The sequence below is a fragment of the Oncorhynchus nerka genome, linkage group LG23, assembly GCF_034236695.1.
Source record: "Oncorhynchus nerka isolate Pitt River linkage group LG23, Oner_Uvic_2.0, whole genome shotgun sequence".
Classification (NCBI taxonomy): Eukaryota; Metazoa; Chordata; class Actinopteri; order Salmoniformes; family Salmonidae; genus Oncorhynchus; species Oncorhynchus nerka.
Window position 1 is genome coordinate 45,276,636 of NC_088418.1, and position 124,643 is coordinate 45,401,278.

The following is a 124,643-nucleotide window of genomic DNA, read 5'->3' on the forward strand; positions in this document are numbered from 1 at the left end:
GTGTTTCCTATCCTCAGTGTAGTGGGCAGCTGGGAGGAGGTGTTCTTATTCTCCATGGACTTTACAGTGTCCCAGCATTTTTAAAGTTTTTAAAAAATGTTTTACCTTTATTTAACTAGGCAAGTCAGTTATGAACAAATTCTTATTTTCAATGATGGCCTAGGAACAGTGGGTTAACTGCCTGTTCAGGGGCAGAACGACAGATTTGTACCTTGTCAGCTCGGGGGTTTGAACTTGCAACTTTCCGGTTACTAGTCCAACGCTCTAACCACTAGGCTACCCTGCCGAAGCAAATTTTTGCTTGAAAAAGCTAGCCTTGGCTTTTCTAACTGCCTGTGTTTGTATATTGGTTTCTAGCTTCCCTGAAAAGTTGCATATCACGGGGGCTGTTCGATGCTAATGCAGAACGCCATAGGATGTTTTTGTGGTGGTTAAGGGCAGTCAGGTCTGGAGAGAACCAAGGGCTATATCTGTTCCTGGTTATTTAAGATGGTGAGGAAGGCATTTAAATAAAAATAACAGGCATCCTCTACTGACGGGATGAGGTCAATGTGTCCCAGAACTTTTTGGAGTTTGTGCTACAGGATACAAATTTCTGTGTGAAAAAGCTAGCCTTTGCTTTCCTAACTGATTGGTTCCTAACTTCCCTGAAAAGTTGCATTTCGCGGTGGCTAATTGATTGCTAATGCAGTTGTTTGACTTTTTATTAAAACATTTTTTCACACACATATCTCCCCAATTTCATGGTATCCAATTGTTTAGTAGTTAGTATCTTGTCTCATCACTACAAATCCCGTACGGGCTCGGGAGAGACGAAGGCCATGTGTCCTCCATGTGTCCTCCGAAACACAACCCAACCACATCCAACCCGGAAGCCAGCCGCACCAACCTGGTTAGCGCAGCACAGGAGTTGCTGGTGCGCAATGAGACAAGGATATCCCTACCGGCCAAACGACGCTAGGCCAATTGTGTGTCGCTCCACAGACCTCCCTGTCAGAGCCGGCTGCGACAGAGCCTGGGCGCGAACCCAGAGTCTCTGGTGGCACAGCTAGCACTGCAATGCAATGCCCTAGACCACTGCACCACCCAGGAGGCCTTCCACAGGCCGGTGCCCCCTGTATATAGCCTCGTCATTGTTATTCTTATTGTATTACTTTTTATAATTACTTTTTATTTTAGCCTACCTGGTAAATATTTTCTTCTTCTTGAACTGCACTGTTGGTTAAGGGCTTGTAAGTAAGCATTTCACGGTAAAGTCTACACTTGTTGTATTCAGCACATGTGGCAAATAAAGTTTGATTTGATTTGATCTGCAAGCTATGAATCTCTCTACAGGCCTGCAGTATTCAACCAGTCATTGGATGGACAAATGTACATATGTCTGCGAACTATAAATCTATCTTTAGGCCTATACCTGTCACGTGATGAGAAGCTAACTGTCTCCAGATGTGTGCTACTTGTTAGGCACTCCAGAGAGAGGAGCACTGGGGTTGTTGTGGTCCTCTGGTGTAGTTATTTTGAGAGATTCACTACGTTGTAATTAGGCCTGTCCGCCCTGAGACTAAACACCACCCAAACTCTCCAAGACTTGTGTGTTTTCTCTCTGAGGACTACAGGGTTTGCATTTTGTATTGTGTTTCCTTAACTGCCCAAGCAATAAAATTTAGTTTGGGTCACTTGAATTACACATTACTTTGTGGTCATGTTTTTGACATATTTAACGTATTGGGAAATGGATTGCAGTGTTTGAAGTAACATTAACATAAATAGCCCTTTGCCCTGTAGCCTTCAAGAGTGGCTCCCTTGTGGTTCGATTCATGGAGTGCACCTTTCATTATGATTGACAAGTATTATGCAAATGTGCCATTTCCCTTCACATTTCCCAGGACTTTTTATAGTCCCGTACCCCTTCAAACATTCAACATCCAGCTGCGTAACCCCTCTAGCACCAGGGTCAGCATGAGTGAACCCCTCTAGCACCACTCTCAAATGTTGTTTTTTGCCGTCATCGTAAGCCTGCCACACACACACACACACTATACGATACATTTATTAAACATAAGAATGAGTGTGAGTTTTTGTCACAACCCGGCTCGAGGGAAGTGACAAAGAGCTCTTATAGGACCAGGGCACAAATAATAATATAATAATAATCAATACTTTTGTCTTTATTTAGCCATCTTACATATAAAACCTTATTTGTTCATCAAAATTGTGAATAACTCACCACAGGTTAATGAGAAGGGTGTGCTTGAAAGGATGCACATAACTCTGCAATGTTGTGTTGTATTGGAGAGAGTCTCAGTCTGTGCCTGTATTTAGTTTTCATGCTAGGGAGGGCCGAGAATCGTGGTTGCAAAGGGCATCAGTGTCTTAATCATAGCCTCAATTTTGTCCCGCACATTGAATATAGTTACGGAGAGTCCCTGTTACGCTAGATTCAGATCATTCAGGTGAGAAAAAACACCACCCAGATAGGCCAGTCGTGTGAGAAACTCGCCATCATGCAAGTGGTCAGACGAGTGAAAATGATGGTCAGTAAAGAAAACTTTAAGCTCGTCTCTCAATACAAAAAAAACGGTCAATACTTTGCCCCTTGATAACCAGCACACTTCTGTATGTTGTAAAAGCGTTAAATGGTCGCTGCCCATAACATTGCATAGTGCAGAAAACGTGCTTTAACAAAGTTAACCATTGTCACTGTAGTGTCCAAAACGTCTTTCAAGCTGTCAGGCATTCCCTTGGCAGCAAGAGCCTCTCGGTGGATGCTGCAGTATACTCCGGTGTCCGGAGCAACTGCTTGCGCGCGCATTCACACTCCACTATGTCTCCCTGTCATGGCTTTTGCTCCATCAGTACAGATACCAACACATCTAGACCACCAAAGTCCATTTGATGTCACAAAGCTGTCCAGTACTTTAAAAAATATTCTCTCCTTTTGTTCTGGATTCCAGTGGTTTGCAGAAGAGGATGTCTTCCTTAATTGACCCCCCATAAACATAACAGACATATACCAGGAGCTGTGTCAGGCCCGCCACGTCTGTTGACTCATCCAGCTATAATTCTAAGCGTCCTAGCCACCCGGTAACCAACCATATAAGATGCTTCTAGCCCTTGGCATGTTTTGTTTCATTGAGTTGTGAGATAGCACTTTGCACATATAACACACTGTGGCTGAGGAAAGGCACTACTCCCAATATAAGTGAACCACAAATCAATGTAGTTCTCATCATATTTGCGCCTCTTCCATGGTCCAATGTACTGTCTGTTGATCGGTGCTTTCCCGGGCAAGGGGGCAGTAGCTCTTCGGCTGCATCAGATTCACAACTGTCAGTGTTCATGCTAGCTGGGCTAACTGAAGAATTACTGATGATAGCATTGGATGTGCTCGTGGAAGCAGAACAACTTGTATCGTCGACAGGTGCAGGTGTAGTACTGCTGGTAGTAGCAGTGCTGCCAGTAAAGCTGGTATGTGTCTCTATGGACGCGGGCCTTACTTTTTTAACTATTTATACATTTTTGAGCAAATGGAATGAGCAGCAGCTTCGTTTGGCTACATATGGACCGTTAGTGGATTCCTGCGAGAGAGTAACTGCTATGCGGACGATACACAGCTGTACATTGCGATGAAACATGGTGAAAACCCAAAATTGCCCTCACTGGAAGCCTGTGTTTCAGACATAAGGAAGTGGATGGACGCAAATGTTTTACTTTTAAACTCGGACAAAACAGAAAAAAAGAGAAGAAGAAACAAGAAACAAAGAGATCTTCTGTTGGATCTGACAATCTTGATGGTTGTACAGTTGCTTCAAAAGAAACTGTGAAGGACCTCGGCGTTACTCTGGACCCTGAACTCTCTTTTGACGAACATATCAAGACTGTTTCAAGGACAGCTTTTTTCCATCTACGTAACATTGCAAAAATCTGAAACTTTCTGTCAAAAAATGGAGAAAAATGTATCCATGCTTTTGTCACTTCTAGATTAGACTACTGCAATGCTCTACTTTACGGCTACCCAGATAAAGCACTAAATAAACTTCAGTTAGTGATAAGCACGGCTGCTAGAAAATTTGATCATATTACTCCAGTGCTAGCCACCCTACACTGGCTTCCTGTTAAGGCTGATTTCAAGGTTTTACTGCTAACCTACAAAGCATTACACGGGCTTGCTCCTATCTACAGTGAGGGAAAAGGTATTTGATCCCCTGCTGATTTTGTTTGCCCACTGACAAAGAAATGATCAGTCTATAATTTTAATGGTAGGTTTATTTTAACAGTGAGAGACAGAATAACAACAACAAAAAAATCCAGAAAAACGCATGTCAAAAATGTTATAAATTGATTTGCATTTTAATGAGTCTCTGATGTGATCTTCCTGTCTGGGTTGGCGCCCACTTGGGTTTGTGCCATTGGGAAGATCTTCGTGGGCTATACTCGGCCTTGCGTCAGGGTAGTACGTTGGTGGTTGAAAATATCCCTCTAGTGGTGTGGGGGCTGTGCTTTGGCAAAGTGGGTGAGGTTATATCCTGCCTGGTTGGCCACAGTGTCTCCCAACCCCTCCTGTCTCAGCCTCCAGTAATTATGCTGCAATAGTTTATGTGTTGGGGGGCTAGCTTGAGTTTGTTATATCTGGAGTATTTTTCCTGTCTTATCTGGTGTCCTGTGTGAATTTAACTATTCTTTCTCTCTTTCTCTCTCTCTCTTTCTCTTCCCTCTGAGGACCTGAGCCCTAGGACCATGCCTCAGGACTACCTGGCCTGATGACGCCTTGCTGTCCCCAGTCCACCTGGTCGTGCTTCTGCTCCAGTTTCAACTGTTCTGCCTGTGGCTATGGAACACTGACCTGTTCACCGGACGTGCTACCTTGTCCCGGACCTGCTGTTTTCGACTCTCTCTCTCTACTCTCTCTCTCTCTCTACTGTTTCTAACTCTGAATGATCGGCTATGAAAAGGCAAACGATATTTACTCCTGAGGTGCTGACCTGTTGCACTCTCTACAACCACTGTGATATTTATTATTATTTGACCCTGCTGGTCATCTATCAATATTTGAACATCTTGACCATGTACTGTTATAATCGCCACCCGGCACTGCCAGAAGAGGACTGGGCACCCCTCAGAGCCTGGTTCCTCTCTAGGTTTCTTCCTAGGTTCCTACCTTTCTAGGGAGTTTTTCCTAGCCACCGTGCTTCTACATCTGCATTGCTTGCGGTTTGGGGTTTTAGGCTGGGTTTCTGTACGGCACTTTGTGACATCGGCTGATGTAAAAAGGGCTTTATAAATACATTTGATTGATGTGATTGGATGTTAATTATTTGACTAGGCTACCTGTATTTGACATTGTGTTATTTCGCTGAACACTTGATGGTTTAATTAGATTTTTGGCAGTGAAACGAGGCTACTCAGGTCGAGAAAAAAACCTCACCCAAATGTATAGCTCCATTGGAAAACATAGATGGACTGTTTGAAAATGTGAAGGAAAAAAACTATTTTTTTTTTAAAAAATGTACATGTGAATCACATTTTTATTTGGCGTACCTGCTCTAAAATACCTGCTCTTTGTTATACTGTCAAAATAACAAACAATGACATTTGTTATTGCATGACAACAATACTGTTGAAGATGAATCAGAAAAGATACATTTTCAAACTCGTTTTGGATATGCATGTATCTAATGTTTATTAAAATTGCACAGCAAATTTGTCCATTTTATCCCCATTCTCAAAACTCAGAGACAGGTCGGGTACATTGGAGAAGAAAGAAACAGCATTTGGTTAAAATACAGGAGACATGTCCACCATTTTGTATGCCTCTGGGTTATGTACTGTACACTCCTTTGAGACCAATGATAAAGGCAATATTATACATAGTTTACAATTTAAAGGTACATTTTCCCCAACACTGGTCTTCGTGTACAGTACAGTACACATTTTCCTTGTAGCCTTGGACTAAAGCACCTTAGTCAACTTATTGAGAGCTTGATGATTAGTTGACAAGTTGAATCAGATGTGGTTGTCTAGGTCTACAATAAACATGTGTACTGTTGGGGGTACTGGAGGACCAAGGTTGGGAAACACTGGCCTAGAGCATATCAAAACATTATCCCACAAACAAGCTACAGGGAGAGGAAACTACAACTCGTTTGTTCATCATTTCTGATAAACAAAGGGTGGGTTCATGACGGACATTATTTTGTATATTTTGTTTAAAGTTGGTGGAGCTATTGGACATAAAACTGGGGTATTCACCGCCGCTAAGAAGGAAGGGTGAATTTCAGAGAATTGGGACTTCTGAATAATGGACTCTACCTTCTTCCTTGGCAGCATACAGAAATGTCCTAGTTGGCTATGAAACAAAAGCATCTTCACCTCCCTCAGGGACAAAGTAGTTCCCATCATGTGATTATTATGTTCCCCTTTGTGCTTCTGACCTTAATTGTGGAGCATGGTCAAAGAACAAGTAATAATAGCCAACAGTATTCCCCTTTAGAATCAGTATTGAATGAAGAGCGATTTTCGACACAATCCGTATCAATGCAAATCTTCATTGATTGTGCATTGATACTAAGTATGAAGAGGTTCGCTGTTCATTCATAATTTAATATTCCTGCTCCTTAGCAGCTTGGATGGCTGTAGGATATATTTCCACACATCTAAACCCTTGAAATCAGTCACTTTGTTCTTTAGTTCGTCTTGAGTTTATCCTCTTTGTGAAGTGTGCTCACGGGCTCCCCCTAGCTGCTGATCTTGGTCAGCATCTTGTTGATGGCCTGCTTGACGTGGGTGGTGGAGCTACGACGCCTGGCCTTGCCCTGGACCGCCTTGCGGCGCCTCAACTCGCGACACAGCTCATGGAATGCTTCCGCCACCATGCCGCCTTCGTCGGCGCACGCCGAGCACTCGTAGAAGGCGCACGCCATCTCGGCGGCCAGCCGCTCGCCCTCCTCTGTGCCCACCTGCCGGGCATGGTCTAGGTCGGCCTTGTTGCCCACCAAAACCAACGGGACATTCTTGGGTTTCTTGACTTCCTCTAGGAGGCCCCGCAAAGGAGCCACTTCGTCGAAGCTGCCCCTGTCAGTGATGTCATATACGATGACGAAGCCGTCGCCCCAGCGCATGTGGCTCTCCTTCTGCTGCGTGTCCTCCTGAGGTAAAGATACAGGAGGGAAGGATCTTTTTTAGAAACAATCTTTTGGCAACTAGCTAGCCAATTAGAATACTGTTGACATTTGATGTTGACCAATAGGCCCACTTTTTGTCTGGCATATCCACAAGGCATCTGAACTGAACAGGGCTTTTTATTTAAAAAAAAAATCCACTAAGTTTTCAGCTACAATTGATTGACAGCACATGTTTCTAATGAATTCAAATGCTTTATTTCTCTTTTCTCAACATAATACTTGTTAAATCCCCCAGATTTGAACAATCGGCTACCCTTCTGAACTGGGTGCAAATTTCAGCAGCTGCTCCTGATTTCATCAAGTCGGAACAGCCAGTCCTGTAACAAAACTTACTGGTCATGTGAGGAAAAAAAGTATTAAACTTGCGCAAGCAGGAGCCCGAGATATTCTTGACCTCCAACTGTTATTGGCAATAATAACCCTGTTACAATAACTGTTGCATAACTCACATGAAACACAGTGATACTTGACATCTATATAACTGACCGACTTTTGAACTTGAAGGAAGACAGGTCTAGCAACGCTCGGTTAGGCCCTCACCTAAACTCCCCCTCCCTGCACTCTCAAAATAGAATACAATGTAATGAGAGAAGGATGACTAGACTGGACGTGTCACGGGGAAATTAGCAGCAGGCAGAACACCTACGTACTCAAACTAGCAGCAGCGGCAGCACATTTATCTTGGGATGGAAGGCCTATGCTGCTGGGTTCTCTCCCAGATGGAAAGTATAATGTGTTTACCCCAACGGCTGATTAGAACAGCACAGAGCAACGCTAGCGAGGACTTAGTCTAGCGAGGACCTCGACTGAGAATAATCCCCTCGTGTCATCATTATACAGTAGGGTGGAATTGGGATTTTCAATTGGCTATGAATTATTCTTATTCTATTGCCAGTCACAGTATAAACATTTCTCTACACAAACGTTGTTGTTTCCTGTGCAAAGTTGCTGAAGCTCATACCTGTCCGGCTGTGTCAAGGATCTCCATGGTCACAACCTCATCGTCTATGGTTGCTTGATGGCGATATGTTGATTCTGGAAAGGACAAAAAGACAAAAAGGGAAACCCCATTTAGAAGATGGTAACATGTTTATGACTATCATGCACAGTTGAGCCCACCTGGTTGTTTAGGTGGTCAATGAACCCCATTAAGTTGAATTACCTCTGGTTTGCTTCAGGGCAGCTTTACCAAGAGGACGAGAGGTGGTCAGGTCTTACACACCTGGCTGAAAGATAGAGGTGTGAATGCTGGCTATGACCCTCTTTGTTTTTACCTCGAGGAGGAGTCATTCACCTGAATTGCCTCTTTGTAAACTCACTAAAACCCTAAAAGGCACTTTAGATCTCCCTGTAGAGAGAGATTTCACTGCTGTCTCCACCGGAGAACACGGCATTATTTAGCAAGCCTGTTGTGTTTGTAAATCTCATCTTTTGCTCAGTTTCAGATTGTTACTCAGTGTCTGCTCAAAACATCTTCAAGCAGGGTGGGTGGCTACTATTCAAGATGGCGGGGGTCTGGAGTATGACAGTCAGTAACACCAGAACGTGCTGTTGGGGTATTAGCTAGCTGTGCATGTCATCATCCCTGCCTCTACACAGGCGCCCTCTGGGACGCAAAACGCTGTGTCCGTGTGAGATGTCACCGAAACCGAGTGACCGCTGGTCACCGAGAACCGAGTGAGGGTGTTGATTTACTGCCTTCTATAGTCGGAGGGTAGCACCTTTCCGTGGGTCTGACACTCAGTCTCACGGGACGTCCAATTTCAGCAGCCACACATCCACACATGTGCAAGCGCACACCTGCACACACACACACACACACACACACACACACACACACACACACGTAAGTACACACACCTACTATGTGTTTTTGTGTGTTGACAGCATGGACAGGAGGGCTTGTGGATGATTTAATGGTCCAACCTACATATCTGAAGATCTTAAGGAGGGCCAACACCACAGTCATTTTCCTGGCAGCGAATAACTCATTTCCTAGCGAGAACCTGGAGCCTCTAGCTGCTGCTGTTGTTATTTCAGAATGCCGAAAGAGAACGTCTCATACCAGAATATTAAGTGGAAACATCAACAGATCTGTCAATAGCAACTTCTATTAGCCCCCGTCTCAAGCTGTTTGTACTTGTTAACTACTACGACTCGTAGAAATGTTTTCTTGTTCCGCTCACTTAACTCACTGGACTGCCAAACATCCATGATATGATTCAGCCAAGCAGCTGCTTTCCTATTTGTTTCTATCTGTGCTATTTATTCCCCTAATTGTGCAATGTCATGTGACCTCAATAAATGAGATTAATATTAGATTTCCAGGAGGTAGTAGTTATATAGTAGATTCCTCTGCCCGTTTTTATTGAGGAGTGACTTGGTAAGAGTTCATTCCATGAGGTAAATAAGATTAGATCAGAGGGGTTATACATTGTTGTTCACAGCTACTTTCGGAATATGCATGAACCTAAAGGGATCCTCTTGTATTAATGACAAGCCAATTGACATAATTACACCGCTCACATGTTTCCCAGTGAGTGACAATGAATGGAATTCTCTCATTCCTTTTCTACAGTAGAGAGGAGATAATATTAGCGGTTGCGTGTGTTAGGTGGGCAGAGTGGAGTCAGAGAACTAAATAGCTTACAATTCAACAATAACAGAGGTCCATCAAATATGAAAACCCATAGAAATGCATTACTCTGAATTTTTTTATTTGGGGGTCTCCTGACGAGACTGCCGCAATGAGCAGGGTATGCCGCCATTGTCAAAATATCGGTGTCATGGCAACAAGCATGACAATGCTTCAGAGCCAGGAAAATGCATACACCCACATAGATTCTATGATTATGGGAAAGGGGTATGCTTATACTGTGTGTTCGTGTAATTGTATATTCAATTGTGTAAATTCCATCCCAAAAATGCTTTTCCTGATTCATATTTCATTGATCCCCCTTGTGCAGGTTAAATCCTAATCCTAACTCCTAACCTCTGCCAATACAGATCACAATTGAGGAAACACCCAAAAAGAACACAAGGTTTCAACATCGATCATCATATTCCTACAGTTGAATTATTTTCCAACATGATAATGAAATGGAAATCGCTCTGTCGTTAAAAAACAGCTTCATTTTGCACGGCTGATAAAACAAAAAGCAGATGGCGTTTCTTAGAAGTCAAGAGAAAGATGTGGTGGAGATTTCCTCCAGATTTCTTACTATCATAGCTTCATCAAATCCGTTTGTGTGTGCAGACTGCGCCTACTGTACACAAACGAAGTGCTTCTTGAATGTCAATCGAAACAGATTGCTGTTCATTTCATGACAGGCATTTTGAGATGGCCGCATGGTGTTGATTTAATCAGAGAGCTCCATTGTAAGGGTCATACTGTATCATCATATTATGAAATGACCAATTTAGCAGACTACAAGGCACGTTATTAAAATCACGTTACTTTTCTGGACTCACATAAACCACCAAAGGATATGTGTAACCTACAAAACACACACACTGGGTACTGTTCGCAAAAACATGATTCAATTGCTTCCAGACCCTGTTCTGAAACTTCATGAAATTAATCTGTCGGCTTGGTAATTCAATATTCTCCTCAACGTCCATGTTTCTTACAGAGCTGTGAGCTCTCTCTCTCTCTCTCTCTCTCTCTCTCTCTCTCTCTCTCTCTCTTTCTCTTTCTCTCTCTCTTTCTCTCTCTCTTTCTCTCAGCCCAAGGCCTTCATCTTTCATTCAACCCTTGTGTGATGATGTCAGGAAATAAGCTGTGGTGGGTACTAGGTTTATACTCCTGAATGCTGTTTGAATAACAAGCACTTGAGCCTGCACCAAAAAGAACACCACATTCAGAGGGAAAATGGGGGAAACTGTCAATGGGAATCAGAGACTTGGCTTGCAGTGAGAAAAAAAATATATGAAATATCTGCAGGATCCAATTCTTTTTCCAGCTAATTGTTTGACAGCATGCTATGAGCATATCTTAGACCATTGGTATTTGTAGGAGTATACTGTATGTATATATAGCATCTATAACATTGAAATGGCTGCATGCAATGAGGCTTGATGCCTATATCATGTTACTGCTTCCCATGCCAACAGTTGGGTCTGTGCCACTTCTAATGAGGCTGACTCTGCACATAGCATGCCATCGAACCATGAACCGGACAACCCCAATATTGTTCTAGCTTCAAGCAAAACATGCCACAATAGGCTTTTCCTGCCAATGACAGGATGTAGGCCTACTACACGACCCTCCCCTTGCACGGTCGCTGTGGTCAGTTAGCCTAAATATGAACCTGATTAGCCTGTGGCTACTATCAAATGCTACCGTCTACAGATCTAGATTGTAAATCTTCTGTAGCCTTCCTGCAGTGAGTGAATTCCCTTAGATTAGCGCTTACTTTCCACACACTGCAATGGGCACACCTTGACTTAGTCATAGTCAAACACATTTCTCTGGAAAAGTGTCAAACCGACGACTGGCGTGAATGAATGGTGCTTCGCCCTTAAACCTTAAACTTAAGGCATCGCCTCTCTCCCTGTCTCATAATCACATAGCATTCATAGCATTTTAAATCCCCGACCCAGGCTAGGGTTGTGATGTAGTTTTGCTTTAAACAATAACCAGAGAGGTCAGGCCTGACTTAAAAGGCATATTGTCAGGAAATTAATCTGTATGATGTGTGGAGGAGCTATGGGGGGAAATATATTACCCCATGGGGAGTGATTATTATTATTATTATTTCGGTTGCTATCTTGATACGATAAATCGCAGAGATAGAAGGCTTTGACCAACGCAGCACAGCCATCTCCGGATCAAAACAGCCTTTGAGGTCAGATAAAGCCTTTGATACCCAAAATCATAGGGAGAGTGCTTTACTGGCTGCACAAAACACACTGAGACTAGTGTTGTGCAGGTTCTTTTCAATGCTGCCTAGGATAGCAGGATGAGTAGTTTGGGTGTCTTACCAAGCGTTGGGTCATACTCCCAGATGAAACGTCTGGTCAGAAACCTCACCACTAGAGCTGTAGAGAGAGGGATAGATGGGAGGAAGAGAGAGAGAGAGAGAGATTAACATACTGCGCTGTAATCAAATTTGTTCAATTAACTTAAATATAGAGCAAGCAAAAACATGAAGATAGGATTATGTCTTGACAGACAGAGATAATCAGTTTGGGTGGGATGGAACACTCTCCCCACTCAGTATCAGATGCACAGAGTGCTCATCTGATTACGCAACAATTTCTTCAGTTCAGAGGAACAACAACCTCGCTCTGATATGCACATCTAATCAGAGCCACTTACAAGCAGGAATATATTAGAGACAGATGATTGTAGGCCTGAAAGGGACCATGTGCATACAGATACAGCAGCATGTCATCTGAATACAAATATGTATTAGTTGTCTGAATTGTTTTACATCCTCAAATGCTGTGTGTTTCAGAGACCCAGCCTGCTAGACCAAACATCTCTTCCCCAAATATCTAATGACCATTCACCCCTATCTTTACCATATAGAGTCACTTTGTGTCTTTGTTGTCATAAATGTGAAAAGCCATTTTATCCAATGATAGTCATTCCCATAGAAATGGAATAGAACACTACACTCTAAAAAATGCTGGGTTGTTTGGATGACCCAATTGCTGGGTTGCAGGCATTAGGACACTTAGTTGGGTTGTTTTCTTTAATAACTGATGGGTTATTGATGCTGGGTTATTGAGATATGACCCAGTGGGTCAGATCAGAAGACTGGAGGGGTGGCTTAGTAGGGGTGTGTTTTTCAGATAATTATTTTTGGCCACCCGTGAGAGTAAATGTGAATCTGTTCTGTTGTATTGTTATCACATGTTAAGGTTGAACACTGATACCTTTGTGGCTTAAATGAGGATTACAAGTGTTTGAGTTCCTAAAGAGCCTAACACATATCCTAATATTGCATCTCAATGTTGTGATATGTAAATAATAATGTTGTGAAATGTATATTAGAATATGTAATGTGCAAAGATATTCACGATTTTTTTGTATTTTCAGTGTACAAATTTAACATGAAAAGGAATTACATTTGCTCTCACGTGTGTCCAAAAATAACTATCTGAAAGCCACGCCCCTAATAGGCCATGCCTCCTGAATATAACCTATGGACTACATTAAAAAATCCCTAGCTGCTAACCCAGCGTGTGTTCTGTCCAATATTTACCCAGCACCGGGTTACCAAATAACCCAGCCTTTTTTAGCGTGTAGAACGGTAAGCGCTATCGTCATTCGGAAGGTAGAGTCCCAGTTCAAATGATTAAATATCCTTATGTGCCACGGGTTTGGAACACTGACCTCCTGTCCTTATTGTAGAATGATAAGCCCATTGGCTGTAGTCGCTGTAGCCACTTCCCTGTGGTTTAGAAGAGTGTTGTCTTACAAAGGTAAAAACCGCTTCAGAGGACGATTAGGTTTCTACCTATGATTAATCCCGCTCCTCACTTCAGTTGGAAAATACTTTAAATGATTGATGTTTTATGGCTGCGCAATAAATGATCGTCATAAAAGTTCAGCAACGCCATTCCTCTCTTTATTAGGCTACTGAAGGGCTGTTGATTGTGATCTGATACTTTAAGTGCACGTAGGGCCTTTATTTGACATTAAGAGAGATAAAATACATGTTGTAGAGTGTGTTATTTATAGTGTTACCATTTGTCAGTTGATAGTCGAGTAACTCCAAGTAAATACAATAACCGAGGACACTGCAGACCTAATTGCCCTAATTGCCATTCAATGTGACGATCAAATCAAAATCAAATCAAACTTTGTCACATTCGCCAAATACAACCGGTGTAGACCTTTACAGTGAAATGCTGACTTATAAGCCCTTAACCAACAATGCCGTTTTAAGAAAAATACGTGTTAAGTAAAAAATATGAAATAAAAGTAACAAATAATTCAAGAGCAGCAGTAAAATAACAATGGCGAAGCTATATACAGGGGGTACCGGTACAGAGTCAATGTGGGGGGGAACCGGTTAGTCGAGGTAATTTAGGTAATATGTACATGTAGGTAGAGTGAAAGTGACTATGCATAGATAATAAACAGAGAGTAGTAGCAGCGTAAAAGGGCGGGGTGGGGGTCAATGCAAATATTCTGGGTAGCCATTTGATTAGCTGTTCAGGAGTCTTATGGCTTAGGGGTAGAAGCTGTTGAGAGCCTTTTGGTCCTAGACTTGGCTCTCCGTTAACGCTTGCCGTGCGGTAGCAGAGACAACAGTCTATGACTAGGGTGGCTTTAGGGCCTTCCTCTGACACTGCCTGGTGTAGAGGTCCTAGATGGCAGGAAGCTTGGCCCCAGTGATGTATTGGGCAGTACATAATATATAATAAGAACTTGGTAATTGCATCCAATATGTTATCTATGTAATAGGTATTCAAAGGATTAAAGAAAAGTGTTTTCCACGAGTACATAGAGTAGCCATCCAAATAAAAAGTAGCCAGGCGGCCCCCGACCAGGGTTCGAAATGTTTTTCCGAAGGAGCTCTATTTTGGTAGCCTCTGGTACATTCTAATGCCTTGAGTCTGTATACACTACCCAGCTGATTAGCCAATGACAGCCGCTAATGGAAAACACTGCTCCAAATCACAGCAAGCTTTCAAATCTGTCAACTTGATGTCCACTCAGTCAAAACAGTTAGGGACAGTTCTAAATTTACTGGGGTGGTCCAAAATAGGGGAGGGTGGCAGGTAGCCTAGCAGTTAGAGCGGTGGGCCAGCAACTGAACGGTTGTTGGTTTGAGTACCTGACCCGTCAAGGTGAAAAATCTGTCTGTGTCCTTGAGCCCGGCACTTAACCCTAATTTGCTCCAGGGGCACTGTACTACGATGGCTGACCCTGTAAAACAACACATTTCATGCATCTATCTTAAATTGCCAAACTTTGTGGAGGGTTGTGTGTTTTTTTAAATATTGTGCACAGGGGAGGCTAGTATGTTTTTTCCCCTGGTTTACATGAGCTCTTTTGCAGGCTTTACTATATCACTTCATTCCATCCAAGCCACATTTCCTCATTTGCTCCTCCCCGATATCAAGGTGTTTTGGTATTTCCTTTATGCACTATGCTTTTCCGCACGCTAACTTTTACTATACCACAGATCAATATTGCCCACTAGTCTGTCTATCCTGCCTTCTATCCACCATTCACAGTGATATTGGTAGGTGGATCATTCATACAGATCTGCAATAGGCTAACTGGCCATCACACCCCACATAAAAGTATTTAATCAATATTAAATATGAATCCACAACAACAAATAGGAATAGCTGATAGGCAGCGGAGATGCCAGAAGAACAGTGAAGACATGAGTCACGCAGCTCAAAAAGCTCCCCTATTGATCTTGTTTAGGGACAATATAATTATCATACCTAGACTAGACTACAACACCACAATACAATGAATAATTGCATTATTGTTCTCAAGTGAGTACAAAATTCTACTCTAGGCAGCAGTGAAAATGGTCATTTGAACGAATGCGCAAAAAGCCCTGTGATTTGAACGTGTCATTCTATTTGGATCAGTTGTGGGTCTCGTCTGGACAGTCTGTCTGTTACTGAGATGCGCTGTCTGTTGCAGATCATCATTCTTCCAAGTCGTCCTATAATAATGTGGCCACATATGCTCCTGTCAGGCCCAGTTGTTCAGAAAAGCGTTTTTGCCTCCTCTCCAATTCCAAAGGCTATTCCTCGCACACCTAGAATCTAACACTTCAATATATCATAAATATTTGTCATTGAACTTTTAAACTGTATTAGCTTTTATGTGACATAAACACAACCAGTCACAATGTTATAATGTAATTAGGCTACTTAAAAAGTCTCCTGTAGGCCAGGCATGCGCACGTTCGTCGAAATTATAATTCCAGCATCCTCAAAATGGCTTGACATTAACCATGTTTCCATTCAACCTTTTTATGCAAGTAAAGTATGTTGCACTTTTTTCTCATATCATGGGAAAGAACGCATTTTATTAGGCTAGATGAAATACACTATGAACGTCACAGGGTGGGGAAAGTGCACGGTGACGAGGTTGATGCTCCTTTAAAGAAACATTGAGGGTCTTATTCTGTTCCTGTGTGATCATGATTTCCGTAGCCAATGTGATGAGCGAGACCTTTAAAACAGGACATTCACAAGGCCGCAGGGCCAGACGGATTGCCAGGGCGTGTACTCCGAGCATGCGCTGACCAACTGGCAAGTGTCTTCGCTGACATTTTCAATCTGTCCCTGACTGAGTCTGTAATACCAACATGTTTCAAGCAGACCACCATAGTCCCTGTGCCCAAGAAAACTAAGGTAACCTGCCTAAATGACTACCGACCCGCAGGACTCACGGCTGTGGCCATGAAGTGCTTTGAAAGGCTGGTCATAGCTCACATCAACATCATTATCCCAGAAATCTTAGACCCACTCCAATTTGCATACTGGTCCAACAGATCCACAGATGATGCAATCTCTATTGCACTCCACACTGCCCTTCCCACCTGGACAAAAGGAACACCTATGTGAGAATGCTATTCATTGACTACAGCTCAGTGTTCAACATCATCGTGCCCTCAAAGCTCATCACTAAGCTAAGGACCATGGGACTAAACACCTCCCTCTGCAACTGGATCCTGGACTTCCTGACGGGCTACTCCCAGGTGGTAAGGGTATGTAACAACACATCCACCATGCTGATCCTCAACACAGGTGCCACTCAGGGATGCGTGCTCAGTCCCCGCCTGTACTTCCTGTTCACTCATGACTGCATGGCCAGGCACGACTACAACACATTCATCAAGATGGCCAATGACACCACAACAGTGGTAGGCCTGATCACAGACAACGATGAGACAGCCTATAGGGAGGAGGTCAGAGACCTGGCCGTGTGGTGCTAGGACAACAACCTCTACCTCAACGTGATCAAGACAAAGGAGATGATTGTGGACTACAGGAAAAAGAGGATGGAGCACGCCCACATTCTCATCGACGGGGCTGTAGTGGAGCAGGTTGAGAGCTTCAAGTTCCTTGTTGTCCACATAAACAACAAACTATCCTGGTCCAAACACACTAACTAAGACAGCCGTGAAGAGGGCACGACAAAGCCTATTCCCCCTCAGGAGACTGAAAAGACTGGACCATCGAAAGCACCCACTGGTTGCATCACTGCCTGGTATGGAAACTGCTCGGCCTCCGACCGCAAGTCACTACAGTGGGTAGTGCGTACGGCCCAGGACTTCACTGGGGCCAAACTTCCTGCCATCCAGGATCTCTATACCAGGCGGCGTCAGAGGAAGGCCCTAAAGCCACCCTAGTCATAGACTGTTCTCTCTGCTACCGCAAGGCAAGCGGTACCGGAGCACCAAGTCTAGGTCCAAAAGGCTTTTTAACAGCCTCTACCCCCAAGCCATAAGACTCCTGAACAGCTAATCAAAAGGCTACCCAGACCCCTCTTTTACGCTGCTACTACTCTCCGTTTATTATCTATGCATAGTCACTTTAACTATACCTACATGTACATATTACCTCAATTACCTCAACTAACCGGTGCCCCCGCACATTGACTCTGTATCGGTACCCCCGGTACAGAGTCAATGGTAGGTATATATAGCCTTGCTATTGTTATTTTACTGCTGCTCTTTAATTATTGGTTACTTTTATTTTAATTTTTTTTTACTTAACACTTATTTTTAAGGCATTGTTGGTCAAGGGCTTTTAAGTAAGCATTTCACTGTGAGGTCTGCTCCTGTTGTATTCGGCATGCATCATAACATTTGATTTGATGATGATCGATGCTTGGCAGCCGTTTGACCAACAAAAGTTGAAAATGCGATGGAAACCCATTTAACTTCAATTTTTTATTCCGTACATGGGAAATTAACCACAAAAGTTTTTCTTATGTGCACTACGTATTTACGCACACAGACTTCAATTTGGAAATGCCACTCTGATGGGGAATATGTGCATATTGTTTTTATGTATATTTTAGAATTCTCACGTAAAAATCTGTCGCCAATTGGATGGAAGCCTTGCTACAGGCACCCTAAAGACTCTCGCAAGTGCGCTACCCCAGTGTCACTTTAATTATACCTGCACATCATGATTCACCAGCAGCCCCAAATGTCTAAAGAATAAGCTACAGACCAGCCAAAACAAGCATACTCATCTGGGGGCTGACCATTTTAAGTAGCTAGGCTGGCTATCGGTGGGATAAAAAGAGAAGTATTACTTCAACTTGTTCTGGTCCATGTAATTATCACGAACTCAGCCTCCGGGTACCTTATTTTTTAGGGATGTCCACCAGCACAATACCGGAGCCAGAGACTCTAATATTCACTATTTTAAATGTAAGAGTATCTGGTAAAAACACATTTGTATACACGGGTACTGTTGAGTGGAACAAACTACCACAGAAAATCAAAACCATACCAACCATAACCCCCTTTAAGAAGCATGTCAAAAGCTAGCTAATGTGTGAACAGTATAACCTTTTAATTGGTCTGTATCTCTGTAATGTGTCTATGTAATTGAATATGTATCTATATGGAAAATAGGAACATAACGGAAATTAGTCCCCAACTTTATTGTGCAATCCCAGTCACTTTTAAAACGTTGTATACTGTGTGTGTATATATATATATATATATATATATGTGTGTTATTTTAACTGACAAATATAATTTCCCTCTAGTTGATCATTGTCTGCAGCCTGCTCTGATCGTAGTGTATGCCTAATGAAACAGACAGGGTGTCACGTTCTGACCATAGTTATTTTGTGTTTTCTTTGTTTTAGTGTTGGTCAGGACGTGAGCTGAGTGGGCATTCTATGTTGGGTGTCTAGTTTCCCATTTCTATGTTTGGCCTGATATGGTTCTCAATCAGAGGCAGGTGTTAGTCATTGTCTCTGATTGGGAACCATATTTAGGTAGCCTGTTTTGTGTTGGGTTTTGTGGGTGGTTGTCTTCTGTCTTTGTGTCTATGTACCAGATAGGACTGTTTTGTTTTTGCACATTTGTTGTTTTGGTATTTTGTAGTGTTCACGTTTATGGTCTTTATTAAACATGTTGAACTCTAACCACGCTGCGCTTTGGTCCGATCCTTCGTCCACAGAAGAAAGCCATTACACAGGGAGAGTGAGCTTGTCTGTAGTGGTCGGCAAACCCTCAACCTTCTGGCCTGTATCCCTGTGAGGCATCGACTGTGCCACAAAAGCATGCTGAAGTCGATATCCACATTTCTAAACGTTGCTACAGTTGTTATTTGTGGTCGTAAACATTATTATGACTTAATTCTATGAGGAGGGTGTTCAATGTTTTTTTACAGTACAAGGGGAGGGTGAAAATATGTTTCATGTTGGGGAGGGGGTGCATTTATTTTTTACGACACCTTCAACTGTCCCTCATTTATTCCATTTGCCTCCTCTTGACAACGCTTCGCTCCAACGTTTTGCTTGAAATTTGCATAAAGTAGAGCAGAGCTGAACCTTTTTCTACCACACCACTAGCAGGGCTCTCGCCGCTCACCTTCCCACAATCCCCTGCACATTTCTCTGTGTGCCCTTGTTGAAAATTAATGGGGGCAGAAATTCTCCTGACAAATTCGTTGGTGGTGAAAACCCACTGTAAGGTGAAGGTCTCAAGAGTTCAATGGGAGAATGGCGGCAGGCGGTAAAATGCAAGTAGTTTTGCAAGCGCCACGGTTCGTGATGCTCACTCCAGTGAGTGGCCCCGCTGGCTCCGTGCTTGAGGCACCAAAATATGAAATTAGCTGTAATCTTGAGTGGCTGCCACACATTGTTGACCAATGTGCGGAGTTCATCTTGTCAAACAAACAATGTTTTAACGACAACATTCGAGCTGACAACAACCGGGACTACTGGTCTCTCCACACGGTAGGTGCATTTTCTCGTGGTTCATTTGCCGTTTACTGCGGGCCGTCTGTAAGTGCCTTTAGACGCATGACGCCACCTCACTGTGCAGAACCGCAAACCTGGCTTACTGCAGTCTGATTTGCATTAAACAGGCCACACGCTCCCACTGTGCTTCCTCGGTGATACCGTTATCTATCCCCGGTAATTTAGCGTCACACACCAACGTGCAATCCAATTAAGACTGGGAGAAACCAGAGCTCGCTCTGTGTGGTCTGTCTGCCGGTAGCCATACCCCCTGGAACTCTGTGGTGGGTGGGCCCATGATTTCCTTTCTCCTCTCCTTTCCTTTCCCTTGCCTGGGCCTCACTCGCGCCCTCATTAGCGTTTCAGACCAAACGACAGGTACAAACAGGCTTTTCCCCTTGCTTTTCCATTAGCCCCCAAAAACCTAACTTGTAATCCAGGGCACCCACCCGTGGTCCCGCCAGCACAGAGCCACAGGATCTCATAATGTACTGTACATGGAGAAAGGTTACAAAGCCCTGCATTATTCAGGATCTGATCTCACCCCTACCAGGCACTCAATCAGAACCCAATGCCCTCAGTTGCATAGTGACGAAGCAAAGTCTTGAAATATTGCTTGGATATGTACAGCTACTCAGGCACTCCCATCCACAGCCAACAGGTTGCATTGTTGCTAGCATGATGTTGCTGTTGCTGAGGCATTAAAGGGTTGTTTGTTCTGTATGTATCTGCATGCCTTGCATCACTTGCCTCCCTCCTAGGTTGTGATTTATTGTGTAAGTGGCACTGCTCTTCTCTCTGTGGCTGTCTTGTGCCTGAGTGACTTCAAATGGGCCCAGATGGCCTACTTGAGTCTCAGAGGGTATCGGTTTCCTCCTGTCAAGCGACAGAGCCCCTGCTTTTGAAAGGGGGATAATAGAATGGCTATTATGTTGAGGTTGAGTGTCGCCGACACGCTTCTTTTAGCCCCTATAACTAAACTAGGAGTCAGTTATTTTGACCTACGAATGATTATTTGACGTTTGTAGATGGTTAGTTACTTGAATATTAGGTTTCACTATTTGTCATTTCACGGGCATGAATTGTGGGACACTTTTGACTGACCATTTATTTTTATTCCCATATTTTCACTCCATTCCAAACTAAATTGTCCTCTCATTAGTTTCATCATGTTGAAGACAGTAAAACAATCAACACATTATCAGTTGGTGGCGATTGTGTTACAGAAAGCAATACCGAAGCTTCCGACTTCCTTCATTAGTGAACGCGCAGCCACAATGTGCCACGATGTAATCATCTACTGTATGTTTCACAAAAACTCTCAACGGTCACGTAATTGAGTGGTTCTTCACTAAATTGGGCTTTTCAATACCTTGTTCGACTTACTTCGGGCTCTGCTTGGAAGCAACACATTTTGCCACTGATGTGGTTAAGGTAAACTCAAACAGCAGCTAGAGTCATGCAGCTAGCAATCAACGCAGAGCACAAGATCATTTGTCATTTTAAAACAGCAGGTAGCCAGAGATGCCCAACTAGGCTACAGACACATTCTTCTTCTCTTGTTCGCCTGAAATTCCCCCGGGGAGCGTCTAGGTCAAAGTAATTGTGCCTTTTAGCACTTGGGATTCCAGGTAGAAAGAACAAGCAATGGAGTGTGACGACTTGTTCGAGGTAAGATACAATATCTGAAGTCCGTACTGTTCAAATTGAACCAGACTCAAAATGCTCAAAAGGCTTCGGACGAATTCCTAGAAAAGTAGAGCTTTTACAGACAATGAGCTTCCATTAGAGCACCTTTCAAAGCAAGAGTGTGTCACTGTAAATGTCTCTTATCAGTCCTAGTCTAAAACCACAAGCTTAATGAAAAACATGGCGCAGGGCTCAAAAACACAATAATGGCTACTCAGCTCTTTTCCTGCCCGGCTGTGATTCAGTAGATGATACAGCTCGTATAAACCTGCATTTTATTAGCACAGGCCAAGGGGAAAAGAGCTTCATCCTCCCCATCTGACTGTTGCGGGGGCTGCGACACAATATCTAGTCACTATTCGTCCGACAACACTTGACTACTAGATCAATAGCCGCTGAGGAGCGAGGACTGTGGACTGTGTTACATCTGGGCTGTCGTTAAGATCAACGGCTGAGCCTTGGGAAAGAAGATGATCATGGCAGATTTCACAATAAAACTGAAAAACAAAACAAGCCCAGACTTGTTCGAGAATTCACCCAACATGTAGTCTCAGTCTCGGGCAGTGATCAAAAAAAGAAATGACCAGTTTTTATAACATGGGCCAAAGCGTCAGAGTGCTAGGATAAAGGTCCCCTCTGTCCCATGTAATCTTATTCATTATCATCTAAAAGGCTAAACTGATCGTAGATCAGCACTCCTACTCCACGGGCCCAAGACAAACAGAGAGAGGAGGACCTCTAAGTTAGGGTTTGCTGTCCCGTGTCAACATAGCAACCATGGGAAGTGATTTAGCAACAGGTTCCTTTTGTCTCGGGTTGAACTAATTGCCTTTGTAACATCAGAGGGAGAATGTCCATCTGATAACAAACAAAGCAGAAGCAATTAGCAGCTCCCAAGACTTTGTTCTAGACCAGTGCCAGTGTTACTTATTGAACAGGTCCCTATTGATTCCACCACAGCCACCAAACAGACACCCCACAGCCCCAGGGTTCCAGCTCTGTTCAATATATATATATATATATATATATATATATATTAACCTTTATTTAACTAGGCAAGTCAGTTAAGAACAAATTCTTATTTACAATGACGGCCTAGGAATAGTGGGTTAACTGCCTTGTCTGGTGGGTAGTCTACACTAGCTTGGTTTATTAACAAGCCTGGTTTTACCAGGCTAAGCCGCCACAGTATAAGTATTTACAATTAATTTCGCCCCTCTGTGTTTGAGATGAATCTTTCATTCAGTTCTTGATGTTTTAGGACTACAGAGCTGTCATGCTTGTTGCAGGTCCACTTGGGACCCTGCTTTCTCAGGGTTTACATTGACTGGCCTGGCGCTGAGATCCAATCAAAGTTGAAGTAAGTCATTAACTGGAGTGACTGTTTGGGTAGTTTTAATAGCATCCCTCTACACAGTATCCAATATATATAGATATCTTATAATGAACTCCTCCACAAAATAAACGATGTTCCTCAATTCAGCTATATAAAACCCACATCAAATGTGTTCAGAAAAGCAATTTCAAAATGTATGCGGTCACAACCATGGAAACAAATGTATTCTTTAGCACTACTGACGACTGTATGGAATGTGAAAAAGAAAACTCACTGGCTACAGTGCAGGTCCAATGCGTCATGCACTTCACGTTGCCGCCCCGTGACATTCCATCCGCCTCTCATGTGACAAATGGATTTCTAGATCAATTATGGCTAGGGTTGCATGTAGGCCGGGCCCCATAGATCTTACAGCGATCCCCATGACAATTGATTGCTGTTGTCCAGCAGATCTGCCCTACAGAGGAACCAGGGCTGGTGGAAATCAAATAACTGTCGATTTAGTACGAGGTGTAACAGAGGAGGTGTGCTTTTTCATACACACTTGTTCTCCCATTGTCCAATCCCATCGCACCAGTCGTCTGTCTTTGACAGTACGTGCAGTGCCAAAAGTCTGTTTGAGTTGGAATAGCCCGTTAAATCAAATATGATCTGAAGAAAGTGCTGTCTTACTCTTGAGAAACTGCCTGTAGCTACAATTACTTATTTCAGAGAAAAAGAGCAAAAAATAAGATTTATCTAAGTGTGTTCTGTCAAATATAGACTGGGCTCATTCAATTTGATCCTCTAAGAACTTACAAACCTAATGCCCACTGTGCGGATGATGATTACAACTACAGTATGCGAGCAGGCGTGTCACCAGCTTTGCGGAAAATATATGGTATGCAATGTGAAGGTAGAATTCAACTGTACAGGATACTGTAGAAATATTTCAATATGCGGTCTCGTAGTACGTCTCAAGTTCATTTATCCTTTGAATAACACAAACCTCTACACTACCAATAAGCACTGCATGTTTATGCTTCTATTTATAACACTTTGTGTTGTCTGCCTCTTTATATGCAGCTTGAGTTAAATGTAGCAGGCATTTTAACAAGGTGGATATAGTGAACTGGACTGACCTTTATATTGTAAAGAGCAGTTGGAAATCCATTAGTGGCACTCAAGGCTTGTTTCTTCATTCAATAGACAAATGATACTGTAATTGTGGGTAAATGGGCAACACACAGAGATACGCACAGCGATACAGTGACAGCTCGAGTTAGCAAGCCTTTCCGACATCATAGACTGCAGGAGTCGGGACCGACTCGAGCCATGCTGCAAAAAAAATACCCTGGTCACTTCCTGTGAACACGAGGTCATCGCTCTGTGTCAGTCTCAGCGTCCAGCGGAAGCTTTCCCAGAGCCCCTTTCACCGCCAGACGCTCTCTTGGGCATGTTTGTGTTTCCTGGGTAACAAGGCTCTCCAGAGACATTGATAAACAAGATTTGTAGGGACATCAACTACAGCGTTGCTAGATAAACGGAAATTGATACGCCAAGGGAACTTATAAAGTCAAGAGTCTCATCGGACAGAGACATGGCTGACTTCCACGATAGTCTACATCTTCGCCAAATGTCGTTGGCAGCGCCAATGATGCTTTGTATCCCTAGTAAGAAGATCCTGGTTCGGATTATTTTGTAAATCATTATTGCCAATTAACTGCAGTGGCCCTAGCTAGAGTTGTATTTGCATGAGTCAACACTTCTCTTTTCCAGGACCTCTCTGCTCATCAGTGGGTATCATGTCCCTGGTTTCGTGATAAGAATGTGTACACTATAACTAATAGGGGCCCAAACAAATATAATGACAATGTGCTAATCCCCAAACAGTCAAACTCCAAAGAGATGAGAAATTAAGGTAGGTGATTGATATTTGATTATTCTCTCATTTCATACCATGCTAAATTAGTAGGCTTACTATTTACTGAAGAAGTGCCAATCCTATCAAGTGCAAACAACACACATTTGTTCATTACTAATTTGAGCTACAGTATGTCTCACTGAGTGACGCACTGCCTTCTCTGCCATTTCCCCAGACTCTGAAACCAATCATCTTCCAAAAACAGAGCTAATAAATGACCTCTGTTACTCCAAAGCGCTGCGCAATCTCACAACACTAAGATAAGCAAATCCTTCCTTTCATTTAAAACCATCATGAATCACAGAATGTCCCCCCTGAAAGCTGCAGCTGGGGAAAATGAATACTACCCTTTAAATACCTGTGTGAGCAGCCTGCCTCCAAAACTGGCACATCATGTAAATGCTGTGTTTGTTTACACACACACCAGTGATGTGCAGTCAATGTGTGTGTATAATCTAAAACAAAAAGCTGTTATGAAAAGTCAACTAAAAAAGGAAATGATATAAAAATAAAAAAATATACATCCTTTTTTGTTATCTAATGATGTTCTGTATGCTTCAAATCCCAAAATGTGCTAAAACTACATCAAAACCTCATAAAGGCGCCAGGGTATTCATGCCTTCCTTCCCATCCATTCAAATCGTTGACGCGTGCGGCCGTTCCTGACATATTCTGCACGTGCGTATTGCCTAAACATAGTGTGTGGGTAAGCGTTGGCCGTGCCTACATACTTTGCCGCTCGCATCCCTTGAACTGAACAAAGCTAGATAGCTAGCAAAAAAAAACACCTGACAAATGGACACTATTTTGCACCTCAAACTATTTTCCAAGTTGGATTTCTAAGGAAAACTATATATAATTCGGAGACGGAGACCAACACCTACGCTTCCTGACCTTCATCGGAGGAAGGGACAGAAAAATCATCCAATCGAACGCGCCACACTCGGCCTGACAGACACGGCAACCCGGAGCAGGCAGTCGATCACAGAGGAGAGGAATGTTTTACAACATTTTGGACAACAGTGTTCAAATGAAAACCAGATCATTTTGTAACTTTTTTTGGACATGTTCTTCAATGGGAGGATAGTCAATGACGAAGGTTTGGCTCTCTATCAACTGCAATCAGAACCTGACCAGTCTAGAAAATATGGCTTATACTGTGTGTACTCTAATAGAGCAGGCGTACACTATAGATAGATTTACACTACCTCTGTACTTTTCCGTATACAGTCTGAGGTCACAGAAGAGGCAAAGATAAATCGTGCTATCTCTGCAATACCTGGTGATTAGGCCTCAGGTTAAATCATTCCTGTTTGATCACAGCACGTAGACCTATTAAAGAAGTGCTTAATGCACAGAATGATGTTAATGTAGCCACGGGACATGAAAAATAACCATGCACTCTATTCAACCTGATACACGTCATCCCTTATTGTAGTATATACTGTATATCCTTAAATGGGTGTGTAATTACTCACTTGTTCAGTCAAATAGAACTCAGATCCTTTCAATACACCTTCATGGGCCTAAAGAACCATGGAGGTCAATGGAGATTGCTTTTGATTGTATTAACAGATCGCTGTATAGGAAAGCTCTCACGTTTACTTTGAATGACTGGGAGATTCCCCGAAGGAGGGTCTGACCAGTGTCGCTCAACTTTGTACGTGTTCCAGCTCTTTATTACCATACAAACAATGGGGGCATGAGAAAAAGAGCCTTTCACTCCTGGCCCCTACGGCAACGTAAAGTAGGACACTTGGGAGAGTACGATTTCTCCCTTTTCTAAGGGCGCAAAAGGAGCAAGGTTTCTGATACTCCATTGAATCTCTAATCTGGCCAATGAACAATGGGGTTCTACTCGTATTCACCCTGGCTAACGTTTGTCCCAGGTGATTAAAGTACACATGATTTGACATTGTGTGAAATATTTGAGACGCATGAGTTGATCGGAGTTTGAATATTACCTGCGACGCGGAGGTTACTAAACAGACAAATTCACAGGAAATGGATGGCTAGGAATGCAATTGTTTATTTATTTTTAAAAAATACTTCAGCTTAGATATACATTTTTGAACATTTAAAGAGAAAAGACCAGAAAAAGAAAGTGGGTGTTCTACTGCTCATTCTACTGCTCAACTATTCCTAACTTTAACCAGATGTTTAGCCAAAAATAACCCTACTACGGATGATACATAATTGCATAATCCTATGATTTTGTCTTGTGTTACACTGGACTTAAAATATTTAAGTTCTGCATTGTGTTACGGACAACACCTGGAAACATTTAGTGATGTATTAAATCAGCTTAAAACATTTATCCAGAGGAGAGATCTGAACAGACCTTTCTGTCTACTTAATGACAGCACCTAATGACAGAGTGTAATCTATAACCTAAAAGGGTTCTATGGCTGTCCCCATAGGAGAACCCTTTAAAGAAAGTTTTTTTGGTTTCAGGTAGAAGAACCCTTTTGGATCCAGGTACCCAAAAGAGTTCTACCTGGAAGCAAAAAGGGTTCTACTTATGGGGACAGAAAAAAGCCTTTTGGAACCCTGTTTTTTTAGAGTGTATCATTAGAGTGTGTTGTGCCTACCTGAAGACAAGCATTAGAGTGTGTTGTGCCCACCTGAAGACAAGCATTAGAGTGTGTTGTACCCACCTGAAGACAAGCATTAGAGTGTGTTGTGTCCACCTGAAGACAAGCATTAGAGTGTGTTGTGCCCACCTGAAGACAAGCATTAGAGTGTGTTGTGCCCACCTGAAGACAAGCATTAGAGTGTGTGTAGAGTGTTATTGAGAGGGTGGACAGATCCACTTAGGACCTCAGCCATTCACAGCCACTCAATTTGCCAAAAGCGTGCCACAGGAAAACAAATACATTTACTCGAGCGTTTCCTCACAAGCCCTGCGTCTTTAAAAAGCAAAAGAAAGCAACAAGAAAATGCTTAATAGATCCACCATTACATTTTAAAAGCCGTCCTACTCTCCCGAGACACAGCAGGGAAGGCTGTTAAAAGGGAGCCAAATGCTAACGATGACTCACTCGCCACTAAGGAGACCAGCGGCATAGAGAACTCGTGACGAACTGGAGGCAAGCAAGGCGAGGAAGTGAGGAGTGGGTAGACCTACGTACGTATGGACAAATAGTCTGGGAGAGCATTTTAGTGCATGGTCTAAAAAATACATACATAAATAGGTTAATAAATAAATAAATCATGTACAAAAAGCCTATCTTCCTGCGACGCAATTGCGCCAGAGAGAGAGCGAGAGAGAGAGAGAGAGAGAGAGAGAGAGACGAATAGGAGCGAGATGAGTGGGTTCAGTGGAAGTGTGTGTGAATGCTGAGGTAGACGGAAGAAAAGCAAGGTCTTTTGACAGCTCAAATAGATGTAAGCGCCGAGGACATCCTGTTCCACTGTGAGGTCAAAATGATGCTCTGGGGTGTAGATAATACGTTCAGAGAGAGAGAGCAAAAGGGAGGAAGGAAAGAGCAGAGGAGATGCTGTTGGAATTGTCGATGCAACATGTGTGCCAATATGTGGCAAGCATACATATACTGTAAGCCTTGTTTATACCTGCTACTAACCCTTTGTCCTGATCTTGTCCACATTCTGATTGTGCTCACATTTTTTGGACAGGTGTAGATGATTAAAATACACATTGTGATCAGATCTTCCTAAGCAGGCAGACACACACACACACGCACACACACACACACACACGCACACACACACACACACACGCACACACACACACGCACACACACACGCACACACGCACACACACGCACACGCACACACGCACACGCACATCTGTATCACCTGGCCAAACTTGCAGTATCTTTCCCCTCTCAGTTTCTTAACACTCCAGCACTGTATAGAAACAACGCCCAACAGGCTGACTACCCTCATTTCGCCTGTCTAACCCGAAATCATTTCCCATCACTCCTCATTTACGCTTCTTTTCTTTGGCCCATTTTCTCTCGCCAAATCAATCTCTTACCAGGACCAATGACGGATGGTAATGTTAGCTGGCTCGGCTCAGTCCCTTTACTTACCGAGGAGAAATAGGTGACAGAAGAAGCACTGACGGTCTGTGTTCGAGTCATACAGTACAGTCTTTTGGTTTTACTTGCTTACCAAAGGAATAGCAGGATCCTGTTTCCTAAGATTTAGTCATACATTTTGTTTGAGCTCTCGCCAGCAGAAAGGCCATTTGCAAGCCCTCACGACACCTGTGAAGCTAAACAAGTAGCTACATAATTAATAACTGACAATGCAATGTCTTACGTTATTCATGGAGGGCCTTAACAACCCATAGCATGTGAATTACATCTTCATTCGCCTGCAAAGTATATCTAGCCTTACAGCATGTAACCTGAATATTACTCCCTCAGTCTGGAAAATAGGCTACTGTAGAATATTTACTCCCTGTTATGTGTCTATGCTACAAATCGCTATGGCTGTAAATCAACAGAACAGGAGAGGTGTGAGTGGGTCCGAAATACCAGAACTTTCTATGAAATGTTTTTCACATTCTAAAAGCTTATGTAGCATTGTCTGTCTGAACTCAAGTTACCTGTGGAGTCAATCGGTGTATCACATTTGTAGGACTACTGTAAATCTCAGTCCTTTAGCAACAACACTCCTTGAGATACAATTTACTTACAGTACTTAGTGCACTCTGTGTTTGTATGAACTGTGTAGGGTTTAGGGGGTTTTCCAAGTGAGATAAAGACCACTTGACCAAATGATGAAGCGATGGTTGGACATTAAAAACAAACATAAATAATGCATTCATTTGCTTCGTTTGTCAGGGTTCTGGAAAACACACAATTTAATAAACAGACCAGCTTACCAACTTCCCACATTTCCCATAACCACCCTCTGATCTCTTTTAGCCCCTAAATCTAAATGCCTAGATAACATACTGGATGCACAAGTCGCATAAACACATTACATGGATCAGCATTGCTGGCGGCAGCGTAGCCTAGTGGTTAGAGCGTTGGAATAGTAACCGGTAGCTTGCAAGTTCAAACCCTCGAGCTGACAAGGTACAAATCTGTCGTTCTGCCCCTGAACAGGCAGTTAACCCACTGTTCCTAGGCTGTCATTGAAAATAAGAATTTGTTCTTAACTGACTTGCCTAGTTAAATAAAGGTTAAAAAAATATATTTAAAAAATTGCACTGTTGCTGTAGCAACACTGAAAACCTTGAAGGAACTTGGCTCGCCTCTCGATTTTAGAAGTATGCCCAAAACTTCTAATCACGCCTGTCTTTTTAAGAGACACCTGTAAGCCTCTCCGAGGTTCTTATCTCAGGAATGGAAATTCCAGCAATGATTGGTAATTAGTGCACCTGTGCAGTGGAATAATGTCCATGATGAATCACAGCTTATACCCACAGGGCCACTGTGCCATCCTAAATATAATGAGGGTATTCCAAACAGCATGCAAACCGGTCCACACTTTCTTGTAGGTTCTTGCACAGGGCTGTTCAGTGCATACCAAAGAGCTATTGGTAGGGCTGTGGGCGTCATTACATTTTGTCAGCCAGAGATTGTCAAGCAAATCACTGCCGGTCTCATGGTAATTGACCATTAATTAACTAACATAAACACATTTAGCATCTCCTGGCTTCCACTGATGCAGACCGTAGGAACATCTCCATTTTAAAGAGTCAAATCAAATCAAAATCCAATCTAATTTTATTAGTCACATGCGCAGAATACAACAGGCATTACCTTATAGTGAAATGCTTACTTACGAGCCCCTAACCGACAGTGCAGTTTAACAAAATATGGATAAGAATAAGAGATAAAAGTAACACGTAATTAAAGAGGAGCAGTAAGAAATAACGATATATGTGCGGGGGGCACCGGTTAGTTGAGGTAGTATGTACATGTAGGTAGAGTTAATTAAAGTGACTATGCATCGATGACAACAGAGAGTGGCAGTGGTGTGGAGAGGGGGGGGGGGGGCAATGTGAATAGTCTGGGTAGCCATTTGACTAGATGTTCAGGAGTCTTATGGCTTTGGGGTAGAAGCTGTTTAGAAGCCTCTTGGGCCTAGACTTGGCACTCCGGTGTCGCTTGCCGTGCGGTAGCAGAGAGAACAGTCTATGACTAGGGTGTCTGGAGTCTTTGACAATTTTCTGACACCGCCTGGTATAGAGGTCCTGGATGGCAGGAAGCTTGGCCCCAGTGATGTACTGGGCTGTTCGCACTACCCTCTGTAGTGCCATGTGATCGGAGGCCGAGCAGTTGCCATACCAGGCGGTGCTGCAACCAGTAATCTAATAAATCTATTGAATATAGCCTACACCATCACAATAAATCCATGATTTATTTTAGACATGTCTAAAGAAACATGATACAAAGAAAATGTAGTCTATTTCAGCCTACTCTGAGTTGTCCCTGATCTGGGTATGCCATATGGCTGTGGGCTACACTAGTTAATTTAGCAGACATGATTAGTTTAGAATTCTGTGGCATTATTTTATGTTATTTTATAGTTTGAGGAATACAATTGAACATAGCTGAATAAAATAGAAAGGATATTTTCTGCAAATGGTTTCAGAGGGAGTGTGTACATGCAGCTATTCTGTGTTGAGCGGTGAACAAAGAAACTGGTCCTCCTATATGCTTCATTTAGAGTTATTTATGCAAGTTTAGTTGTTATACAAATGTCGGGCTATATGTTTAGATTTTTATGACATTCTAAGGCTGCATGACGAGACTCTAATGATGATTTGAAAAAAGTTGCATGAAAGGCATGAGCTCTGCTTTGTTTCTTGCGCAGGCTGCACACACTTCATCAGTCTCTCATTCACAATTTGACAACTAAACCCATGATAATACTCTCACCAGGCCTCGCATTTCCCGGCGGCATCCCTCTTGTGTGGCCATAATGCCCCCTAAAAAAAATCCAGGCCTTTTGCAGCCAAAGTGGCCGTTGTGCCCTTGGGCTGAATATAATCATTATTACATGATTCCATATGTGTTATTTCATAGTTTTGATGTCTTCACTATTATTCTACAATGTATAAAATAGTCAAAAATGAAGAAAAACCCTTGAAGTGTGTCCAAACTTTTGACTGGTACTGTATGTATGTGTGTTAGAAGGGCATGTCATGAAGACCTGTGGGGGGTCCTGTTCCCAGAATGTCATAAAAACAATCTGACTACAACAAAATAACACACACTCAGTGCTGAGCAACAGACTGACTGTGTGGTCTATAATATAAGCACCTAAATTATGGTGAACGTTCATCTTCGGGGCAGCAATACCTGCCCGTTTCTTTGTTTTCCAAAGGCTCAACTCCTCATCCTTGCCCTTTCGGTGTGAAAGACTGTTTACATATATCTCTTATACAAGACACTTGCATTAAGCTGATTCATGGTCTCCTTGAGGTGTTGGGTTGGAAACCATAAACAGCAATATTTCTGGGCTGAGAGGAGAAGAGGAGAGCAGCGAGCAGGAGATGTTATTATTGTTATCTTTTCTTCTCCATTAGGCAGGGATGGAGGGAGCGGAGGGAGAGAGAGGCAGGGTGTTCGGGGAGCTAGCCGACGGGCCCTTTTATGGGGCCACATTTCGCACTCAATAAACCTTGTTTCCACTTTATTTGGACTCCCCCAAAAAATACACCACGCTGCCGGAGCCACGCTGACACCTCACATCACACAAGAGTGTGTGTGTGTGTGTGTGTGTGTGTGTGTGTGTGTGTATGTGTGTGTGTGTGTGTGTGTGTGTGTGTGTGTGTGTGTCAGTTTGTGTGATTGCCAGTGTGTGTGTGTTTGACAAATAGCATCTCCAGACTCCAGCATCTCTCCAATGAGTCAATATGCCAAAGTCTGAGAAGCCCTGGAACAGACTCCATACACACAGTCTGTCAATATACTCTGTTGCTTTATTAGACCTTGGTCTATGTGTGTCTAAGGAAGTCAAGACATCTTTCCAACCAATCAAAACTAAGTCTCACGAACACACAGAGTTCTCAAGCCAAGAAATGTCCCTTACCATTCCCTGAACCAACCAATCAGGGATAGACAATACTTAAACCCGGGTCTTACCAACCAATCCAAACCAACCAAGTCTCACAAACATGTACACACAGCGTCCTCCTCAAGCCAAGAAACTTCCCTTTCCTGAACCAACCAATCTTCTGTTTATCATAGTAAATGTTTTCTGCTGGCCAACAATCCAGTGATTGTGCATGTGTATCTTTAACATGCAGTCACGCTCCCATTCCCTTACAGAAATAGTGCCCATTAATATCATCCTGTCTCCAGGAGACCAAGAAGGAAAAGGAGGTGATGCTGACAGTCTGAAAGTCACCACGGAAAACATGAATCTATTGGAAACAGAGGCAGAAGATGTACTGTGCACTCCAATGTAAGGAGATTCCTTTTGAGGAAGGGGGCGATAGGTTTGCACTGAAGCCACAATGTTTTTGTGCCAACTCATACTGCAATAACTCTAATAAAGTACCTTTTATGAAAGCCTCTCGAGTGATGCAGTGGTTTAAGGCACTAAATGGCAGTGCTAGCTGTGCCACTAGAGATTCTGGGTTCAAGTCCAGGCTTTGTCGCAGCCGGCCGCGACCGGGAGACCCATGGGGCGGCGCACAATTGGCCCAGCGTCGACCGGGTTAGGATTTGGTTTGGCCGGCAGGGATGTCCTTGTCCCATCGCGCACTAGCGACTCCTGTGGTGGGCTGGGGGCAGTGCACGCTCACATGGTCGCCTGGCGCACAGTGTTTCCTCCGACACATTGGTGCGGCTGGCTTCCGGGTTAAGTGGGCATTGTGTCCACAAGCACTGCGGCTTAAAAAATAAATATCCATATAGTCTGTGGGATGTGCGTAACTGTGTATGTCATCCTGACTATCGTCATCATAAACAGCCATATTTGTGAGCCCTGAACGAGGTTTGAGTAATCTGATGTTATGTACCACATCGAGAATCTATGTTACTTATTGAAGAGACAAGATGAATCATCCCCTTGCAAGTGTGGTAATATTTATCATATTTACATGTATTATTAACTGGGTGGTTCGAGCACTGAATGCTGATTGGCTGACGGCTGTGGTATATCAGACCGTATACCACGGGTATGACAAAACATAGATTTTTATTGCCCTAATTACATTGGTAACTAGGCTGTATCACAACCGGCCGTGATTGGGTGTCCCATATGGTGGCGCACAATTGGCCCAGCGTCGTCCGTGTTAAGGGCTGGCCGGGGTAGGCCTACATTGTAAATAAGAATTGGTTCTTAACTGACTTGCCCAGTTAAATAAAGGTTAAATAAATAAATGAAAAATAAAAAGGTAGAGTAATGGCCTACTGCACGTTCTACTCTAACCCTATAATCCTTAATGCAAGTGTCAATTTGCAATTAAGCTCCGGGTCTTAGCTTCCGGAAAACACTGCAGTGGTTCTGTCAGGTTAACCCGGCTATCGATAAATTCTCCGAAAGCAATCACACCCACCTTCTCTCTGACTCAAACTCTCTCCTTATCCACTGATAACCCCTGTCTTTCTGAATGTAAGTAAGCCGATATGGTTGAAAAACATAACACGTATATTTGACATCGGAATCTGTAGAATTGTACAGAAAATTAGCAAAAGCACTTAGCTTTGGCCAAGTGCCAATGTTTCGTCATATTCCTTTCACTAGGCGGTGACTTTCTCTTGTAATTGACGTTGGAGGCGGCTGTCACCAATTCAAAAGCTGTCATCCGCAAACTGTTTGGTCAAAGACGTCAGTTTGAGAGTTGCAACGGCTGGACTTCTGAGAACCACACTGATCCGTCTGACCTCTTCTTTCAAGTTTGGATTGAGTCTTCAAATGAAAATGTTTTACAAACTGGTGCCTGATACACCACGAAGCTGCTAGATGTCTCCTCGCCCCCTTTTTCCTCAGACTTTTATCAGTACACTCTGTGCTGGAGAGCAGTACGTCTCTCTCATTTATTGTGTTGTGAGTCATGTGGTTTTGAAACATTTGTTTCTGCGAGCCATGATCAGATGTAAATCTCTTATGCACATGTCTAATTTGTCAGGTTAGCAATGGCAACGAGAACGTCACAGGACAGGGCTACTCAACGACTACTTCAGGGAGGTCCAGTGACACAAATTTCCCTCGGTGGCAAAGGTCCGGATGGATATCGCTCTTTATTGGCGCTGTGGTACAGCGTAGTAACAGAGTCGTCTACAGCGTTGCGAAACATGTTGCTATATAAAATGTGCATTAAATATATTAAATTGAGACGATAAAATGAATGGCAACTTCTTTATTTTGAATGTAAACACGCGCATCATTGCTGAAGAACAAAAGTGGTTGCACAGTTGCCTAAGCACTGTGAACCATTGTACATGGGCCTTGAATGATTAAATAATAATACTGACATGAAACACACTGCATGTTTCCTGGAGAACTGAAGATAATCATCTGAGTGATCAGAAAGTCACTGTGGGCCATGCAACATTTGTGTGTAAGCCACTCTGGGCCTGGCTCTTGCATCAATGAGAGAAATTGTGCTTTCTGTTTCCTGCCAATGCTTTGCACTTTGGCACAAATGGTGTGCGAGCAACTCAGATAACGTTGCAGGTGCTCATCGGTGAGCCCGGTGTGGTATTTGTTTAAAAGAAATAAAGTTCATTGTGGAGATTCACAGCTGTATGTGGAGCCAAACATGGTCAGGATGTGTAGTGCCAGTTTCTTGAGAACATGGACATCAGCTGCAGGCACCGTCTTTCCCCCAGAAAGTAACAGGGTCACAACCACCAGCCTGCTCCTTCAAAGACACATTTTATTGCAGCGCAATCAACTCCATTTTGTCGTTTTGCAACATCTACCCATTTGATCTGTTTTGCTTATCTGACAACGTTGTCACATTTGTGACCATGCAGGGGTTCTAGATGAGCAGCAGCAGTTCTCTTCCAAAAGTGAGTCATCAAAGCTCCAATTTCTTCCGGAAAGCCCGGACTGCTGTTATCATATCACACACTGTGTTGTTCTGTCCCTGCAGCTTAACATGGTTGATTAAGGTGTGATGTGATGTCTGTCAAAAATGCAACTGTTTCCATCTTTTCCTCATCTTCCAAAAACTCAGGAAACTGGGTTGCCTTATCACTCTTTTTTTTGCGCTGATAAAGAAAGGCTTTGATTTCCTCCCGAATGGCCCAAAAGCATTCCAAAACCCTGCCTTTGCTGAGCAATATGATATTGTTGTGCAAAACTGGCATTGGCCTCTGTTAGAAAGCCTCGTAGCAGGCGGTGTTATCGGGATGATGTTGCTCTCAAAAGTTTCATCATCGTTGTCATGACCTCAGAATACTCTTTTCCCAGACTGGCACACAGCACAGATTGATGGGTGATGCAGTGGTATGATGTCAGGTTTAGGGTGGTCCTTTTTCAAACGTGCAACCAGTCCCCTCTTTTTTCCTATCAAGGCGGGAGCTCCGTCTGTGCTGATAGCGACCACTGACTTCAGATCTCTCCCCCTTTTTGTCAGCATCCCTGGGGTATGGGGTATCCTCTCCGTGTGTGTGTGTGTGTGTGTGTGTGTGTGTGTGTGTGTGTGTGTGTGTGTGTGTGTGTGTGTGTGTGTGTGTGTGTGTGTGTGTGTGTTTCTAGATTTGTTAAGCCCAACAGCTCCTCACAGGATTCCTTCTTTGTTTCATTATACAATCTGACAAACACCAGAAGCTGGGCATTATCAGTGTTATCTTTTGATTCATCCACAGCTAATGAAATGCATGATGCATTCTGAATGGCCTCATCCAAGTTATGAAGTTAATAAATCTTCAGCTAAAATGTCATTCTCCTCATTGGTGTGGAACCTGTCGGTGGGGATCTGTTTGATCTTTTCTCTGAGCTCATCTTTTTGTTTTAGCTTCAAGCAAGGTGTCAGCAACTTCACGCATGCATTCTTTAACCAAATAAGCGTCAGAATTTGTTGTTGTTGTGTTTTCCCAAAACCCAGGCTATCCTCAGTGAACACTCCCAATAAATGTAGTTGGGCTGTCAGGGAATTGACAAGGACTTTGAGTTGGTTAACCTTGTTTCTTCTCACCTCCGTGGTTATGGTATACACTGGATCGATCTTACTATGCAACATTGGCACTTTTCACGAGGGCTGCGGACTCACTGCATATCAGGCACATTGGTTTTGTGCTGGTTGTGGGAAGAATTACGTTTTGTCTACAAGTCTTTGGAAATACTGTTTTCGGCGAAAATTTGTATTTAATTTTTAAAAAAAAGCCATATTACTAAAGATACTTGTAACTAAGCTCCTATTTGCGTTATTAACAGTTAAACCGCGGTCAAATCCTTCTGTTTCTGTCTGCCTGCTTGTCCCGAGGTTCCGTAGCCTCATATATTTGCATATAACCTCGCGATTGGAATAGACGGGGCACTAGTAGAGGTGAGCGTTGCGTCGAGAGAGAAAAATAGGTTGCTGAGTTAGAGAGGCCGCCGCACCCGGTTGATTTTTGAAAGCGGTCTAAAAATGATGTATTTACTTTTATATAACTAAATGAGATGTTGTTCGGTCCGTATTGACCCTTCTCTGGGTCTGGACCACGACCACGACGACGCTCCGCCAGTTGAATTTGGCTGTCATAGTTGGATGATGTGTGTAAAGTCTTGCAATGTACAGGGCTGGGCTGTAAAACTCATACTTCCCTTTTATAGAAGTGGTACTCCTTATTCCACATGACCTATTAGTGGTTAATAACACGTGTCCATTGCGAAGTAGATCCTGTTGCCTGCCTGTACAGTGTACAATACTTACGATACTATATGGGTTATCATGGAAAGCAGTCCCTGATTTGACCTTCACAGACATCAGTGTTACATAATGGGATGATTAAACATGGATAACATTCAAATAAATATTTTTCAAACGCCATGGAGAGCAATCGGTTTTCGTTTGTGCCGTGCAAGAGACATATGCTCTACATTATCTTGTTAGCTACTGCAGATATGGTCCTAAACAGCATACTAAATATGGGGCCCCGTTTGCCATGTGCATTAGTCTATACAGGACCGTTAAGGCAGTTTGCAACGATGATTCAGAATGTGTTGAATTGGCTTGGGTAAAGTAAGGGTACTTCAGACCAGAACAACAATCAGCAGTCATTTTAGTAGATTGTTTCTAGTGTAAACATCACTGAAACATGGGAACAAAAAAAAATACTGCTCTTCTAACAAAAAATAAGCCCATAAGCCAAAGCTCACTGATGCACTCCATAGATGAACAAAGAGAAAGACACAAACATGGAAAGACAGACAGCCGGAAGACAGACAGAGAGAAACAGACAGAAAATCGTGTAGACAGTCCAACAGATAGGCATTAGGCACATACACATACTGTACTGTACAGCGAACGGACAGGCAGGGAGGCAGGCAAGCAGACAGACTGCGGTCCTCCTACCTGATTTACCCACTCCTGCTCTTCCGAAAACGGCCAGCTTCACCTCAGGGCTCTTCGCCATGGCAGCAGGTAGTGACTGGAACCAGAACGGACCAATCACAGAGCTGATAGATCGCACAGCGGGTTCCGGGATCAGCGACCCATCCTCAGTTCAAGACACGGGAGCTGGGATGTCTGGGAAAGCAAACCATCAAATACGGCTTTAAGGCTTTAATATGAAACAGCTTGTCACAAATCAACGTAGATGTACACTACCGGTCAAAGGTTTCAGAACACATTTCAAGGGTTTTTCTTTTCTACATTGTAGAATAACAGTGAAGACATCACAACTATGAAATAACACATATGGAATCATGCAGTAACCAAAAAAGTGTTAACAAATATATATATATAGATATATATTTTATATTTGAGATTCTTCAAATAGCCACCCTTTGCCTTGATGACAGCTTTGCACACTCTTGGCATTTTCTCAACCAGCTTCATGAGGTAGTCACCTGGAATTTCAATTAACAGGTGTGCCTTCTTGAAAGTTAATTTGTGGAATTTCTTTCCTTCTTAAATCGTTTGAGCCAATCAGTTGTGATGTGACAAAGTAGGGGGTATACAGAAGATAGCCCTACTTGGTAAATGACCATGTCCATGTTATGGCAAGAACAGCTCAAATAAGCAAAGAGAAACGACAGTCCATCATTACTTTAAGACATGAAGGTCAGTCAATACTGAACATTTCAAGAACCTTTAACGTTTCTTCAAGTGCAGTCGCAAAAACCATCAAGCGCTATGATGAAACTGGCTCTCATTAGGACCGCCACAGGAATGGAAGAGCCACAGTTACCTCTGCTGCAGAGGATAAGGTCATTACAGTTACCAGCCTCAGAAATTGCAGCCCAAATAAATGCTTCACAGAGTTCAAGTAACAGACACATCTCAACATCAACCGTTCAGAGGAGACTGACTGAATTAGGCCTTCATGGTTGAATTGCTGCAAAGAAACCACTACATGATTCCATATGTGTTATTTCATAGTTTTGATGTCTTCACTATTATTCTACAATGTAGAAAATCATTAAAAAATAAAGAAAAACCCTTGGATGAGTAGGTGTTCTAAAACTTTGGACCGGTAGTTTATTTCCTGATGGAATCTGAAGCTATGTGAAATGACAGACGAGAAGCCTTTAATATACAATTCCCAAGGCAGTGAGTCGTAAAAATGGAAAAGGCACGCGATTCGAGGTTGTCTGGTTTATGTGGGATGAGGTCTCTGGATCCGAGAAAAGCATGTTTATGTCTAATGCAGGAAATAAATGTATAATGGGTGTAAGTGTTATGTTCTCTGTAGTTTTCTTCCCCCCCCTAAAAGAAATCACTATTGTAAAGTGGCTGTTCCACTGGATGTCTTAAGGTGAACTGTCAAATGGCTGTCAAATGACTTAAATGTAAATGTATAAATGTTCTCTGTAGTTTTCTTCGTAATGAGAAATCAGGTGTAATGTACTTTGAGGCTGTCAAATGGCTGTCAATGGTGTGCTAATGTAAAGACCCTCAATGCGCTGTAAGCCATTTTGGCTCAGGGGAACAGGTGGCTGCATCCTCGTGCTGACAGGCAGTTCATCATTCTGATAATCTCTTATTATATAAAAGGAGCTCCATATCACTGGGGAGGGAGAGGCAATGTGAACCTCTCCGAGAAGCTGTGGATGTGTCAGGGTGCTGTGGCTCCTGTTTATCAATGGATTAGCCCTGACACACACGCTCACACCAACTGAAGGATGGATGAGGCCCATCTGCAGAAGCGTTACGGCGAGCAACAGCATCACCACTGATATGCGTCACATACTCCTTTTTTTGCGCGGCAGGCTGTTAGCAGGTGCATTCATATCTGGAAGAGAGAGAGAGAGAGAGAGAGAGAGAGAGAGAGAGAGAGAGAGAGAGAGAGAGAGAGAGAGAGAAAGAGAGAGAGAGAGCGAGAAAGAGAGTGCGCGCATATGTGGGAGGGCAGTCTTCTGAAATTATTCATTCAGAAATAAAGCCAATGATTCCGTGCTCTAAATAACGGTCAATTCAGCACTAATCTGTTTAGCTAGAAACCAGCCGATCTGTGTTGCTGCTGGCGCTAAAGATAACTGACAGAAATAAACTCCAAACATCACGCATAGATGTACTATGCGTCACCTTTTTATGAGGAATGACGGGAAACGACTGCACATTTTCTCTTCAACTACGAAATGAACGCTGTTTAATTAACACCGTACAAATGTATGTCTACGTCCTGGGCTGGCAGCTCCAATTGCGTTTTTCCCCCCTCATTTAGAAAATGGGTGCTGCTCAGTACACCATATATACTGAGGGAAATTGTCTGCGTTCCAAATGGAACCCTATTCCATACATAGAGAACCACTTTTGACTATAGTAGTGTCATTTGAGACACAGACAGTTTATTTCACACCAGGTTGGCTGAGATCACGAAGTGCGGTGAATTACCTCCCATTATCCATTATCACAATCTCTCTTAGACCCTGGCACTGGTGCCATCGACAGCCATCCCTCAATAACACTCACCCCCTCACTGTCTTGTTGTGTACAGTCACACAGCACTCTCCTAGCCTTCCCTCTCAAATTGAGCCCTTATATGGTATGATTGTGCACCGTCTGTGCCCTGTCCTAGCCTCCCCAAGGGGCTTGAGTGGCAAACGAGTGTCTCAGTCAACATCGCTGAGGTCATCCTCTCCATCGCTCCCCTCCCATCATCTATCCCCCCATTTCCCCATCCAGACCCAATAAACAGAGAGACCCAGGAGACCTCTTTCTGAGGCCACACCACCACTCTGGGTTTATACAGCCTTATGCTGCTGCACCAGGGGCTGCAGTGCCAAGCTCCGTCTCTCTCTCTCTTTCCAGAGTGAGACATTAGCATCATCTATCTCACAACGTTTCTCTCCTGCCAAGGGAAGCTGAAGGTTCTAGACTGGAACACCCCGGTCTATCCGTCTGGCTTCAACGGCTGTCTCGCTTTGGAGACACATGTATCACAACGTTGCAACAACATTTAAACAATATTCCCCATCCGTGAGGCTACAGCTCTTCCGAGCACCCACCTAGTAGAAGTAAAGTCAAGTAGAACCAAGGCGGGACACACACACACACACACACACACACACACACACACACACACACACACACACACACACTCCCTCATCCTGCTAACGACATTGCCACTTCCCTTGGCCCACACTATCTGTAATAAAGGGGAGGCCAGATGAATAGGCTCAATAAGTCCTGTGATGGATTGCGTTAAGTGGCTGCTAAGTGGTCAGGGGAGAATGAGGCAGACTTGGTGACAAATTAAACACATCTGGAGTTTAAAAAAGAATAACAAATCCTGCCGCAAAGAGCCTTGGGCGATAGTGAGATCTGAGCATACTGTATGGTGATGTGTGTGAGAGAGAGAGGGGAGGGGAGGGGAGATATATGGGCGATAGGTGCATTGCCTCTCTGTAAATCTATACTCTACACAACTTTAAGATTCATTGCTTAAGAAAATACCATCAAAGCCTGTTAAAAGCGAGGACGAGGAAAATACAACGTGCTGGCGTGTCACCTGAGGGCTGTACACTCGAGACCTTGTCTAAACACTCCAAATAAGCACATTTATTTTTCTTTCCACGCCAAAGCCAGAGCTCTGTGCCCATGCCCAGTCCCCAGTGCCATTTATGTCATTTAATGTTGAGTCAGCAGTGAATGTGGGTGGTGTCGTAGTTACTTCAGTAGATGGAATTACAGGCTGAATGCTTCCAAACCCTGGGTGGAGACCTGAGTCAGTGCTTTGAGCCATAGTGCACCACACGCTAAAGAAAGACCTCCAAAAACCACCGCTTTTTTCAAAGGGACACTAAAAACCTGCCTGATGTGTGCACTGTTTTATCAGAGTCAATGTGGCAAATGACATTAGCAAAGATGTATTTTCAATGTTCACTTTTCCATACCTGTTGAAGAAGCTGTTGAAAAGGTTCAACACTAATTGTGTGTATTTCAGTATGCTGCACCCTGCCTGGATAATAGAATAGAATAACATTCCAATCTTTCCAGGTGGTAAGTTGAAGGGCACATCACATTGAAAGATCACATTGAAAGATCACATTGAAAGATCTCACAATGTAAAATTCCATTATTTCATTCTGTCACATTGAGCTTATGGTATTAAGCAGTGGTTGCCTCTCGGCAGTCCCCTCGCCAATCCTGTGCGAACCCTGGTCTGAGGGTGTGTGTGTGTGTGTGTGTGTGTGTGTGTGTGTGTGTTTGCGTGCGTGTGTGTGTGTGTGTGTGTGTACTCTGAGAACATCAGATCTGTTACACAACACTCCACACAGCCAGCTCAAGTCCTAGATGACATGAATGCGAAATGAGCAGCAGCAATGTGATAATTCTCACTGCTTGGCTTGCACAGGGAATGGGGGTCACTGACATATTAGACTATCTTCTACATTAAAAGCCACAGTATGTAACATTTCTAGTTGTTTCAATTAATGACATACCCATTGTTTTTGGAAGAATATGACTTAAACATTCCCTTTTGGGCTTACTACAATAGTCTTGCCTTATTATTACCAAACAAAAAACTAAGTTTACTCCATTGCTCATGTTTTATATTATGAAAAAACAAAGTACAGCTTCAAGTAATGTCTTTCCTTTGAGCATTTTAATTGGCCTACAGATATAATAGAAACCCCGTTCTCTTTGCATGTGAAAATATAATGGGCTGAATTTGATCCATTGTTTATGCGTTTGGCCCTTTCTTTAGTGTATAGATGTTTTATTGTCACATAACCCTAATTTGATTCACTGCGCCTATTGCTCAAGAGCACAGCGACAGATTTTCACTTTGTCAGCTCGGGCATTCGAACCAGCGACCTTTCGGTTGGTTATTAGCCCAACACTCTAACCACTAGGCTGCATGTGACAGATTGTGCATTAATTATTTGTTCCTATCCAATATGAGCCGCAGAAAACATATCATAGTTGTCGGGCACAGGTAGGTAGGAGATGTGTCACATCATTAGTCTACAGTTGACATTGACATGCTACTGACGTGGAACCAACGCGTATGTGGAAATAGAACGGGAGATTGCATAATTACTTTAGAAAAATAATGAGAAATAGATATGAAACTAAAAGTACGCTGACTTACTTAACGTCGTTTTTACAGTTTTAGCTCTCGTTTAATGTAGCCATATGAACATCCAAGTGACTTCGGTTAGGTTACTTTTGGAGACCAATGTCATTCCATTCTGAAACAAGAAATCTTAATCTCATAATAAAAGATTGACTCACCAAACGACTGGTCAATGTAAAACAATCCTTGTTCTGAAACCAGCTGCGATGGAGGAACAAAAGTTAATCAATGTTTCTACAGCTTGTGACAAGGAGAGGCGATGTCTTGACTCGAATCCAACAGATTCGGACCCAGCGTTCCTGAAGAGTCTTAGGAGCGCAAGGTGGACACATTTACTTGTCCTCTGATCCAAGCAGACTGAACTGTGGTCAACCACCCGCACTGTCAAGGTATCGCCAAACGAGGGTCAGCTGCAAGACACGGAGTGGAGCTGCTGAACTTCTGTTTTTGATAGCATATTGGCGCGCTGCATACCGTTGCATCTGATGCAGATGGAAGCGGAAGACACTAGGGCCCTCTACCGTCGTTAAAATGAAATAAAACACCGTAGGCTAGACTCAAAAGGTGAACAAATAAGTAATTAGGTTACAATGTTATTTGAATAATCAATTGATATATCATGGTATTGTATGGAAAGTAATGATTGGTTACTATTTTAAGACAGAGATTGTGGACAAGTGCAAGAGCATAGTCTCTCTCTCTCTCTGTAGCCTAATTTTATCACATCAACAAAAAATGCAGGAATCTTAGTCAGATAATCAGATGTTCTACCTTCTTGCCCTTTGTGCTGTTGTCTGTGCCCAATAATGTTTATACCATGTTGTTGTTATGTTGCCACCATGCTGTGTTGTCATGTGTTGCTGCCTTGCTACGTTGTGGTCTTATTATGTCTCTCTTTTTGTTGTGTTGTCTCACGTCCTGATGTGCGCTTTGTCCTAGATTTATATTTTATACATTTTTAACTTTTAATCCCTGCCCCCTCCCTGCAGGAGGCCTTTTGCCTTTTGGTGGGCCGTCATTGTTAAATAACGGTTAAATAAAAAATATATGTTCAAAAGATGTAAAGTATATGATATTGTTATGTGCTCACTATTTGGATAAGGTCGGATGGATTTGAACATGTTAAATGTCATTGGCTGTAAATTGGTCTGAGAGGAAATGTCCATTGACCTGTCCTAAGATTTCTTACCAACAGAATCCTTAGTTAGTTTCCTTTGCTTATATATATATTTTTTTTTGCATAAAGAGTTGATAAAGGCTTTGTAAATAAGGTGGCCTTCATTCCATTTGAGATCTGTTGTGCAGTTTGCGAGAAAAAGAGGGCTATTTGATATTTTTCAGTGATCATCAGTGTGGGTGAGAGGAACCTTTTCTCCAAAGTCCACCAGACTGGCGATATAGAGAGCAACCCTATTGGTCAGAATTCCAGCTTTATATTCAGATACAATAACTGTAGAACCATGTGAGCAGGGCCATGCACAGATCTTTGGAGGGGCAGGTGCTCAAAGTGCCCCCCCAAAAAAAAAATACATTCATAGCTAATTATCTAATGCTCCTGTAGCCAACATTTAACATATACAGTACCAGCCAAAAGTTGACACACCTACTCATTCAAGAGTTCTTTGTTTGTTTACTATTTTCTATTTTCTAGACAAATAAAGGCAACAAAACTATGAAATAACACATAAGGAATCATGTAGTAATCAAAAAAGTGTTTAAAAAAAAATCAAAATATATTTTATATTTGAGATTCTTCAAAGTAGCCACCCTTTGCCTTGATGACAGCTTCATGGAGGTAGTAACCTGGAATGCATTGCAATTAACAGGTCTGCCTTGTTAAAATGTTCAATTGTGGAATTTCTTTCCTTCTTAATGCATTTGAGCCTAACAGTCGGTTTTATGACAGGGTAGGGGTGGTAAACAGAAGATAGCCCTACTTGTCCATATTATGGCAAGAACAGCTCAAATAAGCAAAGAGAAACGACAGTTCATCATTACTTTAAGTCATGAAGGTCAGTCAATTTGGAAAATTTGAACGTTTCTTCAAGTGCAGTCGCAAAAACCATCAAGTGTTATGATGAAACTGGCTCTCATGAGGACTGCCACAGGAATGGAAGACCCAGAGTTACCTCTGCTGCAGAGGATAAGTTCAGCCTCAGCAAATGCAGCCCAAATAAATGCTTCACAGAGTTCAAGTAACAGACACATCTCAACATCAACTGTTCAGAGGAGACTGTGTGAATCAGGCCTTCATGGTCAAATTGCTGCAAAGAAACCGCTACTAAAGGACACCAATAATAAGAAGAGACTTGCTTGGGCCAAGAAACACGAGCAATGAACATTAGACCGGTGGAAATCTGTCCTTTGGTCTGATGAGTCCAAATTTGAGATTTTTGGTTCCAACTGCCGTGTCTTTGAGACAGAGTAGGTGAACGAATGAGCTCCACATGTGGTTCCCACGTGAAGCATGGAGGAAGTGGTGTGATGGTGTGGGGGTGCTTTGCTGGTGACACTGTGTGATTTATTTAGAAATCAAGGCACACTTAACCAGCATGGCTACCACAGCATTCTGCAGCAATACGCCATCCCATCTGGTTTGCACTTAGTGTAACTATCATTTGTTTTTCAACAGGACAATGACCCAACACACCTCCAGGCTGTGTACGGGCTATTTGACCAAGAAGGAGAGCTGCATCAGATGACATGGCCTCCACAATCACCCGACTTCAACCAAATTGAGATGGTTTGGGATGAGTTGGAGTGAAGGAAAAGCAGCCAACAAGTGCTCAGCATATGTGGGAACTACTTCAAGACTGTTGGAAAAGCATTCCAGGTGAAGCTGGTTGAGGGAATGCCAAGAGTGTGCAAAGCTGTCATCAAGGCAAAGGGTGACTACTTTGAAGAATCTAAAATCTAAAATATATTTTGATTTGTTTAACACTTTTTTGGTTACTACATGATTCCATCTGTGGTATTTAATAGTTACTGACTTCCCTACTATTCTACAATGTACAAAATAGTACAACAAAAAGAAAAACTCTTGGATAAGTAGGTGTTCTAAAACTTTTGACCGGTAGTGTATATATACGCTACATGACCAAAAGTATGTGGATACCTGCTTATCGAACATCTCATTCCAAAATCATGGGGATTGATATGTCGTTGGTCCCCCCTTTGCTGCTATAACAGCCTCCACTCTTCTGGGAAGGCTTTCCACTAGATGTTGGAATATTACTGCAGGGACTTGCTTCCATTCAGCCACAAGAGCATTAGTGAGGTCTGGCACTGATGTTGGCTGATTAGGCCTGGCTTTTGCAGTCTGCGTTCCAATTCATCCCAAAGGTGTTCGATGGAGTTGAGATCAGGGCTCTGTGCAGGCCAATCAAGTTCTTCCACAACGATCTCAACAAACTATTTCTGTATGGACCTCGCTTTGTGCATGGGGGGGGGCATTGTCATTCTGAAACGGGAAAGAGCCTTCACCTAACTTTTGCCACAAAGTTAGAGGCATAGAATTGTCTAGAATGTCATTGTATGCTGTAGTGCTAAGATTTCCCTATCCTGGAACTAAAGGCTGGAACTAAAGGGCCTAGCCCAAACCATGAAAGACTGCCCAAGACCATTATTTCTCCTCCACCAAACTTTTCAGTTGGCACTATGAATAGGGGCAGAGTGTGTTCTCCTGGCATCCGCCAAACACAGATTCGTTCATCGGACTGCCAGATGGTGAACGCCTTTCCACTGCTCCAGAGTCCAATGGCGGTGAGCTTTACACCACTCCAGCCGACGCATGGCATTACGCACAGTGATCTTAGGCTTGTGTGTGGCTGCTCGGCCATGGAAACCCATTTCATGAAGCTCCCAATGAACAGTTCTTGTTGCTTCCAGAGGCAGTTTGGAACTAAGTAGTGAGTATTGCAACCGAGGACATATGATTTTTACACGCTATGCGCTTCAGCACTTGGTAGTCCAGTTCTGTGAGCTTGTGTGGCCTACCACTTCGCAGCTGAGCCGTTGTTGCTCCTAGAAGTTTCTACTTCACAATAACAGAACTTACAGGTGACCGATGCAGCTCTAGCAGGGCAAAAATTTGATGAACTGACTTGTTGGAAAGATGGCATCCTATGATGGTGCCACGTTGAAAGTCACTGAGCTCTTCAGTAAGGCCATTCTACTGCCAATGTTTGTCTATGGCGATTGCACGGCGTGTGCTTGATTTAATAGCAACGGGTGTGGTTGAATTAGTCAAATCCACTCATTTGAAGGGGTGTCCACATACTTTTGTATCAGTGGAGGCTCCTCAGAGAAGGAAGGGGAGGACCATCCTCCTCAGTGATTTCATTAATTGTAAAACATTCAAAAGTTATCATTATTAAGTATTATTACGTGGCAGCTAGCCTAGTGGTTAGAGCGTTGGACTAGTAAACGAAAGGTTGCAAGATCGAATCGCCGAGCTGACAAGGTAAACATCTGTCGTTCCGCCCCTGAACAAAGCAGCTAACCCACTGTTCCTAGGCCTTCATTGAATATAGAAATTTGTTCTTAACTGACTTGCCTAGTTAAATAAAGGTAAAACTATACTTAATACACTGCTCAATAAAATAAAGGGAATACTAAAATAACACATCCTAGATCTGAATGAATGAAACATTCTTATTAAATACTTATTTCTTTACATAGTTGAATGTGCTGACAACAAAATCACACAAAATTATCAATGTAAATCAAATTTATCAACCCATGGAGGTCTGGATTTGGAGTCACACTCAAAATTAAAGTGGAAAACCACACTACAGGCTGATCCAACTTTGATGTAATGTCCTTAAAAGAAGTCAAAATGAGGCTCAGTCGTGTGTGTGGCCTCCACGTGCCTGTATGACCTCCCTACAACGCCTGGGCATGCTCCTGATGAGGTGGCGGATGGTCTCCTGAGGGATCTCCTCCCAGACCTGGACTAAAGCATCCGCCAACTCCTGGACAGTCTGTGGTGCAACGTGGCGTTGGTGGATGGAGCGAGACATGATGTCCCAGTTGTGCTCAATTGGATTCAGGTCTGGGGAACGGGCGGGCCAGTCCATAGCATCAATGCCTTCCTCTTGCAGGAACTGCTGACACACTCCAGCCACATGAGGTCTAGCATTGTCTTGCATTAAGAGGAACCCAGGGCAACCGCACCAGCATATGGTCTCACAAGGGGTCTGAGGATCTCATCTCGGTACCTAATGGCAGTCAGGCTCCCTCTGGCAAGCACATGGAGGGCTGTGCGGCCCCCCAAAGAAATGCCACCCCATACCATGACTGACCCACCGCCAAACCGGTCATGCTGGAGGATGTTGCAGGCAGCAGAACGTTCTCCACGGCGTCTCCAGACTGTCACGTCTGTCACGTGCTCAGTGTGAACCTGCTTTCATCTGTGAAGAGCACAGGGCGCCAGTGGCGAATTTGCCAATCTTGGTGTTCTCTGGCAAATGCCAAACGTCCTGCACGGTGTTGGGCTGTAAGCACAACCCCCACTTGTGGACGTTGGGCCCTCATACCACCCTCATGGAGTCTGTTTCAGACCGTTTGAGCAGACACATGCACATTTGTGGCCTGCTGGAGGTCATTTTGCAGGGCTCTGGCAGTGCTCCTCTTGCTCCTCCTTGCACAAAGGCGGAGGTAGCGGTCCTGCTGCTGGGTTGTTGCCCTCCTACGGCCTCCTCCACGTCTCCTGATGTACTGGCCTGTCTCCTGGTAGCGCCTCCATGCTCTGGACACTACGCTGACAGACACAGCAAACCTTCTTGCCATAGCTCGCATTGATGTGCCATTCTGGATGAGCTGCACTACCTGAGCCGCTTGTGTGGGTTCTAGACTCCATCTCATGCTACCACTAGAGTGAAAGCACTGCCAGCATTCAAAAGTGACCAAAACATCAGCCAGGAAGCATAGGAACTGAGAAGTGGTCTGTGGTCACCACCTGCAGAACCACTCCTTTATTGGGGGTGTCTTGCTAATTGCCTATAATTTCCACCTGTTGTCTATTCCATTTGCACAACAGCATGTGAAATGTATTGTCAATCAGTGTTGCTTCCTAATTGGACAGTTTGATTTCACAGAAGTGTGATTGACTTGGAGTTACATTGTTTTGTTTAAGTGTTTGAGCAGTGTATAATCATGTCACCAAATAATTGATTAAAACACACTATTTTGCAAAGAAGGTCTAGAGTAGCCCCAACAGCACTCTGTAGGGTAGTGCCATCGTGTAGCTGGAGGACAACTAGCTTCCGTCCTCCTCTGGATACATTGACTTCAATACAAAACCTAGGAGGCTCATGGTTGTTACCCCCTTCCATAGACTTACACAGTAATTGACAACTTCCGGAGGACGTCCTCCAGCCTGTCAGAGATCTTGCAGCATGAACTAACCTTGTCCACCTAATGAAAGGATCAGAGAATGAATCTAGCACTGAAAGCATAAGCTAAAGCTAGCTAGCACTGCAGTGTATAAAATGTGGTGAATAGCTGACTCAAAGACAGAGAAAGACAATAGTTGAACAGTTTTGAACAAATTAATTTCTCCCAAAATGAAGGAGACACAAGAGAGAAATAGAGAGATTGTCATTTCTTTCCAGTTTCCCTTACTTAGCTAGCAAATGCTGCTAGCTAGTTTAGCCTACTGAAACACCCTTCTCAACCAGAGGGATGCTTTGTTAGCTAGCTGGCTATGACTTTCCAACACAACACTGGAACTCTTCCAAGTCAAGGTAAACTTTTGGTATTACTAATTTATTGCCACCGGTGTAACTGCTTACTGACTGTACACTGTAACGTTACTGATTTTAGCGGGTTTATTAACAGGTTAGTTCTATTAGATATGCTGACTTTGACGTTACTTTAGCTAATATGGTGACAACAATGTTATGTGTAGAGGTTTGGCTTGGAAAGGTTTTTCGGCAGGTCACATACAGCTGATGTGTTGTGCATTGAAGTCCACAAGTGAAGGGAAGAGGTGAGAGGAGGAGAGATGCGAGAAGGAATACAACGTGGCTGCTATCAAAGCAAACAGTGTTTACTTGTAATCAGGGATGTATTTCTGTTGATTCTGTTGAAAAATGTTTCTTAAACAGAGGCAAAGGGAAAAAAACAGGGATCAGGGATTTGTCCAATAGAAACTCTCGTTTGCAACTGTTGGTCTAATGATTACACCCTAGATCAGCTTGATGCAGGCAAGAGTGTGAAAGGCGGTATTGAATGTCACCGTCTGTCACCTCAAATTTGTCTCTCGACCTGTGTGCACCTACGTTGTTAACTTTCATTCATAGGCTTGGTTGTAGCAACCTCATGACAGGTATAGGGGAACATTTGAGTATCATGTAGTAACCTAAACCTATCGCTATTACATTGAACTGGGGGAATGGAATATGAATGAGAGTCATCCAATATACTGTAATAGAAATAAGGCCATGGCCATGAAAAACAAAAATCCCCCTCCCTCATCTTAAATGGCACTGACTGCCACTGTTTTGTATATATAGTGTATTTCAATGTTTCCATTTAATTTAATCTTTGTTACATGTAGTCTTGTGGTTGAGACATAATGCATAAGCATCATCAACAAAGGTAACATCTTAAGTGCAAGCTGAGGAAAGGATATGTTCATATTTGTTCATAAAAATTGCCTGAGGTCAAAGGCAAAATTCAGACCACTAGGGGTCAGTGTTTTTAGATAGGAGATCCTCTAGTCTTACAGCCTACTTTTAAAACAACATTTTTTATTTCACCTTTATTTAACCAGGTAGGCTAGTTGAGAACAGGTTCTCATTTGCAACTGCGACCTGGCCAAGATAAAGCATAGCAGTGTGAACAGACAACACAGAGTTACACATGGAGTAAACAATTAACAAGTCAATAACACAGTAGAGAAAAAAAGGGGAGTCTATATACAATGTGTGCAAAAGGCATGAGGAGGTAGGCGAATAATTACAATATTGCAGATTAACACTGGAGTGATAAATGATCAGATGATCATGTACAGGTAGAGATATTGGTGTGCAAAAGAGCAGAAAAGTAAATAAATAAAAACTGTGGGGATGAGGTAGGTAAAAATGGGTGGGCTATTTACCAATAGATTATGTACAGCTGCAGCGATCGGTTAGCTGCTCAGATAGTTGATGTTTAAAGTTGGTGAGGGAGATAAAATTCTCCAACTTCAGCGATTTTTGCAATTCGTTCCAGTCACAGGCAGCAGAGTACTGGAACGAAAGGCGGCCGAATGTGGTGTTGGCTTTAGGGATGATCAATGAGATACACCTGCTGGAGCGCGTGCTACGGATGGGTGTTGCCATCGTGACCAGTGAGCTGAGATAAGGCGGAGCTTTGCCTAGCATGGCCTTGTAGATGACCTGGAGCCAGTGGGTCTGGCGACGAATATGTAGCGAGGGCCAGCCGAGTAGAGCATACAAGTCGCAGTGGTGGGTAGTATAAGGTGCTTTAGTGACAAAACGGATGGCACTGTGATAAACTGCATCCAGTTTGCTGAGAAGAGTGTTGGAAGCAATTCTATAACAAAAAGGGAATATAGAACTATAAAGATCTTTTACCAGTCTATCACACATTCTATAACTCTTCAGTGATACAGATTGAATAAAGCCCTAAAACTGAAGAAAAAAACAGCACCAATCTGAAAGGGCACTTTTCAGAAGGGCAGGTGCTCAGGTACCCAGACCTCGATCTGTGCATGTGCCTGCATATACAAGGCATGGACTTATGGACCTGCAACCTCATAGCAGTCAAAATGTAATACTGCGATTTGTTTTGGGGGTGCCTTGATGGATATGTTCTTTTCATGCCCTGATTATGGACATCATGAAGATCCTCTGTAGCTCAGTGGGTAATGCATGGCGCTTGTTACGCCGGGATAGTGAGTTCAATTCCCAGGACCACCATACTTAAACATGTTATGCACACATGACTAAGTTGCTATGGGTGAAAGTGTCTGCTAAATGTTATATACATACACACTCAACAAAAATGTAAAGTTTTGGTCCCATGTTTAATGAGCTGAAATAAAAGATCCCAGAAATGTTCCATATGTTAGTGAGCATTTCTCTTTTGAAAAGATAATCCATTCATCTGACAGGTGTGGCATTTCAAGAAGCTGATTAAACAGCATGATCATTACACAGGTAGTACATCTTGTGCTGGGGACCATAAAAGGCAACTAAAATGCGTGGTTTCATTACACAACGCCGCAGATGTCTCAAGCTGAGGGAGCGGACAATTGGCATGCTGACTGCAGAAATATCCACCAGAGCTGTTGCCAGACAATTGAATGTTCAATTCTCTATCATAAACCGCCTCCAACATCGTTTTAGAGAATTTGGCAGGACGTCCAGCCTCACAACCACAGACCACCTGTATGGCGTCGTGTGGGCGAGCAGCTTGCCAATGTCAAAGCTGTGAACAGTGTCCCACGGTTGCGGTGGGATTATGGTATGGCCAGGCATAAACTACGGACAATGAGCACAATTGCATTTCATCAATGGTCATTTGAAATACCTTGACAAGATCCTGAGGCCCATTGTCGTAAGGATCTGTATACATTTCCATGGCCTGCATACTCAGACATGTCACCCATTAAGCATGTTTGGGATGCTCTGGATCGACGTGTTCCAGTTCCCGCCAATATCCAGCAACTTCGCAGAGCCATTGAAGTGTTGAGGGAAAGCATTCCACGGGCCACAATCAACAGCCTGATCAACTCTATGCGAAGGGGATGTGTCGCAATGCATGAGGCAAATGGTGGTCACACCGGATACTGACTGGTTTCTGATCCACTCCCCTACCATTTTTTTTTTTAAGGTATGTGACCAACAGATGCATATCTGTGTTGCCAGTCATATGTAATCCATAGATTAGGGCCCAATGACTTATTTTTAATTGACTGATTTCCTAATATGAACTGTAAGTCAGTAACACCTTTGAACAATTTTACACAAAAGCAACAATTTCGGTCTACATCCATTTTTGGATTTATGAATGATATATACCCATTGATTCTTGAAGAATGTAACCTATAAATGCTTCATGAGCTTAGTTTAAAAGGGCAATTCCGCCTTTTGTTAACCTCATATTCATCATCTGTGGCACCAAACCAGTGTCTACATACTGTATGTGTAAACTGTGTGCTTCTATTATCCATAAAATAAAAGATATGTGATATCACAGGGTAGGATTAAAAGTAAAAAACTGATTTTCAAAACCTGCAAAGAGTTTCTAGCCCAAGGGAGGGTATTTTCATGCTCCCCGTCACCGCAAATCTCACCATTTGAAAATCACTTTTTCAACAAAACATAGAAATGCCCTGTTTCACATATTAACACTGGTATTGTGCTGGAAATAATACAAATTAAGTTGATAAGTGGTGGTTTAACTGTCCTGTAAGAACCCCAAATATAAACTTGCTTTACTCCAATGTTTGTAAACAAGGTCAATGTAAACAAATGTATAATCATGGATTGTCTGTTATAACATCCATAGCTCCGTAAATGAATTTGAAAGTGATTAAATGCATACAATTGATGAGATGGTCTGGCCGGACCCTGCCCAGTCCCTAGAGAGCCCTCCCAATAACATTAACGAGATGCTATTCGGCCTCAGAGAAAGGAGAGCAGGACCTGTAAGGTTTGAGCTCTGGAGGTCACAGCCACCTACACCAAGGACCTGAATGCAAAGATATGCGGGATGATGAAGAGCCCGCTTGACACTGGCACAGCCTCCGAAGTCCACAGGAAGAAGGTCACACCAGAGACCCTCTGAAGATTGAGATCCCGGGTACACAGGCAAAGAAATGTTGGTGTAGAAACCTGAGATCTATGAGCAGATGACATATACCTGGGCGACCGCTGTCTTGTCGACCTATTGCTGCAGATGCTCCTGCTATGCTGCACAGCCCTTGTTCTACTGCAACACCTGAATGAACTACCCCAAGTACGGCTATGTGTACTGGATCGTGGACGAATACTTCATCTTATGTAGCAACTGCTGCTTACCCCTTTAGGCGCTGCCTATAGGAGTGCAGTCAGGTCTCGTCATTATAGTTCTGCATGTTCGATTCAGTGGCCAGACCAGTGGATTCACCAATACTCTTTTTTTTTTTTTTTTTTACAATTGAAACTTTAATAGATGAATTCAGTCCTTTAGAGAAGTAAAGGCCACATTTGGTAACAATCCAAAAATAAACAGTTACCTACAAAAATAAACCTGCATCATCAATAATATAAATAGAATATAGCAAAGTCTTTTTCATTATAACATGTTAGTTGCATCCTGTCTCCTACAAGCTGTGCCCACAGCTGCTGTGTTCATCCACATCCTGGTACTAAACCATAACTAACACTGTCAGCATAATCATTCCAGGTATAGATCTTAGTCTCTGCATATAGCACTGCAGCATAGAACATTACAAGAGCATAGCTTAAGAGACAGGGGGGGCAATCTTTGGCAAATAGAGTTATGTATCTATCTAGTTTACGAATATCTATATAAATTGTTCATACATTTCCAAGTTCAACAGTACTGGCCTACGGTTCCATGGAAGCCACATAGTAGGCCTATATGCATTAGAGTAGATAATGCATGCATTACAGTATATTTATATGGGTTACCTTAGCAGTCATTCCTACAGACGTGAAAGCCAACCAGACAGCACCGCCCATAACATGATACAAATTGAAGATAAACCAACTTTCACAGTCTAACAAATCATACAGGAGCTTGTATAAATATCAAGTTTTAGAAACACCTAACATCTTTCATAAAAGCCACTTGTATTTCAATAAGAAAGGCCTAATTATGAAACATTGTCTAGAATTAGAATAGTGGAAGATCGGCATCTGGTAAATGGAGAAAAGAAAAATCCCTGAATTAAAAGGTAAAGTGCCCAGAAGCTTCAGTAGACAGTAAACTGGTCCGATAGGAGCGCTGGAGATAGATATGAACTGGTCTGGTTCAAAGCCCTGATGCTGAGATATGCAGACCTCTAACTAGCTAACACAGGGCCAGTGGTATCTGTCAATGTAACACTGTGCTTTGCAACACCATTTAGCAGGGCTTACAAAGAAAATAATGGCTTTAGGATCTAAAATATGATAGATTATTTTACCATATCTAACTTCATTAACACAGTGATTAAACAAATTAAGTTCAGGGTGTGTAACCCCTTATAAACTCTAGCAATAACATTTTCCCTCAATTTTTACGAGGCCTCTAAGAGCTTGCACCAGGCAAAACCTAAAATAAATCTAAACATTTTAGAATATCTTCAGTTATAGAACAGAAAAAGAGAAAGCAACACCACATCATATCACCAACAGGCTTTAGATAAACAGTTTGATGCAGGTGAAGACGGAGAGGACAGTTACAGCATATATCCATAAGGTGGGGCTATATAACCACACCACTACTCTTCTATAGTGATAAACATGGCAAATAATGCAGTACCATCAGAAAATCATCATATAGTACTGATAAACAACAAGGCTTTTAAACATGCCAATTCAACATATATTCTTGCATTTAGTCAGTGTGTTTTGATAAGGTGCTGAGGGTTGATGGCCCAAAATGCACTCACTTGTTGCTCTGTCCATTGAAATGATTGTACTTTGCAATAGATGGACAGTCTCGGTTAAAATGACCCCCCCATGACTGCCAGAAGATAAATACAACCCTGGTAGAGATGTACATACAGTACTGAGAGAGAGAGAGGGAGGCAAAATGTGAGAACTTCTCAGAGTAACAAGTTCTAGCCTCTCTCTCCTAGTCTAGGAGACTGATGAACACATGGTCATGTGACTTCACCTCCACGATTACAGACTAGTTTCTTTGGTCTGTTAGCACATCCATGCAGAGCATGTCACATGCAGCTTTGCTTCAGGGTTCAGAGTTCCCACGCTGGTGCAATGAAAGGCTGATTTAAAGCATTTATCTTACCAGCCCTACAGCAGATTAGGACAGACGTAGTCATGTTAAATGAATACCAGAGGAACAGGAACAATATAGCCATTGTCATTCGCTGCTATTCCTAAACATGTTATCTGTGGCCACAGGCCTGGCACTGGCTCCAGAGATGAGATGGTTTAAACTAGAGATGGTTTAAACTAGGCCCTGAACTTTCTCGGCATCAACAATCTCTTAACACGGAACTCCAAAAACCCAAGTTTGTCACATCCATTTAATTTCTCATGTTTTTCCTTACACAGCTTTCTACGTTTCTTCTCTACCTCCTCTAAAACCATTAGTCAACTTCCTAAAATCTTTCCATTCTCACGGCATGTCCAGAGGTCAGATCAAACTCCACTACCTGTCCGTCTGGTCACAAGCTGTAACACTCCCATTCTGACCTCTAAACCCCAAACAGCTTGTGACTCTCAGACTCTACACCAAATGTTCTTCTCCTTTCAAGAGCATCACAACCCTCAGTTTAAACACAATCACTCATCTTCTCCATCTCTCAGTTACCTTTAATACAGAGTCAATTCCATAAACCAGTCTAGCCTTTGTTGCCAATGTGTTTTCTGTGCGCCCCTGTGAGAGAAATAAATGAGCTCACTAGGTCCCTGTAGGGGAAGGATTTCAGCAAAGAAACAGAACAAAGCGTCACCCACATAAATTAAAACAACAATATGTACAAACCAACGCATCCAATTAAATAGAAAGTACAAATAAATTGAATCAATTATTTTGGGGTTTGAATCATTCACGTTCAAAAAGGTCATCCTAAAATAATAAAAACACAACGAGAGAATGCACTAACCAGAAGGATGGGAAGAGAGTGAACAAAAGAGTGAACATGGCACACAGGGTGTAGGCCTACTCAGTAAAGACATGGAGCTAGTCACTTGAGTGCTCCTGAATGAAGTCCAGGCTGACTGCAGTGGAACCACTGCCCTCTGCTGCCCTCTATTGTCCATCCAGTGTATTGCACACAGGGTCCACTGGTACAATCTGGAGTTAATTCCAGCTGTCTGTCTCTCTCCAGTTTCCCCCTCAGTGTCCCCCAGACTGGCTTTTGGTTCCCAGCCCTCTCTCCTCCTCTCCTCCAGGGGCAGTAGTTACCCCGGCCCCCCTGCTGCGCTCATGGCCTCCTGCAGTTTGAGTCTGTAGTTGTCGTAGCGACGCATCACGGAACACACCCGCTCTGTCTCCTCCTTCTCCAGCATCCTCAGGAAGTTACTCAACTCTGGGATGGAGAACGCTTCCCACTGGAAGAGAGAGAGGAGTACGGTTAATACAGAGAGTGAGAGTGTGTGTTTAGTGTGTGTGGGATTTCCGTGTGCGTCTTACCATGACCTCGCCAGTCTGCTGTTCTCTCAGGACGAAGCCTAGTGTGTCTGTGTTGGGACCTGCTAGCAGACGCAGGAACAACGGATGCTCTCCCTCCGACAGCTTACACATGTACACTGCAGGAGGAAAAACACACAAGCTAGAACATCAGTACCATAATATGCGGTGGTTATAAGGCATGATCATTGGACATTCTACAAAGGGGTTCAGTGTTGAGTCAGGGGGAAGACGTGCTGTAAAACACTGACTAATGAGAGCTTGGGAAACTGGGGATAGGCCAAAGTGGTGTGTGTGCATGGAAAACAACCCTGGATAAAAGTCTTGGCTCCATGCCAATGGGGTAAGGGCACACAAACAAATGCACACACACGGGTAAATAACCACAGCAGCCCTGTCAGATCAGAGACAGAAGTCTTTCACGAGAGTCAGTCACCAGGCAGCCCGCAACCCTCCCGCATGCTCCTTATCCAGAGACACCAGCACATGTTCCCAGCCTGTCCCTCTACAGTGGAGGTTCCTGCCTGCTAGGCCTAACCAGCCTATACCTAACCCTATTAAAACCCAATTGGTGAAAGAGACCAGCTATGTAACAGATGGTGCCGTGGCGGTACAGTACTTTAACCGTCCATCTCAGCGGGACTGGGAGAGAACCGCATTCCATGCCACACCGGATTCTGACATCACAATGCTTTTTCTTGCTGCAGGCAGGGGATTTAAGCTCCCACCATCAGAAGGGGCCATACGTTACATAGACATGCAAACATTTACCCTTCCTCATACGTCACAGTAACAGATCTAGGGTCAGTTGACGGTACAAATCCTGACCATTACAAACTGAGTCTATGCCCCCCCCCCTCCTTAGGCCTACTCCACCCAGGGGGTGCTGCTGTGTATCTGTCTGAGCGTATTTATCAGCTAGTGGAACTAAACTGTTTTTAATTGGACCACAGTAATGGCTCCGTCTAGACAGACCATCTCATTAACAGGCTCAGCCCTCCCCTCTTCATTTACCGAGGGGAAAACACCACGACGTCAGAGCTAGCATCTGAGCCACACTGTCCTAGAGGTCAGGGATAGCGTGTGTGCATTTCCCTTGACATAATGAAGAGCTGTCAGATTACACAACAGTGTGAGAAGAGATTAGACAGACCGTGACAGACTGCAGTCAGCACTGCTACTTGGCTGGAAGCCTGACCTATTCACAATCAAAACCATAACCTACCTGCACTCCTATTCCCGACCCCCACCCAGTCTTCAGTAAGAGGGGCTAATCTCCTGCTCTGTGGTATAGGGAGCAGGGACTGATCCATCTTTGCTCGTCTGCTGGCGGCCTCAAACCCGGGTTAAGGTCTAGGCTGAACCCCGCCAGTGATCTGCCCTATCAATCGTATCTAGCAGAGCCCTAACACAGGAAGAACTGTAGTAACAGTAGGTGGGGGAGAGAAGACCAAGACACAGGCGCTACTATAACCTGTAATGAAACCAGTTGGGGCCATCTCTCCACAGGCTGGCGGGTTGGAGAGCAGCTGCTACTGGACATGCTGTATGTGTGTGTGTGTGTTCTGCCCTGCCGGGGTATTCCAGACACAGGGATGAAACACAATGTGTGTGGGGACAGCACTGTGGCATTCAGCAACATGAGGGCGAGGAGTCTAGAAAGTCACATCCTGACCCTATAGATACCGACACACTCGCACTCATGAATACACTCCACACACACCATGTTCAGACACCAGCCCAGTTCTGGCATGCATGCCATCCTGCCAGCTAACACAGTCTGGCATCTATGGCATGACAAACCAGCTAGTCTCTCCTCTAGCCAGAAAGACTGACACTTACCTTGCTCCTCCCTGCGGCAGCGTTTGTACAGGGCATATTTAGCAGGGTTGTCAGCTACGGTGAACTTGGTCAACAGGGCCTGGATCACCTGATAAATCAACGTTCATAGCATCAGCGTTCATATATAATTATAGCCACTTTCTACAAATCACTGCAAGCAGGTTGACCTTAAATGTGTGAGAGACCCACCTGTCGTATGGTGTTGTTGGAGCTGATGTGAAGAGTGTTAGTCGCCCCCTGGGGGAGGTAGAAGGCCTCCTCTCCTCCCCCACCTCCTCGTACAGTGATTGGTCTCCTCAGCTCCAACTGCACCTTGATGAACCCTGTATACACACCACTGGGGTTCTACAGGGAGAGAGAGAGACAGGTCAGGATACTTCAGGGCAACAGAAAATGTACACAAGCGAGCATGTTTAGGGGGGTGGGGGTAACAAGTTAGCAGATGGAGCCCAGATTTGTGGGCCTCTCTAAGCCCATTACTTCACGTACCACCTGCGGATGGGACAGCACTGCGCGTGTGTGAGAGTCATTAAAGGCGATGAGCTGAAACTCAAATCAGCTGACTGCCACGACTAAAACGCACCCACACCGTTACGTTTCTTTAGAGAAAGAACAAAAGAGTTACTTGTGGTTGCGATCGATGGACAGATCGGGGACACAAAGAGAGGAGAGAGAATAAAAATGGGTGTGGGAGCAAAGAAAGACATTCTAAAGAAGACAGAAGTAGTCATTATGCCTTCCTGACTGCATGTTTTAGATGAGACTGACATGTCTGATAGCATGACATCAATCTGAATCAAAGAACAGTGGTTGAACGTTGACCCCTCAGAAGTCAATAAGTACAGTACCAGTCAAAAGTATGGACACATTCATTCCAGGGTTTCTTTATTTGTACTATTTTCTACATTGCAGTATAATAGTGTAGTCAGCAAAACTATTAAATAACACATATGGAATCATGTAGTAACCAAAACAGTTAGACTGTCAAAGTAGCCATTTTTCCTTGATGACAGCTTTGCACACTCTTGGCATTCCCTCAACCAGCTTCACCTGGAATTCCAACAGTCTTGAAGGAGTTCCAACATATGCTGAGCACTTGTTGGAAAAGCACCATTTCACTCTTCGGTCCAATTCATCCCAAACCATCTCAAATTGGGTTGAGGTCAGGTGATCTGACACAGCTCTCCTTGGTCAAATAGCCCTTACACAGCCTGGATGTCTGTTTGGTCATTGTCCTGTTGAAAAACAAATTGTTCCACTAAGCGCAAACCCACCGTCGCTGGACCAGACAGGACTGGCAAAAAGTGCTCTTTTGACGAGTTGCGGTTGTGTCTCACCAGGGGTGATGGTCGGATTCGCGTTTATCATCGAAGGAATTAGCGTTACACCGAGGCCTGTACTCTGGAGCGAGATCGATTTGGGGGTGGAGGGTCAGTCATGGTCTGGGGCGGTGTGTCACAGCATCATCGGACTGAGCTTGTTGTCATTGCAGGCAATCTCAACGCTGTGCATTACAGGGAAGACATCCTCCTCCCTCATGTGGTACCCTTCCTGCAGGCTCATCCTGACCTGACCCTCCAGAATGACAATACCACCATTTCCCCCCAGAAATATCCAGGAACTTGCCGGTGCCTTGGTGGAAGAGTGGGGTAATATCTCACAGCAAGAACTGGCAAATCTGGTGGAGTCCATGAAGAGATGCACTGCTGTACTTAATGGAGGTGGTGGCAACCCTAGATACGGACTTAATTTTGATTTTGACCCCCCCTTTGTTCAGGGACACATTATTCCATTTGTTAGTCACATGTCTGTGGAACTTGCTCAGTTTACGTCTGTTGTTGAATCTTATGTTCATACAAATATTTACACATGTTAAGTTTGCTGAAAATAAACACAGTTGACAGTGAGACAACATTTCTTTATGGCTGAGTTTACATGATTCCATGTGTGTTATTTAATAGTTTTGATGTCTTCAATTGAGCTGAAAATAAAGAAAAACCCTTGAATGAGTAAGTGTCCAAACTTTTTACTGGTACTGTATGTTACAGTTATTCTTCTGGGACAAATCAGGCCTGTTCAGGCAGGCAGGCCTGTTCAGGCAGGCAGGCCTGTTCCAGACAGCTAGTCTGGTGAACATGTGTTGTGTGCCACCATCACGCCCGCAGATGATGAGCACTGAGCAGACAGTTAGAGCTGGTCCTCTTCTACATAACAGGGTGGGTCAGGACAACTCAAGAGCTTCTGTTCAATCCCACTAATCATTGGTAAAGGAAGGAGTTGTGGTGGAAGCATGCAGCGAGCAAACGTGAGTGTCATGTCTCTTGTGGATCAGCAGGGGATAGATGAAAAAACATGAGTGCAGAATGAGCCTTTACGGTTCAGCTCAGCTCTGAAGGCTGGCCGACCTACGCACGCACACGCTTGTGCCAGATATAACCATCAGAGCCGGACAGTCATTCAAGTTAGTTTAGGGATGAGGGGTCAAAGTGGGTAGCTAGGTCACATGGGATGATAAACTGAGGTAGCCTAGTGTCTGATACAGGAGTTGGGTTAAGGGTTAGTGGACGGGGTCAGGGATTAGAGGTCACTTGCCAGGGTCATTTTGAGGTGGTCCTTGGAGGAGTTGTTGTACAGCTCGACCTTCTGTCTGATCTCCTCTCTGCTGAGATGAGTCCGTAACTCCCTTTCCTGTGCCACATCCTGATTGACAGAAACAGAGTTAAGTGGTGTTATTACATGTTATTTGGCCTGAAGACATTTGCTATCTGTATCAGCTGATCTTACCAAAGAGCATAAGCACACACACACACACACACACCCAACCCTGGGCCTGCCACAGAGTGTTTTCCTGACCTTCATTTGGAGGCCCTAGATCAGGGATATGCAACTGGCAGCCTGCAGGCCAAATTATTACTTTATACAAGCCCTTTGATCAATTCTTAACATTAATTAAAGATCTGCAAAAATATCTACACCAATTGACTTCAGCGTTAAAATGACAAGCACTATGGTGGTGGTCTGTAGTGTGGTTTCTAGCACCTACGTGGCCAGTTCATTCTTTTTTCTTCATATGAAGTTGGCTCTAGCGTTTTAACGGTTTAAGCTACAAAATATTATGACCCTATTACTGAAAGCTACGACTAACACCTACGTGCCTTCTATTTCCTTCTCTGATATTGACAAGGACTTGTTAAAATGGGAGTTATGACAACAACAAAAAAACGTAATGACTGGGGGAAATTAATTCAAAACTGCAGACTGGAACTTGGCATTACCTGATTTGACATACTGCATATTTGTGTTATTTATTGAGATACTTAGTTCCAGATGATTTTAAAAATGTACTTAATTTACTTTTAGAACCTCTTAATATTTGTTTTTGGGTTGAACCGACTCACGTTGGTTGAGCGCCAGTCACTTCTTTCCTAATTACATTTGGCAACATTTCATTTTAAGAAAAGTATTTTAATGGCGGTTGTGCATTTATTTATATTTTTTTTATACAGTTCTTCCAATGAACAATTATGTAGAAAATGTCCGCCGCCCCCACGCAATTAACATTAAAAATAAAAAACTATATCCGGGCCTCCGTTAAACAATACATACACTGAACAAAAACAAACGCAACATGTAAAGTGTTGGTTTCATGAGCTGAAATAAAAGATCCCAGAAATGTTATTTTGCTCAAATTTTGTGCACAAATGTGTTTACATCCCTGTTAGTGAGCATTTCTCCTTTGCCAAGATAACCCATCCACCTGACAGGTGTGGCATATCAAGAAACTGATTAAACAGCATAATCATTGCACAGGTGCACCTTGTGCTGGGGACAATAAAAGGCCACTCTATGATGTGCAGTTGTCACACAACAGTGCCACAGATGTCTCAATTTGAGGGAGCGTACAATTGACATGCTGACTGCAGGAATGTCCACCAGAGCAGATGCCAGAATATTTCATGTTGATTTTGCACACACAGAGGACTCATCCCATCATAGGACAGAAGTGTGCCAGGCCCAACCCAGGGAGAGAGGTCATAGTCATGTAATGAATGTGCTCCCCAGATCCAGAGAGATGAGTCATACCCCTGAAGGCTGTGACTTTCACACACATGTACACATACGTTTTAACTCCTAGAAAGCAGAAGGATCTGACTTCCGAGTTTGTCGATAATGAGAACTGAATTTGAGTTATTTCTTAATGGATAGCTTCCTCTCCATATCACCCTGGATCAAGCAGTCATAGCAGACACGTCATCCTCAGTGTGTGTGCCTGCCTGAAGGTCCAAAGTACACACAGCGCTGTGTGTTCTTACATGGGCATAGAGCTTTGCTCTCTAAGGCTCCTAGCTACTAAAAACAAACCTAAACCACACTCAGTATCCTGGCAAGACCTAGCAGGCACTGGACACCTTATTAGGCCACACTGCACGAGAGACCAGGGTGCCAACGTGCGCACACACACAGAAGAGTCCACCTTAGGCAATAACATTGATAGTGGAGTGGTATGGTTCTAATAGCCTAGTATTTACGTCAGGGAGACAGGGCTGACTGGGGCCATATTCCTGACCTACTAGAGTTTTCTTTAATGTCAACATCAAGGCAATAAAAGGCATGCTTCTGATGGACTTTTTTTACTGCCTACCACAGAGGAAAACAGGCTCATAAAATAACAGTACAGAGCTCCTTACTGTTACGGTTAGCAATGGATGTGGTCTAATACTGGGGTTTAGACTCTTGCTGCAGCCAGATGTCTTCACAGACCGGGGATTGGGCTAGGTGGCACTGTGGAGAACTGGAGGTCAATTCCACCTAGCCCATGGTGTAACCCAGTAGGTTCATGAGACTATGGGTTGCAGTGTATGAGCCAAAACAGGTGCCATTGACCTGTTGCTTGGTCGAGCCCAGTGACTCACTACAGGAATACTAGGTCAACGGCACTGTTAGCACTACACAGACATGACAGATATGCATAGGAGAAAGTGGCTCTGCACTAATAAATAAAGACCTTAAAACAGTACGTCAGATTCAGTCTTACTGAAAGTATGCATATTCTTCACACAAACATCATACGTCCAAACTCAGAACCCCAAAATAACATTGACGCTGTGGTAGAACACTTATTTTGATTAGCGATTGTGCATTTATCAAAATCTCATCAGGTAGCCTGATTTCAGATGGGTCATGTAAAGAGGGTTATTAGGGAAATCCTTCTTGCACAGCATGCAAACATTAAAATCAAACTATTATATTATTCTGACTATTCCCAATAATCGTATTATTGTGTGCATAATCAGTGCTGATTGTGTTCCTATTGGTCAGTCACCGAAATCGGCTCGTAACACCAGCCACACGCACGATAAATGCCCCCCAAAAATCTGATACTGCCAGAACTGTTGGAGCCTACGACCGGACGTGTTGGTACTTAAATCGTCAGAAGTAGACCAGGTCACACGGAACGAGCCAAGACGACCGACAATCGTTTACAACCTACGACTTTGCCCACAACTTCACAATTGTCAGGTACGGCAAAATCATGGCATAAGATGACAAAAAACAAACAAAAAAAATCTTACAATCTGGGGGGCTTTAGCCTCTAAATCCACCATGTATTTATACACACTGTAGTCACGGCAGATAGAGCTAGTCACCCCTGAAGTACTTTACCGGGTCGTACAGGTCACAGCTGATTAAAGTGGCTCACAGTAAGACCAAGGGGATTATGGGTAGCCACAGAGAAAGAGGTTGGTGTTGGTTATGACAACACTTGCTAGCCGCTATTGCATGGGCCATGACTACTCAGGGGTTGTGTGATAGAGTTGGTTGATTGGCCTGATCGCCATCACGACCAGCTCTATAGGATTACCTCTGTTTCAAACAGAACCTCACAGAGGTCATGATCAACTACAACAGATGGCTCAGTGCCAAGCCAGTTCATGACTGTGGTCTTGAACAAACGTACATCGGTATCATTACTTTGGGTTCCGAGGCAGAGTATGCAAAAGGGAGTGTATTTGAGTACATACAGACAGGAGGAGCACCAGTGAGCCGGAGCGTGAGACAAAAGGCAAAACAAATGTCCTGATGAGGTAATGCCCCCAAAAAACAGCCTTCTCCCTCCCACACAGTGTTTGTTTTAGCCACAGGCCACTACACTGCAGCCGGCGAGGAGGAGAGCAGAAACACAGCAGAACAGATTTTAGGACTGTCCCTGAGTGTTCAACCTGTCGCTTTTAACCTCTCCACCCTACAGTGTCACCCCTACACTGTAGTTACTGCAGCATCAAGGGTAATGAATGCCAGTCGGATTAGACTCTGTTAAAGTAACGACAAGCCTATACTCTCCCTCTGTACCCTGATTGAAGTAAGCAGTTAGGCAACTTTTCCTGGGGCAGGCAGGGTTAGCTGGGGTGGCAGAGGTATAAGGAGGGAGGGAGGAGAGGGGAGTTGTTTTTTAGGGTGAAGAGTCAGTTGGCCGAGCAATGTGGGATAGCTGTGGGCCAGCGTGCAGTAAAGTGGCTCTGGGGTTGAGTGCTTCGAGTAAGCCTTAGTAGAGTTACGAGTTCAGTGCCGGGTTAAGTAGAGGTGTGCGGGTGTCGCTTAACGTGTGAAGAAATGTGTGTGAGGTAGAGGTCGACGATGATTTTTCAACGCCGATAACGATTGGAGGACCAAAAAAAGCTGAAACCGATTAATCAGACGTTTTTTAAATATAAATAATAAATACAATTTGGGAATGCGCTTGTTAAAATCAACCGTTCGGCAAAGTAGACTGATTCAATGATAAATTAAGAGGCACCGCATTGATTATTTGCAAAGCAGACAAGCTAGTTAAACTAGTCATATCAACCATGTGTAGTTAACCTGTTGCGACTCTAGGGGCAGTATTTTCATTTAAAAAAAAATGTTCCCGTTTTAAACGGGATATTTTGTCAAGACAAGATGCTAGAATATGCATATAATGGACAGCTTTGGATAAAAAAACACTAACGTTTCCAAAACTGTAAAGATATTGTCTGTGAGTATAACAGAACTGATGTTGCAGGCGAAAGCCCGAGAAAAATCCAATCCGGAAGTGCCCCATATTTTGAAAGCGCTGTGTTCCAATGAGTCCCTATTGAGCTGTGAATGTCCTATCAACGAGCTTACACTTTCTACCTATTCCCCAAGGTGTCTACAGCATTGTGACATAGTTTTACGCATTTATGTTGAAGAATAGCCGTAGGCGGCTACATTGCGTAAGTGGTCACGATGGCTCCCAGGGTGACTCTCGCGTAAAATACAGAGGTAGCCATTAATCCAATCGGTCCTACTGAAAAACGAATTGTCCCGACGGATACATTATCGAATAGATATGAGAAACACCTTGAGGATTGATTCTAAACAACGTTTTCCATGTTTCTGTCGATATTATGGAGCTAATTTGGAATATTTTTTGGCGTTGTCGTGACTGCAATTTCCGGGCGATTTCTCAGCCAAACGGGAAGAACAAACGGAGCTATTTCACCTACAAAAATAATCTTCTGGGAAAAAATAACTTTGGCTATCTACCTGGGAGTCTCGTGAGTGAAAACATCCGAAGTTCAAAAGGTAAACGATTTAATTTGATTGCTTTTCTGATTTTCGTGACAAGGTTGCCTGCTGCTAGCAGGGCATAATGCTATGCTAGGCTATCGATAAACTTACACAAATGCTTGTCCAGCTTTGGCTGTAAAGCATATTTTGAACATCTGAGATGACAGGGTGATTAACAAAAGGCCAAGCTGTGTTTCAATATATTTATTTTGTGTTTTTCATGAATAGGAATATTTATGTCCGTTGCGTTATGCTAATTAGTTCCAGGCAATGATTACGCTCCCGCATGCGGGTTTGGGAGTCACAAGTTATCTTATAAAAAAACAATCTTAACATAAGTTAAGTGTAATGCTAGGAAGCAATTTACCTTCGATCTTTGCTGCACTCACATAACAGGTGGTCAGCCTGCCACGCAGTCTCCTCGTGGAGTGCAATGTAATCGGCATCCAAAAATGCCAATTACTGATGGTTATGAAAACTGCCATGCTGATTAATCGGTCGACCTCTAGTGTGAGGTGTAATGTGTTTGGTGTGTTCAAAGGAGAGAGAATAGGCTGTGCTTTGCTTCAGTCGCAGTCAGTCAAACCGGTTCCTCGCCTGACTAATATAGATTACACACAACTGATGTTATCCGTTTACAGAGCCAGACAGCCATGCTTCTCAAGCAGAAAATAAAACAAGCTAAAAAAAGCTGGAAATAGACTAAACACCCCTGACAACCTACATCTGGATGTGTGGGCATGGATATTGTTCTAGATAAAGATTCAGGGAAGAGCAGTTCAACCATGTGTTATGGTAGTTTGTGAATCCATGACCAGTCTCACTCAGTGCTATAGTGATGAAGCAACTATCCGCCCCTCTGTGTGGGACTTCCTCTTCAGCTTAGAGGGGAAATCCACAGCAGCCACACCTTTCCTCTGCATAACAGACGTGGACATTCCTCAACTAATGCAGGTTCTGTAGACATAAACCAAGCACTGAATACACAGCATCCAGTGAAAACCCACTTGGAGATTCTATACTACCACTATAGCACAGCCAATTCCCTGACACCACACTACAAACTGCACAGTACTCATTTTGACCTGGAGGGATTCCAGCTGCTATTTACTGACCTGAGTCTGACCCAGTACTGCATGCACAAACACACAGAATAATGTGGGAAAGACTAAACCACTCCATTGACTGCAGCAGGAGTGATCCATCCCTTAGCGTCCCACTGGACAGAATAGAGGTGAATTCCTGGTCAGTGGGCTAGAGAGTCCATTCTGCCTCCTGTGGTGTCAATGGACACGCATAACTGAAAGTGGCTTTACTGAGGATGAGTAATGAGGTCAAGACTGAAACCATCTGCTGAACACACACAAAAAAAACAAAAATACTAAGCTGGACAAACTCTGGGCTGAACAAAGAAAAAGAGGAATGGAAACCACCCCGGTAGAACTGCTGACTCTCCCCACATGCCCCTGGCCTGGAACGCACACACTGCTGATAGAGATCTCCACAGACCCCCTATCTAGCGGAGGTATGAAAACACTGGAGATTGGAAAATCTGAATCTTGGAGAGTTGGGATGTGCCTGTTTCTCCAAGTCTGTGCTCCATGTGTAGTCTACTGCTCCACACCAAGTCTGAAACATATGAGAGAGAGAGGGGTCTGGGGTTGTGAAGGGGGGCTAAGATAAGAGTGTGAGTTCCATATCTGGATTTTGATGGGAAGATATATCGTATCATATTGTTTTGACGACGTGGCAAAACTATTTCTGCGCTAGTTGGCTGTCATGCAAATCAGTCCCAGAACAGCAGGAAAGGACCTTGTGAGGATGCTGGAAGAAACAGGTACAAAAGTATCCATAGTCAAATGAGTCCTATATCGACATAGCCTGAAAAACCGCTTAGCAAGGAAAAAGCCACTGATCCAGAACAGCCATAAAAAAGCCAGACTACGGTTTGCAACTGCACATGGGGACAAATATACTTTTTGGAGAAATGTCCTCTGGTCTGAGAACTGTTTGGACAGAATGCCCATCGTTATGTTTGGAGGGAAAAGGGGGAGGCTTGCAAGCCAAAGAACATCATCCCAACTATGAAGCACAGGGGTGGCAGCATCATGTTGTGAGGGTGCTTTGCTGCAGGAGGGACTGGTGCACTTCACAAAATAAATGGCTTCATGAGGTGGGAAAATGTGGATATATTGAAGCAACATCAAGAAATCAGTCTGGAAGTTAAAACTTGGTTGCAAATGGGTCCTCCAAATGGACAATGACCCCAAGCATACTTCCAAAGTTGTGGAAAAATGGCAAGGTATTGGAGTGGCCATCACCCTGATCTCAATCCTATAGACAAGTTGTGTGTAGAACAAGGAGGCCTACAAACCTGATTCAGTTACACCAGGAGGAATGGGCCAAAATTCACCCAACACATTGTGGGAAGCTTGTGGAAGGCTACCCAAAACATTTGACCCAAGTTACACAATTTAAAGGCAATGCTACCAAATACTAATTGAGTGTATGAAAAATTCTGAACCACTGGGAAGTTGATGAAAGAAAGAAAATCTGAAATAAATTATTATTATTCTGACATTTCACATTCTTAAAATAAAGTTGTGATCCTAACTGACTGAAGACAGGGATTATTTTACTAGGATTAAATGTCAGGAATTGTGAAAAACTGAGTTTAAATGTATTTGGCTAAGGTGCATGTAAACGTCCGACTTCAACTGAATATAAAATACAAATGGTATTGAGAGAAATAGTCGACGGGTCATAATTCCTGTAATAACTAACCTAAAACTTCTTAACTGGGAATATTTGTCTTCGCTATTCTACAATGTAAAAATTAGAGGTCGAACGATTATGATTTTTCGATACCGCTTATTGGAGGACCAAAAAAGGCTGATACCGATTAAAAATCGGTCAATTTTATTATTATTATTATATATAAAATAAATAAATAAATATATATAAATATATACACACATACACTGCTCAAAAAAATAAAGGGAACACTTAAACAACAATGTAACTGTGAAATCAAACAGTCCACTTAGGAAGCAACACTGATTGACAAATGTCACATGCTGGACAATGGGATAGACAACAGGTGGAAATTATAGGCAATTAGCAAGACACCCCCAATAAAGGAGTGGTTCTGCAGGTGGTGACCACAGACCACTTCTCAGTTCCTATGCTTCCTGGCTGATGTTTTGGTCACTTTTGAATGCTGGCGGTGCTTTCACTCTAGTGGTAGCATGAGACGGAGTCTACAACCCACACAAGTGGCTCAGGTATTGCAGCTCATCCAGGATGGCACATCAACGCGAGCTATGGCAAGGAGGTTTGCTGTGTCTGTCAGCGTAGTGTCCAGAGCATGGAGGCGCTACCAGGAGACAGGCCAGTACATCAGGAGACATTGGGGGAGGCCGTAGGAGGGCAACAACCCAGCAGCAGGACCGCTACCTCCACCTTTGTGCAAGGAGCAGCACTGCCAGAGCCCTGCAAAATGACCTCCAGCAGGCCACAAATGTGCATGTGTCTGCTCAAACAGTCAGAAAACAGACTCCATGAGGGTGGTATGAGGGCCCGACGTCCACAGTTGGGGGTTGTGCTTACAGCCCAACACCGTGCAGGACGTTTGGCATTTGCCAGAGAACACCAAGATTGGCAAATTCGCCACTGGCGCCCTGTGCTCTTCACAGATGAAAGCAGGTTCACACTGAGCACGTGACAGACGTGACAGTCTGGAGACACGGTGGAGAACATTCTGCTGCCTGCAACATCCTCCAGCATGACAGGTTTGGCGGTGGGTCAGTCCTGATGTGGGGTGGCATTTCTTTGGGGGACCTGACCTATAGCCTGTTGATCACATGCATGCAATTCTTACACGTTTCACATAAAGAGCAAGGGTTAATGGAATAGGAAATGTTTTTCCTAAACAAATTAGGGATTTCAGTAACAGAACTTTTCAGGCAGAAACAAGAAACTAAATGGATTAAATAATTTTGCAGCTTCAGCACAGACAGCACAATAAACACTTGCTGTGGTACCTTTTCATTGCAGTAGGGAGGCGCGCGAGACAACATGCACCAGTTAAACACAGTTGTCTTTTTTTTTAAAAACACCATGACCATCGGGCTCAAGTCATTTGTGTGTAATCAAACTGTGTGCTTAAAGCATCAGACAAGCTCAGTGCATATGTAGTGGCTTTATTCAAATATTCAGAGTGATTTTATTCTGTCTATGTATGGAAAAATACATTCAAAACATTGACCAATCATTTGCTCGAAAGAACAGGACAACTCTCGGTCGACCAAGATTATATATAAATGTTTTAATGCATTGTTCCATATATAGACAATGAATAAAATCACTATCTAGAGTCATTTTATAAAAGTATGTTTCTAAATTAAAATTATATGAATATGAAAGTAACTTCTACTGCCATTATGTGAAAATAACCTACATAAAGCCAATAAATAAAAATATTGCAGCCTGCAGGAAGAAAATATCCTGATAAAAATAATCAATCATATTGGCCCAGCAGGAAGCTTGTGCTAACAAACTTTCGGCGTTGTATAAAATATTCTGGGCCCTCAGATTTATCCCACACCAGTGAGCTCCGGACAGACACAGATTTAGGCCTATTTTATTGCTTTCCACCCGATCAGATGTATTTGATTTTTTTCATGCTGAGTGGTTATCTAAAAAGGGAGAGAGCTGGAAAGATTTTTCAAAAAGGCTACATTGAGGAACAATTCTCAATGGATGTAAAAACAGACTGTTTACTTGCTGTTAGAGGTGAAGAAGAAAAAAATGACAGAAGCGCCACAGCTCATTAGTGGTGGTGAGTTAAGACAGAAATACGATCAGATCCCCAAACAAGCACACTTATAAGCCTACATTTGCCAGGTAGCCGAGGACTTATTCTACGCGTAATCAGATGCGTGTCCTTACTCAACATTGACAGGAGCGCTCCAAAACAAAACACAATGAATATATTAACTCGTAAACAGAATGAAACACACCAAAACGTGTTTCTCACAAGTGTAGCCTAGGTTGTGCGCTCATTGACATGTTGTTTGCGACAATGAAAACGGTAAAAGTCTAATAATATTTTGAATCCATTAACAGAAATTACAGTAACCAAACAAACATTGTAGATTCAAAATTATGGGAATTAACTGTAAATGTACTACTGGAGAGCCATCGGCGCAGCCTCCGCAATGGATTAGTCCACCGACAGGCTTCAGTTCCATAAATACGTTTTTATTGTAACTGCTCGACTAAAAATATAGATCTTGGATCGACCAAAAGCTGATTGCCCAAACGGTGTCAGCCCAAGTACAGTCCTCCAACACAGCTCTCCCACAGCTGTATAGCTTCACCACACAAAACAGTGCTGATAACTCAACTCCTCACCTCTCAACACCAAGTGGCTTCTTGCCAGGATGTTCCAGCATAGTTATTGTTTTTCAAAAGACTCGTGAAATACAAGCTTAATATCAGTGTGCGGAGTACGACAGGACTCATTACTGCAGCATGTAGCCTAGGCCTATAATAAATCCATTGCTGTAGTCCAATAACAAGACTGTTCTACTTCCTCACACCTCCTCAGCCTTTTACCACACCCCATCCTCCCCAATCACTTCCATCTGAAAAGCTGGTTACCCAACACTGTGTGTGTGCATTTCAACAATGGGGACTAAGCATGGGGTGGTGAAATGTGACATGATGAAAGGCAGACTTCCCTGTTCATCAGTAGCTATTTTAGTGTGTGAGGCAATAGAACATTTCACAGCACTGAAAGACACCTCCCAGAACAGAACCGTAGGCCAGTCCTTTGAGAACCAAGGCCAACAATAACCCATACTTCCACTGTTGAGTGTTATTAGCTGGCTCTGGAAACCTGGACCCTGCACTGCAGACCACAGACATGTTACCTAGGGAGACAGGGATGATTGAAAGTTCACATTAACTGCCTGGGGAAGACTCATCATGCCTCAAACCACTGTGCTGGGTCAGCATGTTGTCAGCCAAATGTGAGAGGCCCACAGGGGGAGAAGTCCACACAATACACACACATTCGCGATAGTATGTAGCCTAGGCAGTGTGGTGCCAGGACAACAACCTCTCCCTCAATGTGAGCAAGAAAGGAGCTGATCGTGGACTACAGGAAAAGGCCAGGCCGAACAGGCCCCCATTAACATCGACGGGGCTGTAGTGGAGCAGGTCGAGAGTTTCAAAGTTCCTTGGTGTCCACATCAACAAACTAACATGGTCCAAACACACCAAGACAGACGTGAAAAGGGCTCAACAAAACCTTTTCTCCCTAAGGAGACTGAAAAGATTTGGCATGGGTCCACTGATCCTCAAAGACCTATAGCTGCACCAGAGAGCATCCTGACCGGGTCCATCACTGCCAGGTAGGCAACTGCTCGGCATCTGACCATAAGGCATTACAGAGGGTAGTACGTACGGCCCAGTACGTCATTGGGGCCAAGTTTCCTGCCATCCAGGACCTATATAATAGGCGTGTCAGAGGAAAGATGATAAAATTGACACCAGTCACCCAAGTCAGACTGTTCTCTGCTACTGCACGGCAAGCGGTACCGGAGCGCCACGTCTAGGACCAAAAGGCTCCTTAACAGCTTCTACCCCAAGTCATAAGACTGCTGAACAATTAATCAAGTGGCCACCGGACTATTTACATTGATGCACTCACCCCATTTGTTTGGTACACTGCTGCTACTCGCTGTTTATTATCTATGCATAGTCACTTCACCCCTACCTAACATATACAAATGAACTAACCAACCTGTACCCCCACACTGTCTCTGTACCGGTAGCCCCTGAAAATAGCCTTGTTATTGTTATTGTGTTACTTCTTACTTGAGTTCATTTGGTAAATATTTTCTTTAACTCTTCTTGAACTGCACTGTTGGTTAAGGGCTTGGTAAGTACGCATTTCACAGTAAGTTTGAATAAAGTTTGATTTGACATGGCATTGAGCGATAGGAGACACATAGGGAATGCAGTGTAACAAATAGCACTAGGCCCAGCACTGTTTCGGTCTTTCTGATTCACTTCTCTCTCTAGAGTGGATCTCCATCTCAGACATAAAAACAGGCCTGGCTTCAGACAAATCGGATTACAGTAACATGGAAAACATTCCTATAGACCAACACATTGAGGATAATAAAAACAGGTGTGTATGTGGCAAGAGACAGGAACACAATAGAACACACACACAGTATGTGGAATATGGGGATGACTAAGCAGATGTGATACTATGTGGTTCACTCTGGGAGGAAGTAGACTTGTCTGACTAACACTCCAACAGCACGCATCATGAAAACTGCCACGGAAGTATGAATCGGTAGGGAGCTAGCCTGTAGAGCTAGTCTATGGGGAGTAGCATTGACCAACTTTCATGTCTGTAACCCTCACTTAGCAAAGACAGACAGGAACCACACTGCAGAGAGCGTAACAGCACAAGGCTAGCCCACTCAGTCAGCATGGTTGCAGGGAAACTGCAGCAGAAAATTAATTTTCAAGGTCCTTGGCTGCATGGTACAGACTGTCACATCAAACCCTGAACCTGTGGGCAAACTACTGTACTAACTGTTAAGGCAGTCAACACTTGCTAATACTCTACAACTGTAGACTCAACTCTGACAATCAAAACAGCACTACTTTAAAATCAACGTTGATGAAAGGCTTTCAACCTGGAGTATGGAGAGTTGAGACATTGACAAGCCTCTCATAGTGAAACTGAAGGTCTGTTAATATTTGCCTAAAGGCGGCTAGCTAACCAGCAGTCGTTCATCGTTAACTAACTATAGTCTACTCTCCTGTGACAATCATTACGTCAACCGGTCTGTCTGTTACATATACATATGAATACAGACACACACACAAACACACGTGTGATTAGATATATAACTGCCAGTAGCATACAACAGTCCTGTTCTGAGAACCAGACCGTATTCTCTTTACCCTGAGCATGTCAAACTGAACAAGTGCTCAATTAAATCCATTCAAAATAGAAGTAAGAACATGTGATAGCATGGTTGTGTATCTCAGTAAACGCACGCTAAGACCACTCAGTCAGGCACTAACCAGGTGCAGAAACACAGCACAGAGGCCCTATAGGGTTACAAGTCACATTTAGCAAACTGTCCACACTCTGTGGGAATGGGACGGGGGTGTGTGGTTGCTTTTCCTACCATGAATAAACCCATACCACGTGGAGATGACAGAGGTTGACAGACCAAGGCTCATTCCCTTCTCAGCTCCAATAGAAACCTGAACAGGCCTATCTCTGGCATGTGTGGTACAATGCATAATGGAGTGTGAGATGAATGGTGTGGCTGCTGGAGGACTGTTCCGACAGGAGTCGTAGACAAAGCATTCTCACTAATCACACAGACACAGCTGCAGTAGAACAGCAGCTATAGCTATACAGGTCTCCAGGGCGGAGACCAGCAGCTATAGCTATACAGTGCAATGACTGTAGCAACCAGCCATAGCGGGGCTGTGACTAAGGCTCAGAGAGGGATAATAAGGCTCAATAAAGACTCCAGTTATTGCACCTTGGATCTGTTTTTCAATGTCACAATCGCCATCCAAAGGCATAATTAATCCCTGTGCCCAAGAACACCAAGGTAACCTGCCTATATGACTACCGAACCGTAGCACTGTAGCCATGAAGTGCTTTGAAAGGCTGGTTATGCATCACAACACCATCATCCCTGAAACCCAAGACCAACTCCAATTCGCATACCGCCCCAAAAGAGCAACAGCTGACGCAATCTTAATTGCACTCCACACCTGGACAAAGGGAACACCTATATGAGAATGGTGTTCATTGACTACAGCTCAGTGTTCAACACCAGTGCCCAAAGATTATCACTAAATTAAGGACCCTGGGATTAAACACCTCCCTTTGCAATTGGTTCCTGACAGGCCGCCTCCAGGTGGTAAGGGTATGTATAACACATCCGCCATGCTGATCCTCAACACGAGGGCCCCTCAGGGGTGTGTACTTAGTCCCCTCCTGTACTCCCGGCTCACCCACGACTGAGGCCACGCACAACTCCAACACCATCATTAAAGTTTGCTGACAACAAGTGGTAGGCCTGATCACAGTCAACGATGAGACCTCCCTATAGGCTGAGGTCAGAGACCTGGCCGTGTGGTGCCAGGACAACAACCTCTCCCTCAATGTGAGCAAGACAAAGGAGCTGATCGTGGACTACAGGAAGAGGGCTGAACACGCCCTCGTTCACATTGACGGGGCTATAGGGGAGCAGGTGTAGAGCTTAAAGTTCCTTGGTTTCCACATCAAAATATCAGTCCAAACACACCAAGACAGTCGTGAAGAGGGCACGACAACGCCAATTCTCCCTCAGGAGACTGAAAAGATTTGGCATGGGTCCCCTGATCCTTAAAGTTCAACAGCTGCGCTATCGAGAGCATCCTGAACGGTTGCGTCACAACTTGGTATGGCAATTGCTTGGCATCTGACCATAAGGCGCTACAGAGGGTAGTGGGTACAGCCCACGGATGGCAATCGGTAGCGGAGCACCAAGTCTAGACTCAAAAGGCTCCTTAACAGCTTCTACCCCAAAGCCATAGGACTGCTGAACAATTAATCAAATGGCTACCTGAACTATTTGCATTGACCCCCCCCCCCACACACACTTTATAATATATATTTTTTTACTGATGCTATTCACTGTTTATTATCTGTCACTTTACCCCTACCTACATGTACATTTGAAGTTAGAAGTTTACAAATACATTTAAACTCAGTTTCACAATTCCTGACATTCATTTCAGCTTCAATTTCTTTCATCACATTCCCAGTAAGTCAGAAGTTTACATGCACTCAAATAGTATTTGGTAGCATTGCCTTTAAAAAAAATGTTTTAACTCGGGTCAAACATTTTGGGTAGCCTTCCACAAGCTTCCCACAATAAGTTGGGTGAATTTTGTCCCATTTCTCCTGACAGAGCTGGTGTAACTGAGTCAGGTTTGTAGTCCTCCTTGCTCACACATGCTTTTTCAGTTCTGCCCACAAATGTTCTATAGGATTGAGGTCAGGGCTATGTGATGGCCAATCTAATACCTTCACCTCATCTCATCAAGACGTCATGTTACACTCCACTCCCTCTTCCATGGACCTACAAGTGGCATGAATGTTCAGCTGATACATTTAAAATGTAGCTAGTAGATACTAGACCCAATACATTCTATATACTGTTGGTATGTTCTCCCCTTCTCGCTCTCCTCTCACATAGTGTGCAGTGGTGTGTGTGGAGGTTGTGCGTAGTGTGTAATGTGTGCAGACGTGTAGTGTGTGTGATGGTGGTACAGTAATTACAGCCACAGCCAGTTTCTCTAACTGTTCCCAGAAACAGCAGAAGCAGGCAGGGACCCACGAGGATAGTGACCCACAACCCTCTGATCTATACCAGTTGACCTCTGAACCTTGTCAGGGGAAATGAGAGGGTGGTGGCCGACCCATCAGTTAAATTACCACCTGGATGCCCTTCCTAGTGTGTAATATCCATCTGTAGACCAGGTGTCTTCTGGGACCTATGAGTAAGAATCAGCTACTATTGGGCCTCAGTAGTTCCATTACAGGGCATTATTCAGGATAATGTTGTCCAGAGAAAAGGGGGATTCTCTCACAGACAGTGAAGTGGTGTGTGTCTTATAGACCACCTGTGGTCTTGCTAGGATGGGACATGACCATGTGATACAGTTCAGTAGGTCTGGAAATTTGATCTAGCATCGAGTGCTTCCGTTCCATGACTGATGTGGCTGTACATGCACGAGTAGTCGAGTACACCCACACGGGTCCAGTGTTAAACACCTCATCTGCTTCATGACGCAGGCAGTCTTCGAAAGGTAATCATGAGCCTGCTCTGCGTGTATGTTTAGACTGCGAGTACTGTTTCCTCTGGAACAGAACACTTAGAGCAGCAGACAGTCATAAAAGGGCTTTAAGTAACGTGCAGGCAGGTCATGCTAGAGCAACATAACAGAGCAAGACTGATCATAAAGTAGCCTAAACCCATACCAACTCCCTGCAGTAAAACACACCTCCAGAGCAGTGTTTTTTCAACATGTTTGATATGTAGGCTAGATGACTTAGGACCCGTTTTGCATTTCTAAACTAAAAAGGATGTTTCCATATCAGTCTTTTCTTTCTTTTAATTTTTATCAGTAGCTGCGAGGGCTGGATTGGTGGAGTGTGCTGTGTGGGCCTTGCTCGGTTTAGCTGAAGTATGAAAACAGAGAAACTGTTGACATTCTCTCCTTTCTGCAGCAGAACAAAACTCACCACAGCAGGAAGGAAACAGGCCTGCATTGCACCCATTGACACACACACACACACAGCTGAGTTGAGCTGAACGGTGTTGAGGGTCGGCTATGTTGTGAATATAAAGCTTCAGGGACTCCTCTTCAAACAGTCTGTACCTCAAGGTGGTGCCCCGAGCCCTCTGCCACTGCTTAAGCTTAATTATTCTATTCAGTTTCCTATCATCAACACGCCATATCGAAACAGACACGAAAGGCTGTGTGTAAGGCTGATGACGGGACAAATGTAGTAACTGCACCAGTCAGTTTAAACAGGCACTCCGCGCTCGGACATTAAGTAGTTACACACACAACTTGTTAATTACACATATCTATTGGAGATCTCCCTGGAGCAGACCATACATTTTGTCTAGACTGGGTGTACCACTGCCAAACTGTCTTCATCTCCAGATCTGAAGTCTCAAGTCAGAAGGGTTATAGCTCAGACACACGCTAAAAGAGATGTCAGTATGCAGTAAAAAAAAAAATGGACACCCCGTCTCTGAATAGCAGAGACAGAGCTCTCCTTCTGGAACAGGCGTCTGGAGAGGTCTGGCTGCCGTTATGTAAACTCACAGCAGACTGAAGGTTCTACTGGAGGTCTTCTCTTTCACTCAGACCCTTTCCACTCCCCAAAAGCTAGTGCTAAGCGAACGCTAGCACAGTACAGCCCAGGAGGAAGAGCAGGTCTGGAGAACAGGTTTGTTGTACGTACTTAGGAAATGTAAACAAACATGCAAGTCCTACAGCAAGATGACAAACAGGACAAAATGGAGGAACTGTGGTAAATGTGATACTGTAATAATTAGGGCCACGACGATACAAATATTTCAATATTATTTCCATAGCAAAAATGAAAACACGAAGCAGACCAAACTCTTTGGTCCTTTAAAAACCTGCTGTATATAAAATAGTGCGTGGCTGTATGTAAAATAGTGCATGCTATAGCTTGGAAAATAAATACACTGACTCTGAATGACAACATAATGCTGCTTATTTCCAACATTAGGGCTGATTTCCTTACGAAGTTAAATCCCTTTCATGTTGTGTTTCCTTGCCACAATACTAAAAATGTCAAGGAAGTTAGTCCCAGCTCTAGTAATGATGCACAACTTGGACTGAAAGTGGCAGCAGAAGAGAACCGGATACAAAACTGAGAACATTTTCGGAACTGCAACACAATAGCTGAGGAAACTGGGGTGGCGTTGGAAGAGGGGGAGAGATGCGTGAGGGAGGGTGTGTTAATAGATTGTGTGGTTGATTAAGGTCCTGACATGGGGTTTGCACACCATGCAGTCAGGTGATGTCATAGACAAGTCAAACCCAGCCTACCTGAATTGGTATGGGGGCACTGCCTCTGCCATCAATACCCTTCTGTACTCTCACGGGAATATAGCCTACAGGACTGAGATTCAACTAAAAGGGGCCTTTTCCCACCAACAGAGACTGGAAGGGAGGCTAAAGCAGCTTCTATATCTACCACAGAAACAGTTGGAAACCATGGGTGTGATTCCTATCCTTCAAGTATTCTGGGGAATCCTCTGGTCCGGACAGAGCATATGTTTCTGATGTCTGAGGAAGACCAATACTAGGCTGTTTCTCTCCCTTCCTCTCCATCTGGAAACAGAGTGCACTCAAGGAGAAAGACTGAAATGCATTACTGTTGTACAGCACTCAAAAATACACAAACCACAGATGGGGACCGCTTGTCCTTCACTCAACACAACAAACAGCCCTCTGTGACCAAGGCAGCCCATAGTTTGAGTTTTATACAGGAAGACTGTCCGAGGAGATAATGCATGGTGATCATTTTATGAAAGCGTCTGCCGTTGTTGACTTTGGAGCAGAGAAACAAACAGCAGCCCTCTCCTCCTACGAAGCTGCCATGTTAGATTGGAGCCAACTGATTCACTGGCTCCAACCCAGCTCTACTAAAACAATACCATAACTAATATTACAAACTCTTATACTAAACACACTTACTACTATGATTAATGTACTATCCATCAATATAACTATGACATGGCTCCACTACAGACCCACTAGGGTCCTCTCCTTCCATATACAGAGAGAGAAGGCTGTGAATTACTGAGTAGTCCACAGTATTAGCTAGCTACTCTGGAGACACAGAGACTAGCTGAGAAGGGTTATGAGGCCCGTCACTCAGAAGCTGTCTGTCTATTGCAGCTGTTTCCCAGCAGCCTAGGCAGGGTCAGAGCATTTTGAGACTCCATTTCCCCTGAGTGTCCATGGTGCTAAGGGGTAAACAGAAAGACTAGAGGCATGTTGAAGCTGAAGCTTCGACTTGTAAAGACACACCACAATGAACGGGCACTCTTGATTAAACATGGGCCAAGGCCAACAGAATCTAAATCACAAAAACCATTGCTCAAGGGGAGACATTGCTATGGAATGACTCAGGAGAAGTAACGAACTAGCCTAACTAGACCCTCTGAGGTTTTTCATCAACTGGTAGCCTAATGTTGGTGGTGGTGCTGTCAGAAGGGAAAGGATTGAGTTATCTAAGCCCAATGAATCATATTTGAAACAAGCAGCAGTGGCATAACTGATGTCGCCATGAAGTACAGTACATTTAAAAGAATGCATTAAGTCATTCACACGTGCTTGATGAATAGAACCTCATAAAGCAGGATTTGAGCTGCTGGAGGGTTAACTAGAGGAGCTACTATGAGAGACTATGCTTGACATTTCACCCACAATAACACCATTGTGGGGGCAGACAGCATTATGCTTACTGAGTAAGTCCTTTCATGGCATAGTGTGTGTGTTGCATGGGCCACATTGTCCGCAGCCGGGCAATGGAATATGATTGTCAAGATCATATGGAAATATGAGAGGTCAGGCTGAGAAGAGTTTGCAAGCTCACACACCACATACCTAGTGAATGCAGTTGTGTGTGTGACAGGACACAAACTGTTACATTATATGTTGAGTCTTGAGTCTGAGACAAACCAGTATTGATGAGCACAAACTGACCTTACTTATGAGTTCCATACCCCAGTCAGGAAGTCATGGGCTTTAACCCAATCAGTGACTAAAAGGTATCCTGTGGCATGTACGTTTCCAATTAACCAACTCTTCCACAGTATAAAATGCAACTATACACTTTAATTATTTCCTATAGTTTAAAAGATGAAGTGTTAGGGGCCCTTAAGTGGCTATCCTATCAAAGTATGATTCCACGTGGTTCTGAAATATATTAGCTGCACGTGCCACTCAGATTATGGGTATAACTGCCGACCATCAGATTAGCTCCATTCAAATCTAAACCATGAAGCCTGGCAAACCAATATGGATTTAGCCTAAGCAAATAACTGATAGCTAACGGTAGCTAATGGAATGGCTAGCCAGCCTGCCTGCCATTTGTTACTTTGAAAATACTGTCGAGCAGACTGCATGCGAAACTGGTAGATCCTTAACGTTAGCTGTTTAGCAACAGGTTGCGAACTTTATACGACAAAACACAGTAGCTACCAGGTGAGACGTTGGCATAAATTCAAGTTAATTTACCTTGCACTGGGTTGGTTTCCCTGAAGGCTTCTTAAAGAACGATGTTCTGGCAGTGAAAAAATACTCTTCGGAGTCGTCCTCTAAACTACTGTAACCACTACTCATGGTGCTAGTCCACGTCATTTGAGGAGAAAACTAATATCTTCAAATTGGTCAGCATCAAAAAACGAATAGCAGACCACAGCCGCAAAGCAACAACTAGAAAATAAAGTGGGTTACACCTCCTCAAACTTGTTTTTTGAACCGCAAAAAGCCAGAATAGTTTCCAACGTTCACCCTTCAACCAACTACTGAGCAGTCCTCACACTCTAGCAACTATCGAGCCGCTGGCTGCGCTGTCTGTCAACCGCTAGGTAGACACGCCTACTAGAACTCGTCGAAAGTCCCTTATCCAATCACCTTTGACTTTTTTCTTCTTCTTCTTCTCCTGTTTCGTGTGGTTTTCCGGCAGACGAGACGCTGTGGTGCTGCCTTATGCAGGTCGGAGTGCGGATTGCACATTTTGGTCACCTCCCCCCAAAAAGGGAAAGAGGAATAGGACAAACTTAAATTGCGTCACCATCTAACCATGCAACTATACACTATCCCCCAAAACCAACCACCCCATCCCACTACTTTGGCAAGATGGATAGAACCCCTTCTCTCAAAACTTCCTGTAGATCTTCTGCACTAAAATCTCTCAAACCCAAATATTGCTCTACTACTGCAACTACCACATCTATATTTCGGTGGTGTCTGCTCCATCAGTGCAGTTGATCACCACGGCTATAACCGGAAGAAATACAACCTTACTAAAACTCATCCTCTCTGTTTCTCTCTCTTCAGGCCTGCTCAATTGGAGGCTCCTAGTCAAATGACTCAACCTTGGGGTATCCAATACTCCCTTCACTGCCTCAGCATAAGAAACTTTCTGCCTCACTAGAATTCTGGTAATCTCAGCCTCTCGGTTTCACAGGGTACTTTCGTATCCCCCGCTGCATGGGCATCACCAAAGTTGACACACAGTGCTGTACCCTCCCTCTGACTATGCCCTCATGCACATTTCTCACATAGTGGGATCTCCCTTCTACACACTGCTGCAACATGTCCGAATCTTTGGCACCTAATGCACCATAGCGGGTTCTAAACATAGGCCCTCACAGAATAGCAAAAATAACCTAAGGTTAACAGATAGAAACTCAGGATCAAAGCTTAACAAGACAGACAGGGTATTTTCAGTCTTGCCGTTGCCACCGTGACTATGTCTCACCAAATGGCGGAAGTCACAAACACTAGGATTCTTCATTTTCATTTGATCCACCTCTACATTCAACGCTACCCCACACCCCTTTCAGCGGCGCCCTGCTCCGGAGAGCAAAGCACACCACGGGTTTAACCCCGAGCCGCGTGACTCAAAGCGCCCACTTCCTCTGGGAGGCGGACACCTAAAAAAATCAAAACAATTCCACTACTCGACAACTTCACAGATGTAACCATTCCCAGTTTGTCCTTTACCCAGCTCGACACAAAATATGGGTCGGCCAAAAAGCAGGATTCAACCCTTTCTAAAAAATCTCACTCCTAACGGTCCAAAATCATTTCTGGTAGGATTCTCAGGGCAAACGTCGAAAGACTCTACCACACCTGCTGCCGCAGGTAGGCCCACTACATCCTGGACCGGCTCAACTTCTGAGTGCTCGCCACTGCCGACTGACTCCATTTCAAGATCCACAAGGTTCCCAAGAGAGCATGAAGACCTATAAGTAAGATTACTTGGTTTGTAATCAGGAGACGGAAGTGTGTGCAGCATGTACTCCTCAAACGAAGGTGTATACACAGGAGACGGAAGTGTGTGCAGCATGTACTCCTCAAACGAAGGTGTATACACAGGAGACGGAAGTGTGTGCAGCATGTACTCCTCAAACAAAGATGTATACACAGGAGACAAGGCTCTGATCTTAGCAGGGCTTTTTCTTGCTCTTTCGCGTCATCGCACCCTCTGCCTCTTCCCAACCTACACTTTCCACCGGCTTCTCCGTGGTCCCCCTTTGATTTGTTGAATACAATAGAATAAGTAGAGATAAACCATTACATTCACTCCAATGAAGTGAAAGCCATAGTTAGTTATTTCTTTCTTGCTTGCTTCTCTCCTCCTGCCTCCTCATACTTTTCTTTCCTTAGTCACTCGTCATCAAATAATCCATATGAATCCATAAATGCACACATCCTAAAGAGACAACATAACATCTGCTTCCCACTTACCTCAATGAACATGCAGCACAGCGAAGCTAGCTTTCTTATTTTCCTTCCCTGCAACATGCTGCTTTACCAGAGCTCCAGGACCAACTAAACTTAAAATACAGACCAAAGACATCAAGATACTTTAGACTGACATACGCCCAGATGAATGGGTGGAACAGCAGGCGTTCGCTCAGACCAACCTTTTAACATTTCCTGTGGCCCTTGATGGTGGTGGCGGTGTGTGTGTGTGTGTGTGTGTGTGTGTGTGTGTGTGTGTGTGTGTCTAAGTGTGTGTTGTGTATATGCAAATAACATCTGCCGATCTGTCACGACCACATATAACCTATATATAAAATCAGAATGTCACAAGCAATTTCTAAGCTTTCGAAGCTCTGCATAGGCCAATGTGAGCCACCCTCACACAGTTCAAGGTGTTCATAGCCAGAGGTGACATGACATCATCAGTAACCAGGAAATGGGATGTGAGAACTCTACGCGAAAACTCCGGTTCAACTGCATTCCCACCTTTCAATCCAAACTGGTCAAGCAATTGGTTATAGTGACCTGGGGTCCATATCTGTTCCATCTGAGGACAGACTGGGTTATGTAAACGTTTGGCCTGGACGAGGAAAAGCTGAATCAAAAACACACAAATTAAAGCCTTGTTCCATCTGGAGGCCCTCTGTTAGCCATGAGGCTGGGTCGGGTTCTAGCTAGGGAGAAATCACTCTCTGGTACTGACTCTCAGTCACTGGTGTGTGTTGACTTTCTCTCCTACTGGCGCTGATCATAGCGAGTCAATAAAGTTATTTGAATGGAATTTAATCATTTCAGCAGCAGCTTCCCATGCTGCTGTTACGACAACCACCCCATGCAGTGTCAGATAACCTGTTGTATAAGTATCAATAAACACATTGAAAACACATTTGGTGTTTGACTGTGGGGAGGCTAGCTGTCTCCTGGGTTTATTTGGTTATACATGTGTAATATGGCTTAATTCATGTTTTAACTCTGTGGTGGTGTTTGACTGTGGGGAGGCTAGCTGTCTCCTGGGTTTATTTGGTTATAAATGTGTAATATGGCTAAATTCATGTTTTAACTCTGTGGTGGTGTTTGACTGTGGGGAGGCTAGCTGTCTCCTGGGTTTATTTGGTTATAAATGTGTAATATGGCTTAATTCATGTTTTAACTCTGTGGTGGTGTTTGACTGTGGGGAGGCTAGCTGTCTCTTGGGTTTATTTGGTTATAAATGTGTAATATGGCTAAATTCATGTTTTAACTCTGTGGTGGTGTTTGACTGTGGGGAGGCTAGCTGTCTCCTGGGTTTATTTGGTTATAAATGTGTAATATGGCTTAATTCATGTTTTAACTCTGTGGTGGTGTTTGACTGTGGGAGGCTAGCTGTCTCTTGGGTTTATTTGGTTATAAATGTGTAATATGGCTAAATTAATGTTTTAACTCTGTGGTGGTGTTTGACTGTGGGGAGGCTAGCTGTCTCCTGGGTTTATTTGGTTATAAATGTGTAATATGGCTTAATTCATGTTTTAACTCTGTGGTGGTGTTTGACTGTGGGGAGGCTAGCTGTCTCCTGGGTTTATTTGGTTATAAATGTGTAATATGGCTTAATTCATGTTTTAACTCTGTGGTGGTGTTTGTAGCGTCTGATAAAGTTGTCTTGCATCAGCCAACAAATGGAACCCATTTATGCAATTCTCAAAGAGCAGAGCTACAATGCTTTAACAACCACAATGAAAAGCGCATGCAGTTCATTTCTAAAAGGATTTTAGTTGCCTGAGGCTTTTTTCTGAGTACATTTCTACATGACTCCTCCTGCGTGGCTTGTTCTTTTACACACTAATATCATACAACTAACTAGCCCACCCAGTCACTGGAAAGGCTGTTACAACTTCAGCTACTGGGTCAAATGTATGTAACACATGTAGTGAATAAGGCGTACAACCCTTATCCTGACCACACCCAACACATACTGTAGCTTCTTGGGGGTTTCTGGGAGGGACAGGCCTAATTTAAACCCAGAGTGCAGAGGCAACCTACAAGTAACCTAGGAGCACAGGAACAGCCAAACCCTCTAACCACACCACAGCCTGGCCAGGGAAGATTCATACAGCTGGCCTCTCTACTGTCCAGTCTCAGAGCCAACTGCTCACCTGTATGTTAAGGAGAAACTATAGTGTCCACTAGAACCCTGTCTAACCAACAGCTTCTGGTCAGGTGGAGTGATGGGCACTAGTTGCGGCATCCTTGGCCTGTATTTCTGTAGTACTGTACTGACTTAGGAAGGAACAGATCGGCTCCTGTAGGTGACTGGAAGTGTGTGAAAACAGCACAGAGAATGTCTCAGACACATGGAAACTCATTCTCAGCTCCATCCCCCTCACTCTCCCTTCCCTGGTTTAAAACAATGGACACTCGGCATGAACTCCACCCCCCTTCCTGGTCTCCACACAGAGAGAGAGAGCGGTCACTGGGCCTGTAGTCTCTCTGCCTGAGAGCCACAGCCCTTGGCAGACATTACCCACATTCCTCTGCAGGCAAGGGCTTAAGGTTCTCAGCACTGCTTGTTTACATGCTGCAGGTCTAGTTAGTTATAGGTGATAGGGGTAAGAAGAGGTGTGGGTGAAGAGGGGGTGAGGTGGTGAGATGAAAGGGGTAAGGGCGCAATGAGGTGAATGGGTGAGGTCGGGGAGGCGTAAGGAATGTCCCATAAATGACTCCATAAATGAGAATTCCACCACAAAGTCTGGTATGTGGAGAGAGAGTTGTGAGAAAACAGACACTCTCTACTTCAGGTTTACCTGCCTACTCTCTACAAAGGTGTATGTTTAAGGAGGATTTTCAAGTGAGTGTGGGAGTCTGAGTTCCCCTACCTTTATCATCTAGAATGATGTCATTGTTGTAATAACTCACCCTCTTTTATTAATCAGGAAGTACAACAAATATTCCTGTGAGTAATGACATCAAATGTGCTTGAGATGAAACAAAGATGGGGAATGCTCACTTATAAGAGTGATGGATAGCTACTTTCAGTATACTGTCTACAGTGCATTCAGAAAGCATTCAGACCCCTTCCCTTTTTCACATTACTACCTTAATCTAAAATGGATTAAATAAATAAAAATCCTCATCAATCTACAAACAATACCCCATAATGACAAAGCGAAAACAGTTTATTTTTTACTTTTGCAAATGTATAAAATAAACTGAAATATCTTATTTACAAAAGTATTCAGACCCTTTGTTATGAGACCCGAAATTGAGCTCAGGTGCATCCTGTTTCCACTGATCATCCTTGAGATGTTTCTACAACTTGATTGGTCCACCTGTGGTAAATTCTATTGATTGGACATGATTTAGAAAGGCATGCACCTGTCTATATAAGGTCCCACAGTTGACAGTGCATGTCAGAGCAAAAACCAGGAGAGGGGGTGACCTCGACAATGTATTGTTAAAACGAGAGGCTGCCTGGATCATTCATTTAAAGACCCTTGCTCCCTTCGGTCTCAACGTAGACTTTGATCTGAAGTCATTCTTGTGATTATTGTGATCTTGCTATTCATTGTAAATATTTGTTTGCCTATGTAGCCAAATTGTATCTATGATCGCATGCTATTCATTTATGTTTTTTGTATGTTCTTTTTATATCTGAGAATTAACCAATGATATCAGGTCACACCCGACCATGATTACAGACACCTGCGTGTGTCCTTTGACACTATATAAACTAGTGACTCACAGTGTTTGTCATTATACCCTGATGAAGACAGCTTGTCTGTGGAAACGTTGCCTATAAGGTTATTCAATTATTGCATCGGAGCTCCTAGAGTGTCTCCTTTTCTTTTTCCAGAGCAAAAACCAAGCCATGAGGTGGAAGGAATTGTCTGTAGAGCCCTGAGACAGGATTGTGTCGAGGCACAGATCTGGGGAAGGGTACCAAATAAATTCTGCAGCATTGAATGTCCCCAAGAACACAGTGGCCTCCATGATTCTTAAATGGAAGAAGTATGGAACCACCAAGACTCTTCCTAGAGCTGGCCGCCTGGCCAAACTGAGCAATCGAGGGAGAAGGGCCTTGGTCAGGGAGGTGACCAAGAACCTGATTGGAGCTCTGTCAGAGCACCTAAAGGCCTCTCACACCATGAGAAACAAGGTTTTCTGGTCTGATGAAACCAAGATTGAACTCTTTGGCCTGAATGCCAAGCACCACGCCTGGAGGAAACCTGGCACCATCCCTACGGTGAAGCATGGTGGTGGCAGCATCGTGCATTGGGGATGTTTTTCAGTGGCAGGGGCTGGGAGACTAGTCGGGATTGAGGGAAAGATGAACAGAACAAAGTACAGAGAGATCATTGATGAAAACCTGGTTCACATTCCAAGGTTCACATTCCAACAGGACAACGACCCTAAGCACACAGCCAAGACAATGCAGGAATGGCTTCGGGACAAGTCTCTGAATGTCCAGTCAGAGCCCGGACTTGAACCCGATCGAACATCTCTGGAAAGACCTGAAAATAGCTGTGCAGCAATGCTCCACATCCAACCTGACAGAGCTTGAGAGGATATGCAGAGAAGAACGGGAGAAACTACCCAAATACAGGTGTGCCAAGCTTGTAGCGTCATACCCAAGAAGACTCGAGAATGTAATCGCTGCCAAAGTTGCTTCAACAAAGTACTGAGTAAAGGGTCTGAATACTAATGTAAATGTGATATTTCAGTTGTTTAGTTTTAATAAATGTGCAAACATTTCTAAAAGACTGTTTTTGCTCTGTTGTTGTGGGTTATTGTGTGTAGATTGTTCAGGTAAAAAAAAAAAAGTTTTTTAGAATAAGGCTGTAACGTAACAAAATGTGGAAAAAGTCAAGGGGTCTGAATTCTTTCTGAATGCACTGTATATGGATTACATCCTGGCCCCTTCTCTGTGGATCAACTTTAAACCCCTGTGGCCATATATGAGGTTAGATTACACCACAATAGTAGTGGATACCTGTCCCTACCCACTTGACTGAGCCAAGTAAAGCCTGAGTGACTCAGCTTTGACTCCTCCTGTGTTTCTCCTGAGGCACTGAGTGTACTGGAGTGAGTGTGTGTGAGTGTGCATGTTGTAATAGATCTGCTGCCTCTCTTCCTCTGAGGCACAGTAAGTCACACAACTCTGACAGCCAAGACGCTCCACTCACTCATGAGCAAACACCATAGGAATGCTTGGATACGGATACTATGCTTCTGTAATATAACCCAACCTTTGCTACGGTAGTTACCCAATTTTCACTACATCAACAAAAAAGTTCTGAGTTACGTGCAGGCTACTGTATCTCACCGGAGAGATCAAAGGGACTATTCTACTGGGTAACACCTTTACTCTTTGGGGAGTTGAGCTGCCGCCCATCATTCTGCACTCTTTGTTGCCAAAACAGAGCCAGGTCAACACTATTCACTTCACACACTCTCTCTGGTTCTCTCAAATCAAGTTGAATCTCAAGTCTTTCAACGTTTATTTTGAACATGTTTCTATACCCCTGTCACCTGAACCTTTATCAGTGATGAATGTGTGCCATTTACAGTGGAAGCTTATCGGAGTGGAGCAGAGGTGGAGGCCGAGATGATGTGGGTAGATACAGTGGGCAGAGTTCAAGACAGCATCGTGAACGTAAACACACACACACACACACCCAATTCATACCACACCATAGGCTACCCTACGATCAGCCCATAGGCACAGATCTAAGTTCAGCTCCCTCACCCTAAATGAGGAAACACAAAACATAGCCTGAATAAATGTATAGGGGCAACTTTATCCGACTCATAACCGCAGACAACACAGGAACAGCTGCTGCTCACAGGTATAATAGTATAGGCAGGTCAGGACTCGCTTAAAGAGTGACAATAGACCTGCTCTCTCCCCACCCTATGTCCCATATAGAGTAACTAACTGTGGCTCCTTTGTCTGGCCCTTAGATGGACACAGGGCGTAGAATCATCAGGGCCCCACTCTGTCCGTACATTAAGTGGGAAGCGCACACACTACCTATAGACAATGAGGGGGAAGCACAAACACTACCTACAGACACTGAGGGGGAAGCACAAACACTACCTACAGACAATGAGGGATAAGCACACACTACCTATAGACAATGAGGGGGAAGCACAAACACTACCTACAGACACTGAGGGGGAAGCACAAACACTACCTACAGACAATGAGGGATAAGCACACACTACCTATAGACAATGAGGGGGAAGCACAAACACTACCTACAGACACTGAGGGGGAAGCACAAACACTACCTACAGACAATGAGGGATAAGCACACACTACCTATAGACAATGAGGGGGAAGCACAACCACTACCTACAGACAATGAGGGGGAAGCACAAACACTACCTACAGACAATGAGGGATAAGCACAAACACTACCTATAGACAATGAGGGGGAAGCACAAACACTACCTATAGACAATGAGGGGGAAGCACAAGCACTACCTACAGACACTGAGGGGGAAGCGCACACACTACCTATAGACAATGAGGGGGAAGCACAACCACTACCTACAGACAATGAGGGGGAAGCACAAACACTACCTATAGACAATGAGGGGGAAGCACAAACACTACCTATAGACAATGAGGGATAAGCACAAACACTACCTACCTACAGACAATGAGACACTACCTACAGACAATGGGGGGAAGCACAAACACAAACACTACCTATAGACAATGAGGGGGAAGCACAAACACTACCTATAGACAATGAGGGGGAAGCACAAACACTACCTACAGACAATGAGGGATAAGCACAAACACTACCTACAGACAATGAGGGATAAGCACAAACACTACCTACAGACACTGAGGGGGAAGCACAAACACTACCTACAGACAATGAGGGATAAGCACAAACACTACCTACAGACAATGAGGGGGAAGCACAAACACTACCTACAGACAATGAGGGGGAAGCACAAACACTACCTACAGACACTGAGGGGGAAGCACAAACACTACCTACAGACAATGAGGGATAAGCACAAACACTACCTACAGACAATGAGGGATAAGCACAAACACTACCTACAGACAATGAGGGATAAGCACAAACACTACCTACAGACAATGAGGGATAAGCACAAACACTACCTACAGACAATGAGGGGGAAGCACAAACACTACCTACAGACAATGAGGGGGAAGCACAAACACTACCTACAGACAATGAGGGATAAGCACAAACACTACCTACAGACAATGAGGGATAAGCACAAACACTACCTACAGACAATGAGGGGGAAGCACAAACACTACCTACAGACAATGAGGGATAAGCACAAACATTACCTACAGACAATGAGGGGGAAGCACAAACACTACCTACAGACACTGGGGGCGAAGCACAAACACTACCTATAGACAATGAGGGATAAGCACAAACACTACCTATAGACAATGAGGGATAAGCACAAACACTACCTACAGACAATGAGGGGGAAGCACAAACACTACCTACAGACAATGAGGGGGAAGCACAAACACTACCTACAGACAATGAGGGGGAAGCACAAACACTACCTACAGACAATGAGGGGGAAGCACAAACACTACCTACAGACAATGAGGGGGAAGCACAAACACTACCTACAGACACTGGGGGCGAAGCACAAACACTACCTATAGACAATGAGGGATAAGCACAAACACTACCTATAGACAATGAGGGATAAGCACAAACACTACCTATAGACAATGAGGGGGAAGCACAAACACTACCTACAGACAATGAGGGGGAAGCACAAACACTACCTACAGACAATGAGGGATAAGCACAAACACTACCTACAGACAATGAGGGGGAAGCACAAACACTACCTACAGACAATGAGGGGGAAGCACAAACACTACCTACAGACAATGAGGGATAAGCACAAACACTACCTACAGACAATGAGGGGGAAGCGCACACATTACCTACAGACAATGAGGGGGAAGCACCAACACTACCCTCAGACAATGAGGGGGAAGCACAAACACTACCTACAGACAGTGAGGGGGAAGCACAGCGACGCTACAGTTAAAACACACAGCCACTACAGGCAACATAAAACATCAGGTGAGATTATCCCCTCATACAACTTGGATTAGACGCAGGCCCTGATTAGCTGTTGGCTCTGTCAACAACATGGCTCTCTCTCCTCCCTCAGGTAACAACACAGTGACTCACTGATTTCACTACAGACCGGCAGGAAAGAGGGGAGACGATGGGAAACAGGGGAAAGGAGGTGCAGATGAGAAACAATAATGAATCATGTATTTACAGGCTGACCTGGAAGTCATCGGGCTGTGATGTTGATGGGATTTTGATGGGACTGTGATTGTGGCACAGATGCCCCTCTGTTTTGTGGTTCGACATAAGGTTTTATTTGATTGACATGGCTTCTTAGGGCTGTGAATGATAGGGGATCTACGCTGGAACCGTAAGGGACTGGGAAGACCACTGAACATTGACTAGTAGCGATAGCCATTCTAGCTAAGTAGAGTTCACTGGATCGAGGGAATGTTCTGGGACTCTACAGACAGTCGTGTCCTCTATGTCTGCTGATAGTGTCACGACTCCCACCGAAGGTGGCTCCCCTGCCTGTTCGGGCGGCGCTCAGTGGTCGTCGTCGGTCTCCTAAATGCCACCGATCCCCTTTTCCTTTTCTGTTTGTTATGTCTTATTGGTTGCACCTGTTTCTTGTTTGAGTTTTGATTCAGGACTATTTAAGCCTGTTAGGCCCGCCTGCTTTTGTGCGGGCTTGTTTTCTGTTGTTGCAGGGAACACACCATGTCTGTTTGTGCCCAGTTTTGGGTTGGACACTTTTGATTATCGCCTGTTGTTTTGGGCGTTTATTTTGGTTACCGCAATAAAGTTTGGGTTTCCCCCATTATCCTCTGCTCTCTGAGCTTGACTCCGCCCGCCCCACCACTCCTGACTGTGTGACAGATGGGAAACGCTGTCTGTCAGAGGTAGCTGGGGTATGGGGAAAGCCTGGGGATTTCTAGTGGTTTTAAGTTGTTATCGTACATCTTTATCTGCCCAGTTTGACATAGAGAGGGAACATTAAGACAGCCGGAACACCTTGTCTGTAAAACAGTAACACGCTGAACCAATCTGGGCTGAACTCTGACCCCGCTCTCTCACAACAACCATGTAACAATAAAATCCTGACTTTCCGACATCAACATCTAGAGTAAATCAAGACCGGGTGTGACCTGGTTACCCAAACTGGTTAACTGTGTTTCACAACATCCCTGCAGTTGAGGTTAGGTTACTAATCATATAGAACAGAGCTGTTACGCAATATATGATTTAGTGGATTTTGTTCCATGTTCTGGGTTGGAGAACGGTTTTGGAGAACCAGGCACTCTACTGAGAGGTTGGGTTCTGTTGCCAGAGGAGTGTGGGCCGTTCTATCTTAGAACTAGAGCCGTGCGAGTGTGGCAGAGCAGACTGTTAGTGATTAACGTAGCGAAAGTGAAAAACAGAGTCGTAACAGAGTTCAGGGTTATTTCCACTCAACATAATATTATATAACATTTGGGGTCACTAAGGAAACGGTTGGCAATTTCTGTTGGCTGCACAGTGTGCTGTTGAGGAATCTTCATTCAGCATGAGGTCTAAAGCTTTGTTCGATCTATGTAGAGCTTTTCCTGCCGTCTTGTATATACTCACAGTATCCTTTCCCTTTGGCCCATAGCTTAGTAATCAGTAGGTCTTCAGATCAGAGTTGATGTTTTTAAGAGGAGTGATAAGATAAGGAAACCCTGCTAAGAAAAGGAAGAAAAACTGACAAAAGCAGGTAAGACAGCACACCTATGGCATGACGCACGCAACCCTATAGGACGTACTACATTACCCCGCGCACGATGAGGAGAGGAGGGAAGGGAATGAGGGAGACTCCCTTTAGTCTGAGATCTCAGAGAGGTGTAGAGTCCCTGGTCATTCCCCTACAGATAAAGAGGTCTGTGAAGGTTTGTGAAGAATGCACAATATTAACAGAGGTGACATCACAAAGGTCAAACGTTAAAGATCAATAACTTATGCAGGTGTTCCTAATCTAACATTTGGGGTTAACGAGCAGCGATGAAGCCCAGAGGGAATACATCAACATTCTTGTCCTCCTAACGACTGTTTTCCCCCAGGTCCCTGTGTTTGACTTTCCCATCGTTCAGGAACAGGAAGTGGCCCTATTATTTACTGCCTGTCTGGCTAGATAGCCTATCAGAAGGCATAGCTCAGCCTATAAGAGTGCAGTAATGGACATGGGCATATGGAGTGCAGAGGTCACTCCCAGCACTGTGCGTGGTCAGTCTCTCAGAAAGCACATCCCCTCAGTCAGAACAACTTTCTCTACAGCTCAACATACTACACATGAACTAACTACATCACACATTAACTAATTACACATGAACTAACTCAGTACAAATTATCTACCCAGCTGTCTTCGTGCATCATTTTTTGTGAGTTCATGTTTGAGTTCGTGAGATCTTGCTGTGTATCGAACTTCAGTTAGCTCTGACAGAGATGTAGACTGCATGTGAATCATGTCTCTATGGTGAAAAGTGTACAGTGACACTGACCTGCCATTTCCAAGAATTGTGTTTCAGGCCCAGTAACAGAGTTAGCCCATGACAGGGCAAGTGCTCTGGGTCAGACTGATGTCAATCTATGTATTACTCTGTTATAGTCAACTCATTGACAAACTCCAGACCGGAACAACCACTGCTTAATGCAATCACTGATCTATTCGATCAGCCAATCACTTTCCGCTCCTGCACGTCATGACTGAGTGCTGTCCCAGATCTTGTCTCACTCAGAGGGTGTGTTACAGAGTGTGTAGGATTCCACCACGTTGAATTGACCCCTAGTTATAAATGTCAACATGTGTTGGCTGGCAGCCATATTGAGTCAGTGTCATTCCTTCACTCCTGTGAACTTCATCAGCTAACCAGCTGTCTGTGATTCATCTGCTAGTGGAGGGAGGGAGGGAGGGAGGGACAGCCAGCCACTAGGTGTTAATCATCATAGTTACTGAGTAATATTGTAGAGGCCCTCTCTATTCCTAGTTTATTGCAGACTCTTCTAAACTGGGATAAGGAGCTCATTGTCTTCCTGTGTCTGTGTCCTCTGGGTATAACAGAGGCTGAGAAGATCCATCTATCCACTCTCTGATTCCATTTCCTTCACCGAGACAGATAGTAAATAAACTGTCTCATGGCTTCATATCATTATCCGAGTCCATTCCAGGAGAGTTTCAACCACAGAGCAGAGACAGAGCGTTGGACAGAGATAGAGCTACAATCTGCCGGGAGGTTCAGAGTGCTTTATATAAGGATAGTAAAGGATCATCTGAACATATGAGTCTAGTTCTGGTTCTGGGCAGTCACATGGGGGAGTTTGGTCAAAACCCAACAATATCTCCCGCTGTCTGACCCAGCCGCACACACACACACAGAGACACACACGCACAGAGACATACACACAGATACACACTCAGCCACAGATTAACACAGAAACAGAAACACGACACTGTGAAACAACAACATGACAGAGATCTGCATGTCTCAGCAGCACTGTTCAGCACTGGTCCCAGGTTTCTGCTGAGCTAACATCTCAACACTAAACTGTTTCACTGCAGTATTGAAGCCAGACTGTTTTGACAGAGTGGAAGATCCCTGACAATTGCATTATTTAAATAAATAAAACATGTACATGCTAAATATGATCCACAGAGGTGTGTAATGCCCTCACTCATTCCATCCATCCATACCATCACAACGCAAGAGTAGTATTTGTGTGTGTGTGTGTGTGCATGCCTGTGTTCGTGAAGTTGACCAAGGCTCAGGGATTTAGGGACAGGGCCTCCACACACACACCTTTCGATTCCCCTGGGACCACAGAAGACAGAAATGTGTGTGAGGCCACCCAACACGACCACTCGTTATATGTGGCAGCCGGCTCATGTTGCTGTTGGGCGAGCTACAGGGCCAGGTTGTTTTGAATGCACACACACAAACAATGACTCCAGGGCTATTATATGGACAATGACATGGACTGCTGGTTTCAAAGCATTGGCACCACCTAGTTAATCCCAAACACACACCCTTCTGTATGATATGAGTAGAAACACATCCCCCAAACACTCACTCACTCCCCCTAAGAGATCTATGGACAAGAGATACAGTATAGACACAGAGAGAGCGTCATGTGGTGGTACTTTAGTGAACTACGTCTCAGTCCCTCACTGTAATCACGGGCAGGGTGAATACTCATTCCATGCACTCCAACGCCCCCTTGTGGTGAAATGCACTAAATACAGTGCTAATGTGACCATCACAGAATACAATATCAGCACATCTCAAGGAACAAAGTGTTGACCCTTTAATTAGACCACACACACACACACACACACACACACACACACACACACACACACACACACACACACACACACACACAGGGAGTGAGAGAGGAGGCGGGTACTCACAGTGGGCTGTGTCTCGTCGTTGAGGTGGTCCTGGCTGAGGGGGGTGTCAACGGTCCCAGGACCACCGGGGTGACAGTCCAACGACACTCGTTCTCGACACTCTGGGTGACAAGTATACTTACACCCTGAAGTAGGAAGAGAGGAGCTTGTTAAACAATTGCAAAGACCTGACCTTGCAGACTCATAGAGTCTGTATTCTCTCTCGACGCGTGTCAACAGAGAGGTCCAACGCTGCTGCCGACAGTGTTTAACGCGGCACCAAATACCCTCATTTCATACTCCTAGTTATTCTTACACCTCTTGAAGACTCTTGCCACTTCCTTGCCAGGAGGATTTAAAGTATTGTATCTGTGTTGACTCAATAGCAGCGTGATCAAAGGCAGAGACCCGTGGATTCACCCAGGTCACAGGTACTATGTTAAATACGCAGCCAACCCCTAACGAGTCTCATCCACAACCAAATAACTAACGTATAACCCAGCCGCTACCATCTTTAGTCTAGAACGCAACCCCAAATGGCTACGCAAATATTCCCTGGTATCCCAGGCTCGGGTCTCCAGCAACAGCAATAACCAGGTGAGGCTGTGTTGTGTCTGGAGAGAGGACAGGAAGGAAATGAGGTTGTCCACAGTATGCAAACACTTCATACCGACCCCATTCACAGTCACCATTCAACTGTCAGCTCAGTCAACTATTCGCAGTCACCATTCAACTATCAACATTCAGCTCAAGTCAAGTGAAACAAGGCTACTATTCTAACTATTCCAAGTGCAACCAAAATGTAAACACGATACAATGCATTGGAATGGCGAAGAGCAAGAGGAGCATGTTTCCGCTGACAGTCAATCGGATCGGTCTGACAGGCCGGGGAAAAGTCTAGTGACACAGAAACTTCCTGCCGTGCACACTGCAACAATAAAGGTTGAAGGAATCTCTAATATGTGCTCTCTTTCTTCCTCTTTCTCCTCTCGTTCTCTGCGCCGGGCCTGGCCAGCATCCAGCGGCCCACGTAGAAATAACTCGGGGTGGAGGAGAGACAGGGAGAGACGGCCAACAACACAGAATACATCGCACATCACTGTGACAGTCCCTCTGCAGTGTACAGAACATCCAGCAAGCCCTCGCTGTTAGCACCTGGTGTACAGGAACAGCGTGGTGTGTGTGTGTGTTCGTGTGTGTCTCCTCACTTACCCGAGGTCCTCCGCTTCACCTGCCGGCTGAGCTTCACCGACAGTTTACAGATGGCTGCTCCCATCCCCAACCAGCACACCATCTCCCTCCTGCCTCGCACACTCTTCTCTCTGAAGCTCTCCCTCACTGCTCTGTCTGATAACCAATACTCCTTGACCACGTCCTACACTGTACCCCCACTGGCCAGTAGCAACAGGCCCAGCTTCGACGCACTCACTCTCTTACACACAGGCACAACAAGCATCAGGAACAATAGCCTGTGTTGACTGGGATACCCCTACCTCCCTCGCCAGCCCAGACCTACACAGAGACTCATTTGCCTAGCAGCTACCACTCTCTCGCTCTTTCTCTCTCTCTCACAAACACTCACTCATTCTCTGTCTCCCACTCTCTCTGTATGGTAGTGCTGAGTGGGTGATTTGTCTGTCAAATGGAGGCTCAGTGGGTCACAGTGATGGACACACAGACAGTAGGAGAGAAGAGCGGGGGAGAGGTGGAGGGAGAGAGAGAGAGAGTGTGTAAGTCTGAGCGTGCGTGCGTGAGAGAGTGTGTGGGCCAGGGATGCCCCTCTCTGAGCTCACTCAGCAGCACACAAAGAGGGTGGTCAGCTCGTCTGCTAGGCTTCCTGCCCTAACGCTCTCTAACCCTCTGTAACTTAGAGTGAATTTTTTCTCACCCCAGTGAGGAGAAATAAATATGCTTCCATGTGTTACACAACCGCAAAATACAGACATCTGATGATGATGATTTTTATTGTCTGTCTGATGAGTCAAGCACTTTCCCCCCCCGGGAGTCTCCTGGGCCTGTGGGGAGTGCTGCCTGCGTGTGTGTGTGTGTGCATGCGCGTGTGTGTAGTATAGCTGTGCTGATGCTTTGATAATAGCACTTCCTGTAATCAGCCAGACAAAACCAATTGATCAGACTTAATCAGTGGAGCTGGGAGGAGAACAGAGCGCAACTCAGCATCTTTCCTCGCTCACTCACTCACTCATTTCATTCACTCACTCACTCCCTCACAGAACAACAACATACTCCACAAACAGATGCATACCAACACCACTCGCCCCTGAGCCTAGCCAGTGTCAGCTGTGTGTAGTATATAGAGCTGGCTGTCTAACCATGTCTCTGTGTGTAGTATATAGAACTGGCTGCTAACCATGTCTCTGTGTGTAGTATATAGAGCTGGCTGTCTAACCATGTCTCTGTGTGTAGTATATAGAGCTGGCTGTCTAAACCATGTCTCTGTGTGTAGTATATAGAGCTGGCTGTCTAACCATGTCTCTGTGTGTAGTATATAGAGCTGGCTGTCTAACCATGTCTCTGTGTGTAGTATATAGAGCTGGCTGCTAACCATGTCTTTGTGTGTAGTATATAGAGCTGGCTGCTAACCATATCTCTGTGTGTAGTATATAGAGCTGGCTGTCTAACCATGTCTCTGTGTGTAGTATATAGAGCTGGCTGCTAACCATGTCTTTGTGTGTAGTATATAGAGCTGGCTGTGTAACCATGTCTCTGTGTGTAGTATATAGAGCTGGCTGTCTAACCATGTCTCTGTGTGTAGTATATAGAGCTGGCTGTCTAACCATGTCTTTGTGTGTAGTATATAGAGCTGGCTGTGTAACCATGTCTCTGTGTGTAGTATATAGAGCTGGCTGTCTAACCATGTCTCTGTGTGTAGTATATAGAGCTGGCTGTCTAACCATGTCTTTGTGTGTAGTATATAGAGCTGGCTGTCTAACCATGTCTTTGTGTGTAGTATATAGAGCTGGCTGTCTAACCATGTCTTTGTGTGTAGTATATAGAGCTGGCTGTGTAACCATGTCTCTGTGTGTAGTATATAGAGCTGGCTGTCTAACCATGTCTCTGTGTGTAGTATATAGAGCTGGCTGTGTAACCATGTCTCTGTGTGTAGTATATAAAGCTGGCTGTCTAACCATGTCTCTGTGTGTAGTATATAAAACTGGCTGTCTAACCATGTCTCTGTGTGTAGTATATAGAGCTGGCTGTCTAACCATGTCTCTGTGTGTAGTATATAGAGCTGGCTGTGTAACCATGTCTCTGTGTGCTGGGAGGAGAGATGAGGAACCTGTGGCGACCTTCTCACTGACGTGCTAAGAGCCAATTCAGTCAAACTCTACCCCCCACCACCATTTGTCCTCAGTCAGGGATGACAGCAGCTGTTTCAGCCCGTGATTCAAGGGCTGTTTATCGGAGTAAAATACTTGGATCTCGCAGTACCACTCCCAACATGTAAAGACCATAGCCTTTTAACATAGGGTTTTCAGACTGTGTATAAACAGAGCAGAGCCAGGCCTTCACCCAGAGGACACTGTGTGGTTGCAGAAGACATAACAGTACTCAAAACTACACTTCTTGGAGACCCGCTGCGACCAGGTGCATGTTTGGGGATGGAGTGTTTGTGTGTGTGAGAGAGAAAGACAAAGAAAAGGAGAGCGAGAATGAAAAAAAAAGAGAGCGAGAATGAGAGCGAGAGAGAGAGAGTGAGTCATGTTTACTGTTGGTTTATTATCTATTTCACTTGCATTGGCAATGTAAACACATGTTTCCCATGCCAATAAAGACCCCACAGAGCCCCAAGACAGCAATACAATTAGACCCAACCAAATCATGAGAAAACAAAAAGATAATTACTTGACACATTGGAAAGAATTAACAAAAAAACAGAGCAAACTAGAATGTTATTTGGCCCTAAACAGAAAGTACACAGTGGCAGAATACCTGGCCACTGTGACTGACCACAAATTAAGGAAAGCTTTGACTATATACAGACTCAGTGAACAAAGTCTTGCTATTGAGAAAGGTCGCCGTAGGCAGACATGGCTCTAAAGAGAAGACAGGCTATATGCACACTGCCCATAAAATGAGGTGGAAACTGATCTGCAATTCCTAACCTCCTTCCAAACATATGACCATATTAGAGACACATATTGACCTCAGATTACAGACCTACAAAGAATTAGAAAATAAGTCAAATTTTTATAAACTCCCATATCTATTGGGTGGAATACCACAGTGTGCAATGAAATGAAATCAAATTGTATTAGTCACCGTGAAATGCTTACTTACGAACCCCTAACCAACAATGCAGTTTAAAAAAAGTATGGATAAGAAATAAAAGTAAAAAGTAATTCAAAAGCAGCAGTAAAATAACATTAGCAAGACTATATACAGGGGGGTACTGGTACAGAGTCAATGTGTGGGGCACCGGTTAGTTTAGGTAATATGTACATGTAGGTAGAGTTATTAAAGTTATACATAGATGACAACAGAGAGTGGCAGTGGTGTGGAGAGAGGGGGGAGGGCAATGCAAATAGTCTGGGTAGCAATTTGACTGGATGTTCAGGAGTCTTATGGCTTGGGGGTAGAAGCTGTTTAGAACCCTCTTGGACCTAGACTTGGCGCTCCGGTACCGCTTGCCGTGCGGAGGCAGAGAGAACAGTCTATGACTAGGGTGGCTGGAGTCTTTGACTATTTTTAGGGCCTTCCCGTGTGTCACGTTCTGACCTATGTCTATGTTCTTTTTTCTATGTTTTGGGATTTCTGTGTTTGGCCTGGTATGGTTCTCAATCAGAGGCAGCTGTCAATCGTTGTCCCTGATTGAGAACCATACTTAGGTAGCCTGGTTTCATTTTTTAGCCGTGGGTGATTGTTTCCTGTTGGATGTTTGTTTCACATTTCAGGACTGTTTCGGTTATCGATTGTATCAGTCACTTTGTTATTTTGTATTCTTTAGTGTTCAGTTTTAATAAACTAAAATGGACACTTACCACACTGCACATTGGTCCGATCTCTCCTACTCCTCCTCAGAAGAGGAAGAGGAAAGCCGTTACAGAATCACCCACCACCAAAGGACAGCAGCAGCAGCAGCGATCTCCAGACTCCTGGACACGGCACAGCCGGGAGAATATCGCCGCCCCAAGGCAGAGCTGGAGGCAGCGAAAGCCGAGAGGCGGTGGTATGAGGAAGCAGCATGGCAGCGCGGTTGGAAGCCCGAGAGGCAGCCCCAAAAAATGTGGCACACGGGGAGTGTGGCTAAGTCAGGTAGGAGACCTGAGCCAACTCCCCGTGCTTACCGTGGAGAGAGGTGGACCGGGCAGGCACCTGTTATGCCGTGAGGCGCACGGTGTCCCCGGTGCGCAGGCGTAGACCGGTGCGTTACATAGCAGCACCTCGTATCGGCCGAGCTAGAGTGGGCATCGAGCCAGGTGCCATGAAGCCGGCTCAGCGCATCTGGTCTCCAGTGCGTCTCCTCGGGCCGGGGTACATGGCACCAACCCTACGCATGGTGTCCCCGGTTCGCCAGCACAGCCCAGTGCGGTCTATTCCACCTCGCCGTACTGGCCTTGCTACACGGAGTATCCAGCCAGGTAGGGTTGTGCAGGCCCGGTGCTTGAGACCTCCAGTGCGCCTCCACGGTCCGGTCTATCCGGTGCCCACTCCACGCACCAGCCCTCCGGTGGCAGCCCCCCACACCAGGCTGTCTCCTCCCTACATGTGCTCCCGCCTGCTCAGCACTGCCAGAGTCTCCCTCCTGTCCAGCGTTGCCAGAGTCTCCCTCCTGTCCTGAGCTGCCAGAGCCGCCGGTCAGTCAGGAGCTGCCAGAGCCGCCGTTCAGTCAGGAGCTGCCAGAGCCGCCGTTCAGTCAGGAGCTGCCAGAGCCGCCGGTCAGTCAGGAGCTGCCAGAGCCGCCGGTCAGTCAGGAGCTGCCAGAGCCGGCCGTTAATCCGGCACTGCCGGAATCGCCCGTCACTCCGGCGCTGCCGGAATCGCCCGTCACTCCGGCGCTGCCGGAATCGCCCGTCACTCCGGCGCTGCCGGAATCGCCCTTCACTCCGGAGCTGCCGGAGTCTCCCGCTTGTCCGGTGCTGCCGGAATCTCCCTTCCATTCGGGACCCATTGCTAGGGTCCCCAGTCCGAGGTTGGCGGCGAGGGTCGCCGCGTTAAAGATGCCACGGAGGCATGTTAAAAGGCGGACAAAGACTATGGTGGAGTGGGATCCACGTCCCAAATGGACGTTCGGTCCTCTTGTGTTCGGTCCTCTTGTTCCTGTTGTCCACAATCATCTCCTTTGTCTTGATCTTGTTGAGGGAGAGGTTGTTGTCCTGGCATCACACGGCCAGGTCTCTGACCTCCTCCCTATAGGCTGTCACGTCATTGTCAGTGATCAGGCCTACCACTGTTGTGTCATCTGCAAACTTAATGATGGTGTTGGAGTCATGCTTGGCCATGCAGTCATGAGTGAACATGGAGTACAGGAGGGGATTAAGCACACACCCCTGAGGGGCCCCCGTTTTGAGGATCAGTGTGGCGGATGTTCTGTTACCACCTGGGGGCAGCCTGTCAGGAAGTCCAGGATCCAGTTGCAGAGAGAGGTGTTTAGTCCCAGGCTCCTTTGCTTTTTGATGATTTTTGAGGGCACTATGGTGTTGAACGCTGAGCTGTAGCCAATGAATAGTCTCACATAGGTGTTCCTTTTGTACAGGTGGGAAAGGGCAGTGTGGAGTGCAATAGAGATTGCATCATCTGTGGATCATTTGGGGCGGTATGCAAATTGGAGTGGGTTTAGGGTTTCTGGGATAATGGTGTTGATGTGAGGCATGACCAGCCTTTCAAAGCACTTCATGGCTACAGACGTGAGTGCTACAGGTTGGTCGTCATTTAGGCAGGTTACCTTAGTGTTCTTGGGCACAGGCACCATGGTGGTCTGCTTAAAACATGTTGGTACTACAGACTCGGACAGGGAGAGTTTGAAAATGTCAGTGAAGATGCTTGCCAGTTGGGCAGTGTATGCTCGCCCGACACTTCCTGGTAATACATCTCGCCCTGCGGCATTGTGAATGTTCCATCTAGCCCTGCCACATCCGACGAGCGTCAGAGCCGGTGTAGTACGATTCGATCTTAGTCCTGTATTGATGCTTTGCCTGTTTGATGGTTCATCGGAGGGCATAGCGGGATTTCTTATAAGCATCCAGGTTAGAGTCCCGCTCTTTGAAGGCGGCAGCTCTAGCCTTTAGCGCAGTTCGGATGTTGCCTGTAATCCATGGCTTCTGGTTGGGGTATGTACGTACGGTCATCTGTGGGGACGATGTCATCGATGCACTTATTGATGAAGCCAATATTCGATGTGGTGTACTTCTCAATGCCATCGGTGGAATCCCGGAACATATTCCAGTCTGTGCTATCAAAACAGTCCTGTAGCTTAGCATCTGCTTCATATGATCTAGTCACTGCTGCTTCCTGCTTACATTTTGTGCTTGAAATCAGGAATCAGGAGGATAGCATTATGGTCAGATTTGCCAAATGGAGGGCGAGGGAGAGCTTTGTACGCATCTCTGTGTGTGGAGTAAAGGTGGTCCAGAGTTTCTTCCCCCTCTGGTTGCACATTTAACATGCTGATAGAAATTTGGTAAAACGGATTTTAGTTTCCCTGCATTAAAGTCCCCGGCTACTAGCATCAAGCTTTGTGACCTGTTGCCACAAGAAAAGGGCAACCAGTGAAGAACAAACACCATTGTAAATACGACCCATATTTATGTTTATTTAATTTTCCCTTTTGTACTTTTTGTATATGTACTTTTTTTTGTATACGACATTTGACATGTCTCCATTATTTTGGAACTTGTGCGAGTGTAACATTTACTGGTCACTTTTTATTATTTATTTCACTTTTGTTTATCCATTTCACTTGTTTTGGCAATGTAAACATATATTTCCCATGCCAATAAAGCCCCTTGAATTGAATTGAATTGAATTGAGAGAGAGAGAGAGAGAGAGAGAGAGAGATCGTTTTCTAATCCTGTAATCAAAGCTGAGCGAAGCCTTATGTTTCAGTAGGTACAATAGCTTTATCTGGGCTATGGGCCGACGTGATCCATTTACTAAAGCAGTTGGTATGACACCAAGGCTGTGGATGCAGCAACACAATACCTGTCATAGGACAACACTGTTTAGTACTGGACTGTAATAGGAGTAGAATGGTCTGAGGCTGGAGAACTGTGGATGTGTGTGGCTTGTCCAGACAGGTGGTGTGTTGTATTTGTTCCTGCGTTGTCTTTAGACAATAGAAAATACATCTCCCTTTTGAAGCGGCATTGCGTCTTCTTAACTTCATTCTACATTCCACATTTGGAGACTTATATTCTAAAATCCATGTCTCTCATTCCTAACCGGCTCCACTCAGGCCCCCACTTACAACACGCTGCCCTAAAACACACAGCCAGGACAGCAGGTGGTCTCAGACCGTGCTGACTGTCAGTGGAAGAGACGGAAGGGTTGTCATTCCACTGTGGTAGTGTTGTTTTCCTCAGTAAACAGTAATCAGTTTCCCATTGAACCAGTTACGGGACTAAACCCATTCCCTCAGCACTTATGAGCCTTTTCACACATGGCTGCCAAACACCTAATTGAAATGCACACACACTTAATTACGGAACGCGCATATCTTTCCATCTCTCTTCCACTCTCCCTCTCTTTCGGTCTCTCTGCAGAGTCTGTCTGTCTGTCTGTTTGCCTGCCTTCCACACCAAGTGTTTGTGCTGAGTCTCGCATGTTTCATGGCAGGTCAGCGATGACATTGAGTGGTCTGTCTGTGGACACAACACTGCATCTGTGGCTGGTCTCTACAGAACATGAAGGACCTGAACTGTAGGGCCCTAAACAGTGTGTACAGTGCAGGAACAGTATGTACAGTGCATACACTTGTATTATCTCTCAGGTCATGGCCTCTTAGTGACACCAAACCCTCTGTCTGCCTTACCACCATAATCTGGGTTTGGCTAAACACAGGCCCACATACACACACTCACATATACAAATGTACATACACACACGCACACACACTCACTTACCAGAGTTCCTCCAAAGCAGGCTTAGTTCCAGGCGTCCCGAGCGGCGGATCACTTTGGGAACACGGAAGAAGAAACCAGATAATCTCCTCAGAGTCCTCCCAAATCCTTTAGCCATCCCCATTGCTCATTCAGTCACACACCCAGGTTCCAACTCATACACACTGGGCTCCATTTTGCAGAGAGCGCTGCACATATCCAACATAAGGTCGCCCCAGTCCTGCAAATCCCAGCTCTGGACTGTCTTTCACTCTGGCCCCTCTCTATACCCTCTTTCTCCCCCTCTCTCTCTATCCTGCCCCGTCTGGCTTTTCTGTGTCATGTCTGGCCTGGGCTAGTCCCTCCCCTTACTGTAGCCCCCCATTCACCCCCATGTGAGTGTGCATTACTATCCTCGTGGTTACCTGAAATCCCCACAAGGACAGTAAAACATAAAGTGTGTGTGGTCATTGTGATGGGTCATTAACCTGTCACATGGTCTTCTGGAGCCACACTGTCACTGCGCCTGCACAAACAGCAGCTGGGCGCTAGAGAAAACATATGCGCAGCAGGCAGGCAGGCAGGCAGGCAGGCAGGCAGACATGCGCAAGTACACACACACAGCCGTAGGTGGAGAATGAAAGCTGATCTTTTCATGGGGATTTACAACAAGTTATTTCTTCACCCAGGAGCAAAACAGGTCTTTAACATTCCCCTGTGGTGATTGAATGGTCATGTTAATCCACCTTCTCCTCCGTGTCTAATCTGACTCCACCAACTTCTCACCTCTCCGTGTAAAAGAATTTGGCACAGGCCCACAGGCCGAGCTGACCATTTGGGCCAAACGGTTCTGGCCAGCTAAGTGTGAATGACAGGGATAAACACCGCCCCAATAGAACCATGGATGATACAATGCTGTTCATTAACTACAGCTCAGCCTTCAACACCATAGTACCCTCCAAGCCCGGGGCCCTGAGTCTGAACCCCGCCCTGGGGTCCTGGACTTCCTGACCCCCCCCCCCCCAGCAGAGGGAGCACACTCCCATCCACATCTACGGAGCCACAGTGGAGAAGGTGGAAAGCTTCAAGTTCCTCGGCGTACACATCACTGCCAACCTGAAATGGTCCACCCACACAGACAGTTTGGTGAAGGCGCAATAGCGCTTCTTCAACCTCAGGAGGCTGAAGAAATTTGGCTTGGCTCCTAAAACCCTCACAGACATTTACAGGTGGGCCATTGAGTGCATCCTGTCAGTCTGTATCAACGTCTGTATCAACTGCACCGTCCACAACCGCAGGGCTCTCCAGAGGGCGGTGCGCTCTGCCCAACATATTAGCAGGGGCACAATGCCTGCTCTCTAGGACATCTACAGCACCAGGTGAGGCCAAGAAGATCGTCAAGGACACCCGAGCCACACTATCATCCAGAAGGCGAGGTCAGTAAAGGTGCATCAAAGCTGGGACCGAGAGACTGAAAAACAGCTTCTATCTCAAGGCTATCAGACTGTTAAATAGCCATCATTAGACGGCCTCCAACCAGTACCCTGCCCTGAACATAGTCACTGTCACTAGCCGGCTACCACCTAGTTACTCAACCCTGCACCCTTATAGGCCCTATGTATATAGACATGGGACACAAGTCACTTTAAAAATGTTTACATACTGTTTTACCCATTTCATATGTATATACACTGTATTCTAGTCAGGTCCATTCTACTCAACTATTGCTGTACATATACTATTGTATCCTACGTATTCCTCAGATTGAGTACATATTTTATTTGCGTACTGTCCATAATGTCTATACATCCCATCACATACATACAGTGCCTTCGGAAAGTATTCAGACCCCTTTACTTTTCCCACATTTTGTCACATTACAGCCTTATTCTAAGATGTATTAAATTGTTTGTTTCCTTCATCTACACACAATACCCAATAATGACAAAGCAAACAGGTTTTTAGAAATGTTGGATAATTTATCAAAAATGAAAAGAAAAATCACATTTACATACGTATTCAGACTCTTTACTCAGTACTTTGTTGAAGCACTTTTGGCAGCTATTACAGGATCAAGTCTTCTTGGGTATGACGCTACAAGCTTGGTACACCTGTATTTTGGGAGTTTCTCCCATTGTCCCACAGCCTGGTGGTGTGTTGGGTCATTGTCCTGTAGAAAAACAAATGATTGTCCCACTAAGCGCAGACCAGATGGGATGGCGTATTGCTGCAGAATGATGCTGTAGCCATGCTGGTTATGTGTGCCTTGAATTCTAAATAAATCAGATACAGTTTCACCAGCAAAGCACCTCACACTATCACACCTTCATGCTTCACGTGGGAACCACACAAGTGGAGATCATCCGTTCACCGTCTCACAAAGACACAGCTGTTGGAACCAAAAATCTCAAAATCAGACCAAAGGACAGATTTCCACCCATTTAAAGTCCATTGCTCATGTTTCTTGGCCCAAGCAAGTCTCTTCTTATTGGTGTCCTTTGGTAGTGGTTTCTTTGTAGTAATTTCTGTGTAGCAGTCTCCTCTGAACAGTTGATGTTGAGATGTGTTACTGTTACTTGAACTCTGTGAAGCATTTATTCGGGCTGCAATGTCTGAGGCTGGTATTCTAATGAACTTATCCTCTGTAGCAGATGTAACTCTGGGTCTTCCTTTCCTGTGGCAGTCCTCATGAGAGCCAGTTTCATCATAGTGCTTGATGGTTTATGCAACTGCACTTGAAGAAACTTTCCAAGTTCTTGAAATTTTCGCATTGACTGACCTTCATGTCTTAAAGTAAAGATGGACTGTCGTTTCTCTTTGCTTATTTGAGATGTTCTTGCCATAATATGGACTTGGTCTATCTTCTGTATACCACCCCTACCTTGTCACAACACAACTGATTGGCTCAAACGGATTAAGAAGGAAAGACAATCCACAAATTAACTTTTAACAAGGCACACCAGTTAATTGAAATGCATTCCAGGTGACTACCTTACGAAGCTGGTTGAGAGAATGCCAAAAGTATACAAAGCTGTCAACACAGAGTGTGGCTACTTTGAAGAATCTCAAATATATTTAGATTTGTTTAAAACTTTTATGGGTTACTACATGACTCCATATGTGTTATTTCATAGTTTTTATGTCTTCACTATTATTCTACAATGTAGAACATAATAAAGAAAACCCTTGAATGAGTAGGTGTGTCCAAACTGGTACTGTACACACACACATACATACATACATACATACATACATACATACATACATACATACATACATACATACATACATACATATATATACACACACAGTGCATTCAGAAAGTATTCAGACCCCTTCCCTTACCGTGGGGATGTTTCATCGTGCTGTGGGGATATTTTTCAGCGGCAGGGACTGGGAGTCAGGGTCGAGGGAAATATTTATGGAGCAAAGTACAGAGAAATCTACTGCAGAGTGCTCAGGACCTCCGACTGGGGCGAAGGTTCACCTTCCAACAGGACAAAGACCCTATGCACACAGCCAAGGCAATGCAGAAGTGGCTTCGGGACAAGTCTCTGAAAGTCATTGAGTGGCCCAGCCAGAGCCCGGACTTGAACCCGATCGAACATCTCTGGAGAGACCTGAAAATATGTGCAGTGACGCTCCCCATCCAACCTGACAGAGTTTGAGAGGATCAGCAGACGAGAATGAGAGAAACTCCCCAAATACAGGTGTGAAGCTTGTAGCGTCATACCCAGGAAGACTTGAGGCTGTAATCGCTGCCAAAGATGCTTCAACAAAGTACTGAGTAATGGGTCTGAATACTTACGGAAATGTAATATTTCCATATTTTTTAATCAATATTCAAAAAAATCTAAAACCTGTTTTATCTTTGTCATTATGGGTTATTGTGATTAGATTGATGAGGGAAAAAAATGATTTAATACATTTTAGAATAAGGCATTACAAAATGTGGGAAAAAGTCAAGGCGTCTGAATACTGTCTGAATGCACTGTGTATATATATATATATACACACACACACACACACACACACGTAGGACATTGCTCGTCCTAAAATGTTTATTTCTTCAATCCATTCTTTTACCTTTAGATTTCTGTGTATTGTTAGATATTACTGCACTGTTGGAGCTAGGAAGTCAAGCATTTCGCTACACCCGCAATAACATCTGCTAAATATGTGTAACATGACCAATAAAATTGCATTTGATCTTATGTGATAATTGAATAGCTCCTCCCCCCTGACACAGAACCCCACAGGGAGGGAGTCAACTAAGTGCGAGAGCAGAAAACTTCACAACACCATTAAACATTCACTAAGTGGTCAGAACATACTGCTGGTTATTTTTCCCTCCCACACCGGATAACCTGCTGCAACTGCTGCAACCTGAGTCCAGTCTCACTGTGGGGCTGAGGTGGACACAGTAGACAGCTGTGAAAGTCACCTTTTGTCCTTACAGCCCGATGTCACATTTGGGTTAACAGAAGGAATTCAGCTAGTTAGCCTAGGATAAAAGACTTCTAGAGCTGCTACATGGGGCAGGGGACAGCAACGCAGAACCTGTGAGGGTTAGAGTTCTAATGGCCAAGTAAGGGTTCTAAAGACCAGGTTAGGGTTCTATTGCCTATAGAATTAGGAATAAGAATTTTAATAGGATCTCTATACTATTGAACAGCTATCAGAACGGTTACTCACAGAGCTCTACACACTACGCACACTGATACTCCAACACGCACACACAAACACTCACTCCATCATTTGCTCACGCACACACATAATAAGCACATACATTTCTACTGACTCTACACACACTCACTCAGATACAATCGTCATATACATTGCTGCTACTCTGTTTATCGTATATTCTGATGCCTAATCACCTTACCCCCATACATATCTACCTCTGTCGATCCAGTATCCCTGCACATTGTAAATATGATACTGGAACTGACCCTGTATGCTGACTTGTTCTTGTGTGTTTTTGTTCAACCTGGTTATTTTTTAGTATTACAGTGTTATTGATTAGAGCTCACAAGAAAGGCATTTCACTGTACTTGTGCATGTGACATTAACACTTGAAAATGGTTGCATTGACCAGGTTAGGATTGTGTTGACCTGGTTAGGGTTCTAATAGCCAGGTTAGGGTTCCAATGGCCAGGTTCTAATCACTATTGGGTTATTACCCATTCTATGCCAGATGTGTAGAGGAGGAAATATTTGACAGCATATGCATTTACCCACTCGGTGTCCAGTTAAGACACAACTGGACATTTGACCATCATATTGCACAAGTCCACAACTTAATGTAACATAGGCCAACAGCAGAGGCCTGTAAGCAACTGCATCAGACCACTGCAGAATGACATGACAATGTGGAGAGGTGCTTTAAAACCCATCAACCTGCAAGCAATGCTTTTACCCGTGCGATGGTCCACTGGGCACAGACGTCAGTTCAAGGTCTAGTTTTGCTTTCCATTTGGTTGAGTTGTCAACTAATGTGAATTCAGCGTGAAATCAACAACAAAATGTCACCATGTCATCGGATTTAGGTTCAAAGAAATGCCCTTAAGTTGGTGACTTCTTGCAAATCCAATCTGTTTCCCACATTGATTCAACGTCATCACATAGATTTTAGTGGTTGAAATGACGTGGAAACAACGTTGATCCAACCAGTTGTTGCCCAGTGGGGAGTAATGCAGCAATGATAGGAGTAACAACAAGAATATATTGTATCAATCGACAGTAAACAGGTTCCTATGACGTTAGCTTGAGGGAGTGAGTGAGTGACTATCAGTGGAAGAATGCAGAGAGAGCTGAGCCGAGAGGAAAGCATCTGTATGAACGTACAGGAATGGTTGTGTTTTCTCTTCAAACCAGTTTATCAGCATGGTGAGTGTGAGTGTGTGTGTGTGTAGAGCCTGGCCCTGTTTAGGAGTAGTCTGTATGTAGCCATGCCTTTCTGAACATGTACAGCCTACAGAAACTATTCCCACCCTTTGACTTTTCCCATGGTTGTCTAGCAATGATCAAAAATCAATTTGACAAAGCTTGAATATTTTTCTTTAAGAATAATGGGCAAATGTTGCACAATCCATGTGTGGAAAGCTCTTAAGACTGAAACCAGAAAACACTCACAGCTTTAAATCGCTGCCAAAGGTGCTTTTACAAAGTATTGACTCAGGGGGGGTGAATAGTTATGTATTTGAGATATTTCTGTATTTCATTTTGAATACATTTGCAAAAATGTCTAAACAAATTTCTACTTTGTCATTACGGGGTATTGTGGGTAGATGGGTGATAAAAAAAATACATTTAGAATTCTGGCTTAACACAATTTTTGGGGGAATAAACCAAGAGGTATGCATACTTTCTGAAAGCACTGTATGTGTTTATATACCGATTGTATAGAGCCTGTGAGAAAGTCTAGATTCATAAGGCAGTTTCTCCAGTTAAGTCATTATATTGATAAGCTGTATGTCATGAGGCTATCTATTAACCAGTATGTTGTCTGCTGTAGTAGATGATATTGGAGTTGAGACGGTCTAACTAACTATCTCACCTGAAACATCACACAGTAGTAGAACTCACCTGAACACATCAGGGAGAAGCGGAGGATGTACTCGCAGCACACGTCGCACCATGCGCCCGAAAGACCTAGGTAGAAAGTGTGTCTATCCCCCCTCTCCTCCCTCGCCCGGGGGTTTCTCTCACTGGGGGAGAATATGGTCCTCACATCCGGGGGCTTGAATCCCCTTTTCCTACTGCCGCGGCCAGGGCAGCCGTTCTCGGCCTCGGCGGGGTTCATCACCTTCACCGGCTCCGGTCTTCTCTCTACAAGGTTTGGTAACGAGCCTGCTCTTCTCTCGCTCCAGACTGCCTTGATGCCCACCAGACTGCGACTTGGAGGAGAGATATGCCTCCGGACGGCTCTGACTCCATTGACTTTCGAATGGTGCACCCTGGGCGGGTTGAACAATTCCCCTCGACTATAGTCCACCGTCGTCGTCCTCTGTGTCAGTGCTGATTTATTAACGAAATCCAGAGCCATCGGCGAGTACTTCCTACTTTGGTGCATCGTGTTACATTACCACGCACTCTCTCGAGCACACAAGCGACAGCAATGCGGAGTATTGGGCGTTTGACAGGTGAGATACAGAACAAGGTGTTTACCTGCATGTTGAAATCCACATTATGTGAATAGATGACACTGCGTCCTCTCTGGCCTGTTTGTGTGTCTTCCTGTTGTCTTGTAAGCAGGTTGAGCAGGTGCAGGACATGGGGTTGGGTTCATTTCAATACAGACCCCAAGAAATCCCTCCTCCCTCCATGAGTGACATACCTGTACAGGTATGCTGTGCATGATGATCTTGAGATTGCATTTCAGTATAATTACCATGCTGGTCATAAATAATTTCACACAATGTTAGGAGTCTTTTCAGTATTTTTTATTATTTAACTAGGCAAGTCAGGACAACTAGGACAAATTCTTATTTACAATGACGGCCTACACCGGCCAAACCCGGATGACGCTGGGCCAATTGTGCGGACTCCCAATCACAGCCAGTTGTGAAACAGCCTGGATTCGAAACCAGGGTCTGTAGTGACTCCTCTAGCACTGAGATGCAGTGCCTTAGATCTCTGCGCCACTCAGGAGCCCAGTAGATCTATTTGTATTCAAAAAATTAATAACAAATCAAACAGTCACAAAGCTGTCTAAATCAGTGTTAACATTGAACACTATAATCATAACATGGAATTTGTTTAATTGTTCTTATTAAACAAGGTAGATATTCCAATGCATAGACTCAGCACACAGAATTACTGTTTGACCATATACCACTCAGAATAGAAGCACTTCCATACAGTATACGTAGGCTACAGTAGCTGCCCAAGTCTTTGGTCCAGTCATGATTTAACCATATAGTGGTTCCATTTCTGGATCAACTGAGGACATGTCCTGGAGGTCTGCAATGTTGACATCTTTGGTAATGTTGCTTTATGTAAACAGTATTTGGATCTGACAGTATAGCCTTGTCAAGAATCAAGGTAAGACCCAGATGCAGACTGTCAAAGTAACCCTGTTTATTGTAGCAAACAGGGGCAGGCAAAGACAGGTCAAGGCAGGAAGGGGTCAAACATCAAGGGTTAGGCGACGGTACAGGACGGCAGGCAGACTCAGGGTCAGGGTCAGGCAGGGTTCAGTAATCCAGAGGTGGAGCAAAGGTGCAGGGTCAGGCATCGGTCAAAACCAGGAGGACTAGTAAAGCAAGGCTTGGAAACAATAGGCGTTGACAGGAAAACCACTGGTAAGCTTGAACAAACAAGACAAACTGGCAACAAACAAGACAGAGAACACAGGTATAAATACACAGGTGATAATAGGGAAGATGGGCGACACCTGGAGGGGGGAGGAGACAAGCACAAGGACAGGTGAAACTGATCAATGGTACGCAGTCTCATCATCATTATTCTTACAATAAAAAAAGTAAACAACTAAATAGAATGTAAAATACAAGTAAATGTTTCATTCAACAGATTTGTCTATTTTTTTTTTACATTCCTATAGTCCCAATTAAAATATTTTAACAAAAACACCAGTTAACCCACTGTTCCTAGGCCGTCATTGAAAATAAGAATTTGTTCTTAACTGACTTGCCTGGTTAAATAAAGGTAAAATAAAAACAGACGACTGGTCACCTGGTGGAGCAGAGAGGGCTGAGACTTTTGACACAAAATGGCTGCTTTGCACCAATGGGTGCTCCAATCGGTGATTCAGCCGCATACAATGTAAAGCACTTACAGGGAGTTTCCAAGACTTAGATTAAGCGTATTCCTGGAGTAAATGGGATTCTTGGGCATGCTTTTTAGTCCAGGACTAGGTTTAAATATATGTCTGGGAAACTGCCCATTAGTGTTTAAAAATGGGCTGAAAACATTGATGTAACTGTCATGATTACCTATCAAGTCATGGTGATTTGGGCTTTGGGTGAACTATGAGTGCTGGTAGAGATGGTCCTCTCATAGAAGACAAACAGCTGAGGACAGTGAGGCGTCCTTCAGGACCTGACAGGATAAAGGACAGTAAAGTTTACACCCCATCCCAACAAGTATTTTCTGGGTGAATGACTGTGTGATGAAAAATGGATGCACCACCATCTCTTCCATGTTTCTCTTTGTGAGGGGAGGACAGGGCAACAACCACTATAAACATGCCATCACTAAAACCCAAGCTGTGTTCGAATACACATACTAACATACTGTATACTACATACTTAATGCGTAAATACTACATGCTATATATGAGTATATACTATAGTTCGTTTTAGTATACTGTAAATTAACAGTATCCTTTCAGTTGAGCACATTAGCTATTCGCCTGTTTACGGGAAGTTGATGCTGTTGCTATGCAACCTCTTGCTAGCTTGTTAGCATAACAAATGACTAGTTAGACATTTTACAACTTCGGATGGGTTCTTAAATTCAATCTGGAGCGCCAGCGTAGGCTCGTAAATTCAGAGCGTTTCGCTCTCGGAGTGCACACTGGACGCTAGGGCCAAGGAGTAGGGTTGATTTGAGCGTTCTGACCTTACAACGGCAGTCAAGCACCCAAGCTAACGTTGGCTAGCTACTTCCAGAAACAAATGAGACCACTGACCATTTTACTCACCCTAGCATAGCTGGTTAGGCAGTTGTCATGTTATCCAGAGCGTTGGTGACTAAATGTGCTGCTGGCAACAAGTTCATAACGCTTTATTTGCCGAGGTTTACTGACACCGGCCATATACAACCGGTGTTGAGCGTTCGTAAATTCATTATTCTGCACTCTGCTCTGAGGTATAACATTACTCAGGCGAAATCGGAGTAAATAGCCAGAGCGAATTTACAAAAGCACCCGAATATCCATTGAGAACGCAAAACGACTATAACATTTAGCTGAACAAAGAATGACGGGAATAATCAAGTCAATACACCTATGACACGGGTAGTTAGATAGCCTATAGTTAATATACTGGCAAGTTTGATGTATAAGTAGCCAACTAGCATACCATGCTGTAATGATATGGTTCGTAAGGACAGCGTAGCTAACAAATTATCAGCCAACATAACGTGTAAGGTAACTTATTTGAAAAGTAATTACTGTATTACATTGCTCAACATTTTCTTAAAATTTGTCATAATTATGTGTACTTCGGCTGCATATTTTGCGCCATGTTCTTCAAATCTGTAAACACTGAGCCACGCCCATTTCCGGAACAATTGCATTATGGGCCTTAAAGTACGTAAACAGTGTCCTCGATGTGTATACTTCATATTTCGGCAAATTTAGTACAACATCCGGGAACTATATCCATTCTATGACCAATAAGCATACTATTTTCTCAATTGACGCCACAAATAGCACAGTTGGTGCGGTTAGTATACCCTAGTGGTAAGAGCGTTGGACTAGTAACTGAAAGGTTGGAAGATCAAATCCCCAATCTGTCATTCTGCCCCTAAACAAGGCAATTAACCCACTGTTCCGAGGCCGTCATTGAAAATAAGAATTTGTTGTTAACTGACTTGCCTGGTAAAATAAAATTGTTTTAAACACAACTCCAGTCTTGCAGGTAGAGTGACACCAAGTGGGCAGAGACAGAACTACACAATCACACTGGCTCTACCTACAGAAACTGATATTTCCTGCCATACTTCACCTCCTCATTGAGTTTGTCTCCCACTCTTCTCAGCATCAGCACCACCAGTCTCTATATAGCATCTGAAAGGCAGAGATAGTAGAGGGGTTAGGGGTAAAAACATTTTTTTTTAAACCCAAAGAGGAGTTCAGGGTCATATTCGTAAAATAAAGACGTAAAATAAAAACGAGTGATCCTTATTAGATAAGTTCAGGTAGTCCCTCCCATTTTCAGTCCCTTTTCTTCCATTTGGTGCCTAATGAATACAACCCAGGTATGGCGGCTGAGTACACCTTCCTCTCCGTCAGTCTCCAGGTCCCCAGGATTGAAGCTCCCTCCTCCTCCAGCTCATCTCCCCAATGAACCCAAAACAGACACACACAGCTTGGCATTGCTGTTTGCCATCTCCCTAAACAAAAATAAACAAACAAACCACCACAGGAAGTGAGTGTATAGCTGCAGCGTCCTCCATTACACAAATGTGACAATATTGGTGTGTAAGTTCTCCTATGCACTTTAAAAACAGTTTATGAACATATACTTTCCTGGAAGAGTGCAATGCACAGTCAGCCCTAACAGGACATTGGGAATGGAAAATGAGCATTTTCATTGCAAAAACATTAAAACCAGCTTCTAGAGAGCAGCAACACTCATGTAGTGGTAAAGGGCATAATTTTGAAGCCAAAAAATGGGAAGACAACATGCAAAGGCAGGCCCTTTTGTCCTGTGACTGAGTTTTCTCAGTTTGACAAATTACATCAAAGGTGGCAGGTAGCATAGCGGTTAGGGCTTTGGGCCAGTAACTGAAAGGTTGCTAGTTTGAATCGCCAAGGTGCCCTTGAGCAAAGCACTTGGGATATGCAACAAAATAAAATAATAATAATTTAGATACAAAATGTTTTGTCCCGAATGTCATAAATTGTAGGGTGTCTAATCAAAAACGCATATTTTGATCAACGGCTAAAATGAATTGTTAATTGTGTAGATACTCCTCTAGGAAAACCATTGGCCCAAACCTCATGTCTCTTAACATAATCCGCTCAAAAATTATTGGAGTGGATAATTCAATGGAGGCCATAAGAAAAAAAGAGGTAAAAAATCAGGCAAATAGCATCGCGTCAATTACGCTGGATGCTGTGCGAGAATTAAGGCAAATTGACAGGCTCACTGTTGAACACATGATCTTTCTTCTCAAATCCGGAGGATTTAAAACAATATCGAGCTAAGATATATATCGACTTTGAAACATTACATGTAGTATTTTCATATTTTAGTATACGTTTTTCATATTAATGCGAAATTCCCGTTAGGAAGATTTCTCACAAAAACAACCATATCTCTGAAATATTATCAATGTCCACTACCAGGAGCGTACTGGGAAACTGGACAGTAAAACTTTCACGATGACAAAGTTTTAACAAAGTTTAAATGATTAAATCGGCACTTACTTATTTATCAAATAAAAAGCAAGGCCTTACTTACGTGTACTACGCATGCGCCAGTTGGCGAGGTTTTAAGTTATATATTTGCGGTGAACGAGCGAGTGTTCTTCTGATTCTTAAAACTCTCATTCTGCCTGCTGTATGTCGGACTGACTCCCAGTGTCTTCCGTAAACACCAGAGCAGTGTTTTAATGTGGTCGAAATTTAAACCAAATTGGTCTGTTGGAATGACAGAGTTTTTTTAACGACTTGTGAGAAACTCCAAATAGTGACACATCAACCCAGTGATAACAGCTTATTTAGAAAAACAAAGCAGTGATACTTATATTTAATCTATTCTTCTAAATTGATAGTTATTCAGATATTAGGACACAATTGTACAATATGATGGGGTTGGAATATTCGTAAAGTCTTATCAAATGTATCCCCTTCCAAATATAATACATAATAGAACTGCTCGCCAGTCTGTTCCCTCTCTGTACAGGCCATAGCAACCTGCTTGGTGTAGTGGGTAAAGGTTGTGACTATATTGCAGGTATAGTCTATGACTGATAAAAGTCTCTCTGAGACTGGATAGAGCAATTCAGTTAGCCACCTTCAAAATGGGCAACGATAATATTATATTCTATTCCCTAAGGAAATCCCCTGCGTCAGTTTTAGCAGGCACCCATGATATTCAACCACACAACTATTTATCTTCTAGCCCCTACTCAACAACACACAATCAATCAAAACACAAGAAACGATGTCAAGAGGCAAGCAATAGTATGTTCTCCTGGAAATATGCCTCATCATCTGGAGTCTTCCCCTGTGACAAGTACCGTCAGTTAGCCTACCACACACATACACGGTTATAACATGTTTTGTTGTGACTCATTCTGTTGTAGTAAACTATAGCCTAATCATAGGCCTATGGGACACAGCCTACCTTTTGGGGGGATGACTTGCAGGCAGAGACAAATGAATGGGTAATCAATATTTATTGAAAATGAAAAGACGCAACGCTAGCTCACCATAGTAGCCTAACCTATGTGCGAGTTGTGCCTTTTTCGTTTTCAATGATGACTATACTTTTGGCTGGCACTTCGACTCACGTTGGTTGAGCTCCCTCCAATTCTTTCCATTAACAATATTTATTTACAGACACTGTAGTAAACTACAGTCTAATCATATTGAAGTTATTTCATATTCAGGTTAACTGCCACTTGATTCTTCGCCCATGTAGGCAGGCTACTCTATTTCAATGAGACTACATATACTAGGCGCTAGGGTTGCAAAGGGTCGGAAACTTTCCGGTAAATTTTCCATGTGATGTTAAACCCTGGAATTTAGGGAATTTCGCTTAAATCATCAAAAAAGTTAGCTTATAACAGTGAACCTTTTTTGTGGGATACACATAAGGCAAGTATAGGTATTGTGGCATATTTTGGTTAAAATATCCCCAATTCAATGGAATTGCAACCCTCTGCATTGCACACGGCATTCTTCCATCACATGTGCAGTGCATTCTCAAGATCTTGCACACTAATGAGATGCTATTGAGCCCACAATACTACACTGTCTGAGTCAAGGACTACATGCTTCCTGGTAAGTTTTGATTACAATACTGGGTGGTGTGAATATATTTTATAGCACATACATTATTTTTAGTTAACTGGTAAAATAGTAGCCTACAGCAAAGTGTGTATAAATAATTTCTAACTTGTTAACAATTTCTGCTAGTTAGTTTTTGTTACCATGTGGGTTTTAGCTTGATTGAGCCTGCTAACAGGATAGTTAATTCACCTGTTTCCATACATGTTTAATTGAAAAACATTTATCTTACGAAGGAGTTGTGTATTCTAACTGCTTAACTATTTATCTGTATATGGAATTGTATTTGTTGTTTTTTTTACAACACAAGAATTCTCATCTTTACAGGAAAATGCCACGGGCAGTATCTGATGTGTGGAGACATTTCACTGCAGCTAATGTAGAAGGAAAAGCTGTGTACATTTGCAAATACTATGGTAAATCATGTGAATGCAACAAAGATGCAGAATCATCTGGCCAAGTGCATAAAGTTAGCTCAGCGCTCACAACAAGCAACCTCTGACAAAAGTCCCTCTACTTCTATTCGAGGTGAAAATGATGAATCAGACACCTTATCCATAGCAACAGCTCATGGTCCTCCTGGAATCAGAAGTTTTTGTTGACTCAATGGAGGAACGTAGTCAGAGAAATGCTGATGAATGTCTTGCTCAAGCTGTGTACGCAACTGGTTCACCTCTGATGCTCACATGCAATGTGTATTGGAAGAGATTTCTGAATGTTCTTCGCCCAGCATACACCCATCCAACCAGACATACTTTATCTACTCATTTGCTGGATGCAGAGTTCAACAGAGCTCTGGGGCGGCATGTAGCCTAGTGGTTAGAGCTTTGGGCCAGTAACCGAAAGGTTGCTAGGTCGAATCCCTGAGCTGACAAAGTAAAAATATGTTGTTCTGCCCCTGAACAAGGCACCGTTCCTTGGCTATCATTGCAAACAAGACTTTGTTCTTAACTGACTTGCCTAGTTAAAAATAAATAAAAAGTCAAGGTCAAGCAAATCATAGAGAAAGCAGACTGTATTGCAATCATCTCTGATGGGTGGTTGAATGTTTGTGGGCAAGTAATAATTAACTACATCATCTCAACCAGTTTTCTACAAGAGCACATACACAAGGGACAACAGACACACTGGTCTCTACATTGCAGATGAGCTTAAGGCAGTCATCAATGACCTTGGACCACAGAAGGTATTTGCACTGGTGACAGACAATGCTGGGAACATGAAGGCTGCTTGGTCTAAAGTGGAGGAGTCCTACCCTCACATCACACCCATTGGCTGTGCTGCTCATGCATTGAAGCTGCTCCTCAAGGACATCATGGCACGGAAAACAATGGATACCCTCTACAAGAGAGCCAGGGAAATGATTACGTATGTGAAGGGTCATCAAGTTATAGCAGCAATCTACCTCACCAAGCAAAGTGAGAAGAATAAAAGCACCACATTGTTGTCATCATGTTTGACTGTCTCCTGGAGGGGAAGGAGTCTCTCCAAGAAATGGCCATATCACAGTCTCAGCAGGGCCAGGCAGCCAGGGAAGACAAGTCTGATGTAGGTGAGGTGAATTTGTGCAGATGCACTTTATTCTCTCTGTGCAGGAAACACTGGACAAGCCTGATTCTATTTTAAGGCAGTCTGACAAACCTCTGAAGTTGATTTCCAAACTGTATCAAGGGTTGATAGAGACTTTTCCTGATGACACAAAACATGTACAACAAAAATGTGTGGAAGGCCTGGTAGAAGCTATTGATGATGAATGGATACAGATGTGTTTGAATGCCGAGTCATGCTCATATCATCTCAGACATAAATTACTGCAATTTAAGGTCATCCGTAGAACCTGCTATATATGCCAGTGAAACTGAATTACTCATGAATGTAATTCCTCTGCTGATGTTGTAAAACACAAAAGGGGACATATTTGCATATGCTATGGTCTTGTGAAGGCTGGCTGAATTCTGGCAAAGACTATGTTCTTTTATCTCCGCGTGTCTACAGATTCTTACCTAGCTTAATGCCTCATTACCGGGGGGAAACTACCCGCCCTCCAGGACACCTACGGCACCCGATGTCACAGGAAGGCCAAAAAGATCATCAAGGACAACAACCACCCGAGCCGCTGCTTGTTCACCCTGCTATCATCCAGAAGGCGAGGTCAGTATAGGTGCATCAAAGCTGGGACAGAGAGACTGAAAAACAGCTTCTATCTCGAGGCCATCAGACTGTTAAAGAGCCATCACTAGCACATTAGAGGCTGCTGTTTATAGGCATAAACTAGGAATCACTGGCCACTTTAAGGAATGGAACACTACTCACTTTAATAATGTTTACATATCTGACATTGCTCGTCTCATATGTATATACTGTGTTTTATACTATTCTACCGTATCTTAGTCACTTAATAATGTTTACATATCTTGCATTACTCATCTCATATCTATATACTGTTTTCTATACTATTCTACTGTACCTTAGTCCGTTCCGCTCTGACATCGCTCGTCCATATGCATATAGTCTTAATTCATTCCTACTTAGATTTGCTAGAAGCACAAGCATTTCGCTACACCCGCAATAACATCTGCTAATCAGGTGTGTGACCAATACAATTGGATTTGATTCCCCCTTCTCCCTGTTTGTGTTTTCTTGGAAATGTTGGTTATCCTCCCACAATGTCAAGTTATGTATCACTAGATTTGATTTATTACCAGATTAAGGGTATACTGGTCAACTTTTATAAGGCCTGGATGCCTTATATGGAATACAGTACAACTTTATTTCTTTATTTAACCTTTATTTAACTAGGCAAGTCAGTTAAGAACAGATTCTTATTTACAATGACGGCCTAGGACTAAAGGAGTCTGTATTGAAAATATGCCTACATCAGGGTAGATTCCTATTTAGCTGCTGAGGTACTCAGTCCTGGCCCTGATGGTCTGCCGTCCTGTGGCTTGTCACTCTGGCCTTGGCCTAACACACCCAACACCAATATTAAATGTTTCATTAAGATCCTAAAGTTGAGTGGGGTGTGTTTGGTTGCGGCGCTGCAGGGTGGTGGACCCCTAGGTATAGGGCGACCCAGCTATATTGTGTGCAAGTAAAAAGAGCTCTACAGTACTATTAGTCCTATGAGTTTAAATACATGGAGGATTTGCTGTTTCTGTGTATTAATGTATATTTGAGGTGTATGTGGGTTTTTAGTTTTGTTTCCAAACCTTCCCTTGGAATTAAAGCAATTTAAGGTGTACACTGGGAAGGAAACTGTCTTGGGAGAGAGTTTAGTCATTGACTAGACTGGTGGGGGTCGGGCATGCAGGCGACTCGGGCTGGCTGGTCGTTCTGGCAAAAATGTAATATAGAGGATATCTTAATAAAGCCAATAAAAAGTCTTTGTATTTTTTCAAGAGTTGCTCATTTGTTAGGCATTTCGTTAAAGGTGCAACACAAGATCTATTATTGAATTACTTTACATCTAGTTCAGTCTTATTAATCACTTAAACATATTTAATAAGGATCTCTTACCTAGCTTGATGACTGTGGGCATTGTTGCTTACTTTTTGTTCTAAATGGAGAAGGCATATTGGATTGTGTAAAAATGCAGAAAATTTGATTTGGATGCCCAAAAACATTCTGGGGGAGGTCCCCCTGACAGGTTATGCCTCCCCCACACACTTCATGGGGCAAATGCTCTAGTGTATGTAGCGTGGGTTGTGGGCGATTGAAGTACTACTTATCTTCAACCAGTGATACAGTCAGATCCACGGAGAAGAAGACAACTGGCTGGTAAGTGCAATCAAACTGTTTTACATAGGCCTAACGGTCGATAGAATATGAATATAGGTATTTTATGGTCACCAACCCTTTTCATATGGTTTCTGCACAGTTTAGCACAGGGGCACAACTTTCACAGGGGACAGGGGGGACCCCAACATTCTGAAATTCGGATGATTTTATTTAATTATGCTTGGCAGTGACCCGCTATAGTGTTTCAGCACTGATTCTTTGATAGCAAATATTTTGTTTAAACATCCCGCACGCCAGATTGCAAAAAAAAGAATTGTATAATATTAAACACTCAAGCAGCAGACAATGTGGTCAAAAAGTAATATGATGTCATTTGGGGATCCATTATGACGCACGCTCCAAAATGTATAAAAGTCCGCCATCGCCGATTGTCTTTCATAAATCCATTAGACATGGATAGCTATAGCATCAACCTTGACTCAATGCTACAGAAGGCTGATAAGGCAATTGAGGAGAGAGAGGCTGGTCTGGGCTTCCCCTGCCCTGCCCCCTAGAGAGCCCTGCCGATAACATCAACAAGATGGTGTTTGGGCTTCTTGGGGACTGTCGTGAACGGGAAGAAGAAGGGTGCTGGACCTCTAGGTTGAGCTCCGAGGTCACAGCCGCCTGCATTGGACCCATGGCGTCTCCAGAGACCCGCACAAAGGACCTGACTACAGAAATTGATGTGATGATGAAGAGCCTGCTGGACTCCCGCATGGCCACTGCCTCCACTGGCAATCAGGCACTGGCGCAGCCTCCAAAGTCCACAGGAAGATGCTCACTCCAGAGACCCTCCTGGGAATTGAGACCCCAGTTGCATGGGCAAAGACATGCTGGTGAAGAAACCTGAGATCTATGAGCAGATGACCACAGGAGGTTGGTGGCACCTTAATTTTAGAGGATGGGTTCGTGGAATTGCCTGGAGTGTTAATAAGTGGAATGGTATCAAATACCATTCCATTGGCTTCGTTCCAGATGTTATTATGAGCCATCCTCCCCTCAGCAACCTCCACTGCTTTATGTACATCATTGTCCACCCAGTCAGAAGACCTCACCACTGAGGATTTTAGGCCAGGGATAG

The 124,643-nt window shown here is 43.9% G+C and overlaps 2 protein-coding genes and 1 long non-coding RNA gene across 3 annotated transcripts; all 3 read right to left on the reverse strand.

The window, feature by feature from the left end:
* Nucleotides 1–5,471: 5,471 nt before the first annotated feature.
* On the reverse strand, nucleotides 5,472–44,055 carry LOC115106918 (ras-related and estrogen-regulated growth inhibitor). Its single transcript, XM_029630130.2, has 5 exons — nucleotides 43,807–44,055; nucleotides 38,476–38,649; nucleotides 12,165–12,221; nucleotides 8,143–8,216; nucleotides 5,472–7,145 (listed from the first exon to the last, which is right to left on the reverse strand). The coding sequence occupies exons 2-5, from the start codon at nucleotides 38,534–38,536 to the stop codon at nucleotides 6,735–6,737; spliced, it is 603 nt and encodes a 200-aa protein (XP_029485990.1). The 5' UTR covers nucleotides 38,537–38,649; nucleotides 43,807–44,055; the 3' UTR covers nucleotides 5,472–6,734.
* Nucleotides 44,056–51,382: 7,327 nt separating this feature from the next.
* On the reverse strand, nucleotides 51,383–113,292 carry LOC115106916 (ras association domain-containing protein 5-like). The gene is made up of 7 exons (XM_029630127.2): nucleotides 112,663–113,292; nucleotides 97,040–97,164; nucleotides 62,405–62,512; nucleotides 60,002–60,157; nucleotides 59,813–59,900; nucleotides 57,974–58,089; nucleotides 51,383–57,891 (listed from the first exon to the last, which is right to left on the reverse strand). Exons 1-7 carry the CDS (start codon nucleotides 113,147–113,149, stop codon nucleotides 57,742–57,744), a joined length of 1,230 nt encoding a protein of 409 aa, XP_029485987.1. The 5' UTR covers nucleotides 113,150–113,292; the 3' UTR covers nucleotides 51,383–57,741.
* Nucleotides 113,293–113,503: 211 nt separating this feature from the next.
* Nucleotides 113,504–116,301, reverse strand: LOC115106920 (uncharacterized). The gene is made up of 3 exons (XR_003860127.2): nucleotides 115,742–116,301; nucleotides 115,032–115,137; nucleotides 113,504–114,472 (listed from the first exon to the last, which is right to left on the reverse strand). It is a non-coding gene; the product is annotated as an uncharacterized LOC115106920 (long non-coding RNA).
* Nucleotides 116,302–124,643: the final 8,342 nt, after the last annotated feature.

What these genes read in the sequence shown, in the direction of transcription:
- LOC115106918 (XM_029630130.2), bottom strand. Translation starts at nt 38,536, where the DNA reads ATGGCGAAGAGCCCTGAGGTGAAGCTGGCCGTTTTCGGAAGAGCAGGA. An exon ending in AGCAGGAGTGGGTAAATCAG is followed by an intron (nt 12,222 to 38,475) that starts GTAGGAGGACCG and finishes CTCTCTCTACAG; the next exon opens with CTCTAGTGGTGAGGTTTCTG. An exon ending in GGAGTATGACCCAACGCTTG is followed by an intron (nt 8,217 to 12,164) that starts GTAAGACACCCA and finishes TGTCCTTTCCAG; the next exon opens with AATCAACATATCGCCATCAA.
- LOC115106916 (XM_029630127.2), bottom strand. Translation starts at nt 113,149, where the DNA reads ATGCACCAAAGTAGGAAGTACTCGCCGATGGCTCTGGATTTCGTTAAT. An exon ending in CTTCTCCCTGATGTGTTCAG is followed by an intron (nt 97,165 to 112,662) that starts GTGAGTTCTACT and finishes TTCCTACTTCAG; the next exon opens with GGTGTAAGTATACTTGTCAC. An exon ending in CCAACAACACCATACGACAG is followed by an intron (nt 59,901 to 60,001) that starts GTGGGTCTCTCA and finishes TTGATTTATCAG; the next exon opens with GTGATCCAGGCCCTGTTGAC.